Source organism: Acipenser ruthenus, chromosome 14 (assembly GCF_902713425.1).
Source record: "Acipenser ruthenus chromosome 14, fAciRut3.2 maternal haplotype, whole genome shotgun sequence".
Lineage (NCBI taxonomy): Eukaryota > Metazoa > Chordata > Actinopteri > Acipenseriformes > Acipenseridae > Acipenser > Acipenser ruthenus.
The window spans coordinates 18,789,299-18,909,537 of record NC_081202.1 but is presented as its reverse complement, the minus strand read 5'-3'; the positions used below and the strand labels follow the sequence as shown (position 1 = coordinate 18,909,537).

General features: G+C 35.8%; 5 protein-coding genes across 6 annotated transcripts; 2 read left to right on the top strand and 3 right to left on the bottom strand.

The window, feature by feature from the left end:
- Positions 1 to 1,240: 1,240 nt before the first annotated feature.
- LOC117419393 (protein Wnt-16-like) lies at positions 1,241 to 10,080 on the bottom strand. The gene is made up of 4 exons (XM_034032107.3): positions 9,701 to 10,080; positions 9,264 to 9,490; positions 5,951 to 6,237; positions 1,241 to 4,093 (listed from the first exon to the last, which is right to left on the bottom strand). The coding sequence occupies exons 1-4, from the start codon at positions 9,790 to 9,792 to the stop codon at positions 3,629 to 3,631; spliced, it is 1,071 nt and encodes a 356-aa protein (XP_033887998.2). The 5' UTR covers positions 9,793 to 10,080; the 3' UTR covers positions 1,241 to 3,628.
- Positions 10,081 to 12,953: 2,873 nt separating this feature from the next.
- LOC117419621 (cadherin-like and PC-esterase domain-containing protein 1) lies at positions 12,954 to 89,564 on the bottom strand. 2 transcript variants are annotated; one of them, XM_058986024.1, is made up of 21 exons: positions 88,557 to 89,563; positions 80,911 to 81,097; positions 76,122 to 76,219; positions 73,498 to 73,573; positions 71,486 to 71,570; positions 69,687 to 69,846; positions 68,312 to 68,454; positions 67,842 to 67,914; positions 65,981 to 66,148; positions 64,674 to 64,778; positions 63,054 to 63,220; positions 62,560 to 62,627; positions 60,645 to 60,831; positions 59,410 to 59,578; positions 29,258 to 29,375; positions 27,734 to 27,870; positions 22,257 to 22,477; positions 21,820 to 21,921; positions 21,425 to 21,512; positions 16,728 to 16,874; positions 12,954 to 15,043 (listed from the first exon to the last, which is right to left on the bottom strand). In XM_058986024.1, exons 1-21 carry the CDS (start codon positions 88,842 to 88,844, stop codon positions 14,822 to 14,824), a joined length of 3,009 nt encoding a protein of 1,002 aa, XP_058842007.1. In that variant the 5' UTR covers positions 88,845 to 89,563; the 3' UTR covers positions 12,954 to 14,821. The 2 variants fall into 2 exon arrangements, with proteins under 2 accessions (XP_058842007.1, XP_058842008.1); XM_058986025.1 differs by lacking the exon at positions 64,674 to 64,778 and having other exon boundaries at positions 88,557 to 89,564.
- A 1,944-nt stretch (positions 89,565 to 91,508) lies between these two features.
- Positions 91,509 to 94,465, top strand: LOC117420090 (D(2) dopamine receptor-like). The gene is made up of 2 exons (XM_034033608.3): positions 91,509 to 92,882; positions 94,316 to 94,465. The coding sequence occupies exons 1-2, from the start codon at positions 91,509 to 91,511 to the stop codon at positions 94,463 to 94,465; spliced, it is 1,524 nt and encodes a 507-aa protein (XP_033889499.3).
- Positions 94,466 to 95,441: 976 nt separating this feature from the next.
- LOC117419533 (inhibitor of growth protein 3) lies at positions 95,442 to 102,965 on the bottom strand. The gene is made up of 12 exons (XM_058986023.1): positions 102,790 to 102,965; positions 102,586 to 102,657; positions 101,548 to 101,648; positions 101,089 to 101,154; positions 100,687 to 100,783; positions 99,792 to 99,863; positions 99,583 to 99,699; positions 98,693 to 98,856; positions 97,762 to 97,952; positions 97,027 to 97,219; positions 96,672 to 96,710; positions 95,442 to 96,223 (listed from the first exon to the last, which is right to left on the bottom strand). The coding sequence occupies exons 1-12, from the start codon at positions 102,815 to 102,817 to the stop codon at positions 96,107 to 96,109; spliced, it is 1,257 nt and encodes a 418-aa protein (XP_058842006.1). The 5' UTR covers positions 102,818 to 102,965; the 3' UTR covers positions 95,442 to 96,106.
- Positions 102,966 to 106,497: 3,532 nt separating this feature from the next.
- Positions 106,498 to 119,627, top strand: tspan12 (tetraspanin 12). The gene is made up of 8 exons (XM_034033653.3): positions 106,498 to 107,118; positions 107,394 to 107,532; positions 108,285 to 108,367; positions 109,010 to 109,145; positions 112,509 to 112,580; positions 113,317 to 113,424; positions 113,675 to 113,818; positions 117,600 to 119,627. The coding sequence occupies exons 2-8, from the start codon at positions 107,467 to 107,469 to the stop codon at positions 117,897 to 117,899; spliced, it is 909 nt and encodes a 302-aa protein (XP_033889544.1). The 5' UTR covers positions 106,498 to 107,118; positions 107,394 to 107,466; the 3' UTR covers positions 117,900 to 119,627.
- The last annotated feature ends 612 nt before the right edge of the window (positions 119,628 to 120,239 follow it).

Here is a 120,239-nt window from a genome sequence, read left to right as displayed (position 1 = left end):
CCAAGAAATGCTTAGTCTGCCTATAGTATATGGTATAGTGCGATTTAAATAAGAATGTGAATTGTGTTTTCTCCCCCTTCACATTGTCAACAGTGTTGCCAGAGTTCCCAGGCTTTTTAAAGTTTACGGTTTGGAACTGTTGCTAATATTTATTGCCAGCACACAATGTGATTCCAATAAAATGCCATTTCATTTCCTTTATAACTCCTAAGGGTAATATTTTCCTGAACATAGACCAGTATTGATACCTCACATTCTAAATATATTAAGTCAAAATGTATTTATGTTTGTTAAATGCATTTTTGAGTAAGTGCTGCTTGACTGGATACAATTTAGAAAGCTACAAGACAAGTACCATATTGCTTTCCAGAGCAAGGAAATTATACATTGGTCACTAACTGCAATAGAATGCATTGTTCTGCCCTGGTGTGTTTTGCTGCCTTTCCAGATAATGTAACAAACCACCAGCCTTGTGGAAGTGAGTAACTCTAAACCACATCCACTGCTGCTCATAATTTGATTTAAGACAATAAGACCACCGGTTGACTAGAGACCCCAAAGCACTTTTATTAAAAAGAAAAGCAACTTTAACCCTTACAGACTGAGCCCAACTCACCTCTGAATTTAGAAGCAGTTGAATGATGGAAAAATTACATTTTTAAGCACCAGTTTATCGGCAGTAATCCTTTTTGTAAATAGTATGATGCCGATATTACATGTTTATGTATTTATTTTAGCTGACCCATGCTTGTTTGTAGCTATGGAAACAGTTTCTGAGGCAACATGCTCCAAACAGTCCCTTGTAAATGTTTACCAAGGTAAATTTGCACAGTAATGCTTTTCCCATACTTCCAGTAGTGAAGCGTACCTATAAAATTTGTATTAGAAAATGTTTTGGATTTTCATAATTTGATTTAATAAGTAACTTGCAAAAGGATAACCCATACTATTCAGTGTCTAATATGGAAAAAATATATCTGGGGAATTTAATATTCACAGACCTAAGCATGTTCCAAGCACTGTAGGCATTGCAACAGGTAGGAAGTTATGAATTAGATGAATTGGGATTTCATCTCTGTTTTACAGATGGATTCTGATTGCCTTGCCATTGATAGAATGGATTCCCTTTAAAACAAAAGTTATAAATACTGGGATTCCAACGTCCTTACTTATTAAGTTACATCCTTTTATATTACAAAATTACTGAAAGCAAAAGTACTTTGCAGTAAGGATGTTACAATTTGATCTTTTTTTTTTTTTTTTTTAAATTGACCTTTAAATAATAGTAATTGGTCCCATATAAAAGAACCAGGTGCATTGACATATTCTGCAAAAAGAAAAAAAAAACCTTGTTGCTGTGTAAGTTCTTGGTGTGCACATTCCCCAGCCTTTTTGCTTTTTATAAATTATACTTTTTCAATCAGTACATGAGGTTGTAATATTTTTAGATGTTTCATTAGTAAAATCTAATTGATTCCAATGTGATTTATTATGTATAACACATTTTAATTACTTACAAACTATATAACTATAAAATTAAAGCATTACTGCTTTTCGCTTGATTGAATGGGGGAAAAAAACAATAATGCTTTGCATAGTAATATATAATTGCCACTATATTTGGAATTTACTATTAAAAGTAACTGAGAAAACAAACAAGTCTACTAAATATGTTGCACTCCATTAGCAGCTATTATCTAATAAAGATTTGTAGCAAAGAAAATAAAGTTCTTTCTATGTCCCTTTTTTTCAATTGACTGCAGACTAAGAAAAACAGCCTGCAGTTTAATTTGTGTTATAGTATTGCGTGACTTAGAACTCTTGGGCATTATAAAAAAAATGTTTTCTAACCTTTTTCCAGGTCTTTCTTATAAAGAAGTCTTTGTTCAAATTTTTGTAACCAAACTTTTATCATTCTGTTTAATGATTTTTTTTTTTTTTTGTTTGTCGGTCTGCTCTTAAACCTAATAAATCATTTCCTGCCTTTAAGCCCCAGTGTCTTTGAAACTTCGGGTCAAAGTTAACCTTAAACCCTCTTAAAGACTGGACTTGTGGTATTTTTCACAGGTTTGTCACATTTCACACATCACTGCTCCACACTCGCAGAGAGGTTTCTGCAATGTGACTGAGGAAGTGCTTCTGTTTTCATTCTTTTTTTTTTTTAAACAAACATACTTTTAAAGGTTAGTTATACTAATAGACTTTTTTTTTTGTCCCCAAAAGAAAGATCTTGGGGAACGTTATATGGCATAGACTGCTTGAAGGTTTTTTTTCACTTCCAAAAAAAAGGTGGTTTATACAATCACGAAAAAAATATCACATAATTTTAAACAAATCAAATAAAAGAAACAATCATCACATACATAAAATAAGTAAAGTAAGACAGTTCCACTGTCATTCCGTATTTAAAAAAGAATGGAGAGCTATATAATAAAGATATAGAAATACAGAAACTGGATACTCCCCAGGATTTAAATTGTACACAATGCACATAACATCTGCAAGCCTTTTTACAAATGTTGCATAATTTAAATATTTACAAAATATAAACAATGTGTTTACTTATAAAATACTGCTTCCATTTTTACATACAGAACCATTCTTTGTTAGTTATGTTTTTTGAAGCAATAGTCAAACCCTGATGAACCTTCTTTCTGAATAGCTCCAGTCAGAAGTTAAAATGTTTATTATTATTTAAACAAAACCTGTCTCATTATGTGTAATTATGTAACCATTTATGGATAAAAATTACATTTTCCCTGTTCCATATACATGTTTTATCAGGGCATGACACTCATTTTTTTTTAATTTTTTTTTTTAATCCCTATCTTAAATCGTCTCTGTTTTGGCTATTTAATTCTATTATCATGTAGTTTGAAATGTAATTTTCTGGAAGTCTTGTATAAACTGGCATTCATTTTCTTTTAATACTGAAAGTCTAAGGACATTTCTTATGGCAATACATTCTTTTTATAGATTTTTTAAAATATATACTCTTGAGTTACAATTAAAACAACACTTTTTAAATATAATAATAAGGCATTTTGTATAATATAGTGAAGTACTCTAGTATGGATTTTTAGACTTTTAAAGAAACTACACTTGTCGTCTTTCTGTTTGAATATTCTTGCTTTTGCCCAATGGCTGGTTTTGTTTCACAAAACCTTTTTTTTTTTTTAATCGCTTTGCTCTGCTGTGGGTCCACATTCCCTTTGCATCCCCCTGTGTGTAATGCATGTTGAAATGACTTTTTTATATTGGTTAATTCTTTTGTGCTTGTTCTCTTTTGAAGGCTGGGGTGGTGTTTGCAGGAGGCATATGTAGTCAGCCATTTTGTTTTCAACAAAGTGCCAGTCTTGATTCCTTGCGAGTTGTTTTATGTAAACGTTCTTTGCGTTGGATACCTCTTGTGGTTGTGGTGGTGTGTTAACTCTCCAGACCATAGTGCTGTTTTATTCAGGAGTGTTTCCTTGCTTTATGCCTCTGTGCATCTTTTGCAAACGGTTGCTAATTTTCCTGAGTTTACGTCAGAAAGCCTCATGACCTTCTTTTTACCCTTTTTATTCTGTTCGGTCCTTATGTTTGGTTCTTTTCTAATAGATAATAACTGTGCCTGGGTGTCAGGCTGCTATTTGCAGGTGTGCACGTCAGTTATACTTTCGCACCGTCTGCAGCGCACATAGCAACACCACACAAATTTGCACTCGCACCTCTCCACGTGTCTGACCACGTGAGTATTATAGCCCTGGCCACAGCACAGCAGATTACACCCACCTGGCCCAGTGGAGGTGCGGTTACACTCTCTGCCACGAGTCCCAGCAATCCCTAGTTTCTTGTCTTCAAGACAGTAGTTCGGGGATTTGTTCACATAGATCAGCTCTTCCTTGCTGACGGGTATTCTGCGGTGGTCCTTCTCTTTCCTCCGCACCTTCTTTTTTGACCTGTCAAGGACCTGAATGCTGTTTTCATATCTGTCCTTCAGGAAACGACCAACCCTCTCAAAAGAGGACATGGTTTTCCAACAGGTCTTCACTGCACAAGACCCAGACACTCCATGGCAGCGACAGTCAGTAGACATCATCTTCCCAATGGCCTGAGGAAGGAGAGAAGTCTTTTACTCGGGGGAATTCTACATAACAAAATAAATGCTTGTGCTTATCAAAATCACAGCAAAATCCAATCCCCAATGAGTAACTTCATAAAAGTATTATTATTATTATTATTATTATTATTATTATTATTATTATTATTATTAATCAGTGACTGCAAATGCAGAAATGTTTTTAGGATTTTGTCAGAATCAATATGTTTTAATGTTTGTTTTGTATTTCGTTTTCTATTACAAGATACAGCTTTAAAGGAGGTTAATGTTTATTCCAGTGACTGCAAAAAACAGTGTGTAACCCACTAAGCATGAAAGCTCCCATACAATGCATGCTATGTAAGTCCAGTGTGGAAAACTAGTATGTCTGTGCAATAGTGCATGAACACTGATAGACACTAAAGCTGACTTCTTTTTTCTTGCCCCGCTGCTGTTATCTTGTTAGGTTTTAACTGTATTGTAAACTAAACCCAGAGTTCACCGTCCTCTGACTTGGACGTGAAATTTGCTTTAGGAAGATCTATTGGAGTTTCTGTCACATTAGTGTCACTTTGTGTCAAGATGCCGTGTGTATTTTCCACAGACGTTATTAGACAGACTGTGGGGGCTCTTTTCACAAAACTTCCCTTTAAAATTAGAGGGTTATTTTAAGACTGCATGACAATAGTGCAGCAGGGTACATCTGCTGGCTAAACCATAATACTACAACTTTTAAGAAATATTTGACCTAAATCATGACTAAAGAACTTATTTAAAATCAGATTATTTGACAGATTCCTGGCATTCAATGTGCCTGCAAGGTTTTTGCCTAATACTTACCTTGCCTACAATCCAAAACCTATCAAGTATGTCAAAAGCATACATTAAAATACTTTCTTCTTGTACTTTTCTATATTGTTTTTATCCACCTAAAGCAAATATTTTGCATTGTCTTGGATTGTACTGGCATATAATTCAATATATTAAGCCACTTAGACAGATTCTTTTTAGTGACATTTTTGTCTATTTTGGTATCTTAAAAAATAACAGGGATACAACCAAAAAACCTTTGAACGAGGCCCTAAGAATACATATTTAGCAACTGCCTTCTACTTCAACTCAAATAAGTGATTTAATTAGAAAACTGACTGTTCGCTGAGCGCTACTTAATAAAATAGCTGTGCCTATAATATCCCAGGTCATGAGCATCTTTTACAAAAACATCTGTTTTAACACAATATTTAAAAACAAAGAGAAAGGTCAAATTTACCTGTAGCATACTAGTAAGTTACATGGTGTGTTTTAAGAAGATGATAGCCTTAGTGAAACTGATGCTATCATCTTCTTAAAACACACCATGTATCACCAGTGTGATATGGGAACTGTTTCTATACATTGAGAAACTGTGAAATATAAGAAAAGAAAAGTTAAACATTTAAAATAAGTTAAGGTGCTCCTGACTAATGTCTTCTTTTTCAATATCCATCGATATTCCAATAACTTGGATTTCTACCTTAGGGAAACGTAAAACACAGTATACAATTCAAAGAATATTTTGTAGTCTATTGTTTTTTCAGTGACACACACAAACCAGTTACAGAGTTCCTGGATTAAGATCTATGTAAAAAGGTATTACATTTACATTTAAACAAATTAGCGTGGATTTCAATTAAATCCTAGGAATTGCTTATCTCTTTTTTTCTTGTTGCAGTTTATAACATATACTGGTTGCTGTGGTTCACTCTACTTTCTAAATTAGTAAGCATTTGATGCACACAAAGAGGACTGGTATTGCTGTGTTCTGAACATCTACTTACAATATTTCTCATTACTGTTACAGGATGTATTAAATAACATAACTCTTCTTACCTGCCTGCCAGCCTCGCTGTTGTGTTGATTCATGGTTAAAAGGGCATCTCCCCCTTTGACAGAGATGTTCTTCACCGCATTGTCAATAAACTTCCTACTAAACCCCATTCCATACTGGATGTGATCGGAGCAGCCCCCCCAGTGCCAGCCCTCACTGGGTGAGCCCCCTCCTTGCAGGCTGGTATCACATGAGCACTCGGTCATATTTCCTGCACTGCATGAGCGGGTCACCGCATGCACCAGGCCTGCTGCAGTCACTGCGTAAATAAATGCAGACTCCTTTGTTCCTGGAAATTATTCAAAGAGAAGTTTTTTTTTTTTTTTTTTTTTTAAATAATCGCATGCACTGACGGTAAGTCAGTGACAGTGACACACAACTTGTTTGCTTTCAGACAGTTCAGCTTCTTTTTATTTCACCAGTGTACGCAAACCACCTTTCACAACCTGTATTTTATTGAGACTGGTTGAAACAAATTAGTATTGGGAAACACTATAAAAATTGCATTACTTTTATTTTGTTTAACAACATTTCTAAATTATAACATAGAGCTTTCTGTCATGTAAGTCATTATATATATATATATATATATATATATATATATATATATATATATATATATATATATATAAACCCTTTAGTTAAGCTCATAAAAGTTCTATCAACATTTGCCCTTAAAACAAAGTCAACTTATATATATATATATATATATATATATATATATATATATATATTGTTTAAGTTAAATATCTCAAGTTAAGGGACAATATGAAAATAAAAGTAATTTAAGAGTAAAACAGAAATATGAAACAATAATTAATGTCTTATAACTACAGCACAGTGAAAAATAGAGCCCCACGGTTTCATGCCAAAACTGTGAAATATATACTATACAGTATATATCATCTCAAATGGCATTTCTTCCTTTAATCATTATAGATCGTGTTTCGTTTTAGCGACTGATTGTGCACCAGCGTAATTGTAAAATGAACCATTATGTTTTTGAACTATTAACTTAAAATATTCCGGTCAACAATTCATCATGGATTACACATTTCCATACAGATAGCAATAAAAGTATAATTGTCATTTGGTTTCTGTGACTATTTCTGAATGCAGTTTTGTTTTTAAGTGTTGAATTGAGTAGTTCCAAACTGTTCAACCCTACTTAATCTGTAAACCCTGTAATATCTAAAGCACAGGCACTGGTAGTGTTAGGAGGATGAATACACCTGCTTCATTGCCATGCTGGTGTAATGATCCAAGGCAAGTCCAGAAACACCTACTGCAGGTGGTCCACATCCTGTAAAAAGGTTGGGATCCACTGCTGTAGCATAACAGAACATTTAAACCATATTTTAAATGACATTATTCTCTGTGAACTTTGGCTTGATTCTTATCTTTCGGATCTATCCCAAAATTGTCTTCCCTCTCAGCCTTTTATTGTTTTATTATTTTTTGTCATACTTTCATTGATATCTATTATTACTCTAGCATTGTATGCTTTAAATTGTATAATGTAGCTAGTATTCAATTAAACAAAAATAGTACATCAAATTAGCAAATGGGAGTGTACAAAAAAAGAAAACTTTACATTTAATTAAAAAAAAACTTATACAGGACATGAAAGGTACTATTGTTTATACATCTGCAGTAGGTATATTTGATGTACCACGCTATTTAATACAACGTGAAATGATCCCCAAATTATTTGTTATTTCAATATTTTATTTCTCTTATACAACAAAATACTTCTACTATTTATCTGTTTGTTTGTTTCTAATTTCTGCTCTTATTGTATTACTTGTATTGTAACACTTGAAATGTATTTGCTTACGATTGTAAGTCGCCCTGGATAAGGGCGTCTGCTAAGAAATAAATAATAATAATAATAATAATTTCCAAAAGATAACTCATATGGTTATTATAGTATATGAAACGCAATTTCAGTGAACACCATGTTTATTTACAGTAAACCGCTCCTTATTTGTAATAAATAAATATATAATTAGGTCCTAATTCATTCTGCGTTTAACGTGAGAAGTCAAACGCATTGATTTGGCTAAAATACAAACAATTAAAGAAATAAAAAGCTTGAAGAGATTGGGACCATTGATAAAACAATGACCACAGCCACGTCAATTTACGCTACCTATCAAATGTTCCTACCTTGCTACTACGCGTGCCCAATCTATTTCCACCCTGCACTGTGCATGCCCAGAGCAAATTTTGTACATAGAAGCGTAGCGTTTACTTGACACCATAAGTAACCCTTAAGTACACCTTTGTAAAATTGTTTTTATTATTATTATTATTATTATTATTATTATTATTATTATTATTATTATTATTATTATTATTAGAGATATTAACTGGTGTGAATCCCGATCATGTTATTGATAATAGTTTAAAAATACGTTATGTTAATTATATTACATTATTTTAATTCTGCTATATCGTTGGATTGTTTTAACTTGACCCCCCCCAAAAAAAAAAACCTTTATAGCTACAGATGACAGGTAGATTTTGACAAGGTTGCAAAATTTGACGTTTTATAGGTGTCACATTTTGCTACCAGTAGCACATTTTGACAAAGTAGCTAAAATTGACGTTACACCGGTAAATGGTGTAACAAGCACGGACTGCAGACACCCGCGTCTACCAGGTTATTTATGCTTTGGATCACAATGTAAAAATGTTGAATTTAGCAATAAAAACGACATGGCATGCTAACACTATATGGGTTGTAAATGCATATCAAAACGACTATAATCCTAAATTTAAAATATGATAGCGGACGAGTCCCTTCTTCAAAGCAGATACTTGACCATAGCAAGCTGGTTTGCAGTGATAGTAAAATCAAAGCAGATGTGAACATTCTCAATAGCCTACACAATGAGGATTCCACAGCTGTTCTCAAAATAAAAATCATAACTCCTAAAGAAAAAATGTAGTTCAATTACTGAAGTCGGAGAATTCTTAAACTAAATCGGGTAAGTAAGTAGTAAACTCACCTAATAATTTACTAGGCTACTACTAAAATTTGAAGTGTTTTCAAATCATTATTTGCTGCATATTACATAGGCTACTACTGCAACGAAATGTACTGTCTCTCTTGATTGTTACTTTCAATGGTGCTCCTGGACTAAAATTAATGTAACGCAAATCACACACATTTACGTCCTGAGGATTTAGTAAACACGTTTCTCAGATTTGCCAATCCATCAGTTACTTTGAGGCAGTTAAAGTATTGAAAGTCACACTCCTGTTTCCCACACTCTCTTAATTTACACGTTGAAATGTATAATTACTTACCGCTGGTAAGCTCGTATCCAAATACCGATCGTTCTGATGTCGTGGAGCAGTTCCACCGCTCGTTTTTGAACTGACTCTGGCACTCGTGTATCCCCAGCCGAGCTCCCTCTTTGATGCTGGGCAAAAGGTACGGTTTTCTTTTGCAAATATCTTTCTGTTTATTTGTCAGAGGTAGATTTGCACATCCCATCTTTTCAGGGATTCCCAAGGCTGTAATGCCCAGCCACCTGTAGTATATGTACACGTACAATTAATGTTTAAACACATGTTTGATATATAATGGAAAATGCTTTTTTTGGTATTATTTATTTCACAAAAAAAAAATACATAAATAGAATGGCACTTTAGGAAAGCCCTATATTTTCTATTATGTACTATGTTAAAAGTCTCAGTATTATGTTCAAACTTCTGGTAAGAATGAAGCATACTGTACTTACGTCCAGCTGCCTTTGGAATAGGGAAAAGCAGACAGAAATAAAATCAAGACAACGCAAAGTCGATGTAATCCAAAGGCAGTTTTTTCCTCCATGGCCAAAACATTTATGATTCAGCATCAGTTTAGTTTGTACTGAGTCTAAAACCTGTTACAGATTACGAATAGGATCTTGAGACTGCTTCAGTCCAAAAATGTGACAGGCATCTTGTGAATACCCCTTGGAACGTAAATAAACTCAGTGAGCGCTGACAGATTTCAAAACTGCATGAGAGGAGGTGAGCAATACGATTCGTTTTTTTTATTATTATTTTTATTGATATCCTCTAGATTAGAAACATTCAGTTTGATCTTCACCTTCCAGTGTCTGAGAGTGCTTTCCTACAATAGGCTATACCACACCCAGCTTCTGATTGGTCAGGCGCACGGGTAATATGCGATAGATATTGTACAATTGAAAAGGAATTGGCTAGGAGCTCAAGGCTTTGTAAAGGTGTAGTGTACGTGGGGGAATAGCACTGTCAATATTACTAAAACAATAGCCCATTGTGTAACTGGTACAAGAAATTTAGCAGATTAAATCGCGCATTGTTACTTATTATTGACCGACATTTTACAGAAAACATGTAATCTCAGTACAATATGGAAATACCACTTTCTACCTGCTCGAGTGCCCTTTCCGAGCACATTTACTCCTTAGGCTTTAGTGCCAATTATGGGAATTACACGAGGGAACACGAGCCACAAACCAATGCTTAATATACAGGGCATGCACCACCTTATTAATATATATATATATATATATATATATATATATATATATATATATATATATATATATATATATATATATATATATATATATATATAATTTTGTGGACACTACATATTACATCATACTTTTTTTTACACTAATGAAAGAATAGATTATTCCTTTTTGCTAATCTGTATAGACTACTACTGTATGCTTATATGCAATATCGTAGAAAATTCAGAGATAATGTCAACAACTGTTTGAACACACTGGGTATTTTCTGGTGTTTTCTTTTTTGTGGTTTTAATTTTTTTTTTTTAAATAATTCTGATTGTTTTGTATTAGTCAAGTCGTTTGTTGATTTTTGCAACTAGATGATTTACTTTTTCTCCACATTGTGACTGTTCACGTTTATCATTTTGTGTTGTGTGATACTTGTTTGGTGTGATAATTGAGCGCACCTGAAGGAAATCAATTGTATGAGACCCGCATCTATCTATCTATCTATCATATATATATATATATATATATATATATATATATATATATATATATATATATATATATATATATATATATATATTCGCAATTTCTCATGGCTGTGCAATGTATTCTCACTTTTGTGCAGAAGTTTGCTATTGTTTGTGAGGATGCGAAACCCTTTATACATGATACAGCGTTAAATCCAATACAACTGTCCAAACGTATTATTTCAACCCCTAAGTGATATGAACACTTAGGGGTTGACATGTATGTTACTATATATTCACAATGTTGTATATACTTGATATCCATTTTCAAAGTGTTCCAAGTCCTGTGAGTACTGTTCTTTGTTCAGCTTCTTTTTTGATGACAAGCTCAGGTCTGGTTCTGTTTTGAGAAAATCCTTCCAAGAGGAGCATTATAAAATGGTATCTGCATCAAACTGGAAGCTGGCTCTTCTGAGCAAAAGGGTAGAAAGCTCTGATATGCTTTCCTGAACTACTGCGACACAGAACACCACCCAATATGTAGTCCTGCCACAAAACAAGCCCAGTGTATATCAGCCAATTCTTTATCATTATGCTGTAAGAAAAAAAAGTTTGTTTCTTTCTAGTTTAGTAGATCCTTTTAATGTATAAAACAAATGTGGACAAGCCAGTCATTTTATTTTTTTTATTTTAGAATTCATAGTAACACATTCTTCTTACCAGGGAGCAGACACAATAACTAATTCAATTTCGTTGTGTGTTTCAATTTGATAAACTACTAATGAGCTAGTCCAAGCAGATTATTTATAATTTTAATAGACATGCGACTCTTATTCAGGTCAGCAAAGGATCACATCATGTGTGCCTTTGTTAAAGCCAAATACATTTATTTATTTTTCAGACACGAGTTAGGTATTTGATGTATTATGTCATTATAATAATAACATGCAGCAGGATTAGTTCAAAGTTAGTAATCTGCCAAAGTAAAATAACATAAAGAGGCTTATTAATCGACCATAGCTTGTTCCAAAATATTAAACTTTTTGCTGGGATTACATGGAGTTTGATTTGACAATCTTATTCTGATTCACATGATAGATTAAATATCTTATACACATTTACTTTAAATTAAAGGTGTAAGACAGTGTAGTTAATGTGCCTGTATTTTGAAGTGTAACCCTAATGTCTATAACGTGATATTATTATCCCCTAAATGAATTGACTGTGTATTGTGTTTTATTGCTACTGTTGACAATATTTTTGAAAAGATAAGTGTTTGTAATGTACTGTGAGGTATGTCTTTTATGCTGAGAGAATTAAGTAATTTAAATGTATAAACATTTTAGTTAAATATGTTGCATGTTTGTAAACTATCTATACACAATTTGTGTATTAAAATGTGTGTTTGTATAACGGTCTGCATTCTAAAGCTTTTAACAATTTAGTACATTTCTATTGCCAAGCGTTTCAACTAGTCCTTCTCAATGGCTTTAATGGTGAAATAAATTAGCATTACTAGATACTTAAGCATATATACAGGGTGTAAGAATAGTATTTAATTGTCCTAACGAAGATCAGTAAAGATCAAAACATTGTGTCTTCGTTCATGTAACTGAGCTACTAAAATGTTGTATTTAAGAAGTGTGCAAGTTCAAATTGTAGGTGATGTTGAAGCATGTAAACTGCAAAATTATTGTGGCTATGACTGCCTATAAGTGATCAGCAAGTGAAAAAAGGATATTCCAGTATTGTCCCCTTTCCTTTGTGTAACAATAGACAAGTTTTCTTATCTTGTATGTCTCTTGATGTGGCCTCTATCCATGAGAGAGGAGATCACAGCTACTATGAATATTCTTCTTTAGGAGGTTAAGCTTGTTTGACTGTAATCCATATGAATCTGATCATCACGTCACAAAGTAAAAGAACATACTTAAGACTGCCAGTGCATGGAGTGTACCCTTACTTTAATAGATACTGGGATAAAAGTGTTTGGCGTGGTGCAAGCTTTAAAATAGGAGACAACAACAAATGGCGCAGTTCTTAAACACATTTATTTAATTCAAATGCATTCAGAAATTTAATATAATATTGCACCAGCATGACTTAAAAAGATGGTTTAAAGCTAGGCTATATAATGCTTCAGAAAGAAAAGGAACAGTATTACTGAACCGGTTATACAATGCATTTGCTAGAGCTAGACTTTGTCAAGTGCAAAGTGAAATAAAAACTAGAAAGCCTGGGTGTTTTCAATTTGTATCATGCAAGTTTTGGAAAGTTAACAGTATTTTATAACACTTTTTTCCCCCCAAAAAAACTAGAGCAAACTTTTAAAAGGTGAAAAAGCTTAAACGTGTCCCTGAGTGTGTGATCAAAGAAAATACATGTGTTGAATCTGTGAGGCAGAACAGCACAGTTTGTTACACTTTTTTAAATCACAAACTGTATTATCCTTAAACAGATTCAGAGGAGTATATTCAATTGAACTAAGCAACAGGAAATTAAACATCTAACAGTGCTTATAAGTGTATTTAGTCTATTTCTGTCTCTAAAAATATGTAACTTTAATGACAATGGCAATTAGATCCACCACTGTACTATAGATCAATTGAATAGACCACACTGTTTTGACTTTGAGTGTATTTAGAAGATAAATGTTTAACTACTTATAAAGTATTTCATTTCAAAACAATTACTTCTGAGTGCAGATCCTAGAGAATAGACAAAATGTATTTCATACAGCACATTCATTTTCTCAATGTGTAGCAATATAAAAATACAATATTGAACAAGTGCTACTGGGTGACAAACTTCAAATTTAGAAGTGAAGGCTTTTCAAGTCTGTTTCAATGCAAGAATGTGATGCATATTATTACTTCAGATATGAATCTTAATTCTAGTTACAATGTATCAGAAATACTTAATTAAAAAAATAGAATGATGATTTTAAATTCTAAATTCAACAACAATTCCTCTATATAATGTCACAAATCTAAAAACAGGGCACATACTTGAAGTTTACCAAATGGTCTTTAGCTTATCAGCAACCTTTCAGTTGGTCTAGTTTCTTATCTAACTTGCAAGAAGCATAGAACTCTTACAAAACCTTGGCATTAAATGCATTTATCATATTACCAAAAATTAAATTACACAACATACAAAATACATACTTCAATGGCCCGAAAAATATGCGCTTTGAAATATCTGATCTCAAGAAAATCTGTATAAAAATATAACACTTCTGTTGCACACTTACCAAATAAGATGGTGGATTAAAAAATACGTTATGCTTTTGGCATAAGAATTTGGCTTGAAATTAGAAGGAAAATGTATAAACTCAGTGAGGTACAGTATAGAAACATTAGCAGAAACGTTATCTCTTTTGCTGCACCTTTTAAACAATCAATAGATTAGTTTAGCAGAATGTCATCACCCAGATTACTGAAAGCTGTAACGGTCCTTAAAAGTCATAAAAACCCATAACTACTTTACAGGGTATATCAAATAATTCATGGGGCTCAATAAAAAATACAACTCCCCCATTTTTTTATAACCACCTAAAAAAAGTATCTCCATAGCAGCTTGATATGGGTCATCAAATCTATCACTGTCTGCATCACTTTGTGTGAAATATTTTGCTTTGTCTGCAGCTGTTTTATTCAGTTTTGGCAAGACATCAAGTCACATTGGTTTTCTGTCTCTCTCTCTCCATTTGCCATTCTGAAACCACAGATCTAGAGGGGCACATCTTGATCTCATAAAGCCCAAAAATGTGTCACATGTCTTTGGTTGTGCTGCTTGCAGCCAATCACAGTCGAATGGAACAGAGTCAATGTGGTTCTTGGACTGATCTCGAGGGAAGCAGGGAGTCTTAGTCTTTGCAGTAGACTTTATCTTACTGGGGTTATGTGCTTGTATGTCTCCTTTTATTCATGCAGATCCTGCTGAGAAGGATTTCAGAATAAACTTGATTTATTGGACCTTTGACATGATAAGGCGAGTTAGAAATGGACAAAAAGTCTTGCAGTCCTGGTAGCTTGCTGTTCCTGCTGAAACCTTTCCCAGAGTGTCTGGAGAGCTTCATTTTTCTGTGAATAGTCGGTTTAGAAAATGTAAGCTTCCCTACCTGCAATAAATGAATGATATGAAATGAGCTTTGGTCAGTGAACATTAATAGATTTGGACTTAAAAAAAACAAACACTGCATCATTGATTGTAGAGTGAGGTTTTACAGATTATCTGTAAAACTCAAAATAAGCATAAAAAAGCAGTTACCAGGTTTTTACAATTCTTTACTATGGTTAGCGATCTCTTTATGTTTTTACCATACATACTGTATATGTTATTTATCCATAACTCTTAAGCAATCAATTGTGCTGGATTTAGAAATACTAAAAGCAACGTAATACATGACAAATGTTTTGACAAAGTATTTTTCATTATTATTATTATTGTTATAGTTATTAGTAGCAGGCAGCAGCTTGCAGTTTAACCTGCTGTACAACGAATTGAAATGTGATGGATACAGTTCCTATATTTAAATTATGCCGAAGTCAATATATATGTATTTAAAAAAACAACTGAGGACTTGTTGTTGTTGTTATTATTAATAACAATTTTGAATTCTGCAGTGCAAGACAACACATATACAGTTGGTTCACTTTTAATTTGCTTACTGTCTTAGTAATTTGTGATTATTTTTCAAAGTTCTGACAAGATTTACCTCTGATTTCACTATAATCTGAGTTGACTTTTGTCCGATTTGACTTAGGTTCTAAGTCATTTAAGTCTGACTTGTTTTGTGACGAGTACCTTTCCCTGCACATTGGTATGCTTTTACCATGGAATATTGTAGTAATCATTTATAAGGTGGTGCAGTCAGGCTAATGCCGTTCACCTCGGAGGCCTGAAGGTCACAGGTTAAGAAAAACAATTCATTCACACTGGGTCCTGGACACCTTGCTTTGATGAAACACTACACCTTTCTTAAGCATCAAAAGAATATAAATAAATAATAAAACAGTTAACGGCTTCAATTTCAAATCTCCTCATTAAAGAAACAAGCAGAAACACTTTAACAGCTGTCAAATATTTTAAGTTTTCCAGTGTTCTGAATCAGATGGGAGCAAAGAAACAAGCGGGCTACTTATTTCCAGATCAATTAGCCACAGTTAAGCCATGATGAATGTTTTTGCATGCCAGTGGTATCTAACCAATTATTATAGTTTAATGTTTCTGAGATCAAATCACTGTACGCATAGAAATGATACCACTTCAGAGAAAACATCTGCTACCAACATGCAGTTTTCTCAAAACCAGAATCGGCATACATAGCCTTGCTAATTACGGATTAAGTAAGACTGGCAGAATTACAAGGCCTACTGATTTACTTGTATTTTTATGCATCTCTAAGAGGCTGAGCCCAGTACTGGGTTGTATTTTTTTACATTTAAAAACTACTAGTAATGCTTTTAAAGAAATGCATAAAGTTAAATGACAAATATTTAGATTATGTTGAACATTCAAAATATGTCATTTGAATTTTGTTTCTTTTGGTATTAATACATAAACCCCCGTTGAGTGTTTAATAATTACGGAAGAACATTTAAAGTCCAGAGTTGGTAGAAATATACGAATTGGACAAAGGATCCTCCTGGTTTTGTCAGTGCAGCTGAATATCAGCAAGACATTCCAGATGCAGTCAGAGTGAGATTAATGTTATCTTGTATAGTATCTCACTTTAAAAGCAATCAAGAACACAGGTTTTAATCTATTGATTAAACCTGTCTCATGAAGAAAGTGTTGCTTACCTCGTGAAAGTGGCAGGCACATCTCCCCTGAAGGAACTCCTTGTAGCGACCCATTGTAATACTGAAGGTATCAATGACTTCATAGCCACACTTCTTTGCAGCAATGAGGATTTGGGAATTTTCACTAAAAAGATCCTTAACACCATTCTGAAATCAAAACCGATCAGATTGTCATTGCTATTTGTTTATATAAAGTAGTGCTTGACGAAAAGATATTTCATAAAAATATTCAAAACATAAGCAAAACAATACAATTGTTATTCATATCATTGTATTCATGTTTTATTAGAATATTATAATCAATTTAAATTATTATAAAGAGAGCTGTAAGTAGGTTTACTTTTTTAATGTATGCACACTGCATAGGGCTTTTCATAATAGAAACGGCTATAAAAAAAAAATAATAAAAAGCATTATATTTAGTCCAGGGAAACACACAGCATAAAGTACAATATTATTATTATTTATTTCTTAGCAGACGCCCTTATCCAGGGCGACTTACAATTGTTACAAGATATCACATTATTTTTTACATACAATTACCCATTTATACAGTTGGGTTTTTACTGGAGCAATCTAGGTAAAGTACCTTGCTCAAGGGTACAGCAGCAGTGTCCCCCACAAGGGATTGAACCCACGACCCTCCGGTCAGAAGTCCAGAGCCCTAACCACTACTCCACACTGCTGACAATATGGCAAGACAGGTATTGACCCCAGACACTACTGCAACATGCAAAAAACATTCAGTTAACAAACACCACTAATTAAATCAATCCAATGCATACATAGATGTGTATATAATATTAAAGCCTTTGTGTCATATGTTATTAAACCTAAAACACTTCTGCAAGCTTTATATTGTTAAATATATAATATCATCAACTTATTTTATGACAAAGGAACAAACTCACATGTGCACATAGCAAAATCATTCACTCCAACAGAGATACAGTTCAGAATATTACCTATTATATATATATATATATATATATATATATATATATATATATATTTTTTTTTTTCATGATCTGGAAGGCAGATTTTTATTTATGTGCATTAAAGGAAATATTTTTTCATCATTGTCCTCTTAAAGCATTTAACACCTTAATGTGGACAAACCTGTTTAATCATTATCCGTTTTGTTATTTTACCAGTTTATTTTGGTTTCTTCTTTCATTGTTTTTCTTTTGATATTCAGCAATAACACCTTCAGACACTGGGCTGGAGTGAAAGGTCGTTACTCGGAGAGGTAGTTTGAGGAGTGACCTCAGAGGATAGGAAAGGAAAGAGGTTCCCGACCAGCGGGAGCCTGCTTGGCCAGAGGAGAGAGAACGGCCTTGAAGGCAGGCTGTTATGCAGCCTCGGGAACCAGAAAACACATAAGATTGGCTCGGTGGAGCCCACGACAGGCTCTGTGGAGCGGCAGTCTTGTAGGAGGAATAGGCTCTTGCGCTGAAGAACCTGGAAAAGGAATGACTGAAGAGGGAGCTGGAAATAGAGCCCAGTCTCAATTTGAGGAAGATAAAGAGCAGGAGCTGCTAAAGAATAGTGTGTGTGGCCGGGGGTCCCCTCTGACCCACGCAGTTAGAACCCCCCCCCTCAGCAGAGGCATGGATAGTGGCGGCCATAGAGGTCGGGGGAGTGAGCCTCACTTATCCCCAAAGGTTGGGCCCCCGGCTCCCCGCATATCCCCACACCCGTGGGACAAACAGTAGTTCATGTGCCAATGCATAAAAGGAGGAAAAAACATACTAGACAAACAAGGGATATTGTTTTTTGGACAAAAGAATGGGTAGAGTGGAATTATGTGTTTACCTGCCGCACAGTGGAGAGGAAAAAAAAAAACTATTAGGGGGGAAAACCTCTGGTAGACCCGGTGGATCAGGTAGCCCCCACTCCAGACATGCTAACAATTTTTTGGTGAGCTGCAGCTATATCGGAAACAGATGTATGTATGATTCTTGGTTCTTAATTAGATGCTGATTGATGTTGGCTTTTGCTGCTGAGGTGGCTGCTCTAATTCTAAAGGAGTGAGGAGTGTAGAACTGAGGAGAAAGGCCTGCTTTGGAGATGAGAGAGGCACGGTGAGTTGAGAACCAATGTCTTAACTACTGCATGGGAGGAGCTGGTGAACAGTGGATCTGTCATGAGGAAAGGCTTCTTGCTGTAGATGTATCTAGACAGGGAGGTGTAGGGACATAATGGAGAATAAATCTTCGACAGCTGTATAAATAAATTGAACCTGACCAAGTTGATCTATCTTAGAGATGTGAAGCATAATTAGGAAATGAGAATCTAGAACTAAGGAGATGTTGTTTGGAATGGGTGCCAAGAGAAGGGAAGCTGGAAAGGGATAGGACTGTATAGTTGGAGTATCTGAGGAATCCAAAGAAAGCAGTTAAGCACATGAGGAGGTCGTCGAAGGGGTTGAAACTGCCTTTTCGCAAGACTGATATGAGCAACTGTAGAATATCTGAAGATATAGGAAGTCGAGATGGGGAAGTAGGAGGGGAACTCTTAGATATGCCACTGAGAGTCAGGCGTATTGCTGGAATGGCCAGAAGAATCGGAGAGGACACTGACATGAGACGGTAATGAAACTGAATTCCGGAGATGTAAGATTTGATTGTGGAAGAGGAGAGGTGTAGAATGTCTTGTGCGTGGACGATAAAGGCTAGGATCCAGTCTTGATTAAATGGAATGGGCTGATCTTTTGTTTTTTTGCACAGAAGGAGGAGAAAGATCAGCCTGTATAGTAGGATGATCTTGTTGATGGGGCTAGGTCAGCGGACATGTAATTTCTAGCAGATTGGAGAAGGTTGAAGACAGGAGAGCTCGCAGGAATACTAGGTGCTGGTATTGCGGAATTTGGAGAAATGTTGGAGATGCTGTGGGAACCAACTGCTGAAATCTGGCGATCTGTAGGCGAGAAAGAGCATCAGCTGCATTATGTGGACTGGGAATGTAACATGCTTGAATGAAGAAATTAAGACACCTGAAATCCAAACAAGGTGACGTAGTAACTGCATTAGAAGGGGAGAGGAAGATCTTCCTTTATTGATGATATGGATTGGATGGCCATTCGCTAGAGAACCATTCAGTCCCAAGGTAACCCCCAAATGCTAAGAATGCAGCATCAGTAAAGAGATTCAAATCATGAGGAGCTGAAATCAGGTCTTCATAAAATAAGGACAGGCTGTTCCAGTGACTAATTAAAGTAGCCCACATCTTTTAATATCCTTTCTTGCTTTGGTTGGTATATTGATGTGGGAGTCGAGATGTTTTGTTGTGATTGATAGATGCAGGAGATGAGATATGAAGGTTCTTCCCCGTGGAATGATGCAGATAGCATAGTTGAAATGGCTGAGAAGGAATAGGAGGTTAATTAGAAGGCAGATGCGGTCTAGTTTGGATGGAGGAAGACAAGCTTCAAATTTCAAAGTGTCTAGAGTAATGCAGAGGAATTCAATGGAGTTGACTGGACCGATGGTTTTATCCTCGGAAAGCAGGACACCGATTGAAAAATAAGGGTTTTTGGTTAGATAATGCTTGAGCTGGAGGGTCTGAAGGAGGAGATATTAGCAGGAAGTCAGAGGAGATGCAGAAGGAATGGAACCTGGCGAGAGTTGAGAAGTAACCAGCAGAGAGCTTTGGAGTCAAAAATCTTTGATTAACATTTTTACCTTCTATGATATTGCGGCAAATCTGCGTGGAAAGAGAAGGACGGTGGATGGAAGTAGGAGCTGTAGGGGATGCAGCTGGGAGTCCAGGGGAAGGAGCTGGGGCTAAGGCTGCGGCTGCTGTTGATAAAGCGGTTATCAATATCATCGAGCCTGGTATTAATGGAGGAGATGGCATCTGCTACTGGCTGCATCAGAGTTCCCATGTCGTCAAAAAATTCCAGGCGAATTATCAGCGGCTGGTTGTGAGAAGGGAACTGACTGGTGTGCGGCTACTCTTTGAGTTGAAGCAGAGACGGGAGCGGTGGAGGGAGGATTGCATAGAGTGGGACTGCAGGCAGCCTGAACAGTGGCAGACAGGCTGGAAGGAATGTTAGGCTCAGCTGAAACGGCCTGGCAATAAAAAACAAAAATAGTAAGCCAATACAAGCCAGACGGTATGATGACTCCTTTTTTATAAAGGACTTTGAGCGGTTTGGTGATGGGTCAGTCTTTATAATGAAGTTGTATTGGATTGTTGGAGCAGGTCCGCTTGGAGCAGCGCAGCTGCTGTGTTTGCGGGGTTACTGTAGAAGCTACAGGGTCTGGATTGCAAGAAGCTGAATGGCCTGCGAGAGCAAAGCAAAGACAAACTCGGAATCGTCAGTCGCAGGAAAAAACTGTTGCACGAAGTTTTGACACTGCAAAGCAACGGAGTCGAAGTTTTGCAGAAAACAAACTGAAAACGCTAGACAGCGAGATGTGTGAGATTCAGACCTAAATAGGAGAAGATTGACTGGGAAAGCAGGGTGGAGCCCCGGATCTCATCCTCCGAAATAGGCCTATTCATTTTCTAACAAATGCCTCAGTTGAATATTATAACATAGGATTGCTATATAGTTCATTATTATTTTCAACTCTAATGTTTATAACATACTTTATCACACTCAATCACTAGATGCACTATTGATTGATCTGTAAGCTAAACTGTTTCCAATACATGTGGAAACAAGCCCTGAGTAAACAAAGTCTACCCACCAGAGAAAGAGATCGGACCCCATCTGCTGGGAAATGAAATCCCATTCCTAATGACTTCATCACAACAAGGATGCTTGAAAGATTCTCTCTGAGGAAGAAACATCAATTCAATTAGAAATCATCTTAAAAAAAGATTTATTTTATAAAGGCATAGGAAGATTTAGACAAAATAGACAAAACATCCACCGCAGCAAATAACTAAAATAATAACACGCTTGAAATACAAAGGATAAGATCTTTAATCTAATGCTATAGTAGTAAACAAAAAAAGCCTTCTACATACAACACTTTCTAAATCTGGTGACATATACTGTATATGTGTGTGTGTTTTTTATATTTCCCACATGCAATAACTCAGTGTTAAGACAGGTAATTATTCTCCTTTTCTCAGTTACCTTTTCAGGACCTTCTGTATAATTTGCAGGTGATTGGTATTAAGCCACTGAACACCTCCTACAACAAGCACGGTCTGGTCTGTGTTTTCTAGAGGTCGGGATCTAAGAGACAGTGGGAGGAACACATGTAATTCTGGGGGAGAACAGATGGCAAACATTTATATTAGCTATACATTTAATCCCAGTCCATCACTTCTGGCATGATGTTCAGAGAAACTGTTTTCCATTTTCTACTCTTGTCTTGCCACATGTATCCGTCATTGTGGCTTTAGATTCTGTTTATTGTAATTAGAAACATGAACTTGTTAAATAAATCTTTTTAAAATATTGCATAAAACCATTTTAACCACAAGAGCAAAAATTAATAAGTGTCTTAAGAGCAAATGGACATCCATTTAAGTGTGCCTATTACAGAAAAAAGTTACTAGAAAAGTTACCTTTGTATAAGCTGCTCTAAAGCCTTTTCAAATGTTGGTCTTTGGTCTTTGCTGAGCCAGAACTGAGGGTAATAGGAATAGCTGAGGAAAGTGTTTTCACCATTGACATTGTGATAGAGTTTAGTGTCATGAGCCTTGTCCCATTCCTCAAGAGTCTCATTCACACGTTCCATGAGGTAGTACATCATCCCTCTGTTTGTTGAATCACCGATAAAAATAACCTTATCATTGAAAAGAAAAAAATACATTGTACATAAGCAACACATAGCATCACTTCTTTCTATTTTTCTAACACAGCTGCTAAAAACTGCAGTAATCATTACAGTACCTTGTAGATGGCTCCCAGTTAATTATGACAAAACGTTATCTTTAAAAATCTTACTTTTTAAAAATACTTTGATTGATTTAAAGAGATACAGTAAAAAAACACACACACACACACACAGAGGTACCTTTTGTAGCACTTTGGCATGTAAATTAATTTTTATGTAACTGCTGTACAATACTTTGAATAAACCTTCTGTTTCTAACTATCAAAAAGCTGCTCAGCAGACAGACAGCAGCTCACCCTCTGCCTCTTGCTCTCTTTCTACAGGTGTCCCCCAAGGCTCAGTCCTGGGACCCCTCCTGTTTTCTCTATACACCCCCTCCCTGGGTCCCCTCATTTCCCATGGCTTTTCGTATCATTTCTATGCTGATGATGCCCAGATATTCCTCTCCTTTCCCCCCTCTGACTCCCACATTTCCTCCCATATCTCTACCTGTCTCTTGGCCATCTCCCCCTGGATGCACTCGTATCCTCTTTTAAACTCAGCCTCTCCAAATCAGTCCTAATTTTCTTCCTCTCCCTTTTTCCTCCCCCACCAATGATCTCTCTATCTCTGTTCCTCTTGAATCCACCACCATTTACTCTAAAAGGTAACAGTATTCATGTTTTTTGTAATTGCTCTTATTTTAAATCGTTCTTATCCATTTATTGTACTTCCTACTTGCTCTTAATAGAATTTACTCTTATAAGCAAATACCTTTACTACAAGTTTAACTGCTCTTAGTTGAATTCACATTTAAATGTAATTATTTACTATACTCTTTGATTTGCTCATTTGAATTTGCTCTCATTTTATTGTATTATCGGTTATGTGATTTTGTAATGTGATACTTTGCATTGTGATATTTTGTAACAACTAAGTCACTCTGGATAAGGGCATCTGCTAAGAAATAAATAATAATAATTTAACTTGCTTGTTCAGCATTTTATTTTTATTTATTTTTTTAAATTGAAAGCAGTTTTTTCAGTGTTTTCTCAATAATTGCACTGTGTCTATTTTTTGTTCATGGCTTCTCTGTCTGCCTGGGAAAGTAATTTTCCCCCAAGGGAAAACTAAGGAAGGATAGAGGACGAACAAAAGTCTCCCTGGTTTACTGAGACATCTAAATTGAGAGAAGTCAGATGCTCCGAGGTTGCATAGAGAGCCTCGTAATCTTTGCAGGTAGAACAAAAGTTCTGCAAAAGAGAATAAAGAAATAAACACAAAGAGGGCCAGGGGTCTCCCCCCCCCCCCCCCAGCTGTAAGAGCCACCTCTTAGTCAATGACTAGCTTGAAAGTTGGGAGCAAGCTTTGCTCGCCAAAGGGGGAGACTGACACGGGTGCAAATGAATAGATTTTAAGTGAGAGAATGGAAAACAAAATGTAGTTAGAAAAGTTATTTGGCTGGGGGTCCCCTCTGTCCAGCGGGAACCTTCCTCTCGGAGGATGAGACAACACTTTCGGCCTTTAAGGTTGGGAAGTGAGGTTGACTTGCAGCTAAGTGGAGGAGGAAAGGAGGATGTAGGAAACTGAAAACCAAGACAAGAATTAGGTAGTTGGCTAGAGTTTAAACAGGGTGACTGACAGGTAATACAGGTCATTTTAGTGGGTTGGCAGAAAGGGAGGAGCCCCAGCTCCAGCCCCCCGAACTACACAAGGTTTGATCCAGTAACTTGTAGAACATTATGTTAAAATGCTTTGCCTAGTCAAAGGCCACTACACTGAATCTGCCACGCTTAAGACAGTAGAATAAATAAAACCCTAAACATGCAAACCAAGTTTTATACACTGCAATTACAGTTTTACAATTGCTTTCAATTAGTTTGTTGTTTTTTTTTTAAAGAAAGCATATTTTTATATTTCTTTATAACTTTCATCTCTATTATATTCTATTGCATTTTAGGCCAACCAAAACCACAATTCTCAGTGACAGACAGTCACACTTTATTGAGTTTGGGTTTAAATCCTAAGTGCCACAAACTGGGTGCTTGGCTACTTTTACTGTCTTGTAAGGCAATTAAATGTTTCTGGCTTGCTGGCTCCCAGTCCTAATACACTGTATGAAACCCTTAGGGTATCAGAAACAAAATCTACCAAAACAGTATTTACAAATTTGAGTTCAGCTGATGTATCTTTGTATTAGATTACCCTTTTCTGTAGTTAAATGATAAACTTCATCCTCTAACCAGGAAGATTCATTTGCAGGCCCTTTCTCACATGGTAGCGGAATGCTGGAACATTCAGTCGCAATCTTTTGCTTTAGTTAAAATAACTGAATGCCTGAGTGTGTTTTTTAAATAGTTACCATCCGTAACCACTGACATCAATACTGTTTTTGCACCCAACTGCAGATACAGTTGGAAAAGCAGGGATCAAGACTTTGTTTGGGAAGAGCTCAGTGCTCATTTTTATATGATTCCATATGAACTGCAGTAAAACTAAAAGAAACATATCCATTTCTATGACAAATGTTTTGACCAAAAGTATTTTTCAATGTCTTTTTTAAAAAGTCATAGTTTACATAATTGCACTAAAACTCAGATTATTGGACATTACTTTGGAAGCAAACCCTGTTTTGGTAACTGAACTGAACACTGTCTAATACCAGACGATAATACATTCTAATCAGAGTTCTATTGCTTCATTACATTTCCATATAAAATACATTATATTGAATGTAATCCAATGGCTTTGAAATGCCAATACTCATAACTGAAGTGGGATGCAGATTTATCTTTCTTATGCTGAGCATTTGAAACACTGGAAAATGTAATTATTTTCATATAAATTATAAAATTCCTACAGTAGATTGCTTTGACTTGAGGCCAATTTGCTTTTTCATTGTTGTTTTGCTGATAATACTGAAACAGAAAAAGGAGCAGTGTACACGGACGGCAATGTCCAACTGTGTAAATGATTTGAGACCAAAGTGAACATTTCGGTTGTTTCACAGCCTATACACACATTAAGCTTACATTAGGAACAAGGAACAACACCAACTTACTCCACCTTCTTAAGATAACAGATGTTATTTATTTTTGGTTAATATGGGAGCGAAGAATAAACTATACTTTAGCCATTCAAATAAAAATGTCTTCCTCCTTAACTCTTACGTTGAGGTATAGAGAACTCCACTTTTGCATAACCTACGAATAAATATTCAATTCACAACCGTCTACCTTGCCATTCATGAACTCATTAGTCGATTTCAGGTCAAGCCAAATCTCATTCAAATGTTACCTGGCCTAGATTTGTATTGCCTTATTCTACAAAGGCACAGAGATCTTGATAATGCCTAAGACGAAATGGTCTCCACTTCACACTTTATTGCTATTAAAGGCGGAATACGTTTCTGTGGTTGCCAAGGGACAGGTTAATGGTTACACTCTGATTTAACTGGTTAGAGAGGATTCTAAGAGCTATACTGAGGCCACAGGGGTGCTTAAACTTAAACTACTGAAACAGAGAGTGATATAAAGTAAATCCAAAAAACAAGAACAATACATTCATTAAGATAACGAAGATATCCCCTACCCACGCCAAAATGCTCTTTAAATCCAAGCAGCTTGTTTATGATGAATATTTACATATACGAAAGAGTTTTAATAAATAAATAAAATTGCTTCAGTGATTTTTTTTTTTAATTAGTATTCATTGTACCACAGTAAACAGAACAGTCATTAATGGCTTTTGCGTTTAGTTAGCAGTTACTGGAAATGTACTTTATACTTTAAACCAGGAGCGTTGACGGTTGAACCCTCATTGATAATGTACATACATGTACTGTAGCTTTGTGGTTGTTAGCTGCCTAGATATTCCAAAATGTAAAGTTAAATGCCTTGTAGCACAAAAGTAATTTGTATTGCATCTTTCCCACACTTTTGTCTTCATACTTCCTGTACAGTACCTCATACTTACTTAACTGACTGTATCTCATATAATACTTATAACTTGACAGCCTATTGGCTTTTTAGTGTTTCTGTTAATTTAAAAGATCTGGCCATTCAAATTAACAACAATACTAAAGCATTAATTGGAAACAAATCTTGTTTAGGATGATATGCCTGGTTTCCCTTAATGGGGTCTATTCATATGGTAAGAGTGGCAGATCTAAATACTGCTACAGTTTAAATATAAAAAATAGGTCTTAACCTGGCATTTTACTTATTTTTAAAAACAAAAATGACATAAAGAAACTCAAAGACACATATGTTAGAGAGTCCGCTTCTTTTAATGATTTAACTATTTAGATCTACCGCCATTTAGATCAATTGAATAGACCCCAGTGTGTGTTTCTCCTTGCCTTCTGTCCAACTGGTCTCTTGTCAGCAAGGAACAATAAACCTCTAGATGTTTTATAAAACAAATGTTTAAAAAAGACCACCATGACCCTGACCACAGTGTTCAAAGAATATGTGACTCTGTATATCTAATCCTGCTGTTATGTACTGAACACCCTTTTTCAGTTGCAAAGCTGTCTGTTTGCTGTTGTGTAGCCAGTGCCTGTATGCATGTTTAGTGTTTCCAAGACATCCATGAAAATGGACAGTCACATCAGACTAGGATTGCTTTTATTACAATAAATTAAAAAGCACATGGAATTCACCAAATATAAAATGAATATAAATATACATTTAGTGAAAAAGTAAAACAAAAAAAAAACAGGGTACATTGTGGGAAGAAAAGAAATACCAATCTTCACCCAAAGTGAAGAAAAATGAATGACTTCAATAACATCAAAAACACAAATCAGTGAAACTGGAAGACTTCATTCTTACAGAAAGAAACAGGATATCTTCCCAAATAATTGCCTCTGAACTGATGACATATTTCAGTATATTTAAACAGCAAACAGACAGTGCCATGCACAAGCACAAATGTCTATAAAAGATCAAAGCATTGTCCATTCTGGAAGGAAGAGAAACTTGGTTAAACAATATATGCATATGCATTTTGCCTTTAGGATTTGCACTCATTACTGGTGTATCTTATTGTTTGATTGGTTTGACACAGAATAAAAGACAGGCACAGTAGCACGAGTGGTCTCAGTTCCTGGTATATATACCTTAGCTGGCTTTAATAATATCACATTTAAAATCACATTTTTCAGTGAGGCACGTGCAACAGAAATGACTTACTTCATGGTGGCATGTTACACACAATGGTTACCTTTTTTCCTTCCATGCATGTTTGGAGCTGAGACCTGTTTAACACAGGATGGTAACAGTTTTCTGGTTGCCAAGATACCTCTCTCCAATCACAGGTTCTGTTATCAGCGCAGCTCAGACATGGAACAATCCAACGGCCTTTGGAAAAAACAGAAAATGAAAAACAAGGGTAAAGGTATAGCATACGTATTGGGAAAGGATGGTAAATTACTGTGCATTTACTGTGAGTGAAAAGACAACATTATTTTTATGCAAAGAAAATATAATGTAGGCATTGTGAGGTCTTTGGTGACAGCTTTACTGATAGTATTGTATTCAATGCTATACCTCACCTGAATGAATGGCACATTCTTTCAGTAAGTGAAACCGGAAAGAACTATAACTTGATATATATCAACAGATAAAACAATAAATACACCCAGGTCTGCACCTCATAAGAACTACAGTACAAGGCTCCATACATACTTTGCTTTACTGACTCCCTGGCTTGATAAATAAATCTTAAATACAGAACAGTATCCTGTACAGTTTAACAAAAAAAAAAGCAAGATTCCTCTCTCTACTACAGCTGTTTGTCAGCATGTTACCAGCCCACCGTAAGATGAAAAAAAGGTTAGCTTGGATTTAAGATATTGAAATTAAGACTCCATCTGCTCTCAATTATTGTACTGTCTGTTATTTTGACTGTAAATTGGAAACATAAGAGCTTAGACCTGTGGGACCTTTTCTCAACTTTAGAAATAGGGTGCTAAATTTTTTTCATTGTAAGCACGTTTCTTCACTAAATATTGGTTATGGTTGGTGAGACAGTATTATCAATAGTCTGACCCCCTTGCATTAACAATTGTGTATATTATCACTGAAATGAATCAATTATATTCCAAACTTCTTGTGTGCAAGACATTCCAGTTTATTAGACACTGAAAATATTATGGTGCTGCTTTACCATAGGAAAGCTCATTAATAGTTCTGGATTAGACTAGGGCAAAAATTGCCTGCTGCTATGGAAGGACTTAAAAAGAAGTATAGTTATCAGGGAACATAAGAGTATAGATTACTGATTTTAAGCAATCATCTCTGTGAACTGACCTTTTTCCAATTTCAATTAAAACAGGATGTTTTACACTAGAAGAATGACGCTCAGATCGCACTGTACCAGCAATCCACTAATGCTTTCCATTTGTGTTGCAACATTTATACTGTCTGTAGACACTGTAATTGCTCCTTCCTTCCTCAGGATATGAATGATGTTGTGTAAATTTCTCTGTATTATTTATACCCCTGCTAGGAAAACATTATGCAGACCCAGTAGCAATATTAAAACACTGTAAAACTGTGACAAAACTGGACTTATCTGTCTGTCTTATACAGAAAATGATCTTCGTTAACCTGACAGTTATTGTGTTACCATCATACAGCATGGCCTTTCCTATGGAATACCAACTGTTTCAGAGACAGCACACAGAGGAACATTAGGAAACACTTGACTGCACCGTAGCTGTAAGTGTGTGTGTAAAGGACTAACCTTTGGCATCTCCAGAGTTGCAGGCCTGTACCTGACCCTGGGAACCCAGAGAGAGGTAGCTGCTGGGGAGAGACTCCAAGCCACAAGGCTCCTCAGGCTGAATTACCAAACCGCAGTCCTGCATGAACACACACACAAAAAAATGAATAATGAAATGAAAGTTCAACGCAGGATGATAGATGATATGTCAAAACACTGTACAAAACCAAGCCCAAGATTTTTCTTAATCCCATAACCGAATCCAATATAGAGGTTGTTATTATTATTTTAAATAGATACAGAGCACAATGCTTGTGTGCCAACACTATAGGATTCTGAAAAGAACTGTAAGTTGTAGTATTATTAATTCCATCTGAAGTAGGGCAACTCTGAAGCTCTCTTTAGCTGTCAGCACTGTAATGTGGGTGTTTCATGGTATGATAAAGTCACCTCTTCAGGTTATAAAGTCAGAGGTTTAAATTATGCTTACATCTACCAACAGGACTGGTACAGGGTAAAAATAAAATCATAGTCAGCTTTAATGTGATGTTCTAACCCAGACTGACATCTGAAAAGTTAGACTGTTTCATACTTCAAGTTCATTTCATTGAATCGTACTTTTATACACTTGGGATTTTGCTGTACGTGTGTAGGAATATTCAAATGAACATGTGGAATTCTAAATGAAAGCATGATGGATCTGCAGGCAAATAAAAATGATAGAATGCTTTAACCTTAAAAGTTTGTACAAAATTAAAAACAGCCATTTAGTGTGGAACAGAGACTGGGGCTGTTTAAAAAGAAAACAGCAAAAAAAAAAAAAAAAAAAACACTACCCATTTAACAGTGTCCTGTTATGTATTCAAAACTTTTACTGTAGTGTGTTTACATGGTAAACCAGAACAACAGCTTTTGAAAACCTATTCCCCAAGAACGGCCTGTCAATGTGGTTCCGAAGCACACAGCTGGTGTTTCCCAGAGCTTCCAAACTCTCTGGCAGTACTTTTTAACAAGAGTTGAGGGTATTGAGGAATGCTTTACCTTAGTCATTATAAAATTGCCAACAATGTACACAAAGATAATTATCACATTCCTTTTCCAGGGTTCTTCAGACTGTGTGGTACTGAATCAGAAAACCTTTGAACTGCAAACTCTCTTGGCTGTTTCTCCAAAGACTTCCACTGATTCAAATGTGTTTAACAGGTATCAAAGTGTCTCCCTGGCACCAGGCCCTCTCGGCATAGCGTTAGTTGTACAGGTCAGACAAATATAACAAGATGAATGACACTGAGAATCTCTAGTGTCAAACTGCAATGTCCACTTGGAGCCTTAGGGTCTGGACATACTGTGGAACTATTTGGCGGCATTACTGAAACTAACACCAAGATCAGAAAGCCCCTGCCTTGCAGCACAACAATTTGCACAGGGCTTCACGCAGCAGCACCAAATTCCTGAATGATACGCGACTGCTGTCAACAAAGTGCAACAAGACAACTTAACAGGGATTTTCTTGTTCATACTTGTGCACAGTGTATGTGGATAAACACAGCATCACTTTTGATTTTGAGAATATAAATAAATTAGCTCTAACCATACAGAAGTTTCGGCTGACTGTTTATTGTACATCTATATAAACCTGGCTTCAAAATTAGATTTTAAAAACACATCAGCATAAGTATAATCACTTTATAATAAACTTTTTTATTATTATTATTTTTAAATAATCATTTTTGTTGAAATGGTAATGGTATGAAATTAAAATATATTTTAATGCATGGACAAAAAGATTTATTAACTACTGTTACAGAGATCAAACTATTTAATCATAAAATAATTCATCTGGAAGGTAACCAAGACCTAATGTGAAGCCAGGTTCTCTGGATTAAAACTACATTTGAATGGTTTCAAGAATATACTTTACAGCAATGTATTTGTTTTATTCCAATAAAATAAAAAGAAAAACTGTAGGAAACTTATGTGTTTTTATACAAACATTGGTGTCCACATGTGCTGCTTCCAGATGTATCCATCTTATATTAACACAGTTATAATATGTTTTGATCAAGAGAACACTAACTTATCCTGATAAAAGCCTAACTGAAAAAGCTATCGAGAAAGGTCAGGGAGCCTCATTTACAGTTCCACAGACTTACACTGTGGGTTTTGTTAGTTGCTTGTAGATTTATCAAGTCCTGTAAAGGAGCTAAGTTGCCTGGCCTTAGCTTTCCTAAATATTGTATGTTTACAAACTATCAGTGACTTTGGACATTAGAGGCCAAGTCAAGTAAACTGATGTAATCATTATCCTCCTCAGTGACTGATCAAACATAATTATTTATACAAATGTTATACATTTATACTGTATATAATAAAAAAACTGTAGTCTGCTAAGCCAGCACACAAGTTCATAAAAAAGTACTGATGACACAACTGCAGATGGAATACTTGCCAACTCTATAGCTTTAGGTCACAGACTATGGCATTATCATGGTAGTTGTATACAATATACACATTCATTTAATTGAATAATATATGTATTTTTGTAGCCAAGTGTTGCAGAAATCAAATTGAAATCTGGCAGGAAAATGAAAATGATTGTGAAAGTATGAATTGTAATACAGCAGTGTTTTAAATCAGTTTGACCAAGGGTGAGGGTGCAGCAATCTAAAAGTTGATGAATTATAAGCAAACACTCAAGCTGAGTTGTCTAAATCAGTCCTACTGTAAGTGCTTTACTTAGTATTGATTTAAATGTAAAATATGATTAGATTAGTGTAGGCATTCTATATGTAGCCTATAACCACAAATCACATGTTTATAACACCTTTTAGCAAACCAGAACAGTGCGCTTTCTTTCCATTGGGCTTCTTTCCCAAGTAAGTGTCTCTGATTTAGGGAATCTTTCTCTGATTTACGGAATCTATTGGTTTCATTTTAGTTCTATATGTTTTTTTTTTTGTTGTTTTTTTTTTTTGTTTAAACTGTATTCTGGACTACTGTACAGAACATTACATTGTATTTCTATTACAACAGGTATATGTTTTTGGAGAGCCATTTTGTTTCACTGTATAAATTATTGAAGATGTTCAGCTTGGTAAGTTATTATTAGTTTCAAATATTGCTGGAGGAATGTTGCTTGATTGTCATCAAAATTTATGGCACTTTATTTCCAAAATGTTGGCAGGTATGAGATGTTGATCACATGGGTATATTATTTTGAGATATGTTCCCCCTTAGCGACATGAAGGCTGATGTTTTTTTAATATTTTAAAAATATATATATTTTTCAGAAATGTTACATGGCTTCATTCTCGAACAAGCAAGAGTGAAATATTTTAACCATACGTCAACAGGAGGAAACTAGACTGGGTGAACCTGGCTGCTAACACAATACATACTCAAAACTCAAAGCAGGAGTATACCGTGTAAATACAGAGGATGCCTTTTGGAATGATGAAATGCTTAGTGCAATGAAACCTACGCATGCCAGACTGACTGACCAGAACAATCTCTTACCTCAGCCCTTAACTTCAAATCAATTTGAATGCATCATAAAGCATTTGTTCACAAGGCCAGAAAGTAGTAATGGAACAACTTTATCCATAAAGTAACTAAAACTGAAAGACAAACCTTTCGACAAATGTCTTGTGTCTTCCCTTCTCCCTTTATTTTTCTAATATCGCCCCAGTCCTTTTATTTCAAAACACCAATTTACTGTACACCTGATTTAACCATTTTTAAGTTTCTCACATGCACCAAACAGAGTATTTAGCCTATTTTATTGTGCTGTGAATTTATGATACTGTACTGTCAAGAATGCTCCATGACGTTCCCTTTCCTCAACTTGCTACAGTATCGTGAATAGTTCAATTAAGGACTTGGTACTTTATAGATTTATTTTGGCAACACTCCATGTGGCAATGGAAAGCACGAAGGACTGAAACTCATAATCCTTTTACTCATTATCCTGTTAAATTATTGGGTCTAAAGTTCACAGACCAAAAGGAATGCTATCAGCACCAAAAATGTATGCATGAATATAAACATACTTTCCAACAGACCACACAAAGCACAGTACTGCACATCAGAATATTTTGCAATGCCTCTTGGGAATGGTAGTTGTGTACAATATACACATTAATTTAATTTAATAAAAAAACTGTAGGAAACTTATGTGTTTTTATACAAACATTGGTGTCCACATGTGCTGCTTCCAGATGTATCCATCTTATATTAACACAGTTATAATATGTTTTGATCAAGAGAACACTAACTTATCCTGATAAAAGCCTAACTGAAAAAGCTATCGAGAAAGGTCAGGGAGCCTCATTTACAGTTCCACAGACTTACACTGTGGGTTTTGTTAGTTGCTTGTAGATTTATCAAATCCTGTAAAGGAGCTAAGTTGCCCTGCCTTAGCTTTCCTAAATACTGTATGTTTACAAACTATCAGTGACTTTGGACATTAGAGGCCAAGTCAAGTAAACTGATGTAATCATTATCCTCCTCAGTGACTGATCAAACATAATTATTTATACAAATGTTATACATTTATACTGTATATAATAAAAAAAAAACTGTAGTCTGCTAAGCCAGCACACAAGTTCATAAAAAAGTACTGATGACACAACTGCAGATGGAATACTTGCCAACTCTATAGCTTTAGGTCACAGACTATGGCATTATCATGGTAGTTGTATACAATATACACATTCATTTAATTGAATAATATATGTATTTTTGTAGCCAAGTGTTGCAGAAATCAAATTGAAATCTGGCAGGAAAATGAAAATGATTGTGAAAGTATGAATTGTAATACAGCAGTGTTTTAAATCTGTTTGACCAAGGGTGAGGGTGCAGCAATCTACAAGTTGATGAATTATAAGCAAACACTCAAGCTGAGTTGTCTAAATCAGTCCTACTGTAAGTGCTTTACTTAGTATTGATTTAAATGTAAAATTAGATTAGTGTAGGCATTCTATATGTAGCCTATAACCACAAATCACATGTTTACAACACCTTTTAGCAAACCAGAACAGTGCGCTTTCTTTCCATTGTGCACTATGTTGACACCCCAAGAAGGGGGCTTCCAGGCTGTTTTGGCTTCATAAACAGTACACTGTACCATTCACTTTGTCATATGGTAGGGACAAGTCGAAAATGTAATTAATATTTAGTTTATTTAAAGAGTCACTGCTCCTTGGCATAACAAGTAACAGGCTTTCATTAAACTCAGCTTGCAGACAATTTAAGGTAATTATGTTCTGATGTCTTTATTCTTCTCCATGATGTGAAAATGCTTAAAAATATATCAGTAAGATGTTGCCAGACAGTTCATGTTTTATGAAAAGGATGTCAACCAGCATCTTGAAATGTAAGCACCCAGACATAAAGCCCTAATTTAGTACAACATAACATAATGTACCCGCAAATTAAGGCTAAAACTGTTTTAGTTGGAACGATGCCTGGTAAAGATACACGCACACTGTTTTTTGTAGATCTGCCACTAGGGATGAACAAGGCCTAAAACGTAGGATTCAGAGAGTGATAGCGACCACATTACCCCCACTCCACTGCTGGAGATTATATACAATAGCATGAGGGCCTGGGAGCCATATTTGAGCCTGCTTTGTTTTATTAATGGTTGTGAACAAGACTTAATGCAATGGGAGTTGTGTCAGCGTAAGACAAATATAGAAAGATGATGTTGAAAAGGAAACAAAAGAAGAAAACTCTCATGAGTAATACTAAATATGTTTCATTATATAAAATGTGTATAATTAACACTAAACTGCTTTAATTTGATCCCAAATTAGTTACATTAATATTTTTTATTCTTTCATTAACTTTCATTAAACTCAGCCCTTCAATAATCTAAATTGTACTATTATCTTTGTTTTATGAATTTACTATATTTATTACAACAGTTTAAAAGCTTGACGAGCATGGTAAATCAGAATTACAGTACTGCACAGATGATTGCTACTGTAGGAGTATTGGTATTTTGAGGACCTTACTTGGTCAAAGATACCCATGGAATGGTATGATTTACAAAATGTTATGTTCAATTTATTTTGACTACATCAAACAGTACATCAATCATTACTGCGGTTATTCCTTTAGATACATAAGAACAGTTGTTCCTGCTCAGTGCATGGTAGTCTTGCATGAAACTTTTTATCGTCAAACTAATTTACTAAATTTGATTATAGCAGAACCTTGAGGTTTTGAACGTGGAACTTGAAACTGGGCTTAATTTTAGTTTCTCGTGTCTAATTTCTTCTAAATCGGCAGCTTAAAAATAGCACAGGGAAGATATCCGTGACAACAGTACATAGCAAACAAGACAAAACTAGTGGAAACTCTGAGACAACTGGAAACCATTCCTTTATAAATAAATAAATAAATAAATATACTATATCCTGATAGTTTTGTTTTCCACACATGTGTATATAAATGTAAACACATTTGTCGCACATTTGAAAGGCTATTGGGGGAAAGAAGACATCATCTGAAAATGATTAATCGTGATTCCTTTCAAAAGGTACTGATTAAAGGTTTGCTTAAGAGCCCAGGGCAGACTAAGAACGGCCGTTTTCCAGCTTAATGGCATACAGTGGAGCAGACTGCAGGCTGCCTCAACACTTGGACAGAAACAGCAGCTTGCAAGTAGACAGTGCCAAGAGAACAGACTGAAGCTAGAACAAGCACCCCCCCCCCCCCCCCACCACCACCACCACCAACGCCGTGTCAGACAGCACACAGACCATGCTCCCTTAGCATTTTCAGTTCTCACACAAAGTACTTGAGCAGCAAATAGCTGCACCATTCCAACATCACAAAGCAGACAAATTGTTCTTGAAATCTGACTAATGTGATTGTTGAAAGAAACTATTATACCAGAGACAGTAACATTCGATCCTATTTCAGTGTGCTTGTAGAAACTGCTTATGACCTGATACCCTGAATACCACCACTGTATTGTTTGAAATAAAGATGTGTGTGAATCATTGAGCTTACAGAGTCTTTCTCTTACAAGCAATAAGAAAACACCACTGAACTAAATGACTTATATCCAGATTTTAAAAGAACACAAAAACAGAAAATAAACAACATCTCGCCAACACATTCAAGGAACATTTTCTGTTAGAGGATTTCCAGATTATTGCAGCAAAATTAATGTCTCATTAAAATATATGTCACTGTTCCGTGTTTGGCTGCCTATGTTCACAGCAACAGAAACAAGGTAAGGGCAACTGCATATTAAGTGATGTATCTGATCTGTCATGCAAGAATCTAGAAGTATAGCATGCAGAACCCTATTCCTTTAAAACACAAGCCTATTGCACAAAACCATTCATTCATTTGTTTCCATAATAGCCGTTTATATCAGGGTATATCTTAAGCTCAACCAACCTGTTTACATTAGAGAGTGACATTAGGACGGGACTCCCGCGGGAATTGCGGGGCCCACGAGATTCCCACGGTATGGGAATACATTTCTCTTTATATTTGCGGGAATGGCTGGAAACGGAAACGAAACTGGCAGGAACAGGTGGGACGGAGAATAAAGAGTTTTAAATCTCACGGGAATGGATGGGAACTGAACTGAAGGCTGCGGGAAGAGCAGTACCAAACTTGTGAGATGAGCTACAAAATATTAAACCAATCAATATGAGATGTTATAAAATTGAACCAATCAAATGCATACTCAGACTTCTGGGTATCCATATATTTACCAAGACAGACACTATAAACCATGTATCAACGACACTCATTTAGTGATGTCACTAGCCCACCCATTCAATTCAACCTTGCTTGCTTCAAGACCATTAAAAAAGATGTAAAACACCTAAACTAATTTTAAATATGTCAACTTCAGCAAATAAAAGGGATTAAATAAACTTATTGGGAGTTAAAGTTGGAGTGAAACTCAAAAAAGACTGTGGCCCTCGGGTTTTTTTTTTCCTGTTATCAACACATTATGCATAATAAAACGGTTGCAGTAGGTTTGTGTGGTTCTTGTTATTCTTGTGTTGGGTAATATGGCAGTAGTGAATGAAATTTAAAAAATTAAACTAGGAACAGGATGAGAATGAAAAACACAAGAAAAAAAGGGTAACCTGAAAAATATCCTGCCTGAAAGGTATGCCATACAGCGAGAGCTTAAAATAAATTAGTCTCTCATATTTTTCATTCCTGAAGTTTCATTCCTGTGTCACTCTCTAGTTTACACAAAGCTTCTCGGTACAGCAGCACATAAATGGAAATGTGACCCGTCATTAACGCATCATAATGAGAGGATATTGCATTTTTTTATTATTATTTTGTTCTTCCAGGATTTACTTAATTTAAATCAGTTGTCTTGGTAGCAAGAAAACTTGGATGGCAAGTCAACCCAACTGATACAGTAAAATACTATTTTTAGTTTTTGGTGCAGGAGGTATCAGGGAACATCTCTGTTTGCCAACAGAGGAAAATAAGATGATTCTTCTCAACCCCCCCCTCCACTCCATTTCAAAAATCTTATCTTAACTGCATTATGTACAGTCACACCGGGAGCAGTAAGTGTCCAGTGCCGCTGCTGGTATGTGCTGCAGCACTAATGTGCATTGATGTTCTCTCAAAAAATAAAAGGGCCCGTTTCTTATCTCTTATAATTCTGCACTTCTGTCAAACTGTCTTTATCATTTATTTCAACTTCAGTTTTATTATTAATTTTCTTTCATGTTTTTTTTATAAAGTGCAAGGTTTTTTTTCTATTGAATTTTTTTATTGGTTATTATAGTTCGGGTTACCTAAACCTCTGTTTCTTTCTAGTTTGCAACACAGATTAAGCCATTCCTCCCCGCTTTTTTTTTAAAACAAAAGAGCTTCTTAGCAGACCAGCTATTTAAAATGTATGAGGCTTTCAGTAAGGTGGAAAGGGACAAAAAAAAACTTGTTTTCTTTTCTAAAACTTTACTCTCTTTATTTAACAATCCACCATAGCTGTCTGCACTTCAATCACAACACACTAAAGAGGTAAAAGCTTTATTAGCAATTGAACAAAGCTCACTAACTTTACAAAATGACACTCTCTTTTGTATTATCCTCTATAGTAAGGTAACCAAAAAAAAACAACTCGGGAGCATTTGCATAATGTATATTGAAAGACTATTGGGTATGCTGACTAACCAAAAAACAAAGCACATATTACAGTCATTTACGTTATTCAAAAATGTTTTATTGAATTAGTAGGAGCGGTAGAATGGTGAACTTTAGCAGAGCACATTAAGGAGTCCCTTTTGTGCTGAGGGAATCATAATAGAAACATTTAAGAAATAATTACATTTCACCATCCTTGGAGATATTTAAAAAAAAAAAAACCCAGAGATGACCAGTAGAACGCTCCAGTTGCATCTGCTGTAAACCTGGATAGCCATGACTAGGCATGTAAAATTTGAACATTTCTGTAATATCATTCTGAATCTTACAAAGTCGTTGTGAACACCCTTTTTAATGCAATGTGCGTTTAATTATCGGTTTTTATGAAGCGTATTATATGAAATATTAATCTAACCCCTCCTTGATTACTATAAAATGTTCATACTTTGCTTTCCTTTTGTGAAAGGAAAGACAAACAGCATGATAAAATAACAGGTGAGGGCCTTAGAAGTTTGTTGTAAACCTGTGTCAGAATTTTTTTTATCTTTTATTCAGGAATAATAGCACGACAATCACAGCACGTTACCTCTATTTTCGAGTACAAGTATCAGCACACCTATCATTTGAACCACGTTCTTTAAAAAAAACCGATTTGGTTACTTGAGAAAAGAGCCACTTATGATTCATTCAAATGTCCTACCTCACTTTCACAGGGATAAAATAGTTACATTCATAACTACAAATTGGTGTTCACCCCCCTGATCAAAAGCTGAGCTCGTTTTTTTTTTTTGTTGATTATCTGCAGTACCTGGAAATCCACCAGAGCCTTGTAACCTACCTATCTGTTATTATAAAAACATTGAATTGTGGGAACTTTACAATCGTATAGATTTACAAAAAGAAACAAAAGGTATATAAATTGGCCAAAAAGGTAAATGCCTGTACATAGCAACAATTACCTGAAACTCCTAAGTTACTTATTACCAGTAGAGATGACAATTTAGATTCTGTGAAGTTCATTTACCTCCGGTTTGAGTGGTTGTGGTGGGTTTGATCTGTGGCCAAGGTTTCTGAATTCAGCCAAGACATGAAGTCTGACATCTGAGCACACAATGCCAAGCTGCTCACCTATTAGTGCATCATAATACTGACATGGGCAGGATGCTCCACAACACACTGCAAAGTGAAATGGTACTGAAAACGTAACACAGGTACATTTCTTGTCTCCATCCTATCAATTTTTTCTAGCCAGTTTTTAATCAACTAGTTGTAAGGGATAGTTTTACACATGAGCTTTCCCTGTGTTAAGAGGTAAAGCAACAACATCAAAATAGAATTGAGCAATATTTTGATTGAATTGCTTAAAAATGTAAAACTCAGCTAGTTAGTTGAGCTTTTCACCAAAGCCTGTCAAATAATAATAATAATAATAAAAAAAAAGTCCTAGATGTCGGGAAGATGACTCAGAAACTAAAACACTGCATTTCAGTGGGTCTATCAAAATCACATATTTAATAAAGAAATGTGACTTATGACGTGCATGTCTAATTAAACCCACAAAAAGGGACTGATGCTGACTGATGTGGATATGGGCCTTAAGTTTCAATGTTGTGGCATATGTTGTTTATTGTTAAAAGATAAGCCTGTTTTTAATAAAACAATAGTTATCACATTGGCATCATTCTTGATTTCCGATGTATCAGTTTCAAGTCTCTATAGAAATCAAATGTCTGCTTTTTGTGGCAGGAAATGTAGGATCATTAAAACTGGAGGAGCCTAGGCTCTTTTATTTATGTGTTTGGCTTAGCTAGAACACTTCTCTGGAGTGAATGTTCAATGGCAAAGTGGCTTTTTCTTTTATTTTTCTGATTTCTGTTTAAGGAAACAGAAATGGTTTACAAACTGTGAATATATATTTCATGCATTTTATGTTGCTGTTACCTTTGAAGGCGAAGTAGTAAACATGTGTGACACAGCTGATGGTTAACAAAGAAAATACTTAATGTAATTTCCCATTTTTGTTTTAAACAGGTGTTTTGCCTTTTCTCTCTCCTGATACCAGCCACTTCCTACAACATTATGTAGCAGGAAATGGGCTCACAGCTGTGGTTGAACTAATTGCAAAAACAGAAAGGTATGGTACCACACAAATTACGGTAAACTTCTGCAGGGATTAACTGACTAGGGAGGAAAATCTAATTTCAGATTGTTTAATGCCAAGTCCTTAAAACACAAGTTTGAAGACATCAGTCACTATCCAGTAGTTCACCCTGTACATTGGAACCCTTTGATTTGAGTCATCAGTGTATACAACTGAAATAAACCAGACACCTGGTGGTGATGTACTGTAAATTAATTTGAACTGCTCTGCAATAAAACTCAGACCATGTCTACTAAGTGCTGGAGAGTTTATCAGCGGGACGAGACATACTGTAATTTGCATTTTATTTCCTTGTTTGATAGATACTGTGACACCCGGGATTTCTGAAAACGCAGACTGTACTGTGATGATACTGTCTCAGTCCCTGCTGGATCCGATCAGATAAGATGCTTGTAAAATCTTGACTCTATAGTCTTTGCCAGTAGAGTATACCACTATCTTCTTGCACTGCCAACACACACTCTCACACACTGACAAAACAAAACTAAAAAAAAAATCCCATTCACTATGCTGTAAAGGTCAAGATATAGTCTTTCCCTGTATCCGTAAGAAAATATTTTCTAAATGGATTTGGTCACATTAAGTCTTATAATTAGGCGGTAACAAAGGACACACTGAATAAGTAGTTTATTTTGTGAAATGACAAAGCTTAATTCATTTGCTTCATTTGAACCCCTTTATAGCTTACTGTGCTCTGTGAAAATCAACTTCCTTAAAACAGGAGTCAGACAATAATTGAATTACTAGAGGGTTTATTTGCAAAGCTTTTAATCCAGTCTTCAATTCACTCACATTTTTAAAGGAGAACATTATTACTTAGTTTGTTTTCTGTTATAGCTTGGAAAAATTCTCCCGGAGTAAACACATTGTAAACCAGCCCTACAGTAAGCAGGGAAAAACTGTCAAATGCGATATTGCTAATTTGATTTCAATTGTAAATGAATGTCAATTCAATTGTCATTACTTATGCCACACTAGTAAATATAATCCCTACAGATTCTTCTCTTGACTCATTCTAAACATCATTATAATGATTTAGGCGCCTGTGGAAGGGTGGTGGGCAATTCACTGACACACAGGAGACAGAACTGTAGTTGAAACGCCACTCTGGTGCACTGATTTATTTTCGCATGCAGAGGGTGCTATTGTCCGTGGCCTTTATACCGGCAACGGTAATCAGGACCACAGAGTTACCAACACAGGTATACAGTCAGGTTGATGCTGGCGCACTCGCAGGTGCTCAAAATAATAATGAAAACAAAAAGCGAAATGAAAAGGGAAAATAAAACACAGTAATAAAACTACAAAATAAAGGAGCTGCTTACGCAGTGCCTCCACTGCCGCTAAGCCGGTCAGCTTGGGTCTCCGTCTACGCTCGGTTCTGCACTATACTCAGGGGTGGCCAAGGTTCCCCTTCTAGTTACACATGTTCCCTCGGGTACGTAACAAGTTATTTTATTTATTATTTTCTTTCTCTGAACTGGCTGCTTGCCTCTTTTGTTCTCTCGCTCCAACCACTGGCGTTCCTGCCTAGTGTTTGTTTACACTGGCCTTCTCAGCCAGCGTCTCTGGGTATTCCCAATCATGGTCACCCGAATGCATAAGCAAGCACAGTACTTATGGGCTGAGCAATCCCCCAAGGCCTGCCTCTCAGCCACAGAGAGAGGGAAAACCAACACACCCTCTTCCCACCTCTCTGTGTCACTGCCATGACTGACAGGCGGATCTTACGAGGCTGCTGCCCACTTCCTGCAGAACCATGCATGCACCAGATAGTCAGCACAGATTTCCCCTGTTACAGTGCCATTTTGAAACATACCAGACCTCACTTCCTAATACCACCTGTGTTACGTTCTATTATGGTATGTCAGTAAATCATTGCTCACTTTATTTTAAGTGTTTAAAGTATTGACTATGCACATATCGAAGGGTAATGCCTTGTACATGGCCTTATCTCAACATTATGCTATGTAGAATTTTCTGTTTCATCTCTTTACTTTTCTAAACCACATGCTGCGTATCAAACCTATATCCCATAAAGACACAACACCTGTTTTGTTTCAAACAGATACTGGAATACTTTTACAGCAAGAGGACAAAGCATCCAGCAACTGAATTAATAATACAAAAAAACCATTGAAAAGATAATCTGCTGCAATAATTAGGTTTGCAAGGAGATGGCAGTAAGTAATGGTTTTCTTCACACTGCCTTAAGGCTTGCAGGGTGGCAAGCGTGTGTTTTCCTTTTAAACAGTCGTTTTGTAGTGGGGAGACAAATCAGGATTCATAAACATTGACATGCAATAGCTGTTTCAACTACAATTCAATATAATGTTCACTCGTGAGCTCAACAGCAAAAATTAGGCTGGAATTTATTTGTACAGCTATGGCTAAAAAGTTGAATTAACACATTTTGCTTCATAAAGTCGAATGAAACCTGGTGAATAATGTTACGTTAACATATTGAATTACATACCGCTTTGTAGTTTTCCATACACTTAAAGAAAAACTGACAAAAATTGAAACATTTCGAAACCTAATACTGTACTACTATTATGGCTTCCGGTAGACTTTTGCGATATAATTTTGTAGTTTATTTGATGACATGATGTTAAATAAAATATCAAAATTATATTCATATAGTTTTTTTGTTTGTTTGTTTTTTTTTTTAAATTATGTCTCGATCCTAACATTCTAGGCCATAGCTGTAGTATTAAAAAAAAAAACATTTTTTGTTATTGTCACTAACTATTGTTTTTTTTATTGATTCAAATCTTTTTTGTAATGAAATGTTGGAAGAAAGTGCCTCAATGCTAGAGAAAGCATCACCTTCTTTCTATTTAAGGCATGAATGAGTGAGGGATTCGATTTGTCCAGTGTCCAGCATTAAAGTCTCTTCTCACCAAACAAATATAAGTAACCTACTGGAGATTTTCAAAAGTAAATAAATGTTAAGTTGTTTGTAACTACAAGGTGGAATTTTATTTAATTTTCTACTATAATTATTTTGATTGAATTAAAGAAAAGGCATTAGGCAAGATCATGGTCTGTAAGATAATTATGCAATTATTATGGAATTCAGCTGTGCAACACCTTTGTCAGGGTGCACCATGCAGACACAGCTTGACCATCTTCGCGGGCTGTTTTTCCCCAGAACATAAGCTTGACTTAGATTTAACATATGTGCAACTGAATGATAAAATTAAGTTTCATTACAACTGGATGAGTGGTTCTTAAGATATATCTAAGAGTGACGAATACACAGGTACCTCGACTATAACCCTGTTGGGAGGTGACAAAGGATTACAATATATACATAAGTAGCATTTTAAACAGGGCCAAGACAACCATCATATCAAGAAGAAGAAGGTAAAAAGCACAAGACCAACATCTTACCCAAGTAGTCAGGGATAGTCTGATAAAATCCACCTAACAGTACAATAATCATTAACAATAATCCCAGAAACATATAAAAGACCTTGATATACCGTCTTTCAGTCCATATGTAATGCAGAATCTATTGAGTTTGAAGTAAACTTCTGTGCTGCGCAGCCTGTCAATGTGTTTCTACTTGATCACAGAGAAGGGGGCCAAGCTGCAGACACAAGACATTGGACATGGCGCCGAACACAACTTACAAATCTATGCTGGTGCCAACTTTAAATACACTTTTGTTCCAGGCACCTGGAGCCAATGTTGGCACCATAGTGTCTGTTTGCCCACGACTGCAGGGATGATCGAGGGAGCATGAGTGCCTGTGCCTGTCTGAGTCAGGGTGATCAGAGCACCATTTTTTAAGCCTTTCCTGTTAATAATCAGAGAAAATCTTATCTTCAAACACCCTATAACAGCCACAAAGTCCTCTCTCCCTTATTCTGCTTATACCAGTGCAAATATAACCTACTTAAGCACATGGGCCCTGTACTGTACGAGCTCCTGAAATGAGATATCTAGTGAGCTTTAGCTTGGATCCTGTACACAGTGTGTAAACCAAGGCTTAAAAAGTCAAATCCAGGACTCTAAAACACACAAACAGGTTATAGTTTTTGTCCCTTTCAAATCAGACCTGAAGATTTTTCTATTTATTTTTTTATTTTGCATTTTTACTTTAAAATATTCCCATAAATACAGGATGAAAACATCCAGCAAAAATATGAAGAGTACTTGGACAGATGAAGCTGAATTCTCATTCCTATTTCATTCCTGTTGGAGGCGGAAACCATGCCTCCATAATGAAAAATACTCTAACCTTCGCCTCAAAGGGACATGAACAGGAATTTGAAGAGCGAAGCCAAGATGTCACACATTCAAGCCAACACAAAACCTGGATCTCAATCCAGTGGAGGCACTATGATATTAACATGACAGATGTCTCTCTGGGAAAGAAACTATGATATTTTGGCGGGACAGCATAGTACCAAAGGGCAGAAAATAATTTCTCTACAATAAATATTATCAAAGACATGGTACCTGTTACCACACATTCTTTTAATAAAAAATGGAAAGTTATGATTTTTTGCTAATGTTCTATGCTTCAAGAATGGTACACATGCTGACAGTCAGGGCTTCAGGCAAAGCTTCTGAAAGAAAGAAACCGAGGAAGCCCTGCAGATTTACCTAATACCGGTATATCATCGATCACAAACACATTTGTTGAAAAGGTGAAGTCTGAACTGTAAACTCAGATGCTCAGCACAACTTCTGAATATTATTTCCAACCAAGTGAAAGTCAAACTGGTCATGCAGGGATCAGATTCTGACAAGAAAAGACCTACGACTGATTGACTGAAGGTAAGTTATGCAAAGGTATGTCAATGGCTCTATAAGTTAGACTGCAAGGTCAGACTAGCCTTCTTCTGAAACCCAGGCCCAACCCCCTGCCAGTGCTTAAACATCTATTCATGCATTCCAATCACCGTTTATTCATAATGGATCCCATCCTTTCACTGCAGATCGAGTTTGAACTGGTGACTAGTTCCATTACAACATTATGCATCACAAGGTTAATACAAACCATGGGAATCATACATTCACACTGTGTCTTAAAAAGTTAAAATGTGTAGTCAACACCGGATAGGCCTGGTTTTCCTGTGTGAATGGGGGGCGGGGTCAGTAAGGGTTCTATTGCAATGGTTTAAACAGCAGCAATGGAGTGGATCCCCATGCCACTTTATTTGTATTATATACTGAGCATCAAAAGAAACGTATCACTTATATTTGGATACAATTCACTAGATGTGACCGAAAAATGACGAACTCTGTTTTAGAGCAGGTGCAGTGATTTTTTATTGTGCTGATTGACATCACGAAGATGCTGCAAAATGATCTGTTGATCTTGGGCAGGTGTTGTGGCTCTTGGTCTCCCAGTTCGTGGCCTGTCATTGACAGAGTGTGTCTGGTTATACCGTCTCGCCAGGTTTGAAATTGCTGGTTGTGAGCACCCAAGACGGTGAGCCACAGTACGCTGCCCTAGTCCAGCCTCCAACATGCCGATTGCACGAAGGCCCTGCCCTCTTGACAGGCGTCGTTTTTTTTTCTGTGATTTTCTTTATTGCTTTTATTCAAGCTTGCAATTCAACAGCTGAAATCACTCCATATCCAGTGTCCAATCAACTGTCTCACTAATTAGGTGATTAAGTGCATATACTTCAGTCATAGTCACTCAAGCGTGTCGTGGTCAAGGATGAATGATCGAGTGATTAAAAAGAAACCAAAAACATTTAGTCAATGTCCATCATTTATATACCTTATTTCTTTCAAAAGTAAATGTGTTTTAATAGTGATAAGTTTATTTTGTTGCTCTGTATATTAAGGAATACTTTATTTCCTGTGCTCTTAATCATCATGTTTTACTGTTTCAGTCTATTCGGCATGTTTAATAAAGTTACCAGCACATTTAACCTTTGGGGCTGTCTCTGAGGAAACCTGAGCAAGGTGTCATTTCTGTAATAAGGCCGGTATAGAAATCACTACTAACTTCTTCCTGCCTGTAACAGAGAGTTTGTGAAATGTTTTCAATTGCAAATATTTCACCTTAACGGGGCTTGCTTATAGACTGCCCAAAGAAAAATATATGAATACAAATCAATTATATATTAGTGAGGAAACAGTGATAAAGGATGATGATTAATATTGTGGGATAATAAAGAAGTATTATAGTAAAGTTTTCCTTTAATAAGGATAACTTAGCCCTGTATTTTTTGATGAACCACTCCTAACTTAGTCTAGAGGCTTAATCCACCCATCTTTCTTACCAAAGGACCTTTAAAATAGTAATGTATTAAGCACACATGCAGACTGAAAGTTCACATTCCAAGTACTGCATCATGCATGTTCATGACCAACAACATTATAATAAAGTTTTAAAGTATGCCAACTGAAGCCCTGAAGGACTAAACCTGCAAATTGCATCAGCCAACTATAAAGAGCCACACTACACCAAAAGGAACCAACATTCACTTCTTTTTTATTTAAATGCTTCACTTTTTATCACCTTTAAAACAGATCAACATTGAAATTAGGTTTGCATATATAACTTGGCAGTATTATGTGCTGTACAGGAAATGTAGTTTTCTTTCTTTATAACACATTTTTACAGTATAATCTCAGAAGCAGCAGAACAATTTGAATGTAGTTATAGCAAGATACCATCATTACATTACATTATCGGTGCGTATTATTGTATAGTATGATGCACCCTATGATGTTTTTTTTGTTACAAGAATGAGCATATTGAAATTGGTGCCCCGTTGCTTTGAGTAACTCACAAATAAACTGCTAATCATAAATGGATATTCTCATGCTGTCGCGCTATTTTTAATTAAAAAAAACAAGACAAAGTAAAACAGAAACAAACGCCTAACTTCGTTTTTGGAGCGCTGACTACACAGGTAAGCCCCTGACTAACTCGCAGGACGGCTAAGCCGTTTACCTGTCACACAACACAAAACAAAAACCACACAGGTTTAATACAGTACTTGACGGCTAAGACAGAGCACACTATCTGCCTTCTACTCAGCAGCCGCCCCGTGCAGACTAGCTGCACGTCTTAAATACCCTGCACCCGGTTCTAATTTTCAATCACCACCGGATGCAGGGGATAATAAATATATAATAAATAAAACAATTAGCCACTGGGGCATATGCACATGTTTTATGCAGGGAGGATTTCAACCCCCTCCCTGCTGTCTTACTATATATATATATATATATATATATATATATATATATATATATATATATATATATATGCCATGTGATTGTGTTATTATCTGGCTATTGGATGCCCAACTGGATGAGCAGCAACATTTGTGTCTCTACTTTTATTTCTGCTTCTCTTTACCTTCCTATTACCCCCCCCCCCCCCCCCGCCCCGCCCCATAACTGTATCCATCAACATAGTTTCCCTATCATGACTCTGAGTTGATCAAAACGCAGAGAGAGAGAAAACGGTCCCAGTGCTGTTTTCCCATCTTCTCTCGCTCTTCTCTGATTTCATGACCTCAAAGTTAACCTTCTATTCTTCCTATTAGCAAGTCTAAGCAGGCAGACTTCAAACAGTTTTTGCTGGGTCACAAGGTTTAACAGTCAGGGAGATAATCATCTAAATTACATTTTTGGGGCTGATGTCCCAGACAGGCCAACAAGAGTTATTTTACCAGCTTTCGCTGCTAATCAGAGGGGCCTGTGTGCCGTGGTATCGGTCGGCCGTTGCCTTTTTTTGTTTCTCTCTCCCTCCCCAGAGACCAGCCCTATACTGACGGATCAGGGAGAGCAGCTGCACTGCTTTCTAGCTCCCACAACGTGTGCTGTAGAGGTCCAGGAGACATGAAAGGCAATTGTGGATCAATCTCCCAGCAGCAATATTTTTTCATCTCACGGCTGTGTGACATAATCTTTTCAGCACCCATTGATGGTGGAAGTCAACATAAATGTTGCTGCCAATTTCTGCAAGCTGTGAATGGATAGTTTGAGGGAGGGGGCTACTGTAAGTAAAGGATCTTTTTATGCAAGTCCATCCTCTTGGGAAAACATTAATTGAACACTCTGCTTCTACACACTATTAGACCAATAAATGACAATCATAACTTTACCAATACCAACGAATGGAAAGAAAATACATTTTTTATGACTAGATGAGAGAACTGGAACTAACAAATAACAATATTTACCGAAATAAGCCTAGGTGAGGTAATTATTATTTTGGCAATTATTGGCAATTGCATTAAGGCTATTTTTACAACCCCGTTGAGGTTAATACCTTTGATTTTTTGTTCACTGCCTTGACTCGCTAAAAGCTGTTTGTTCAGTAAACTAAGGCTATACAAGAAAACACAGCTAAGAGTAAAAACAGATATATACAGTATATCTATATAGATATATACAGTAAATATATATATATATATATATATATATATATATATATATATATATATATATATAGATAGATAGATAGATAGATAGATAGATAGATAGATAGATAGATAGATAGATACAGTAGCTCCTAAGAAAAAGCCAACATGCTGCCAAACGCTTGTTTAGTAGCAGTGGCAGCTCCTCCCATGATGAGGCACTGCCTCACAAAGAATTTTCAACAGGTCAAAACACTGCTAAAATCAGGAATTTGCCAAACTTGCAAAAAATCTATATTAACAGTATATTTTTCTGCCCATTAGCAACACATAGCAATGAAGCATTTTTATACACTGTAAATACAAATGTTCATTCTAGAACTTACAGTAGTTGTCTGACTGCACTCTTCAGTCACAGTTGTTCTTCACTTGTCAAAAATGTCTGATGCTTATCTAAATACTGCTGTCCTTTGACTACATTAATCCTGCTACTATTTCTCCCCAGGAAGATATACATTAACTTATTGACATCACTAAATACAATGGGGTCTTTCATATTTTTTTTTTTTTTTTTTTTCACCAAAGCGTTAAAATACAAGTAGATCTCATTGTCAAGTTGTTACAGCCAGGATGAACACAAAAACAGTTATTTAAAGTGTAATTTTTGTAACTTTTTATTCTGAAAGAAGAAACAGACCCATTAAAGTTACTAAACACAACACAATACCTGGTAAATTTAAGGGCATTTAGGTGTTTCTAAGTTGTTTCTTACTAACAGGTGTTTTCAAAACAAAATGGTGAAAATGAATGAACCAGTAAACCAAAGCTTTATGTCACATATGCTCTGATAAGAATACTGTGAATTTTCCAAATGTCCCATGCTGGCTAAGAAAGCATGTGTTGAACCAGAAACCCAGACACGACACTGACAGGCACCAGGTGTTGGGAAACCCTTGTCTACTACTGTTCAGGCTTACCTTGCATATGCCATCACTATAGCCTCTATAAGGACGCTGCACTAAGGATCAACTGCAATTTACCAGTGTTTCGTTTGCCGAAAGACCAAAACATTCCGTTATACTACTAGTCAGTGGTCAGGTCTGGCAATAATTTGTTTTGGGTTTTTAAATACCTTACTTAATTAATATGTTTTGATACATTAATATATGTTATGCAGACAGCTCAAATAGAAATAGAAGGGTTATAGTGTATCTGACATTTATTAAAGAGATGGACAAAGAACAAAATGTTCAAGTAAGATTCTTACTATATTTGCATGGGTGTGGAAATTTAAAATGTTCAGTTTGAACAAAAGCAGCATTTTGTTTACATGCCAAACCTGCTGTGAGCTGACTGCTGTCATGCAAATTGGCCTGGGAAAGGTTTATCTGGCTCTTTTAAAAGATTATTTTCCCATAAACCTTTATCTACACACATTTTCAGTAGCATTTGTAATTGAAGGTGGTCAAATGAGATATAGTATTATTGTTTGTTTTTTTGTATTTTTTGTATGTTTTGTAGGAGTACAGTGTATACAAAAAGAAAAATAAGGTGTTTAATTTAATTTTGTTTACAGGCCTGCGACATTAAGTCTGTTTAACGTGAGGTGTCCTTTGCTTTACAAATATTATGGCTCTTTGGTCTTAAAACCCTTTGAGTTGATGTAAGTCTATAACATTGTAACAGTCTAGATCATTGTTAGATCAAACCTAAGTTTTGCTTCAGGGAAATGTATATAGATTCATTCATCCATAGCTCAAAATTATTTGGTTTCTAAAACATTACGTACTTAGTTAACTGTGGCTATTCCAGAACACAACGAAAAAGGCTGCATCTATAGCCCAATGTGAAAAGTTACCAGTGGTTGAAGAAGTCAATGCTATGTAACTACACTTCATTCCTTGAAGCATATTTAATAATGCTTAATAAAGTCCACCATGGCTCTCACTGGCCCTGGAAGCTCTTAGTCACTTAACCGCCATCCCATCCCTTCTCATCAACATTAACTAAAAACTAGTGTTTCTTTATTGCATTACTTGGAGTAATGTCGGTAAAAAAAAACCCCAAAAAACATGCAAAGTCAGAAAAGATAAAAATAACTTGATCCACCCTGTACGTACTTATGCTACACTTTACATTTTTTTCCATATATCTGGAGAACCACTTATCCAGTTGCCATGGTTATTATGTACATACTGTTGATATATGTCAGGTATATCATATTTATTGTCGTGCACAGGAGCCCCTAGACAGCTCCCCAGGCCAGGGTTAATACTCTCGAACGCTTTCTGTAAGTTATTCGTTAGTCTGAAGTCAGATCTGAGAATAGTCAGCCAGCTTCAGAAATATCCATTTGCTCTGCTACAGTTAACACAATCAGACAATTTCTCTGCAGTCTTATGCTTTCCACTGCATATGTCTAAGTATGCTGCCTTTTACAAGGTACATTATCAGTTATATATCCATGAAACTTTTATCAAGTAATATGACAATATTTTTAAAGCCTGTTTTAGTGAATTAGGTTTGGTAGTCATAAAACTTTAGACTGTTTAAGAGGGGTTAGAACTTGTGAGTATGCATCAAAACACTATCAAAACCAAATGTAAAAATCACTTGCATTTATTGTGTTAGTTTGTCAGAGATCAGATTATCTTCCCGTTGCATCGTCATCATCATAATCTTTACCTGATAAAGAAGGTGTAGAATATTAATAACTGGCTTGAATTTTCTTAAAGTGCCAATTTGAAAATGATTCAAAACAAATATTTCCATAAAACAAAATTATAAAATACAAAAAAATAGTTGGTTTTGCTCTATTATGTGTACTGGATTGTGTGGTTTTACTAAAATTGCTGTGTTTATATCCATAAAACCACAAATGGTCCACTGTGACCTGTGTTGGAAGGTCAAAGGAATTAATATGCTGGGTGTATTGTGAAACTCGTATAACTGATAGATTTATGGAGAAAATAATACTGAATGGAATCCTGTTCGTTTTTTTGTTTTTCTAAAATGTAGTTGTACATATGTGACTTTGTATGAGTACATGCGTTTTTGGTTTAAATGAATCAAGTTTGTGTTAAAGAATAAAAATACATATGCAAACAACTGCAAATAAATTAATAGTTTTTTCATGTTCAAATTATCTTTAAAAATGTAAATATTCAAATATACTTTCATTTTTAACTTTGAAAAAATGTATAGGCGAATTAATGCTATATTACACTAAATAAATTTCTCAGGAGTAAATAAACCAAGTACCTTTTGATACATACATTCCATTACAGGAACGAATAGGAACATTTTTGCCTATGTATACATTTCAGTAGAGTTTTAATTGTGGGGAAGTAGAATTAGTTTTGAAAGTATAAATAAAAATACAAAAAGTTATGCTGTGTTAAAAAATGGACCTACAGCAATCATCTGTAAATTACTGTAAGCCAAAATACATGCAAAAGAAGTACCAGTAGTTTCTAAGTCATAAAAGTACCTGCATCCAATCCTATTTACAATGGCTACCCTAATATCTACTCACATAGATGCAAACATATAATGTAGGGTCTGAACAGTCATGATTTTTTTTGCAAAAATACACAGTAATTGTATATTACAGAGCTGGTAACAAAATCTTAAATGACACTTTTGAGTCCACAAATTAACATTCTCATTTGCGTGTTCTAATAAAAATAAAATATTTTCCAAAAAAAAAAACATATGGAAATAATTTTTTGTGTGTAAAGGACCGTAGTCTCTATAGTACATGTTACAGTAATCGAGTAATATAGGGTCAAATCAAAGTATTTTTTTAGAACAGGCAATGTGAGCTGGAGGAGTAGACTGAGAACACTACCTGAACCCTACAATTTACTGCAAAATGTTAAAATGTTCCACCATATCGAACAATGATGTGTTTTCTTCTGAACATCTTTTGTTTTGAATAAATAACGTATCATTGTCAATAGAGTTCAGGTTAATTGATTCCGGCCCCCGATAGTTATCTGAAATAAAAACATAGCAACCACTTCCTAAAAGGAAGGTGCATGGTCCTGAATTTGTGCTTAATGTCCACTTCTTTCATGTGCTTCATTTCTTTTGTGGGACAGATTAGTAGTAATTTAATTATTTTCGTTGTTTGCCAAAGTGCTTTATCACTTAGAAATGAAATGTAACAGACCACAGACCAAGATTAGACACCACAGAGTGTTCTGAACTTTATATGGCTACAGAACATATATATTTACTGGTTCCATGATTCCCTTCCTTCCCCCACTTAGAAGAAGAAAAATGTACATTATAATAGCCACCGCATAATATCTTAGTCCGGCAGTATGTGAATGGCAGGTTTCAATATTATGTTCCCCCCAGGGGTGATTACAGTGCTGAAAGACTTTGGAAAGAGATCTGCTTTAGAGCATTAATAGCATGTCAGTATTGAGATACAATACTGTTTCGATTTAAAAATGATTATTTTAGGTTTTACCGGATGCAGTGTCCTGATCAAGGCGCTATCTGAGGCTTCAAGTGAAACATTTGTCTTACTTGACTTAATACATTTATAATTGTTTTTTTAAGGCGAATAAATTCCTTAATGCATTCCATCCTAAAAACACAGTAATAATATCCAAGGTGAATACTTATTTAATGTTAACTTTTGAGGGTTTGTAACTAAGTTTCCTGTCTCTTGCTGTGTTTTAGTTTATTCTTTGTGCCTGAGCTGTTCTCCGAAGCAAAACTCCAGAGGAGTACTTTTGGGCAGTTCCAACAAAAATGTGGATGATATGAAAAAAATCCATATGCTAAATAATAATAATAATAATAATAATAATAATAATAATAATAATAATAATAATAATAATAATAATAAAGAAATGCAAAAAATAATCAGAGAAAAAAGAAACAAGACAATAAAAAATGAAACTCTAAATACAGTGCCTTGCGAAAGTATTCGGCCCCCTTGAACTTTGCGACCTTTTGCCACATTTCAGGCTTCAAACATAAAGATATGAAACTGTAATTTTTTGTGAAGAATCAACAACAAGTGGGACACAATCATGAAGTGGAACGAAATTTATTGGATATTTCAAACTTTTTTAACAAATAAAAAACTGAAAAATTGGGCGTGCAAAATTATTCAGCCCCCTTAAGTTAATACTTTGTAGCGCCACCTTTTGCTGCGATTACAGCTGTAAGTCGCTTGGGGTATGTCTCTATCAGTGTTGCACATCGAGAGACTGACATTTTTGCCCATTCCTCCTTGCAAAACAGCTCGAGCTCAGTGAGGTTGGATGGAGAGCATTTGTGAACAGCAGTTTTCAGTTCTTTCCACAGATTCTCGATTGGATTCAGGTCTGGACTTTGACTTGGCCATTCTAACACCTGGATATGTTTATTTGTGAACCATTCCATTGTAGATTTTGCTTTATGTTTTGGATCATTGTCTTGTTGGAAGACAAATCTCCGTCCCAGTCTCAGGTCTTTTGCAGACTCCATCAGGTTTTCTTCCAGAATGGTCCTGTATTTGGCTCCATCCATCTTCCCATCAATTTTAACCATCTTCCCTGTCCCTGCTGAAGAAAAGCAGGCCCAAACCATGATGCTGCCACCACCATGTTTGACAGTGGGGATGGTGTGTTCAGGGTGATGAGCTGTGTTGCTTTTACGCCAAACATAACGTTTTGCATTGTTGCCAAAAAGTTCGATTTTGGTTTCATCTGACCAGAGCACCTTCTTCCACATGTTTGGTGTGTCTCCCAGGTGGCTTGTGGCAAACTGTAAACGACACTTTTTATGGATATCTTTAAGAAATGGCTTTCTTCTTGCCACTCTTCCATAAAGGCCAGATTTGTGCAGTATACGACTGATTGTTGTCCTATGGACAGAGTCTCCCACCTCAGCTGTAGATCTCTGCAGTTCATCCAGAGTGATCATGGGCCTCTTGGCTGCATCTCTGATCAGTCTTCTCCTTGTATGAGCTGAAAGTTTAGAGGGACGGCCAGGTCTTGGTAGATTTGCAGTGGTCTGATACTCCTTCCATTTCAATATTATCGCTTGCACAGTGCTCCTTGGGATGTTTAAAGCTTGGGAAATCTTTTTGTATCCAAATCCGGCTTTAAACTTCTCCACAACAGTATCTCGGACCTGCCTGGTGTGTTCCTTGTTCTTCATGATGCTCTCTGCGCTTTAAACGGACCTCTGAGACTATCACAGTGCAGGTGCATTTATACGGAGACTTGATTACACACAGGTGGATTCTATTTATCATCATTAGTCATTTAGGTCAACATTGGATCATTCAGAGATCCTCACTGAACTTCTGGAGAGAGTTTGCTGCACTGAAAGTAAAGGGGCTGAATAATTTTGCACGCCCAATTTTTCAGTTTTTTATTTGTTAAAAAAGTTTGAAATATCCAATAAATTTCGTTCCACTTCATGATTGTGTCCCACTTGTTGTTGATTCTTCACAAAAAATTACAGTTTCATATCTTTATGTTTGAAGCCTGAAATGTGGCAAAAGGTCGCAAAGTTCAAGGGGGCCGAATACTTTCGCAAGGCACTGTATAATTTTTTTTTCAGACATTAGGGCAAGATGTGCTGTGATTTTTGGAAAGGACTTTAATGCTTATACAGTGCCTGTGCTTGTGGTGCATACATATTAACAGATCTGAAATGTGCAGTTGGAAAAGATTACACTGCACAAATGTCCAATCGTGGACCACCCTGTATTTCTTGCATACTTCTTAGGCCTTCATTACACTTTATTAAGTCCAGTGTTTATTCAGAGTTTTTTTTGTTTTTGTTTTTGCCTGCTGAATGCTAAAGACATTTAAGCTGCTCTAGGTTTGGTCAAAATCAACATATTGTCAATATGCAATAGGGTTGCATTATGTTAATATAAAACAATCAAAACTGATTCATCGTTTGTTTTTCAGGATATTAAAAAGAATATGCTAATTTGGTAACCCTTTAACTTTTGCCACAGTTGTCAGTCCAAAAACCAAGCCTCAACATGTTCAATGCAAACAATCAGCAAATATGTATACATTTAAGATAAGGGATAATAATATTCAAGACACTGGATCAAGGTACAATAATTACACAGTTCCAGCTTCAAAGAAGAAAATAGACGTCTTACACACTGCAAATGAATGCCACTTATTTTTGTTACATTCTTGAACTTCATTTACCTTTTGAGAACTGTTAATGAGGGACTACAACTTTAAATGAATGGCTCACTCAATACCTTCTCCCAAGTACATCTATAAGTTTGCCCCATACACTCCAAGGGCACATACTCTTCTGATTAAAAGATGTGCATGACCCATTCTTTAATGAATACTGAAAAGACTTCCTGGGGTTATACAAACTTTTTCTTACTAATCAAATGAGATGTGTAGGCATCTTTCAAAACATATTCCTTTGAAGACCCAGACTGACGGTTTCCTTATTCAACAATATGACAAGCATTCATAACAAAGACTTAGATGAATGAAGTAAGGATTGTTTTTGTTCCCAAATACAGTAGTTGTTCTAAATTTAGAGGCCAATCAAATTGCACAGTTATAAACAAGCAATGTAAAAGAATTCAGCATATAATGGTTAAACATGTTTAACTTGTACAGTTAATATCAAAATGTACAATATGAAGTATACACTTAAGCTATCTTTGGTTTTAGAGTCTAGTGGTGGAGAAGGCTGTAAAGACTTGCTGTATGTTGTTGTGGAGGTGCAAAAGTAGATCTGGAATGACACAAGCAAGCACTTTGCCAACTGTACTAAAGAGCTAGGCTCCTTTTGGGGGATTATCAGCCCAACGTTCATAAACACCATTATTTAATAAGAACATGTTCAATATTTATTTCATTGAGTTATTTCACATTTCCGCCCTTGGTACAGAACTAGCATTGCATTTTCTTCTGGCTTCCACTCTGACACATTATATAACTCCCTAATAAACACTGGAGAACAAGAAAAGGTTTATCTATTTGTATGGTAATGCACATACTTCATTATTGTCACATTGTTCACATACAGTCCAATCCAACACTTGCGGGAGGCATATTAAAGTCTTAAAGGCTCCTTTTGCAACAGATATCTTCCAGACTACAACAGAAATTTGGGGAATATAACATGTACTGTGTGTATAACACCCACCCTGAGTATAACATGCATGACTGTGCTGCCTTGGGTAACATTCCTCATACAATATCTCCTCTTGGATACTACATTATCAAAAATAACATACTGTACTATATAGAATACTGCTACTCATGTATACCATACACCTCTTTGATAAGCAAATGTTTCTTAAAAAATGTCCTTCACTGACTACATACCTCTGGGCGTGGATCTCATTTGTGTGAAACAAACATCTCATTTGTGTGAAACAAACATCTCATTTGTGTGAAACAAACATCTCATTTGTGCGAAACAAACATCTCATTTGTGTGAAACAAACATCTCATTTGTGTGAAACAAACATCTCATAGTACTACTAATAAAACTAATTCAGACATGTGCAACTGTAAAACACGTGTCTGATAAACACTTCTAAAGACTTCAATAAAACATACAGCTTTCTAGTACCCTTTGTGGAACTACCAAAAACACATTATATTTTTCATAACAACCAGATTTTCTGTTTCATATTTGGGATTCTGTTTCAAACTATGATTGTGTTCTTTCTGTAGTAATTCCAGGATTTTGGAAAATTAACCCCTTATGTATGGTTTGCTGGGAAGAAATTATAAAATGTATAAAATAATGCACAGTTATGTTTGAAAAAAATACATTAAAGTATTAAAATAACAGCTATATAACAGTGGGTATGCAGAGTTAGTAGCTTGGTTATATTATTGCATGCAATGTATATTGTGGCAAATTGTTAACAAAGTATGTAATCGAGATACATGATATAAAGACAGTCGTACACTATAAGAATTAGTATTGATAAAATAGATCACCATTGACTAGATCCACTTAATGCGGAATCACCTATATGGTCATCCAGTTTGATCAAAAACATTTTTAAGTGATAGCTTGGCACTACACAGTACATATATTTTACTGCCTTAAAAAGGCAGGATCTTGATAGTATTACTCACACTAAGAAAGCAGAGATAAAAAGCATACTACATACTAAGTAGAATTCTTCAGATGTAGGGGGTATTCAAAGTTTTATCCAACCATATTTTTTTTTAGCATGAGTATTGGACAATAAAATAAAATAAAAATTAAAAACTCAAGTACATTCATTTATGTAACTACACTATGTAAAACATAGTGGTGCAGTAAAAGATGCAAATGGAACAGATGCAATTAATTATATATATATATATATATATATATATATATATATATATATATATATATATATATATTAGCTCAAAGAGATCTATTTATAATAAAAGCACAGCTACAGACATATCAAACTAATATGCAACATATGGCATTAACTCGTTTCCTGAACCAATACTAAGTGCACGTCGTCATAAAGTATTAGTAATAGTGTTCAATATAGTACCATGTACTTTGGGACCACAATAAAAGGCCCAAACTGCCTCATGTCCAAAACCCATACCGGCTCTTCCAGAAACCAATGGCAACCAACCATCTTGCAACCAAACTTTTAATGTCATACAAGAGATGTAAACAAAGTTCAAAGGCCTTGGACATCACTGACTACCCGCACACTTCAGAGCTCTTTCCAGCAGTACACAGCCTGGTTTTCCCTGTGTGATTTAACACCAAGAGCCTAATTCCTGACCCATGAAATCGGTATTACATGCAATCCCCTTTTTTTTCCATTAATCAAACCTGCAACTAAGATTTTCCTATGCAGTGAAATGCATTATATTTGAGTTCAGGCAGGAAAGATTTGGCTGCATGGGTACTCTGTCCACTGCAAAATCCTCACGTTGATGCTAGAGTTTAAATATAGATATTACAGAAATGTAAAAAAGAAATATACCAACCCTTTTCAAACATTTGCGTTTCTATATACTGTAGGGATCAAGAGATTAGACTCTGGCTTGTCAAAAACACTGCATAAAAAATTCCCTAAATTACTACTGGCAGAATAAAAAAGCTGCTAAATGAAAATCAAAGAGACCAAGAAAGCTTTTTTGTTTAACTACTAACATTTGTAAGATTGTAAAACACAGCCTTACACCAGTCTTGTAAACTTACAGTAAATAACTGAAACAGGGTGAGGCCAGGTCCAGCAACTGATTTTTTTAAGGCGACGTAGCATTGGATACAAAACACAGGACATTTTACTGACAAAAATCCCTATAAAAAAATACACCAAAATACTGCAAACATTTTTTTGTACTCTCACTGACTTTTTCAGAAACTTGAGATTTTTTAAGCCATGAAAAAACAGTACAATATACAGTAAAAAAAGTAGTAAAAAAAACAGACAAATAAAAATGTTTATGTACTGAGGAAACAAAGAAAAACTGTTATATAAAAACTTACACATTTGTCATAAATTGGAAACATAAAATTGAAAATACCTGTAGAAATCCACACATCATATATTCGTCAAATATGGGCAGACTGGGCCTGTTTTCTCTGTAAATGTTGAGGGTATAGATTGTCATGACAACAGGCTCTGGCTGAGATTCGTCCACCACCAGGATATTGATTCTGCTGCTGCCAAGGCCAACTGGGTAATTAGCCATTCTGTTGAAAGCATAACCCCAATTATTTTTTTATTTAAATCTATATGATTATTGAAAACAAGTTCCATAGATAACTATCTACAAGTTTTTTTTTTTTTTTATAAACAAACATTAAAAATGATACACTCCTCACTTATTCATAATAAACTGTATCACGACTAGAGACGGCAATATGATTACAGATTCAAGGTTTCAAATATGATGAATATATTATTCATTTATGTTTTATTTCATATAAATCAAATACATTTGTATGAAATAATATGTTGGTTCATATAGTGAAAACTTTAACAGAACTAAAAAAGCACTACTCATAATACATCTAAGACATGTATCACATTACGTAGTAAATTGTAATTATTTCTTAGTCTTTTAATGCTACTGTAGTTGATTCCCAGATGAAAATTTCTTAGCTAAACCTTGCATGAAGTGTTGCAGTCCTGAAACTTGGATGACTGGATTCTGAAGGCGAATTATTACAATAGCTCTTAGACAGCACGCTTCAATAACTAAATAGGTAGTACTTTTAAATGTGTCGTACATCATTTCATGTAAATAGTAAATATCTTTCTCCAGCTGGGCAACTGAAAAGGGTTTTGGCAGGATGAATAGAACTTTAGAATTGTTTTGAATGTCTGGTGTGTCCGTTTTCAGTGAATTCATAAACCTCTGACACACCTGTGTAAGACATGGCACTTGAATTGGACAGTGATTTAATTGAATGAATTACATGGGTAGTGAATGTATCATGGAGGAGGCTGTATGCTTTATTTTGTCTTGAGGAATATTCTTAGCATTAATACTAGTAGTAATAATATTCTAGTAAGCATTGACGCATAGGACAGCTAGATTAAGTAGTAAATTATTAAGTCTATATGTGGGATGTTTATGGAAACAGGGTATAGATAGCAGCTGTACTGTTGAGCACCTTAGCTATACCTTCACACTTTGCATTTATAGAGCTTTAGAAAATAATTTTAAGCCATCTGGCTGGTGAATTCTATAGGGAGCTGACATGGGAAAGGTAGCTTGAGTAGTACGGCTCATGCGAAGAAGGTCTGGTCTACCTGGGTCCCTTTCTATCATCCAGGTGCACCTGGCAGCGACAGTCAACAGGCTCTGCTCTTATCTTCACTGTCACCACATCGAAAGGCACTTCGGAGTAGTAATCTTTAATCTTGGGACTAAACTGTGGTGTTAGCTCCAGTGGGGGGTCGGTGTACATCTGTCTGATGTGGGGGAGCGTACACTTCTCTGTGGACCACAGCAGAACAAAAAAAGTGAATAACCATCCAAAGAAACAAATGCAATGCATATAGGCGTATTGCCCCACCTGCTAATTGCTCATTGTAAAAAGAGAAATCCTCATGAGGGTTCAGAAATAAGGACCTATACATCTGTGTCTCCTCCCAGCCAAGTAGAATTGCACATATTCATTCATGTGGTGATTTTGTGCTGGGAGGCTTGTTCTTTTTGTTTTCTGAGTGTGAAAAACCACTGATCATTATAATTCAGCTTTTAAAAGGAAGCCTCCACAGCGAGATGGGAAATCAACGCAGAGGCTAGCTGGATCTGGAATATCAGACATTCATGACAACAGTTTCTATATAATGTTGTTAAAAAACAATTCATCTCACATCTGGTTGCTCATCACATTTGCTGTTAATAATGCACTTTATTTATCACAGTACATAATAAACATCAAAACACTCAAACCTGTTGTTTTCATTATTATTATCCTTTTGTGTGGGTTTAATGAAAGCAAACAAAGGTTTCTGATGAAATGAAGCTTGATGAGAAGTAATAAATGGGTTACAGAGGGGTTTCCTGGAAGAACTGGATATCCCACAATGTTTCAGATTCAGCTAATTTTGCTTAATACAGTATTACCGTTTGCTTAATACAGTATTCCTGCAAAATGAAAAAAAAAGATGTGGTGAAAAAACTCCTTAACCAACATTAATTTCAGTTTTCATTATATTATGAAAATATAAAATGTGGGTTATCAAGTTTTTCCAAGACACCCCTTTTGTTATTTAAGGAAAGTTTAGGAATTAATCTTACCATACAGTCAAAACAAAGAGTAAATGCTGTTTGTGTTTAAAATAAAATATACTGTTATTTTGGACTGCATTGTAGAAGGATGAGCAACCAAGGGTATGACAACAGGCGGCTTAACACTTGAAATCAATGCACTGTCGTTCTGGTGTAGAGCAATACAAGTATTAAATGTGCATTGCGGTCACAGAAGTGTAATATCTAGCCAGTGGGATTGCAGGTCAGCTAATCCGGGACTGGTGGGAGCCCTTTGGGTGTGTTATAAAGATAGCCACTGCACCAACAAATTAATACCAGACCCATACACTTCCAGGTCAGGTGTTAACAGGGAGTAGTGGGCACAAGTGCACACGTGTTTTGGGACAGCCCAGCTTTGACAGTTTTTTGGGCTGCTTGTCTTTAGTTTGTCAGCTATTTCTAACTATGCTATTACTGGCTGGCCTAACAGCAACCAAAAGTGCATATTACAGTCTTGGTTATCGGCTGACCCACCCGTGGTACGCCTCTGGTGGAGTTTTGATTATTGAAATTGAAGTGGCCCCAGCAAGGGTCAGCGAAGCACGACCCAATACACTGCAAGGCAGGACTGGGGCAGCTGGTCGGCTGGCTGAACTCACTTTAATCCCTTAAGACCCAGGAGAGCTCATTTTGTTGCTATTGTTTTTATCAATGTATTCGTACTTTTTAAAAGATACCCCGACATTCACTGTAAATAAATGTTTGGTTTTGTTCATTTGTATCTTCTTCTGGTATTTTTTTTAAAGAGTCACTGCAATTGTATTCACCAAAGAAAAGACAGCCGCTGTCCAATCAACCAAACCATTACCGTAACCATAACCATTACTGCATTACCAGTATAAACTGGGAGACAAAAAGCACTGTATTTTCCCCACTGAAAATAGAAAGCAATTGCCTGTTTCTTACCAAGTTGTTGTTTGGTCTTTTCAAAAACACCAAATGGCACTTTCCTGAGATTATCAGGGTCTGTGGTCCTGAAAAAATGAAAGACTAAGATCAGCAATAATCCCATTAAGCAGCTATTGCAATTGTTCATTATTTAAAAATGAAGCCATATGACACAATAAATCGAACAATTTAGAGATAGCATAATAAATCATAGTTCTTTCAAAATGTCTGTGATACTCAAAAACTAAACTATTTGAGCAAGAGTTTAACTCAGGGTATTGACTGCCTCTATCGATCAAGAAGATAGAGTGTGTAGGAAAGAAAATACACACAGACAGACAGACGAGGGATTAGGAGGCTCCAAAACTAAAGCTCCAATCAAGAAACCAACATCAGCAATTTCCACAGCACTGAATACCTTGAATGCATTACATATGTAATCATAAGCTGTTTGGGCTAAAGTTAACTGAATCCACATTCCTGTTACCTTAAAGCAATTAAGGATGTCTTACCACAAATAGTTTATAATACTGCTTTGCAAGATGACTGGGTAGAGTGTTTGTAGTAACTCTGTGAAGAAGACATTCATTTGAATGACAGAAGTTTCTCCTTTTTGGTGAAATCTCTTGGAAATATCCTTCAGCAGTCTTCGGAGTTTGGGAGAAGCAGACGGATAAAGCTGTAAACCGGACACCGATAATTAGTTCTACAGGTTTTCTTCTTTATCCCTTTCAGTTTCTCTTAATCCATCTGCAGATACTTTATACCCTTTTCATGTCTCACTTACTGCAACCTAGTACCTTGTTTTGTCAGTAAAAACTTTAAGGGGATTAGATATCCCGTAGCACTGAGACCAATGCAATATTCTCAAAATAGTCTGAAAACTGGCTACCACTGAATGCATGCCACTCCAATTAAGATACCGGTATGGATATTTCAGTGTTATGCATTCTGCACCAATGCATTAGTTAGTTAATGTTTTAAAGTAAGCTATTTATGCCACCAGCAGCTTTAAATACATATTGAGAACAAAACATTTACCCCTGTTTTTTTTTTCTTCCCAATTTAAAATACCCAATTTGAATATTGCATCATCGATGCAACCCCCTTAAATGAGCAGTACTGCTTAGCCCCTCTGTAAAACCAATCTCTTATCACCTGCCAAACCTAACCACTGGATGTTACCAAGATACCGAGCCTGGGAAGTGGTGTCTGACCAGTAACAAGTTAAGGCAAGCCAGCCCAGTAGTGTTAACAGGGTCCTAGCCTCATCGGATGTTCCTACCTAACCCTGCAGGAGTGTAAAGGCTAAAGCAGAGCTCCCTGTTGGTTGTCAGCCAAGATTGTCAAGTTGCCACAAGCAGGGAACCGCGTTTACATGGCTTGCCCTGCACTGCTTTTACTAGGTGATTATGAAGTCAGTTGGGCACTTTACAGCACTGCTGTGGAAACATTTTTACCGATTGGAAAGATACCATGCATGAAAAGGAGTTGTGTGTTCCAGTGAAAATGCTGCATTAAGAACCCCTCTTTAAGACATATTAGGCAATCAATCCAATAGGCAGTAGTACTGACAATACACTTATGATAATACTGTGGTAACCTACCAAGTTTCATTTTTCACAGAAGCGTTACAAAGTGGATACTATATAATCAACTTCTATTATCTCCACTTTCTACATTCGATATGCACAAATTCAAAACTGTTACATAAAATCAAAAGTAAAATATAGTGTAACAATTTTAATAAAAACTTGTAGTAAATTACAGTACATATATATATATACAACTCCTATGTACAATAAACAACATTTTTATCCTACATCTTGGAATTGCCAGCTGTAATTGACACACATCTAACACAAAGAAGAACATGGAGAGACCCCTGAAAACCTTAAAGGATGGTCCCTTTTGAAAATAACTTACTTATTGGTAATATATTAATAAAAAAACAGTGCTAAAATGCAACCAGTTAATGTAGGTGCAACTATAATTGCTGTGATATATATATATATATATATATATATATATATATATATATATATATATATATATATATATATATGCTACGTAGCATATAAAATACATTATTATGTATGTGCAATAATTATAAAGAAAAATAAAACATATACCAATTCAAAAGCTCCTGGGCTTTTCAGTTTCCTTAGAAACTGAATAATTAACTCAAAGTCCTCAGAAGTAAGACACAGGCCTTGAATTTGGATGCATCCTTCATCCTTTAAAATAAAAATTAAAAAATTAAAGGCATTTTAAAGTGAATTTAGTTTTATAAGAAACATTTGCTTTTTGATACCATGTACAAGCTCTCCAAGATATCATTTTATTTCATCAAGCTGTTTCCTCATAAGAAAGCAATGGCTAGTGCTGAATGACTGTGGAAAAGCTTGCATGTTGTACATTTCAACAAGGTGATTGAAGAACCCAGACTTCTACTAGAGTTACAGCATTGTCAGTGATGCTTCACAGCACACTATAGAATACTTCAAAGTGCTTGGATGTGTTTGCCCACATTCTTCATATGCCAGCATTAGACTGGATATCAAATGTCTCTAAACTGGATTCAGAAATTACATTAAAAAATAGTCTACTCTACATGATCCTGTTAAGGAGCAACTAAACTGCAAGTATTTGATTCATGTATATCATGTTCTGTTTTAATCATCACATCTTGGAGACTTTATAAAACTTAAAGAACCCTAATACAGGTCTTCTGTCTAAATACAACATGTAAACCAGAGTGTAACCATTAACCTGTCCCCCTGCAACACTGCCCCAAATGGATGAAAGCATTACCATTAAATTGTACATAGAATTAACATACTATGTTCAACCCCTTGGAAAAAAGATTACCATGGTAAATTTGCAGTTTTCCCCTGGTTATAAGATGTAGAGATTTGCCATGTTTTTATTTATTTATATGCTTTACCATACATCGCTGGGCTCTACCATGTCTTCCCTATGCTTTATTACAGTTGTCTTTGCTTTTAAAAGGGAACGCATTTGGTGTTTCTTGCATCCAGTGGGAGCAGAGAGTTGAGAGAGAAAAAACATTTGAGAGCTCTTAAGAGATCTGAGATTTAAAATTCAACAGGTTGTGGACAACTGAAACAGAAAATGATACACAAAGTGATTCTAATCAACACAAAAAACACATTGGTTAGGGGTATTTCTCATCCGTGCCAAGTTGCTCCATAGGCGTTTTCAGTAAAAAAAAACAAAAAAAAAAAAAACAATCTAACAAAAACACCATTTAAAAAAGGGAAATGCCATTTTCTTCATTGGTTCATTGGAGTGGTGGAAAGATATACTTCTATAAAAGTGAACATGAATGGACACTGCAGCACCCTGTACATATTAAACCAGGGAGGGTGTGAAAGGCAGACAGAGGTAGTAACATGTGTAATCAAAAAGCCTTTACCTTCCCCCCTAATTCTGTGCTCCTCTTTTGGAAGGCTTCATGTAGTCTGTCAATGTCACTGTAGCTGGGTAATACAAAGTTTAATGTATCTTCAAGGATACATTCTTTTGTAATTTGACCATCAAATCCTGGGTCTTCTAGGTCTTCAAAGTCCAATTCATCCTGTACCTGAAAAGATAAAGCTTGTAAAAATACCAGTTGACATTGAACACGCTGTATTTAATACCCATTCTAATTCTATCATTCCACACTACATCTTCCCACCGATCTATGCTGGAGGGTAAGTGATGATATGGTGCCCTCTAGTGGTAATGAAACTAATGACATTTTTGGAATTTTTTTTTTTTTTTTTTTTGTTCTACAATGTATTAATAAATACAGTTAAAACGGTAATGCAAATGACTGTTTTTTTTTTATAGACATTTGTTTTGTTACTATATATATATATATATATATATATATATATATATATATATATATATATATATATATATATATTAATGACTGGCACCAGAGGAAAAAATTCTGTAAAAATAAGTAAACTATCAAAACAATAATATAATTACTATAATAATAATATAATTACTAATTTAATGCATATTCCACTCTCTTTAGTGTCTGGTGATACAGATCAAAACTATTGGTTTTGTTAGCATCATATTTATATTGGCTTATGCCATTTCCTTTGACCACACAGTACAAAAAAAAAAAAATAATTACCAATGTGATCTATCTTTTCAAATCTTTTACATCTATCAGCTGATACTGCTAAGAAAATTCTGAAAGTTCTAAGCCCAGACCAGTTTAATACTGAAGAAAGATGTGGCATAAAAACATAATAAATGTGCTCCATATCCATGATTAAAATAATCCTGTCAATAAAAGCACAGAAAGAGCAAACTTGTAAAAAAGAACAAAGCAAAGACCAGCACTGTAACCAATCAAAAATATATCAGGAATGTTAAGGGAGGGATCTGGTCAAATGTCTTACAAATGCTTACATTATAATCCATCTGCTAGATATTAGATTGGTAAGGGTTCTGCATTGTACAGTAATTTATTGTTCAGAAGTGTGGATGTTTAAAATGATACCTAATGTTCACCTTGATAACAAGCATGCCCCTCCTAAATGACCTCTCCCTGGATCCCAAGAAGAGAGAGGTAGGGGTTACCATGGATATTTTATTTAGACAAGCAATGTGTGATATACTGTATTAACAGAGACAGTAGGAAACATAAATGTCCCTCTGATCAACTTATGGAGAGAACATCTTTCCACCTCCCAGTGATCTTCTCTCACTCGATCTTGGAGTCCTTCTTTTGTAGTGTTCAATATTACAATTGTTTGTAGTAAATTGCAAATACTGTAACAGGGCAGAGGCTGGGCAAAAGAGCCAGGCATGTCTGCATTGGTGGTTTTAAAGCTTTTAACCTCATCTCATCTCACCGACAGGGGATAGGACAGAATCTGTAATGGCAGTGTATCACACAACACTGCCTGTTACAATATTATTAATAGTTTCCCTCACAATTAAAATATTTTCTTTAATTTTAATGGGATTTAACTTACCATACCCAAAATGCATTTTGTTGTAAAATAACAATTGCTTTGTCTTTTTTTTCCTCTCTACTCTCGACTAAAGAGTTTGCGTAGGGCTCTAAAATAGAATTCCTGCCACCTTGTGGTCATATGTTGTAACTTTAATTGAAAGAAAAAGAAGTCTCAATAAAAAGTCAAATCGGAATATTACATTGCTCTTATTGTTTACTATTACCCTTTATATAAGCAAACATTAAATGTTTAAGCAATTAAATAATCATAGAGGCAGGGTTAAACATGTACAAAGTTATAAAGACTTACCTTAAGAAATGTGGGGACTAAGGAAGAATTAAACCCAAGGGTGAAAGTCAGCAGCTGAAAACATAATCTACATCTAGAAAGAAAGTTACAAAGCAATACATTATTACAAACATAATTATCCCCAATTTCTAATTTAAATCCTCATATGTCATGCACTTGTGTTAACCCCAGTGTAAATGCTGAACAGATTACCAGGCAGTACAACCCAGGAATGGATTTCCTTGACAGTTCACAGCAATAGTTTACAACAGCAGTTCTAAGACTGCATACAACTTTGAAAGACAGCACCTCTGTCAGCTGTAGGCAATCAATGTCAGTAGATGAAATATGCTAACAAAGGCAGGGTATTAACCTTTGACCTGCTGACCCATAGGCAGTCGTGCTGCCTACTGAGTTGCCAATAACCAGACTGTTAAGAATGACATTGCCTATGTAAATAAGATTGATGCTAACAAAGTCCCAGCACTAACCTCTTCAATGTCTTTGGTCCCGTGGTTGACATTTCACTCGATATATCTGCTGCCATTAACAGCTTGCCTAAGGTCTCCTTCACATTTTCCAAAGCCTGCAGTGAGGCTTCTGTTCCAAGGTATTTCTCAAAAAACATATGCAGCTGTTAAAGATTTCACACCTAATTAGTTCCAGAAATAACATTCTGTAATTAAAAATTAAAAAGAGTAGCCTGATAACATTTCACTTGAAACCTATCAGTTAGTCTCAGAGATTAGAAATAAAGACCGTACTTAATAGGAAGGAAATTATGTTAGCTCTCAACACATTATTGGTCAATAACGCTACATAAAAAAGATGCTGTACTGCACTATTCATGAAGGCCACAAGGGGGCGGTGCGACCTCAGCCACTTGGACTAGAAAGCAATGTATGGGATTTTTATCTGACTGCTATTATGGAAGTAAATGAGTACACTACACTGGTCATTTTGTTATGTAATGCATTATTATTATTATTATTAGTTTATTTAGCAGACGCCTTTATCCAAGGCGACTTACAGAGACTAGGGTGTGTAAACTATGCATCAGCTGCAGAGTCACTTACAATTACGTCTCACCTGAAAGACGGAGCACAAGGAGGTTAAGTGACTTGCTCAGGGTCACACAATGTGGCTGAGGTGGGATTTGAACCGGGGACCTCCTGGTTACAAGCCCTTTTCTTTAACCACTGGACCACACAGCCTCCTTTTTGTTAATCATTGCATTTTGTTTTGATTTTAACCTCCATAATGAATGAATAAATAATAAAATACAAATTCTGACACAATCTCTGAGTTTTTGTTCATGAGTGCAGGCATCCAAAATGCTACCAGTTTATTGATTCCTGTGAGGTCGACGCACCTGATCTGTAGAGCTTGAGATCAGGTTTACACTTTAAATTAAGTGCAAGGGTATACTGTATATGGAAATAATCAATGCATTGGCAATGATAACAAACTTGCTACACATTAGCAGGGCATAATACAAACTCCAGCAATATATATTTCAACATAACCCTGATTGTATTTTTTTTTTTCAATCATAAAAATGTGTTTATAAAATGTGTAAACACTGCAGTGTTCATGAACCCTTCAGGCCTCTGAAAAGTGTTCTGTTGGAGCAGTAACCTTGAGTAAAACTATTTCAGATAAAACACAGTAACAGTGGAATGATACAATAATGAACATGTCTATCTATCTATCTATCTATCTATCTATCTATCTATCTATCTATCTATCTATCTATCTATAACTAGGATTCTGTGGGTACAGTAAACACACTGTAATTATTAAAATATGTTAAATATTACTTGCCATCTGCTTTTTGTTAGCACTTGGCTAATGAGGCTAATTTACCTTTGTTGCATAGCTGTTTTTAACAAGGCCTCTCTTAACCAGTCCAGTTGAATGAAAGAACGCTGTCAGAGGTGTTACAGATGTAACGAGCACATACACTTTGACAATGGCAAAAACACTGTGTCCCATTATAGGTCTCAGAGGAGCATTTGTCTGGAACCTGGGATGGTGAGATACAAAACAAATGATGAATGGCTGCAGTGACAAATACAAAACATATGAAATGTGACAAGTATGTGAAGAGTGCCAGGAGGGAGCAGAACTGAGTTCTTAATTAAATACAGAATCAGAAACAGGATAACAGGATAACAGATGTAACCTTCTGTGCACACTTTGCAATAGTGGTACCCCAATTAATGACAAAACCACCTGGAAGAACAGAAACTGACATTCTACCCAGTAACAAAGAAATAAAAAAATTCTAGCTTACAAAATAGCTGGGTTTTGTCTGTGAAATACAGTGGAATGAGTTATATGAAAGAGCAAGTTAGTATATTTCAGTACAATGGTGTTAAGATGGGGAGCATACCATGGGCTGGGAGGTGAAGTTGGGACAGCTTAACTTTCCAAAATCTCATTATCCACTGCTAGTCTGAAATAACTTTATTGGTTGAACACAAAACATGTTATGTTTCATTGGGCCAGAAAATATGATTTCTGAATCAAGCTGCTTTCATGAATCCTGCGTAACACATCAGTACAAACCTTGCATCGCAGTTACAGCAATATATCAAAACAACAAAGATATGGTACTTGGTAGGGAGATTTAGTATACTCCTGGGCATGGGGTAATGTCTGGTGCGTGAAGGGAAGGTTTTATGAGCTCCTAGTGGTCTCACTCTGTTCCAACAGGTTATACGGTTATGACAAAATAGAAATTTGTTGGCAATATACAGATTATTACAATTTGTGTGACACACTTATACATCTAATATGCAGTTTGAACCACCCAGCTGCCTCACACGCCATTTCCACAGGGAGCGCTATCATGTCAAAGCTATCATGTCAAAATACTGTGTCTGCAAAGCAGCACACAGTATTTTCTCATTCTACAGCGATCTCAATGACATTATATATATATATATATATATATATATATATATATATATATATATATATATATATATATATATTGTTCTCGATTGATACTGCAAGCTGTGTTGAGAAAACCTTGCCAGGAATGGTACTGGTCAAAACGAGCTGGAGACTGATGCGGCTCTCCTACACATGTTGTTATTTACACAATTATACCCTTACAAAAATAAACGGCAGTACAATGCAGTGACAATGAGGAGCAATGCAGTTACTTATCTGTACTGCAGTATAACCGCAGTGTACATGCAGTTACAGTAGTACTGCGGTACTAATGCGTCCAAAATGTTGCATTTGTACTGCTGCAGTATTTGTTTACTACATTACTGCAGGGTTGTTTTTTTTTGTAAGGGTGGTGCTGCAATTGTAAAAAAAGTGTTATTTTCTTATTTTGTCTGTTCAAATAATATATTTCCATTAATCACAAAAACAATAAAAAGTGTGTTTTTTCAAAACTAAAGCAAAATTTACTTTGAAAACTGTCCCAGTGGATTTCTTACAGGAATGAACATATTCAGTTTGTACAGGTCATCTAAGGCTAAGACAGGCTTTTGATGGTGTTTGTTTACATTACATAAACAAGTGAATCCACTAAAGTGGTAGTAAACAGATATAATAGGATTTCTTTTTCTCTTAGCCGAGCACGCCTGAGGCGATTTCATTGTTGATGCTTAAAATAAAGGCTGCTGCCATTAGTAAACACTGACCTCCCAGCCCTGGCTGTCCGGCTGGTATCTGTTGGCTGAACTCTGTGAACCCCACAAACAGAGGAAGCAACTGGAATCTGCAGCTCTGAAAAAAGAATATACGGTAAGCTAAATAAATAAATATCTCACATTTATCATCCAAAAAATGGAGGTCCCCCCTTTTCCTGGATGCTTCCCACATCACATGTTTATGTCTGAATGAATGAATGAATAAATAAATAAATAAATAAAAACCATGTGAGGTGACTTGTGTTCCTCATTGTCAGCACACCAACTAAGACAAAGCATCATACGCTAGGTGTAATGCGAAGCAATACAAAGTAGAATGCTTTTGCCCACTGACTGGCATTGGAGTTTATTATGCATTCAGAATGCCATAGTAATAATAAATGACATACACAGCGCTTTCAATTTGCATTACAGATTCTTGTATACTGAAATGATCTTTTAACATTGAGCAGGCTTTGGCATCTCCTTTTAGGCTTGGCATTTTGTAAACCTTCAAAGCATATAAAATGTTACAAACCATGCCAGTCTTTTGTTTTTATTCTTGAACTTACAAGAACAGTATAATTAAAATTGTCTCTTGACCTTGGTTAGATAGAAAACTATTATCTATCAAGCATATCCATGCTATTCTAAAAATGTGCTCCAACAATTCTAAACACAGAATGTACTGTCAAGCTTTCTAGTGCTCTCCCAGAGTTTTATTTTTTCTGTAAAACATAAGGGTAAACCAGATTATAAAAGACACTTGTTTAATTAATAAAGCGAACAAGTATGCATCATACACACACAAAAAACACCATATATGTAAAATATATTCTACAGTATATGAATTATCAAAAAAAGGCGAACTCTAAATCATGTATATTTAAATTAATTAAAGACATTTTGGGCCGTCAGCAAACTTTTTTATTTCTACAAAACAGCAATAGGGATGATGTTTGTTTGGCATTTCTGGTTGTTTACATTTTCGAATTCGTCAGTCAGTTAGCCACTGTAAAGCACTTCCCTGTGGTGGGAGCAATCTGAATATTGCCGCTGAGTGCACTGCCTGTATGGCATGTGCCCCTTGCAGTGTGCAGTGCTCTGAGCATGACGGGGAGGTGCCTGGGGATGTGATTACTGAGCTGTATAGAACAAGTGAGTTCCTGCAGCTCGCCTAGGGAGAGCGTAGGCAGCGGAAGAGGTGAATTAGAGGAGATGGGCATTTCTGTTAAAATTGGAATCATAATGCATAGGTAAATATAATGTAGAAAAAAATCATTAAGTTACAGGGGCTTTAAATTAATATCTGTGTTAAAATAATAAGTAAAACAAAGATATCTAATTTTAAAACAGAACACTTTTTTGTTTTTTCCTTCTAAGAATAAAACTGGGTCTAACTTTGCACTTGAACTCAGAAACAATAGAGGTTCTGCATGGGTGTAGCAGGATGTAATACTGGATTTTCAGCCATGTGTTCAGGATTGAAAGTGAAAATAAACTTTTTTTTTGGGATAAGGTCCAAAATGAACAGTACAAGGGTGAAATCCCAGAGAATTAAGCGAGGATCAGGAAAACTCAACTTCCTTAGCCTAAACCGCTGGAAAAATATGTTCACTGTAATTTACAGTGCATTCATGGACAAGACTACATTACTTTCATTTTATTACCTACTGTAGGGTTAGTCCCCTTTTATCTCCAAAATCTAATCAGCACACTGCAAGCGAGTGTCTTAACCACAATGCAAAAAAGAGCTCATCTGTATTCATGGTTTTAGAGCTTTTAACCTCATCTCATCTCACCCACAGGGAACAGAATGCATAACGGAAGGGTGTCACACAACACTGCCCATTACACATAGAAACTGAGGTCAAATAAAACATGAAAATACACCAGACATTTAACACACATTTGTATAAAGTTGTTACGCAAGTGTGCCTTTCGTTACCAAAGTAAAAAAAAGAAAGTAACACCATTTCTGAACCACCTGTTTACAGTACAATATTTGAAGTGTTCATAATTACCTGCCAATCTGTCAAGAAGGCGACATACACCCTCATTACTAAAGAATGCTTGTTTAATCCAAGGAATGGTGTTTACCTAGAGAAAACATGCAGCACAAATGGGATTAACAAGTAAAAATATATATATATATATATCACACCACTGCTATGAAGAGGATATCCTTTTAGTCAACATCATACTGTGCGCTGCTTATTATTCCAGAGATTTTATTTAACACGGCAACATGGTACGAAATGTTCCTATTTTCATTTCTAACAAATGTAAAATACCAAAATGTACTGAATAAATAACTTTATACTGCACAGATCTAGTGATAGATTGTATATATCTTATGATTCGTGTCATTTTGTTCTCAGGTATTGTACTGTAGCTTTAATACATTAGAAACATTGCACAACACTGTTATAGTCAGGAATTTTATTTCAAAACAGAAAGATAAAACACCCTGCCTACAGCTGGTCCCTGTCATGAGCTGCTCTTTGTTTTCACATATTTCGCCCAGCAGTTTATCCCAGTCTGTAGTACTGATGCATCAACCATGCTTCCATCTAGCATGTGTGTCTTTGATGTTTTTATAGCGACTGAACACCAGGGGGCCAAGGCTGTTTCACTGTTTAATTTACTCTGAGGCCATCTGTTGGCCAGATTTAAAAAATGCCCCTATTTAGCATGCCATGGCTCTCAGGTCATACTTATTTAAGAAAACAGACTGCACATTTGCATGTTCCTTGAGTGTATCTAGTGCCTATAAAGTACTTCTGAAGTATTTTGGGTTTTAAATGCTGCTAGTAAAAAACAAAAAAAAGGAAAATCAGGTATAAAACAAAATGTCCATGGCCATGTTTAGAAGTCAGTTAGCAATCACCTCATGAACCGGCAGAATTGGGTTACCTGAAAGCACGGAACAACTTTGAGAACAAATCTGTGTATTCAACACAAATAATAAAAAACAGATTTTTTTTAAATCACTCAATACTGCATATTCTTATTGAAACCATGTTGTACAAAGGACTGTTATTTTATGACAACATATATTGCTGGTTAAAAAAGTAATGATTTGTGACTGGAGGTCAGAAAAAGTGTCAGAGGATGTCACTGTCAGAGACATAGAACTTATTGCTGTGCTAATCCAATGCTACAGGCACAATTCTATTTAAGGTTTCTCGTGTCAATTAGCATTGTGTTCTGTCCTTTACAGACATGCATGTTTTGTTTGTGTCAAGCTTTATTCTTTTATGTATGGCTGTGAATCTAAGTTTAACAGATTACAAGTTTAAAATGTCTCAGTAAATGTAGTTTTCAATTTGCAATGCACCAAGACATAAAACTGGACATTTCTGTTTTAGCATTTAGTAACACAATCATTTTCATTTATCACTGAAACACTTTACAGTCTTGCTTTTATGAAAAGAAATGCAGCATTTTGATTTCCAAATGTGTGAAACGGCAACAGCGGGAACTATGCTACAGTTTTAATAAATAACTGATGAACAATATGTTCTAGTGAATAAATAACAGAATGCACATTTGGCACGTTCAGTCAAATTTAAACCATGTGGATTATATATTAGTATATAAAGACTTTAAAGTAATATAAAGGAAAGGTGTCATTAATTAAATGCACAAAGCTATCATAATGATCACTAACAATTCATGTGTCTCAGTATTCAAGTCAATGAGAGTAATGTGACATGGGGCTTAAATCCAACCACTGCTCAGCAGCTCAGATATCTCATCATCTCTGTCACTGGAGGGTTTGTTATGTATAATAAAAAAAAGCTGTTTGAATTCAGAGGGACTGGGAGGTCTCAAAGCCTCCACTAGTGTTTTCTACTATTGTAACAACCTTGACTTGCATAAAGAAGGAAAAACATTGAGTGAAATAGCTTGCATCACTTAATTTTCAAGGTGTGGTATCCGAAGCAAGTACAGAGAAACATCATCTGTAATTGACAAACCCAGGACTGGAAGACCCAAAAAGCTGTCTAAGAAGGATGAGCAATACTTGAAGATAATATCCTTAAGAAATAGGAAGAAGACAAGGGTTGAATTGACAACACAACTGGCAGAAGGCACAGCTGTCATTGTCCATCCATCAACAGTCCAAAACACCTTTGACCATTGTTTCATAGTCCAGTTTCTGTGTTCTTGTGCATATTGTAGACTTTTAGTCTTGTTCCCCTTTCTTAACAGAGGTATTCTTACTGCAACACATCCTTTAAGTCCTGATTTCAAGAGTGACCTTCGTACTGTTGATTTGATGGACAACGACACTTGTGCCTTCTGCCAGTTCTGTCGTCAATTCAACGCTTGTCTTCTTTCTATTCCTTAAGTAACCTTGTGTTAACTATGGGATATCTTGTAACAATTTTAAGTCGCCCTGGATAAGGGCGTCAGCTAAGAAATAAATAATAATAATAATAATAATAATAATAATAATAATAATAATAATAATAATAACTGAGTCAGCAGGTTCATCTTTGTTGGCCAAAGGTACAAAACTCTGAGGCCTATTATAGTCTTTATATTGCCATTTTATACATCAAAAAATCGTATTTGAAGTTCTGAATTTATATTTGTGGGAGATTAGTGTATGCCAATGCTCTAGAATGTATTTTCTTACCTTCTGATGAGGCTTTAGTTTGTCAAAGTCTTCGCTTTTAGGACAGTTTCTTTCAGAACTGTGTAAGCAAATCAGGATATCCCAGGTAACCACGTTATCTATAGGAGGAAAGAAATGAAAATGAATCAACATACATTTAAAACATTCAGCATGACACACATTGACAAAGACTTTTTATTCAAACAAACATTTCTTATGAGTCTTGATAAAGTTATATAAAACATCTAATAAACTATTTATAACATTAAGTCACATTGCCAGTTCCTCTCTGAGGTAAGATCATATTAGGGAGATGTTACAGTTTTTCAGAATGTAAATAAAAGACAGCAAACATAACAATAAAAACGTGAGCTTGTGTGTATCTTCGTTGCAATGTAAACTATGCATTACGGAAACTGAATACGAAAGACAGCTGGATTACAGAGTGGTCGAGGGCTACCTCTCTCATCCAGGTTCAAATGGTTGAAATGCCTTTTGTTTTTTTCTCAAGTTTTTATAGTCCAACGACAGCCTAAAAGCCCCTCAGGAGTTCCATTAAATGTACACACCTTCAGAATGTTCCTGTTTACTGTGTGTTTATACAATGCATTTAACATGAATGACACTGTTTTGTTTTGCTTTAACTGTGTTACCATTCTTGTCTATACTTATACTATTATTTAATGAGATGCTTGTAAGAACTCCCATGTTTAATATACAGTAAACAGGCTACCGTTTTTATCTGCATCATGAAACTAGTCTGTAAAACTCAATCTCCACCTATTTGTTTGCATGCCATCTGGTGAATTTCTGCCGCTCGGCCTACTATCCCCACACAAGAGTAAATATGATTAATACTGAAACGTGGTACATAACAATAATAATAATTAAAACAAAAAAAACATTTAAAATTAATTAACAGCCCTCCATTGAAAGTATAACACCTGCCTCTACCTTTATAAAAATGTCCCATAGTAAAAGCATAGCAAAATGTAATAAAGCATAGTGAAATCATGGTAAAGCATTGGTAAACATGACAAAGTATATAAATAAAACATGGCAAACCATGGTAAACTATTGTAAATACATATTATGACCATGGGAAAAGCAGGGGAAAACTGTAAAATGACCATGCAAATTTACTATGGTAAACGTTTATAAGGGTACTGCCTTCGCAATGGCTGTTCTTTACGTAACTTCATCTATCGGTTGGAGAGAACTGGAGAGATTTTTTACCAGCCCGCATTCCTACCTTTCAGCAAGCAGCAAGAATAGATAAAAATGAAACAAACTAAATTAAACATAATTGGCGCTTTTTCTCCATAGCTTAAGAACACAGTGTAACAATTTTTTTTTTTTTTTTGGTTCCTGGGTAGTAAGTGTTATTTCCTAATTGCTTATGCCTCAAAAGTATAGAAAATGGCTATTATTCCCCACAAACTTTGCTTTTGTGACCAGGACAGTGATATTTTGAAATTGACCTATTTCCAATGAGAAAACGGGCGAATTTGTGTCTTTTCGTTCACATAAAGTCAGAAAAAAACAACATATGAATCCAAATTAACATGTATTTATACTAAAGTAATACAAAAATGACTACAAAAGATTTAGAAGTGAGTAGTTTTTCGAGATTTACAATTATACTGTAAATCACTTTCACGAATCAGCCCCCAAATGTAGTCATCATGTTCTCGTTATACTGTCCTTGGTAGCGGCGTTCAAAGTCCAGTATATCCTGGTGGAAGCGCTCGCCTTGCTCCTCCGAGTACGCTCCCATGTTCTCCTTGAATTTATCAAGATGAGCATCAAGGATATGGACTTTGAGGGACATCCTACAGCCCATTGTGCCGTAGTTCTTCACCAGAGTCTCAACCAGCTCCACATAGTTTTCGGCCTTGTGATTGCCCAGGAAGCCCCGAACCACTGCGACAAAGCTGTTCCAAGCCGCTTTCTCCTTACTAGTGAGCTTCTTGGGGAATTCATTGCACTCCAGGATCTTCTTTATCTGTGGTCCGACGAAGACACCTGCTTTGACCTTTGCCTCAGACAGCTTAGGGAAGAAGTCTTGAAGGTACTTGAAGGCTGCCGACTCCTTATCTAGAGCTCTGACAAATTGTTTCATAAGGCCAAATTTGATGTGCAGTGGTGGCATCAGCACCTTCCAGGGGTCCCAGCCGTACTCATCATACTTCAAGGCGTCCAGCAAGGTCTTGATGCTGTTGTAATCCTCTTTGAGGTGCACCGAGTGAGCCAGGGGAAGAGACAGGTACTTGTTACCATTATGGAGCAGCACGGCTTTGAGGCTCCTGGATGAGCTGTCAATGAAGGACAGTATAACGAGAACATGATGGGAGACTACATTTGGGGGCTGATTCGTGAAAGTGATTTACAGTATAATCGTAAATCTCGAAAAACTACTCACTTCTAAATCTTTTGTAGTCATTTTTGTATTACTTTAGTATAAATACATGTTAATTTGGATTCATATGTTGTTTTTTTCCGACTTTATGTGAACGAAAAGACACAAATTTTCCCGTTTTCTCATTGGAAATAGGTACATTTCAAAATATCACTGTCCTGGTCACAAAAGCAAAGTTTGTGGGGAATAATAGCCATTTTCTATACTTTTGAGGCATAAGCAATTAGGAAATAACACTTACTACCCAGGAACAAAAATTGTGTTACATAGTGGAATCATGGAAATATATATTTATCTCAGAAACTGTAAGATAATTCTGAATATTTTGGAGAAAGAGATACAATAGCAGGGATTTATTATAATAATACATATATTAAATGCTAACCCCTGAAAATGTATTTTTTTCATTTTAAAAACTGGTCCTGGAAAAAGATTGATACATTCATCCCGTAAGTCTTATAAACACTCAAAGGCAGTGAGCCAATTGTATGACACATCTGGTTGCTATTCTGCTAGAGCCACCAAAGGAAACACTTTAGTTTCTTTGGAAAAGAAACCAGACATTGGGCTTCTTGTGCAGTTGTGTAATGAATGTAAGGTTCACCAGGGAGTGTTATTTGCTTATTAGGTATATTAGAAAAGCAGGGTAAAGTGAACTGAAGTGGGGGGCTTTGTTTATACTGGGAATGGAATACCTTTGAAACATGGACACGTGTTGCACACTTTGAAATATTTCTTTTCCCTCAGGGAGGGTATATGATAATATACCTTTCAAAGGCAAATTGAAAGAGGGAGTTTGAAAGGGGCTTACAAAGACATGCTGCTGGCAATATAAAACAAAATGCATTGCCAGACATTTTTAATTCACATGTCAGTGATAAACTCCAGTTAGGGACCTCAGATATATGGTTACAAAACTAACTGGACAGTCTTTGACAGGTATACTTATCCATTCCATTTAACAGATGCAACTTTTACATGACTAGTAAGTCTGGCGACATCTTGTTTACCAGGCCATCCTTTTAACATGTAGCTTTTCAGGAAAATAACTACTATACACAATACCAACCTACAAAACTGGTGAACTATTAATTTCCAGAATTGATACTATTATGAGTAGCTTTTCATAATCATTCTATTTAGGCAAGAAAATTAACATGTAGAATTAACTTTTTATTAAGATTGTTACAATTCAAGGACAATGTTACATATGTTTTCTAGATCTGCAACTTCACTAATTGGTTAATTTAAGTGAACTCTAAAAGAAATGGCCAATTCTCTCTATAAAGCTATAAACATGATTTAAAAGAACTATGCTGCTAATTAAGTCAAACAAGGAGCTGAAATAATAAACCATAGTCAGAAGGTAATACATCTGGAGAATAAATATCTGGCCTAAGTGAGTAAAGCTGTGAACAAATCATTTCAGAAGACGCTGGAATTTTTTCTAAATAAGGCCTGGTAAACAGCAATAGTAATATTATATATTGTAACTGATTAAAGCACAGCTGAAGAACCATTTTAACCTAATATATTCAAATTACTATTCATGGAGGAGTCAGATATACAGTATTCATAGATTGGTATAAAATAAATAAATTAATCTGTGTGTTGTTAGAAAAATCCTCCTCTGGCAAAGCTGATCACAATAGGCACTGCTAGATATTATAAGAAGGTTAATTTATGAAACACTGAAGGGCAGGGCCTATGACATTCACAGCTGTGCCACCACCTGTACGACGAGAACACAAGCTATCTGTTAAATTCTAAACTCATGTTTGAAAATAAACTGATTCCCCTTTTAAAAAAAAAAAAACAACATGTGTGTGAACATAACACAGTGCTAATTATGTATGTGTAGACACATGCTATACAGCAGCACATGTCATTTTGGAATCTGAAAAGTTACATTGCAAATGCTTTTATTACATTTTTAGATTGTCACTTGTGGCACTTGTTACACTTCTCCAATACAAGAAATACTTGTCCCGTGAACTCTGATGTTTCAAGTCACAGGCCATACATATATTTATACCAACATAGCTTTAGGCAAGCAGAGGTAAGGTCCAGTTAACACCAGTATTTAGGACTCATATTAAGCTACTGTTCTGAGCATCAAATACCCAACATCAACAGTAATGTTCTATTAGTACTGTGGTGGTAGTGGTGGTGGTGGAGGTGGTATTAGTACTAGTACTTGTAGTAAGCTATTTCTAAGATTCTTTAAAAACTATGATTTTCTTACTAACGCAAAGAGCCTTATAAACAGTCACCTTTTCATTATTATGAAAATATGTTGACTGCTTGCTTGTTTTTTTCATATTAATTTGCGATACAAAGATATACCATTCTAGTTATAATCCACACCCTGTAAAACCTTTATTTTCTTACTTTGCTCATTGGTTTCTTGTTTGAAGATGTGGCTCTTCTCAGCAAATCTTGACACACTGACCAAATACCCGTGCTGTGCAAAGACACGCCGATAGAGCTGGATCTCTGTTTCACTCGCCGGGTGCTGCCCAGGTAACAGAACTGCTTTCTTCAGGACTCCAGCCTGCGTACTGTGAAAATATTCAACCTGGTAAGAGGAGAGAGAAACCAAGGTTGTTAGGAGAGTGTTCTAAGTGGATGCAATCTAGGAAATCGGATGTTTTTATAATCCACGTCTTAGCTGTCTGTCATTGTCTAAGGTCCTGGATTTTATTAAAAGATACAGTCAGAGTGGAAACAGTTCTGCTTCCACTCTGAGTTTGACTTCAACCAAATCGGCTTGGCAACAGGCTGCTGTTACTATGCTGTCAATAGACTGACCCACTGTGAAGTTTGTTCATCAAAACTGTACGTTATCGCAGCATAACAGAAGTTGAAATCTCAATGAAAGTCAATGGCCAGAGATATATGAATGACTAAATAGGTCATACTATTTGGTCTGCTTGAAACGCCATCACATTGGCTGTTTTAAGGGGTAGGCGATTTGCTCTTGCCTTTACTGCATTCACGTCACAATTTTAGGCTGCACATTGATCCAGGTTTGTCATGTTTTTACATTCATTCTTGTCGAGCTGTCAAGTAACTTCAATGGGTGTTTTTCTCCACAAAACGGTGTTTGCTATTGACATTTTCCAACACTCTCTGACCCCTTCCAAAATACAAAAAAAAAAAAAAACCTGACAAAGTATCTAAGTTCTCAAAGGAAAAACAACCGTAAAGGAATTACTTTATATAGATCAATAAAGAGACTGCATGCTGATCTTGAAGGTTCAGATGAACCACTTGCGACTCAATATCTTGTTCCCCCATAGAATCATTTCCTTTCATTTTCCCTGTACAAGTTTTACAGGGTCATGATGTCTGTTGCTAGCCACACTGGCAGGAGCACAGAAAAAGCAAACTGCAATTTGAAACATTTATTGCTGCTGTCTCTCTGGCTCCATTTCCCAAGGCAAATCAGACACTACAGAAATAACCCCTTCTGGTGGGAGGTTGTGCGGAAGAGGGAGGGTTGATAACAGAGTACATCTATTGCAAACTTTGTGTGAGTGAACCATTCAAGTACTGCAGTATAGTGTTTCAACGGCCGACATAGTTGCAATTCAGGAACTAATGTAACATTCTTCTCTATGTACGGATGGCACACTTCATTTTATTGGATTCTGTCACTCAGTGCACATTCATTGTATATTACAACCAGAGTCTAAATATAAATATAATACTCCAAATGTATTCAATAAGTAAATTCTGAAATGAATTTCCTGTTTCTTGACACTTTCTAGATGTAATTTATATAAAGAAAGGCAAACGACCAGATAACATTCAAACCATAGTACGTCAGAACAGTAATGGAATCACATCCCTCTACGTAATCTCACTCTTTTGAATAACAGAGTCTATTATCATCCTGAACTATGCGTGCCCTGTGTGATCATTCCAGTGTACTTGTGGCATGTGAAGGCAGCTAATTTGTTTACATTTTATGTTATTTATATAATTCAATGTCTCAAATGTATAGAACAGCAATTTAGACAAGGCATTAGCTAAGATATTTCTATATCCTTGACTACTACTATGACATTCCTAAATCTGGATGCTTACAAAACATGTCATGACCCCTCCTTACAAAACATGTCATGACCCCTGCAGCCTGGCAGTTCAGTGAGCATACTGACACAGTTCAGAGAATCTTCTGCTGACAGAATATTGCTGCAACAGTACCATGATTATCACATTCTAGTCCAATGGCAGGATTGACAATAGCTTTGGTGAGCAAAATATACTTAGCTTGTAGAAAACACCTTACAGGACTAATGCTGTTCAATCTGGTTGTGTGTATTTTACAAGTGGTAACAAATACAATATGGAATAATTTCATACAGACAACATTTCAATTATTATTCCAATGATGATGAAAAGTCAGTTCCTAAATACAAATCTGAAAATTCAACATTCAACTTAATTTCATTAGGCCTAATTTCTATTTCGTCTCCCACAAACTTTGCACACGCCTTTCTGTTAATTCCTTAGAAGAAATATGATACAAAGTCAATACAAAAGCTAAAACATAAGCATGATCCATAAAAACATACAGACTACTGCACTTTATAATCTACATTCTTGCTAATGTATCAGTATATTAAAGCCAAGCCAGTTTTCCTGAAAGGAAGTACTTTAGTAAGAAATTCATCATTTAAGAAATGCAGTAAACAAGTAGTGCAGCCGACAAGATGTTTTCTGCATTAAAACTGCATTTACTTTTTGCTTGTTTTAATAAAATTCCCTGCTACTGTTGCACTTTCTTTATTAAAACTAAAACACATGTTTGTACATGACTGCAGTACTTTGTATGACATTTTTCTAAGTATAAATAAATGTTGCCATGTGTGTAACACACCACATCAAACAAAACAGCATGAAATCCCAAAACAACAATTCCTTCTGGCTTCAGCTCTCAGACATGTCATTTATCATACCTACTCATTTGATTTGACTGTTAAGGAATAATGCACTGTATCAAAAATAAACAATTTACAAAAATTCTAGGATATCTCTATAAAAAATAAAAAATGGAATGCAATCTAGTCCCACTTGTAGTTCTATATAAAAAAATAGTATTCATGGAAATGGAGTATGTAATTAACAAGCATATCTTCTGTACACCAGGAAAAATCAAAATGGAACTGTTACAAACTAGCAGTCAACATAAAGACAGGTTTTCAATTCAGCTATCAGCACCAGCCTTTTAACTCTTTATTTCTTAGTGTTTTATACCAGGTATTATTTATTGATTGCTTTATAAACATAGCCTGAAACAATAAAAACCCAATGAAAAGAGGTGTGAGATCGAGCTGGTTTTAGGGTGACAGGATGAAGATCTTCTGCTTTTTTAAATCAATAAAAAGGCTGCTGTATGTTTTTGGGCCCCATTTCCATAAATTGTTTTTAGAAAGGAATTCAAAGTTATAAAAGTTAAACAACTAATACGAAAACAACTTAGGTGCAATTAAACTGCAAAAGGAATGGGGAAATGTTCACTAGACCAAACAGAAGGCAAATTTGGCCCATTTTCAATATAAATAATCGGATAACTGAGACTAAAGAAGGTGTATTGATTGAAGCTGTACAAAACAGTGTTTCATTTTCTTTCTGCCCATGTAGGGACATATTAATAAAGCAAACTATTTAAGCTTTTTTTTTTTCAAATCAGTGAAACATGTTCTCTAGTGTAAAAAAACCCCAAAAGAACAAGAACACATTTATTGTTACACAGGGATTTGGCTGCTGATTCTGTCGTCATAATGGTAAAATGAATTGAGTTTACACCAACCCATTCCAACCATCAAACTTGACTGAGAGAATCATATGATACAGTCATGTACCAAATGATAAGCCATCTTCAAAAAATCTAAACAAACACATGGCCAATATGACAGCCATTTTAGGTTGAAGGTCATGGCCAAGATCGTCGGGAAATGTCACCCAAGGTTTTTGTTTATATGGAAATTTAACCCTGCAAATATGAAGTATGCATCTGTGATCTGATGTGCCATACAGTAAGTGTGATGGATTTATGTGTACAGTCGTTACTTTACAGTAGTTTAGTGTGTGTTGATATTTGTTTATTGCACTCCCTTTGGGCCTGCGCACTGTATTCATTGTATTCATTGTATTTGACTGCATACATATTTTAAGAAATAGAAAGTTTATTAAATATTTGTCCCTTTGTGCTATTAGTCTATTGAAATTACGCATAATTAGTCTCTTAACATGATCTGGGCAATTAGATGTTATTAAATCCTGAGACTTCTCAGCCATTTAGTATGCTATAAATAAACCTCCAATCTCAAAGATATCTCTTCTCTCTGTCTCTCCTTGCACTATACATACTGCCACAGGCCGTGTATTTAAACAAGCTCCTAGCCGGTGCAGAATTTTAAACAAAGGAAAACAGATTTTATGAGGCATAACATTTTTTTTTACTGCTCATCTTCCTGTTCTTCTTTACCTTGTCAATAAAGCTAACCTTTTTTTTTTTTTTCAAGTGTAGCACGCACTTTGTCTCAGTCATATATCCCTTAATATGCACTGTTTATTTCTGGACTATATCCATGGCATGGGTGTGGAGTAATCTGTTTCGCATTTCATTCCTGCATTTGCCAGCTAATTCTAACAAAATACATCCTAGCAGATTCAGATCTGATTATTGAGAGTACAAGTCCCTTTATGGTTGTGTATTTATTGTTTTCTAAAAATAACACTGCACATTTTTCTTAATGTTGTTGTAGAAAGACAGAGACAAATCAAACTCAGCAGTATGCACAGCAGTTTCCTCCTCTGTCACAGGATGTGGCTTTCTGTTACAGCTGTATCCAAGAATAAAATGACTTGCATGTACAAGATATAAATATATTGTTATAGACTTCTGTGATACTTCTAGTATACAATGTTGTTATATGATTAAGATCACAATGTATCTAGTGTTAAAATTAACTTTGCAAGCCTAGGCTGTCAAAAAAACTTAAAAAGTCGGTTTCCTATATGCTTCTTGTGGTCTTATCTGAGTCAGATCCTGGAATACGTTCAAATGGATCACAGCACAGAAATAAACCTCAATCCAGTCTCAACAAGAGGGATTACGTTACATAACCTTACAGTACACTCTTCCTGTCCTCCTAGTATTTCTAACGCTCGCATAGCTGTTCACAGTTTTGTTTTATGTACCCTTAATTCAATGGACTGGGAGTCAAACTTTGACAAAAACTGTGCTGGATATCCTATTATAGTCTACAACGAATATGTGTTCAGAATTTCCCTGTGAGAGAAAATCTTATTTTCACATAGAGTTCTCTTGCATGTCACTACCATTTAATGGTATAGCAGGAACAAGTATAATTACTTTTCCCATGGCAATACTATGCATTTACCATACATAGTTTGTAATGGGGTTACCATGTTTTTTTTTTTTTATATACTTTACCATACCTCTCTGTCAGGGGTGCAACTCGTTTTGAAAATTGGGTGGTAAACTGTTTTGAAAGTTTAGCACCAGAGAGCCTACTGATGCTAAATGATGAAACCCTGCCCTAATTAAGCCCACCTCACAACTTCCCACACGACACAAACCTTCTCTCCTGTGTATGTGTATGTGTGGGTGGGTCATGTGAGTAGTCCAGACCCAATGATAAACTATCATTATCTATGGTTGCTAAGGAATAAAAAAAAAAAATAATAATTTAAAATAATAAAACATGTCTACTACTGGCAATCAAATCTACACCCCTGCTCTGGACTTTCAATTTGCTTTATTATATTTTGCTATGTTTTTACTATGGGGACCTTTTATAAGTGTGTTCACTTGTTTTGGCATTTTTCCTTTCAGACAGCTATTCACAAACAAATACAAGTATTTTTCAATGCTTACTACAGTTTGTATTCACCATAAAGATGTCACAATTTACCCCATGTCCCCTTTTTAAACATTGGAACTGTAGCCAAGGTTGTAGTAGGATCAAGACTTAATCATTGTTAAATATCCTAATTATGTTAAATTCTAGGGTTAAATTTAAAATGCTTTCATCTTTAATCATTTCTAAAAACAAGTTTGTTCACGTCATAGATTGCTCCCGATTCTTCTGCAATGGGGGAAAAAAAAACATCTTAATACTGTAAAACTGGCAAACTGGCAAAAAACATACTGATGCTTTATATATTTTCAGAAATAACCAAAAGGCAATAAAGAAGGCTGATTTTGCACACATATCTCTCATGTCTAGCTTTTGTTGAGCATGCAATATATGACTTTTTTCTAAATTGTAACCCACAGAAAAAAAGCAGTAAACGCTGCTGTGTAAATGCTTATTTAATGAAAGCAATGTAAAATTTGTGACTGAGCAACACAATTTCCTCTTCTATCATTTGACTGTTTATGGGATAACATCCATGAAAGCCAAAGGACAGATAAGCTGACAAAGAATGGATTGTACTGTAGAAATGTAACAAAATATGACCTTCTTATACGATACTGACGAAGAAAGGTATACCACACTAAATCGATGAAGCTAGTTTGTATTTATACTAAAGTAATACAAAAATGACTACAAAAGATTTAGAAGTGAGTAGTTTTTCGAGATTTACGATTATACTGTAAATCGCTTTCACGAATCAGCCCCCAAATGTAGTCATCATGTACTCGTTATACTGTCCTTCATTGACAGCTCATCCAGGAGCCTCAAAGCCGTGCTGCTCCATAATGGTAACAAGTACCTGTCTCTTCCCCTGGCTCACTTGGTGCACCTCAAAGAGGATTACAACAGCATCAAGACCTTGCTGGACGCCTTGAAGTATGATGAGTACGGCTGGGACCACCGGAAGGTGCTGATGCCACCACTGGAACAGCTTTGTCGCAGTGGTTCGGGGCTTGCTGGGCAATCACAAGGCCGAAAACTATGTGGAGCTGGTTGAGACTCTGGTGAAGAACTACGGCACAATGGGCTGTAGGATGTCCCTCAAAGTCCATATCCTTGATGCTCATCTTGATAAATTCAAGGAGAACATGGGAGCGTACTCGGAGGAGCAAGGTGAGTGCTTCCACCAGGATATACTGGACTTTGAACGCCGCTACCAAGGACAGTATAGCGAGAACATGATGGGAGACTACATTTGGGGGCTGATTCGTGAAAGTGATTTACAGTATAATCGTAAATCTAAAAAAACTACTCACTTCTAAATCTTTTGCAGTCATTTTTGTATTACTTTAGTATAAATACATGTTAATTTGGATTCATATGTTGTTTTTTTCGGACTTTATGTGAACGAAAAGACACAAATTCGCCCGTTTTCTCAATGGAAATAGGTACATTTCAAAATATCACTGTCCTGGTCACAAAAGCAAAGTTTGTGGGGAATAATAGCCATTTTCTATACTTTTGAGGCATAAGCAATTAGGAAATAACACTTACTACCCAGGAACCAAAAAAAAATAAAAATTGTTACACGGTGTACTCATTTCCTGAACACATTTTTTTTTTTTTTTTTTTACCCTGTCTGAACATTTCTGTTACTGGTTGTTTCAAAACATAGCTGATAACCCCAAAGCAATAGGTGTTTTATAAATCTATTTTAAGGTGTATTAGTGCAGGAATAGCCCTGGAGCTGTATTCTGAAAGCATGCACCATTTAATATACATCAAGTAATGACTTGTGTGATTTGGCTCAAGTTCATATTAATCAGCAAAATCAGGATCTTGCTAATTAATGTTTTGCAGTATTTGTGGAATAACAACTGTGTTCTAATTAATTTTTCTTCTGCCCTCACCTCACCACATTCCAAAACAACTATGTGACCAAATAGTGTGTGCTTTTAACTGTAGTGGTTTGAAATTAAATAAAATATAAACGGTTATGCTTTTGTATTCCTTAAAATGCTCAATTTATGATGTGGTCGAGTAGCCTGTAGTCACTCGAATACGTTTCTCTGTAGTCACAAGAATAAGTTCCAGTATATAGCCTACTACATGCATAAATTGGCAGGCTTGCATACTCACGTCTGTTACGTTCTTTAAACCATCCAGCAAAGCAAATAGACTCGGTTGGTTCCTTGGGAATATTTCGTTCAGTCGGCCCTCTGGTGTCTCCGCTGACCCGTTACTGTTAGCCATAGTCGATTTAAAACGTCCCCTTGCTATCATTAGGGTTTGATAGAAAAGACAGATTGCTACCCCTAAAAGTAGCACGGGACGTGAACAACAGCAACTACGACGACACAACAGGAGCCGACGAAAAAACATTTCCACTGCTTTTAAAACTCCAGAAGCAGGGAATAAGACACACATGTATCCACTTCTGTATCCAACTCAAAATATACAGTACAGACCCAATATTCAAAAGTGAGTCATTATTATTTTCTGTGAAATGGCACTTTGAAGAGAAGAAATACCCTTAAGTTGCCAAAACACCAGTTATATTTTTGTAGATGTCTTAAACAGACAGACATACTGTAATACTTTTATTTGAATAAACAACTTGTAGTACAAGCATATATAATCGTGGTTTATTTTTTTGTTTTAAGAAATCCAATATATATATATAGTCTTCAATTGCACTGTAAGGATCCTCCTTTTTCTTAACTCTGTCGCACTCTGTTCAGCTTGCCAAAATAAATCCACTGACGAAATCAGTTGTATCCTTCTGCGACAGTTTATTACAGTAGTAGTAGCTACATTTATGCATACCAGTCTGTAGCGTGGCTGAGCAGGAAAAAGTTTTTTCCACTTCAGAGAAAAGAGCCTCCGATGGTTTGACGATTAAAACCACCCTGAGCAGCCCTGCCTCATGACTCCGGCTAATCACACGCCTTCCCTTCGTGGATTTGACAGGAACAGTTTACGTGGATCCATTACTTTTAAGTCCCCAAAAAAGTAGAAAAAAAACTTATATTTTATCACAATAATATGTTTATTTAGTGTTTTATTCGTAGATAGCGATGAATGTGTCCCCCTGTCTTGTGAAATCCAAATGTGTAGACTCGAAATGTGCAAAACCCGCCGATCCACCTGGTTTGAATTAATCCCTATAATGTAAACAGTTACTTCCTCTCAGTGCTGTGACAGTCACATTATTGTCTGATGAGGAGGAAAACGCTGCTGTTGTGCTGCAAGAAAGTGATTCTACGGTATATGTTGCTAAACTGGCAGTACATGCACTTAAGAAGTTTGCTGAGTTGTAGAGAAACGTATTTGTTTAAGAAAAGCGTTTCTTCTTGTCTGTGCGAGAACAGGGCTTGATAATGCCATGCATAACCTATTGCATAAGGAACATACTCATTTAGATATCAGGGTCACATTTAGGGGCAAGGAGGAGGAAACTATTTTTGGAGAATTAACAAGAGTGTACAGGAGAAGGTGTGTACACATACAGCAAGGGATTATATTTGAATGTAAACTACAATCTAATTGTGAGACACCGCAGCAATTATTACTGGTCTTAATTATATGCATGTTTGTGTATGTCATGTATGTCTTTTTTATAAATACTGTCAATACTTACATATACTAGCCTACATGACCATGTAGAAAAAAGTTATTATTATTATTATTATTATTATTATTATTATTATTATTATTATTATTATTATTATTATTATTATTATTATAAAAACATAACACACACTATTATACTGGCTTGTGCAATGTTATATTGTTTGATATATTGGCTGTAAGAAAAACAAAATCTGCCAAATTGATTTTTGGGTTTAATTTTCCAAGTTTAACATTACAATTTCCCAAACAGAGTTTGACAGAGGTGCTGGAACAATTTTTATAGTGGGGGTGCTGAAAGCCATTGAACAAAACTGTAACCCCTGTATATGACACTGAAATGAATCTAATATAAATATGAAATCTGACAGCAGAATAATAACATGACAAATAAGATATATTGATAGGGTTAGTGTGAGGGTGAGAGTGAAAAACATCAGAATGTGGTATGTGCATCCATACAGAAATATAACAGGCCAGAATACCATATTCTTAAAGTAATAAGCATAGGTTGAGGGACTCCAGACACTACGTCAAATGTACCACAAATATTAGGACCAGAGTGGGGACAGAATTAGGACAAATGGACATTTTTCATACAGTGGGTTTGGGAGGTCTGTACCAAACAAACCAGAAATTAGGACATTGGACATAGGTTATTCTGGTAGGCTCTGAATTTGGTTGGATATGCTTTTTTTTTTTTAATACTCATATGCCCCCTACAGGTAAGTAATTTTTTTAATTATATATATATATATATATATATATATATATATATATATATATATATATATATATATATATATAATTAAAAAAAAACCTGCATAAACTAATTCAGTTTCAACTATAATTTATTAAATATGTGTATGTCGCGTCGTAAACAATGCATTTAAATATAGTAGCATACAAGAAATGTGGATCATTTCATAGTTCTTCATTGTTTATGCAGGGACATTATAAACTTGTACAATATTTGGGTTGTCTGTGCTACTATTAAGATATAATCAACAAAATAGTATTACAGGTGACCACACCAACAATGCTTTTCGATTGCTTGTTTCACATTTTAGTACTGGAATAACAAGAAATCCCCAGAGCTTTGTTTCTCAAGGGATGCTTATAAAATAATTAAATTACGATGTAATCTACGTCAGATGCTTGATTTGCCAATCATAGCAGAATCAGGTGTAAACTGATTTTAATACAAATGTACTTACTTTATTGGTTAGGGAACCTGTATCTTGCTTTGGTAAATACAGTGCGCTTTTATCCAGATGCACAGAATTGTATTTACTTCTTATTGGAAAACACGGCCCATAAACATTATACAGATGTATTTCTTTGTTTTATACTTCAACCGGGAATTGCGTTTATAAAGACTAGATTACTGTAAAAATACTCAACATCGCACAGAAAGAATATGTTTGGTTTTTTTTGCTTGCTTTCAGCACCCGTTGAAGCATGGACGTCTTATATGAAATAGATCATGTATGGGTAAAAAGAAACTTTACCCCTGTGTATGAGGATTTCAGCTTCCTATCCATAGCGGCTACTTGTTGTGTTCTGTCGTTCACCTTTTTGGCTGGCATTGTTGGGAACGGTTTGGTAATCTGGGCAGTGTATCGACAGAAATCTCTCCAAACACCAACCAACGCGCTTCTTGTAAATCTTGCAGTCAGTGACCTCCTGAGATGTTTTATTGATTGTCCGTTACTCATAATTATAGATGTGTTGGGTTATAATGGATTTGATCTGGGGATTGTGTTATGCCATGCACAGGTCTTCACTTTTTCCCTCAGCAGCTGTGTCCAACTTTTTACTATGGCAAGCATCAGCGCAGAGAGGTACCAAGCTATAGCGCACCCCTTTAAAACAAGCAAAAGAAAAAAAAGAGTGAAAATTTCAATACCACTTACATGGGCTCTAGCTACACTGATTTCAATTATAAGTGTAACGCTTGTTAAGAGCACACCTGTTTATGTAAAATGTAGAGGGTTTTCAATAGATCTAACTTACTATGACGCATTTGGACTTTACATCTTGGTGCCAGTTTGGTTTGTAACGTTGAGTCTGATTACAAGATTCTATCTCCGTATTTTTTTCCTCGTGAGAACCCATGCCAAAAAGATTTTTGACAACGGAACCCCCCCGTCTCTAGCCGATAAGACCAAGGAACCAGTTTTAAAAACGTTTCAGGTAATGGACAACATAAACTGTAAGGATGTTAACATACCTACAGAACTTAACCAGACACACGAGGAAAAGCAATCGGGGAACTCAGCATCGTTACATACTGAAGGTCCAGCAGCAGAATTTAAGGCAACGTCGACAAATTTGGAAGATCCAACGCCAACTTGTCAAGCGTTGCCTGTTTCTGTAGATTGTTCAGTAATAGATATGGAAGATACGGAAACACCTTGTTGTGACAGTGACACCGTATTATCAGAAGCGGGAGATCCTACGGCCAACTGCCCTCCAGAATTTCCTGTTGTCAAAATTTCAGAACCAGGGGGATCCACTGTGGAAAAAACAACAGACTGTCCTTCAGTATTACCTGCAGAAGGTCGAACAGCAGAATGCCTCGCATCTTTACCGCTGGGGGAAGTTTCAGCCACAGGTTGCCTTCCAACATTACCTGTTGTAGAAAATCCAGTTGGAGAAATTGCTGGAGCTGTGTGTATGATGCCGTCTTCCAACAGAGAAAGAACAAAAAAGAAAACCGAAGGCAAATTGGCAAAGCGCTCCGGATACATAATCCTCACCTTTCTTGCATTCTGGATACCACTGATCTTGTCTGTTCTTATTAATTTCTTCATTTACAAAAACAAATCCACGGTAAGTTTATTCTTTTTTGTTAATACCAGTATATTCTGCCTGTATGTCACTGTTTCAAAGCAGCCAAGATGGGCATGGTATCCAAAATTGCATCCAGATTTACACGATATAAAAAATACAGAGCACACTAAATTGAAATGCCAATAATATACAAAATTGGACTATCTGTAGAGTCATTATTATAGGTCTACATCCATACAGCCATAGATATAGATATAGATAGATAGATAGATAGATAGATAGATAGATAGATAGAGATAGATAGATAGATAGATAGATAGATAGATAGATAGATAGATAGATAGATAGATAGATAGATAGATAGATAGAGTTATAGATATATATATGTAGTGTAGTGGTTAGGGCTCCGGACTCTTGACCGGAGGGTCATGGGTTCAATCCCCAGTGGGGAACACTGCTGTTGTACCCTTGAGCAAGGTACTTTACCTAGATTGCTCCAGTAAAAACCCGACTGTATAAATGGGTAATTGTGTGTAAAAATAAAGTGATATCTGTATAATGTGATATCTTGTAACAATTGTAAGTCGCCCTGGCTAAGGGCGTCTGCTAAGAAATAAATAATATATATATATATAACCGTTTATTTGCCACTTTGTACAGCAATTGCAAACTTTTATTGTACATAACTCTTTTAGGAACATGTTAATCAGACCACAGGGAACAGAAATCAATGGTAAAATGATGGATGACCCCCATCCATGTCAATAATGAGTTGCATAAGTGTGAGGACTTAACAGCTGAATGAAACATTTTAGGGTTTAGGCTCTCAGTATGACGTTGTTTGGAGATTCCCATTATGCACTATTAAGCCTCCAGGTTAATTTATTTTACTACTGAAACCTGTTCTCCATGTTGAATGTATTCTCATCAGTTTTCCTGTACAATTGAAACTGCTAAAGTTATTGTTGTCCAAAGTGGCCAACATACTGTGTTAAAACTATTTACAAAACAGTAGTGTGCACGAGGGTACTGCACAAGGGTATGGTGAGCATGGTGCTGTATTGTGGAATGATGAATTAATTCACTTATAAGAAGCAGTGTGGAGTAGAGGTTAGGGCTCTGGACTCTTGACCGGAGGGTTGTGGGTTCAATCCCCAGTGGGGGACACTGCTGTTGTACCCTTGAGCAAGGTACTAGATTGCTCCAGTAAAAACCCAACTGTATAAATGGGTAATTGTATGTAAAAATAATGTGATATCTGTAGAATGTGAAATAATGTATAATGTGATATCTTGTAACAATTGTAAGTCGCCCTGGATAAGGGCGTCTGCTAAGAAATAAATAATAATAATAATAAACTAAAGTTAACGACAAACTAATTTTGGGACAATGGTTGTAGAACATTTGCACAGGGACCATGGCGCTTTCTTTAGTACATCAGCTAACATAACCTGTTTATACATTTCTTTCAGATTGGAGAAGTGGAAATCTTTGCTATGGCAGTGACCTGTATGACTGCAGCCACAGACCCTATAACCTACGCGGTTGTAAACCCACAATTCCGATCAGAATTTAAACAGCTGCATGCAAAATTCATCTTAAGTTTGTGTTCAAGGTCTTAAGCCTTAATATACTTTTCATATTTTATTTATATGCACCAAAATATAAATAAAGGTGCACCAGCAACAGTCAAGAGTAGACAAATCACAGTAGATGAGGTACAGCTAATAAAATAGAAGAAAACAAGATACTAAACAAACAAAAAAAAAACACTACAAAATACTACAACATGGGCTGTTAATGTACTTAAAGACTGGCTTAAAAAAAAAAAAAAGACATTCATTTTAGGGAAATAAGTAAAGAAAATCTCAACATTAAGGGAATTTTATGCCAGTGCAAGAAGTTCAATTGGGGACCAGTACTCAGTCTCCAGTTTTATAATGCAGAGCTGGACTAAATAGGTATTTTAACAGTAGAAGTCTTAACATCTGGTTTGATCTTCAACTTAATCTGGCACGACTTGGACGCAAGGGTGTCCGACAACTAACAAAAACATCTTTTCAGATCAAAAAGGATGAAAACGGACTTGAATATGTGTGTCGCGCATATAACGAGAACACAAACTCACCTCAAGATCCAGCTTCAGCCTCCATCGCAGCTGCTCCCTGCCTTCCTGATTTTTCAAACTCTACCCATCAGACATGTGCAATTTATTTTTTAAACGTTATTAAATTTAAATACATTACATTAGGGACTATATATTACACTACGGATGTATACACAATACACATTTCTGGTTTTGTCTTAATTGAAAATGTGTTTTAATTATTTTTTCTTCCCCCAAATGTAGCTATGCTATAAGCGGTAGAAACCACTTCGGGCCATGCGGTTCCGATGATATATACCACTTATGGGTTGGTTAAATACCCTTGGCTTACGCCTCAGGCCTTATCACCACCCCATGCGTGGTGTAGATCATGGGAAATGCACGGTCAGTCATGCTTTATACCTTACATAACCAATACATTTTGTAATGTTACCATAGAATTATGTTGATCATTTGAAAATGTTAGAATTCAATATATTTAATAAACTTGATAGTATCAAAAGATTGATAACTTTATTGTTTTTTTTTTTTACATTTCTCAAACATCATGCACCATATTTGGTACAAAATGACAAAGACTAGTGGCACAACCAGATGTACATACTACAGAACAGTCAACTTTATTAATATACTGTACAGTGGTAGCCTTTGGAGAAAGCTTTTTTGCTTCAGCCTGCTGATGTGTTCACTTGCTCACTGCAAGAAAGGCATCCTCTGAATATTTTGGATATGTTTTTCAGCATTCCCCAGAAGTATTCTTCCAAAAGTACAAAAAACACAACCAGCATATTACTGCAGTTGGATTTTACTTCCTGCAAGACATTTCTGAATCACTTTAGAATTAACGTTTAGCTTTGCATAATAACTATAACAAGCATCCCATGCTGCCAAGTGTTTGTCTTATTGATATAACTATGCTGAACAACTTAAAATGGAATGTGTTGTATGTCATTTGAGGACTATAAACATCTGCAGCAGTGAAAATATTTACTTTAGAACATTACTGATTACATCTACGGATCCATATTTAACACAAGGAAATTTAAAGAATAGTCATTTTAAAGAAATGTTGCATGTACAAAAAGTGAGAAATGACATTTGTTAAGAAGTAATGTTTTCAAAGATGATTCTTCCTCAGTCACCTAACCAACATGATCTATTTATGACGGCTTCCTCTCCTTTTCATAGCAGCTGTGCACTGGGGGCAGTACCACTTTCCTTTTGGAGCTTCTGTTAATCCAACACATCCATAATGGAACCACTCTATGGGACACTGAAAAAAAAATACATTTCTCCATTAAAACATATATGTAGTGTTGTTATTAATTAATCTGTAGGTTAAATAAGAATAACAAAACAAGTAGATGCCTTCAGAGTTATGATACAATACATTACACTGTTCTTAGGAATTACTGGGAGAGGCATCCTTACATTTATTTATTTATCATCTAGTAAAACAAAGTTTTGATATCCTGTCTACAATAACAAAATGTGTTTAACTTCATGGTAATCCACCCCAAGGTACTGTACACAGAGCAGGGAAACAATACCTTTAAAAAGACAATGGATTAAAGTTCCAAATTGTAGGCCTGTAGCTATAGAAGTCTTTGTGATGCACCAGATATTAAGAGTTTCAGAAAAGGTAGATATAATGTTTACCGCAAATACAATCTTGATAACGTGCATCATTGGGTTGAGCAAGTACAATATAATATACTTACATCTTGATTATCACAGCCGACCATTTCTCCATAAGACACCTGGATACATAAAAATACAATTTAAATCAAACTGTATTTAAAAAATAATAATAATAATAATAACAACCACATCCATCGCTGTACAGTCTGTTAAATATTGATAGCTTTATAGCAAAATAACAACTTTTCTTATGACTTACTTTTTAATCCAACCCTTCAACCCTAACTATCTAACAATGCATTTAATTTATTCAATGTATCCAATGGGATCCATGCAAGGCTTGCGAAACAGATTGATTAATCAGATGGTGATATTTTAATTCATATCTACACAAGAGAATAAAATGAAGAATTCCACACAAACCACAAAACCTACCTGATTGCAAATACAATAGCGTGGCTCGTTCGGATCATATGCCCAGTCAACCTGATTGTTTGAGTCCGATTCTGGAAGTACAGAGGCTTGCTGAGAAAGTTCCTGTGCCAGAGCCGATGACGATGAACAGGAAGACAGGGAGGACGATGAAGAGGAGGATGAAGACTGATGGTTTGAAGACTTGGTATTGCTTCTGGAAAACAATGTAAAACCACTTGTTTACATGGGTGTGTGAACTATCAAAATTACAATCAAGGATGCATAACTACTGTCAAGATTAAAAAGGTACGGTTTCAGAAAAACTGAAAAATCAAAATTAAAAAACTGAAGTCTCCTTTGTGTTATACCCTTTATTCATTCACAGTACTATTACTATCTTTCATACTACAACAATCTTGTTATTACATGTTTGGGCAATACAAAATCTTAATTGGAAATTATAACCCCACCCCTCCTTTATCTCTGCATGGAAAACAAACAGATGAGCTTGACAGCACCAACAACAACAAGTACACAGACACAGCAGGGACTCTAACAATCATTTTTAATTAGTCAAAGCACAAGGTGTTTTGTTTTGCTTTAATTTATCCCCAAACAAAAAAGTCACAATATTACTTTTTACCAAAACGTTATATATATATATATATATATATATATATATATATATATATATATATATATATATATATAAATAAAATAAATAAATAAATAAATAAACTAAGAAAAGTAAGTTACTTGGTTTTACGACCACTCCGTGAGTCAGAAGAGGATGAAGTCAATGTTTGAGTAAGGGTAGATGCCAAAGCCGATGATGAATACCCGGTGGACTCTCTTGATAAAGAAAACTCCCTTGTAAGTTGGAAGTCGTTATTTTTAATAGCTTCATAACTAGCCTTTAAACTAGATGTTCTTCTGCCTTCCTTCATCTGAAAAATACATGGATGTTATATTTTATCAAATTCAAATTAATTTTTATTCCAATATTTCAAGCATTTTTAACTCCTACATGCGTCAATGGTTTAGATTAAAACGTTCTTTTTTGAAAATTATTATCCAGTAGATAAGAGTCCCTATAGACAAAGATACAAGAATCTTATATAAAAATGCTGAAGCAAGGCATGTGTTTCCATCTCGGGGTTCTGAGGACACCGAGTTATGCTCTCACCTCTAATGGTCTATCCTTTGATGGAAACATTCTCTTACTGTTCATGGTTAGCCATCCGCTATTCTATATATTGCTGAAGTATGCATAGTTAAGTGTGATTTTTGAATATTTGCATATTAACACAGCCATTTACGGCTGGTTTCACAGACCCCTATTATTATAAATCTTTGACTACTAAGGTGCTTAAGTAAGAGTCAAAGACTAGTGATAATCATGGTGCACTACACAACCTAATTACCTTTGCGAACTTATCTTTGAACATGACTAATAAAAAAAATGCAACACAATTTACATTGACTGAATCAACTGACAGTGTTGTAGAAAGGTATAGCATATATATATATATATATATATATATATAAAGTTTGCATGAGGAGATTTATATTTCACTCAGCAACACCACACACACCCTCCTAGAATACCATCTTGTCTTTCAACAGCAGTAATAAAAACAGTTATGTAAGCCTCACCACAGGAGCACAGTAAACATTGTATTGTTACCTGTGCTGTTGCTTGTACTGCCTGGGCAGCTGCCATGGTGATGGCACCAGCACCAACTCCAGCTCCTGAAGGTAATGAGCTTAGATTGTAAGACGTAAGGGGCTGAGATGAGTTAACATTATAAACGTTGTTTGAAGAGGTTGATAAACTACTGATGCGACAACCTATAAAGACAATAAGAAAAACTGTTAAAAACAAGAAAGTTTACTCTCTGGCCCATTTATAACACCACAAGTGATTAATGTAAAATAGAAATAAGGTCAGGACTGGACAAAATTGAAGGGTCCTAGCATAAAGAATGCAACTTACTAACTACTTTGCCTGTAGTATTTTACCACTGATTTTCTCCCCAATTTGGAATGTCTAATTATTTTTTCTCCTCACCACAGTAATTCACCCACACAGCTCAGGAGATCCGAAGGTTCACTGGGCAGCCTCCGGTCCCAAGACCAAGCCAGCTTCCTCTTTTACACGCAGGGACTCGAGAGCGGGAGTCAGCAAGCTACCGGCCTCTGGAGGACAAAGGCCAGCCCTGCAGGTGCCTGCTGAGTTCACTGGGTGCCTGTCCAGCAGGGTTCACTATAGCGCAATGAGGAGAAGCAGTCCCTAGCGGTTTTGTTTATCAAACTCACGGGACCACCAGAGCCAACGTGATGTTCCTCATGAATCCCCAGAGAAGACCAGCGACTCCACACAGCCAGGTTGCAAACCTGAGCTGTATGACTCACCCTGCACATCACGCTGCTGTACTTTACCAGGTGAGCAACTCAGGATTTATTACATTTAAGATAACCAAGGTTGCATAAAATATACTTATATTGTGTAAGAAAACAAAACCATGAATATATAAATGTTCTGTGGTGTTATCATGAGGAAAATAAAACTATTACCTGGCGTATTTTCTTTTGAAGCATCTGAAGTGAGTGTAGACAGAAGAGCTTCGGATTTAAATTTCTTTTCAGGAATATGCTCTGTGGTATGATGGGTAGGGGTAGTATATTTTCTTTCTGCCCCCAAAAAAAGTTGCATTTAGAATACCACTGAAACAAACATGCTACAAGTTTTCAAAAAACAGTAGTGCGCTGAAATAATTGCTTACTTTCTACAGTAGTGTGCGAGTGGGCATGGTGGTTGTTCACTGGCTGTGATGGACTATCCAGTTCTAGAGAGCCTGTGAGAAAACAAAGATACACATAAGATATTTTTTAAATGTATTTTTGTTTACGACTGTAAGTCGCCCTGGATAAGGGCGTCTGCTAAGAAATAAATAAGCTAGAATGTTGCTATTATATTTCTTGTGAAAAAACATGTATTAGGAAAAAAAACATGCTGTAATTATGTAGTAGTCTATGATCTGAACAGTGGCAGATCGAAATACCACCGGGTATTCCCCAAGGTGTAACTGCCTGGCCCACTTATTCACATTAGTGAAGTCATAAATACAGCGGAATGGAATCCACAAAAGATCCACGTTTATACATTTTAAAGATGAAGTACAGTATTAAGATCCACCAAGGTTTAGATCATTCAGGTTTAGACCCCATGGCATGATAGAATGCCATTAAGAAGACATGCAAGAACAGCTGAAGAAGCATACTGTGATGACGATTACCAAGTTCTCCACATAGATTTCAGCTCCCTTTGCTACAGGGGTTGACGTAAATCATTACCATAATGAATGGTCCGAAAACGCCAATCATTCGTTTCTTTAATCAAGTCAATAACTTGTGTAACAGACCTTGTATCAGTTAAAAAATGTTTGTTTGAAAGAAAAGAAAATGAGTGTTGGAAAATTCACTTTTACAATAAAATTTAAATACTGCTATTACTGCTGTAAAATAACTTGTTTTAAGTTTAAAAATGTGAGTGGTTGGCACCCGAGAACAACTTCACTTGTAATATAACTGGCATTAAATACAGTAAAATTCAAATTGTAAGTCCCCACAATATTAGTTTACTATGAATACTGTTTATATGAAGAATGATAAACTCACGTCTTTCTAGTATTTCTGTAATACCAGCATTATCTGCTTCCAGTTCCATTTTGAACTTTGCAAGTTCTTGGTCCAGCTTTCTTAGATGTCGGTCAACCTGTTTTGATAACATTATAACAGAATCAGCTGATAAAACACCAAAAAGATTATCCCGACGTGCATGAAACCTATTTATACACAGTGAGTTTAATAGTATTCTCCAGATCTGAAATGCGCACATTAGTTTTTTTTTCCTTTTAAACTTTATTCTAACAACTTGGGATCATTCTGGTAGATGAAAACAAAGCTTTAGACTGACATCTAGTGGTACTATCTATACACTGCAGTTTTTAAATCTACAATATGTTTTGGTTAAATAAATGTCAAATCTAGGATTTAAAGATTATTTAAGTAAATACTTACCAAATCATATATCTGATTTGCTAACTGAACTTTTTCATCTGCATCTTCCAAAGCTTTATAATAATCCTTCAAAAGAAACAATGAAAATAATTTGGTCATATTTAAAAAACAAAGACTGAATACGATACTTGTCATGTATATATCAGCTTTATCAGTTACACATATGTCCTTCTTTGTTTAATTTTGAATAATTACAATAGAAGTCAAGGGGATGCCATGTCTATGTAGCCAGGTCTTCAAATTTAAAAGTGGATGCTGCAGGTGGACAGCTCATCGGGGAAAACCTAGTTTATCTTTAAAACTGAACAGTGCAGACGCATAGGCGGGCGTATTTTCTTGTTCAGTACGAGGCACCAAGATTACTGATGTTTATCTTTCTGTACAGATAATAATGTTGAAAATGTTAAAACAGGTAGGCCTAATCATACCAAATAACTGTTTTGGGAACAAAGATTTTACCTTTTTAATAGTTTCCATTTGCTCCTCTTTCCATTCAGGCTTGTTCTTCTTTGCATTAATAAAAAATTCATTCACTCTTTGTTCTAGTTGATCCATGGCATCTGCAGCACAAACATATACAATACCTTACTACTTCATACACGAGTTTTTTTACCATGAAAAACCTTTTTAATAAGCACTCCGAATAGGACATTCCTGTATGTATATATTTCAGAGGGTGACATAATGACAAGTAACTTTAAGACAGATGTAATCTTAAATCTATACTGTAAGTACTTTCTTTGGGAAAAACCTGAAAGTCAACAGCTACTGTTTCTAATAAAATGTAAAGTCGTCTAAACTATGAAATAACACCACATTCATCGTATTGTATTTGTACATTTGTATTGGACATTGTGGGCTCAAGACAAAATGAACACCCTAGTTTTACCCTTCTTTGATGACTCTTTTTATTATTGAAAACAGTATAATTCTGTTACAGCACTTTGTGTTACAACAAAGAACAGTGGGTTTGGGGTTATGTCTTTTCTTAAATATTTAAATGCCTTAACATTCTACAATACATTTTAAAGTTAGTATCCGATCCCCTACCCCCTATCGACCTGTACTGTGCCCTGTACCACAGGAACACATTAACATTTTCAGGTAGTTCTGCAATGTGAGACAACACAATAACATGCTTTTTTTAATGTCATCCCTTTCTTTGCTATTTTCTCTAATGGTAATACACACGCAAAAACAATGATTCTAATAAATCAGCGATATCATTTGGGTAATGAATTTTGTGGTTTAGCCAACTCGATCTGTAACATAAACATTTTGTAACACTAATAAACTTCCTCCCAGAAGTTTGCATCTTTTGTTTAAGGATTGTTTTCAAACACTAGCTTTTTCAAGTTTGTAATTTTAAAGCATGGATAGTTTAAAAAAAATGAAAAGCAACATATTATTATTATTATTATTATTATTATTATTATTATTATTAATAATAACCACGGATATGTTTTTAAATAAGTGTCACGTTGCAGCAATGCGTACTCTGAACTTGCAGGTCCATTTCTCTCATTTCCGTAAACCTGTCGCGCAGATCCATGGGAAGCTGTTCGATCACTGCCAAAACAGAGAAAAAAACAAAGAGAATACATAGTCAGTCCGTCAACAAGCAGCACAGATAAACGGCGAATATACCCCGCCTAACCAACATTATTTGCCACTACTAAATGTCTAAAACGTAATACTCACTCTCCAAGTAGTCTTCTAGGTACAACATGTTGGCTAAATTGATGTTTTTACAATTTTATTAAAAGAATGTATATCTTTCAATATGGCGTCGTCTTCTGCTACAGCTCCAAGAAAAAAAAAATGTGTTGGTCTCCAATTGAGGTCAACCTGACTGACGCGCATGATCACGCGCACTAGGATTGGTAGGATTCAGCAGTGACGCCATCACACCGGTTCCTGCGCAAGGGTTTATAGTACTTGAAGTTTTAAACCTTGCACTTATGCACCACTGATGTAAAAATGGACTACAAGGTCCACAATTCTTTGTAAATACGTATTATGGCTGTCGGACAATAGGAAAAAGATAGAGGGCGACGATCTGAAACATACAGCTAATAAACCAAGATCTATCATAACAGTTTATACATTGATAAAATGCATGGTTTGTAGTTGTATCTTTCTAAATTATTAAACGAGTTATCTCGTCTTGCAGAAGTCTAGATTACAAAATAATTTAGTCTTAAACAGTCATCCATGAATCGTAAGTTGAAAACAATTGAATAATTGAGGGGCACAGCATTTTATGTCTTCTGAATTTAATTGGTCTGCCACCGTTTGTCAGATAACAATGAAACCAAGATCACGTTTTTAGAAATGTAGCCCATTTCACTGCTAAGATCGAGAGTGATCAAAAGAAAAAGGTGTTCTGAAAATGGGCCACATGTTTCTCCGTACATGCATTGCATTTTCAAAGCATAAATAACCCTGGAATTGTGTTTGTGCATGCATGAAATCCGTTCTTTTCCATTAACATTTGCTGTACCTGCTGTAAACTTTATGGTCTTTCATATCTTGCCTGATCAAAGCATGATCCTTTCTTTTTTATTTATTTTTTTTGTATGGGCTTGGATAGAGGAGAAGAACTTTGAGAATCAATTAATAATTAAAGTTCCTAACGGGAAAGGAGCTGCAACATGAGGCTACATAAAGCAACCACAAGTGGGAGCTCTACTCATCCAAGTGCTATTGGAGAATCATAACATTGTGTGAACTGCTGTGGACTGACGGTACTGCTGAGTGACAGAAATAGTGCAGAACAGCTTTACTGTACTTAGTGACAAGTCAGCCCTGATGTTCCTTTATTATTGTAGTAAATGCGATATATGACACAACCTGGACAAGTATGACAATCGTAACAGCATGCAGTGATTTTATATCAGGTGCTGTGGTACCATGCATATGATATTCTTCAGTTTGCTAGTCCTGTAAGAGCTACAATGAGAAATAGTGCTGTACAGGTAGAAATTAATGCAACATTTGTCTGGTTAATAAAATAGTTTTTTTTAGTTTAATTAAACGGAAATGTTAACGTTTGAACTTGAAGACAGTTTTTTGGTACATTTGTCTGCTGATCGTCATGAGATGTTTTGAAATGCTCTATTTTATATTAAGAAGAACCGCAGAAAGAGATTAAAGGAAATGTGTATTATTATCATCATCTTACTATTCTTAGTTTTGGTGACGCATCACATTCTATATAAATTACAAAACCAGGAAAGTTAATGTAGTGTTTCCAACTTTAATGCATGTTTTTATTAAAAAAGAAACACATTAAAAAGCACATCTTTATTTTTTGTCATTGGTATATTTCTTGCAGAAAACCTTCAAACAGTGCTTTCCTTCAAACTTTAAGGATATACATAAAACTGGCCCTGCTAGCATGCTGCAAACCTGTTTTGTAGGAAGCTCACCTCAAAGTGACAAATGTCTCCTATTTTTCCATATAATTAATTAATTAACTGACATCCACTTTCTTTTGAAAATGATGCTGCAATCCATAATTCCTCTGTGGTACATACTATCCACTAAAACACTGAGCTCTAAGTAACTAATTAACTGCTGTGTTACAGGCACAGTCTTCCAACAGTTAGGCAATTGGACTACTATACCTCAATTAAATATAGTGCTAATCGGGGGTCTGTGAAACCAGGCAATTTTTTTTTTTGGTTGTTTGTTTTTAACATACAAAGCATATTGTATTGTAACATTTCAGTTCTCTCTCTGGGGAAAGATTGCAATACCTTTCCCAGGACAGTATTGAGTGATACTGGTTTAGCCAGGAGGGGAGAGTGGATCACGTTGTGAGAGTATCTATGACATACTGTATAAGGCACCATTGAAAGGTGGCAGCCCATTGGTTTGTAATGACATTGGGAAATGGATGCCTCTTTACCAAGGCATGAAGGCTGCCTTCCACTCCTCTGCATGTCGACATTATGGGCAACATTGATTGTTAGATGATCTGCAAAAAAAAGAAGATAAAATTGGGTTTAAAGTTTTGAAGGGAAGTGGCAGTTTTAGATTTAGAAAACTCAACATGGCACCTTAGGAGACACCAGAGTAGGCTATTACATCTTGTACGATGGAGTGAAATCGGTTTTCTACTTTGCACGTAATTGCTTTTTGGCCCTCGTGGGTCTAATAAAGATGTTTTCTCTTACATTGTAAATGTGTCTTTGCAATGCTATTACTGTATTTAGTTCTTAATAACCCTAATGCCTGAACCGCTGAACAAAAAGTTAAAGGATATTAGTCATACTTTTGATAGATAAATGTCAAGATTAATTAAAATCTTATACAGGGAAAAAATGAAAATGTGTAATGGTTATATTCTGTTGTTTTGGCACCACCTTACAAGTAATGAGTCTTGCAGAAATTACTTGGCAGGATAATTATTTATTGATTATGCTACAGTTCACCAATGGTTGCCAAGAATGCACATCTTTAAATATATATATTCTTCTCTTATCCATAACAATTAAACACTCAATACTGCTGAGTTTAGAATTACTAAAATACATTTGAACATTTACACTAGCAGGCATTCTAGTAAAAAAAAAAAAACCCATGTCATTGAATTGTAGTTTCTTTTTGCATTTCTAAATGTTCCTCCCTTGACAGTAAACTTCTTATCTAGCAAGCTTTGTAGACTGACAGCCTTCTGGAGGTTGTATTCACTGTAATCTCATACAATCTCATGACAGCTGGTATTTGTCTTATTAGAAATGTGTTCAACATTTGGTAACAGGATGGATAAGCATGTGAAGCCACACTCATATGTACAAGATACTGGTGTTTTCAAAGGCAAGGGATAACGAACACAACATTTACCCTTGGGAGAATAATTCATGTGTATGCTCATGAAAGAGAAGAACGTATATTTGATTAACTAAAATTGGCAGGATAGTTTGTGGTCTACTAGTATCAGTACAGTACATTATACATCCAGGCAAAACCATTAGCACCACAAAACCTTTTCAATCTCACCAGAACACACATTGTAATTTGTGTAAACATCTTTGTGATTGTGATAATGGTGAACTAGTGTCAACTACCACAGTAAAATAACAGAAACCTACATGCTGCACTTTCTACTTACATGTTTGGTAGCAATTTTAAAGTTAGCCCCTGACAATTGCTGATTAGATAAAACGTTGCGGGTGAAGAATAAAGATTACTTTACAAACCTCAGCCCTTTGGAATTCCTAACATGCATTGTTTTACATTTTTATTTTGTGTACTCTCTGGACATGAGGGTTCCTGATTTCTAGTGGCCTCTCAAACATAACCTCGTATCGTGTATAATGTGTGCACAGCCCCACTGTATTGGTGATGATAGTCCTCTAGGTCTAGGACCCAGAGGAACGCTGGATACAGTCTTGGAGTAGGAGCGTGCGCATTTGGGCTGACGAAGTGAAGTGAGTGAAGTCTTAAGTATTGACAGCAGAAGACAGTTTGAAGAGCTGGGAGTTTTCAACTAATTAAATGGCAGGGACAAAGCATCAAGGAGGAGAACAGATTGCTTTGAAAATAATTCACATGACTTGTATTTCAGATTAACTCTATTTAAGAATTGCTATTTTTTTACTTTAATAGTTTACAAATGTTCCTGTTTTCTTATTTTGAACTTAGCATATAGATTAATATCACCGGGCATTGCTTATGATAACCCTACGGCTATACATATAAATTACACTGTTGTAATACAGTTTATTGATATTTCTGTCCGTCCATTATAAAAATAAAAAAAAAATGTATTTGATGATTTTTTTAAAAGAGCCATTGGTTTTATGTAAATGTGCAGTGCAGTACACAATATAATCCATCATTCTAGTTAAAAATTCAAAGAAAGAAAAAGAACACAAATGTTCAAATGACTGCAAATATTCCCACCAAGGAATAACTTTAAATTAGTGTCAAAACTCACTGGATTTTACTAAACTTTACCGAAAAATAATATGGGCTTTTCAAGAAGCTTGTTAAACCACATTTGCTGATGAAGTTAAAACGGTATGTGTATTATTATTATTATTATTATTATTATTATTATTATTATTATTATTATTATTATTATTATTATTATTATTATGCTTTAATTTGTCTAAAAAAACACATTAAATGTATCGTATGCACTGTTGGCAATGGATTATGCAAATACATTACAACTCACTTTTATTATTATTTTGCTTTAATTAGTTTTGAAAAACTCATTGAATATGCCGTAATTACTGTTGGTAATGGATTATAGAAATAAAGTTCTGTTCACTATGTGCTTGTTCTTTCAGCTGTTTGTGTAGATAAGGTGTGGAGGAGTATTAAAATGATGAGATCTGGCCAGCAGTACCAACAACGTTCAGAATGGCCAGGGAAGACTCGGTGAAGTGCCTGCGCTGCCTGCTCTACGCTCTCAATTTACTCTTCTGGGTAAGAGAAGTCAAGCACCAAGCAGGTGGCAATGTCTCTGCTCACATTACAAACTAGCAAGACACTCTAGTTTGAGCGGGTACGCGTACCTACTCTGCTTTTAACATGAAAGGGTGTACAGGTTAAAATTTCTGTGGCTTAAATATTCTGAATTACATTTTATTTACGTAAATGTTTTTTTTTTTTTCCCAGTGTATGTGCAAGGTACATTTATAGAGAACTTGTTCAGCATAAAAACCTGTACATATTTAGTTTAGGCTGCAACATTGAAAGTTCACATTGTTCAGATGTATAGTATATTTATGCAACAGGTAAAACACCCGTTTTAATACCGTTTTTCTTTCAATCCTGTAATGTGTATTGTGTGTAGCAATAATACTCATGCAACCATAATATGAGTAATCTCTGAATAGCTATGCTAGTCCACATAGGAAATGTAGCTTTCAAGATCTCAAAAATCGCTTAAGAAGAGAAGTGGAAATTGAAGTGGATAGACTGAAAATTGATTTTTTTTTTATTTTCTCAGTGTGAGAGGAATTTTATTTCCCTTCAATGTCCACTTCTCACCTAAAAAAAGATCTTGAAAGCTAGTGTACAATACATATAAATTCCTGTACATATTCTTGCTGATCCTATTCATAAATCACAAAAGAAAACCTTCTTTACATAAATCCAACCACATCAATAGGTAATTCAAGATAATGTATTTCCTTTTGATTATTAATGTAGTATTTTTCTGCACTCCCTGCCAGTTGATGTCGGTCTGTGTTTTGGGTGTGTCTGCCTGGATGAGGGTTTACCTGAACAATGTGTTTATTTTAACCGCGGACACCAGGTAAGGTAATCTAATGTTTTAAAACTCAACCTTTACGGATATCCATCTTTTTAAAATGTCTATATAGCAGTGGCATGACATTTATACTGTACAGTGTATTTTAAAATGTGTACAACTGAATACAAACTGTAAATATGCTTATGCTACTTTGAGACAAAACCTCCTAAAATGTGATACAGTGAGTTTTATTTTGTAATCAATTTGAAACCTCTGTTCTGTTGGCAGACATTTTGTTTGATATGTGATGTTCCCGGCAAGCCTTTTTAGTGCTTTATTTAAAATAAAAAGAGGCATAATATTGTATACTATAGTGGAACATTTACAGATATTTTAATTGACACTCCTTTCCACAGACTCAGTATTATTCAGGGCTGGTAAACTACAATTGTTATTCCAAAATGTTGAGTTGCACTGGAAATGTTAGTATTACAGTTCACGTTCATAACTTGGCCTTTGTGAGCATTTAGAATTTGTGGGTAAAATCTTGGAAGGACACAGTTATATTTTAGCAGTCCAACTTTTTATTATCAGTATTTACTTTTTCTAAAACTGTTAATAACTACTGCTGTGAGGAAGGAGCAATCTTCTCGGTAGAAAAAATAAACCCAAAAGTTTCTAAACGGAGTTGTTGTTTCTTCACAGGCTGGAGGAAGCAGTGATTCAGACCTATTCCCCAGTGGTCCATCCAGTGATGATTGCTGTGTGCTGTTTTCTAATCATAGTGGGGATGCTTGGTTATTGTGGAACAGTGAAAGGGAATCCACTGCTACTTTCTTGGGTATGTGTGTGTATTTCATAAATAGCAACTGAGTTGCTGTGGGATTTCATGATCTGATGTACAGAGCAGTAATAGCCTTGTGCCTATTTTTATTTTTCTCCAGGTGGTAGGGAATGTTTAATCACACCAGTACAGCACCTGTTTTGATATTTGTGAGATTTGCAGTTAATAACGGAGAACTTGATTGAATTAGGAGAATACCAGAGCCCCAGAAAAATATATAGCAGTAGGGCCAGTAAAAAAACAAAAATCCCTTTCGTAAATAATATGGCTTTTATGGGAATATACTGTAATTGTGTTAAAATACACGCCATATTAACACCTCAAGACAAAACAGTCTGGACTATCCCTCACATGATTGATTCATTTGTTATTAAATACACATTCCTTACTTGTATTCTCAATTAATGAAAAGCCTCATGTCCCTGTCACTATGGGCAAGACAGTAGCTCTGGCACTCTTTGAGAGATCTGATAGTATCTCAGCTGGCAGGAGCTTCAGTATCCCAGATTGCACAAAGTACCAATGTTTCACAAGGAGCCGTCTCAAACATGATGACTGTGTGAGCCACTTTGGAGAACTGACTTTATTGCAGATTTCCATCCCCAACTTCTCTGAAGCAATTAGAGAGGCTAATCATGATAATGATAATATATCCTCCCAGAGATTTTAAAACATCCTGCAAACTTGTCACATCCAATCAGTTCTGTCCTGGTAGCCCATGGTCGCTGTACATACCATGGCAGGTGTTTAACATTTTTGTCCAACCCTAGTATTTATTGAGTGTTAGTCTTAAATGTTAAATAATGCTTGCAATAAAAAAAAAATTCCCTCCAGTGCGTGATTCATTGTAAATATGTTATTAATATTAAAGTCAAACAATGCAATTGCATTACATCACACAAATAAGTGAATGCCTGTGTATTTCACTGTCTGCAGCTGTAAAAAAGTAATCAAGTACTGTGCTGATAAGTTAAGCTGTAAAAGAAATCATTCCAAGCCTGCCATACTATGTGAATAATTGCAGTGTAAATGATTTATGGCGGCACTACTTCGAATTACAAACCTGAGTCAACACATTTGTCAAACTTCTGAGGGTGACGGCACAAGAGAAAAAAACAAGCATAAATCAGTGATAAGGTGTGGAAGGTGCCTGTTCAATCATTTACAGTACTCGGTGAAAGATAAAACTAGTTAACAAATACAGACACATTAGACTTTACAGTGACTGGAGTAATCTTCATTTACATGTAATATGTCTTAAAGATAAAGAATACCAACTCCTTTGGGTTTTTTTTGCTGGAAAACAATGGATTTTTTGTTTTTTATAGGGAGTTGTATATAGGTTTGGAAAGTATTATTCCCTCCAAAACCCTGGTGGTTCCCAAGCTTTTCCCAGGTGGGGGCCAAACTTGGGGTTTAGGGATTTTACCAGGAAAAACACAAACTGCACTAAAATATGTAGTGTTGTATCTGCAGCTTTGCCTCAGGGCATTGGGTTGTGAGAGAATTCATCCATTGTACAGGACACCTGACATTATTGTTGTTGAGACTAGTACACTCATAAATATATCATTTTAAAACTACAAAAAACTTTTTTCTTGAGCAAAAAAGTACACTGTGATTGCAAATGGCAGCATGTGGTTGCATATTAGAAGGAAATGTGTAGCGCAACAGTGGTTTTGATGTGGAGATACAGTTGCAGACAAAATTATTGGCACCCTGCGCTCACTATACCATAACTCAAGGTAACAGATTAAAGACAAGCATTTAATAAACTTTAACCCATTTTGTAATAAAACAAAAAGCAAAATACACAATCTAGTAATTTAACAAATAATCTCTATCAAAAAACCAAAAAAAAACATATTTTATTTAAAGCATTTGTTTATGACAAAAATATTGGCACTACTGCTGTAGTATTTCGTGGGTCCTCCTCTTGCTTTTATTATGGCTTTCAGACGTTTGGAATAATTCTTAACCAGTATGTTACATCTTGTTTGTGAAATCTGGGCCCACTCTATATTGCATATTTCCTTCAGCTCAGACAAATTGGATACAAAATGCTTGACTACAGCTTTTTTCAGATCAGTCCAAAGCATTTCTATTGGATTGAGATCTGGTGATTACAAAGGCCGTTGCAGAAATTTTATTTTCGTTTTCTTCAAGAATTCCAGAGTTGATTTAGCCGTATGCTTTGGGTCGTCGTCATGCTGGAATCACATGAATGTCTCCAGTCCCTGAACTGCTAAAACACCCCCATATCGAACCACCTCCAGTACAAGGTTTTCTTCTGAATGCTTTCCCTTTTTTTTGTCTTAACAAGCTGTGGTCCATTTTGGGGGAAAGGTTCTATTTTAGTCTCACTGGACCAGAGACTTGTTGAAGAATGCTTCAGATTCCTGTTATATTTCTTGGCAAATTTTAGACGGTTTGTTTTATGAATTTTCTTTAAAGGTTTTTTTCAGGGAGGTCTACATGCACACAACTCTTCTGTGTCCAGATGCCTCTGTGCAGTTCTTCCGTGCACTATTATGCCTGATGCGTCTAACTCTTTCTTTAAGTCCTTGGCATTAATCTTGAATTTGTTTTACCTGTTTGGACGATTATCTTACCTCCTGTGCCCATAAATGTACTCCCACTCCTTTCAAGCATTTCCGTTTAATTTGTTGCTGTCTGTTTACGTGCTAACTAGGCAACAAGGAGGTCAAGAGGCTAAAAGACAGTAGCTTCTCCACCCTAGCACAATAGTTGTAAAGGTTAGTTCTGCTATTATTTGGGTCAGCATCTTTCCTTTGTTTAAATCTCAGTGCTCTAAATGGATTGTAGTATCAACAGAGTAACAGCTGCTTCGTTTGCCTTGCACAAATATTTTGAGTTTTCAGATAAACACCCTAGGTCTTTGCCATTTTGGTACAGTTAAAAGCTAACCTAATGGAAAACTTGACTAAACATTTATCTTAATAGATATACAGCTGTGGCTTCAGTTTAATTTATAATGTAAGAAGGGTGCTGTTTACAGCTGGTTTTCATTGGTAGCAGTAAAAACAATGCACATTTCTTGCATGTGTTATAAGACTTGGTTTATTTTCAAAACTAGTTCGTAAGCAAAATAACCAAATAGATGACCAATCAGGTAGTTTTGAATATTTTGCATTGCTGAGATGGAAAATACTGAAGTTATTTAAAGTTAAAATAACAAAACCCCTAACTGTTTAAAACTCAGAGTTGCAGATTGCTTACCGATCTCAAAATATTCTAGACCTGAAAAATGTTGACATCTGCTACAAATACAGTGTTTTCAGGGTTACCAAGAGGGATTTAGCACAGAATTCTTCTAATCTAATGACCTTCCTTTGGCAGTACTTTGGAAGTTTATTGGTGATATTTTGTGTGGAGCTGGCCAGTGGTGTGTGGACCTACGAAGAAAAAATGGTAAGTTAAAATTCATTAGACTACCCCCCCCCCCCCCCCCCCCCCCACCCCCCCCCCCCCACCCCCCCAAGATCCCCCAAGATCAGTTCATGTATTTGACAAATAAGAAAAATACAGTTAAATCTGCATTAACGGTCATCTTTTTAGGCCAGTAAACTGATATTACCTTTGAATTAACAGAAAAAATTCCTGTGAAATGTGTGTAAATTAGCTGTTGGTTTCTGTTTTGACTGCTGACATTGTTAATTGTGTAACTCCAGTGACCATCTCTTCAGCAGTGACTTATCTTGCTGATAACAAAGTTTTAGCTTCTCCCAAAGCTTTGATCCATTCCATTGACAGGTGTATGAGAGGATGGCTACAGGGTTATGCACTCAGCAAAACTATGAGATTACTAGTAGATGAATGTAAATTCTGTTCTTAGAACACATACACACACACACACTATTGTACTGGTATAAAACAGAAGGTATCATGCTTTCAAAGCATTTACTCCATTCTTTATTTGCCTTCTGTTATGAGACTGAATATTTTGTTTTTCTTTTTTAACAGGTGTTGTATAATTATCATTTTTACAGAAAAAGTTAATACATGTAGTGAAAACCTATGGGTTTTTATATTCCAATTTAGTACATTGTGTACAATTTTTTTTCTTTCAAAATGACGTGCGGATCTCTGAATTTGCAATATTTGCAAAAAAGTTGGAAATGTAATATACTTACTTTTTTTATTCCAGGTCCCTGTTCAAAGGTCTGATATGATCAGTTTGAAATCTAGAATGCCCAATTATGGTTTGTCAAGATTCCAGTGGCTAACCCATGCCTGGAACTTCTTTCAGAAAGAGGTCAGTGTTTTGTATTTTTCTTAGGATTTGAAGGCTTGGTGGAACAAAGAACTATGCAAGACTTGGGTATAAACATCTACCGATGGTGGTAGACAGATATCACTACACAGATACTTGGTAAGCAGCTCAGCATTATAAGAGAAGATAGAATAGGTACTGTGGGAAGTACTCAAGTCTGGCTTTGGCATTGTTAAAATAAAGTCTGTGGATTTTAGAATATACAATAGAAGCTCATATCAGGTCTTTTTAGTTCAAGTGCTGTGGTGTGATGTACTTCACTGACTGGCTGGAAGTAACAGAGATGGAGTGGCCCCCTGACTCATGCTGTGTTCGAGAGTTCCCCGGATGTGCCAGGCAGGCGCACTATGAAGACCTGAGCGACCTCTACCAAGAGGTAGGACTTCTTGGTTATCCATTGGGAATCATACCCAAGCTGTTGTATTTGGAAACCAGTCTGTTATTGTTAAAAAGTCAGGATGTGTTTTTATCATAATGAAGAAGCTGTTACGTATTGAGTGAAACATCTAGAAATTAGCACCATTTTCTTCACTAGCACAGCATACAGTATTTTAAGCACAGAAATAAGTGTTTAATATACTCACAAGAATATAGAAAAATAGATATTGGCATTTGTACAGTACTGTATTTAGATTTAATTTAATACAGTGGGCTATAAGTTATTTACACCAACTCAGCCCTGATTACCATTAGAAAATAATTTAGACAAAGAGAAGGAGATGTGATACTTTTTTATTGGGCTAAGTAAACAATAATTGTTTAGTTAAGCCCCTTTCACACTGGCATGATCTACCCGGGTCAGAACCTACCCAGGCAGGACCTGGTGTCATGTGGGTCGGGTACACGATTTCACACTGCTTTTAATAAAGCAGGGTTGTCCTGGGTGACAGACGCAAGTACACAATGCGAGTATCAATGCCCCGGAAGCAGCTTGTTACGATCACTTCCATCCAAGCTTCTCTGGATTGAGCCGTCGGCCCAAATGTTGATTAAAGCAAACGTTTCTTCATCCCTGCTGCAATCTGGCTTGTGATGTGTCTCAAACAACAAAAATATGGCTAAACAGAATAAACAGAAACGTTCTTGCGAAAGTAAAACTTTTACGGCTCACGAACAGTCGTTAAGCATTTTGTCTCGCTCAACCGGGGTCAAAGCGTGTCAACCCACATCCTGAGGTTAACTCGTGTTCAACCCAGGTACGTGGTTTCACACTGCGCAGGATTGTGACGTGGTTAGCCAGGACCCGGGACCCAGTGTGAAAGGGGTTTTAGTCCAATAAAAGGTATCACATCTCTGTCTCTTTGTCTATCATTTCTGGACTGATACGGCTACCATTTCATCTATCGACAACTAGAAAAAACTTAGGAAACTGTTTTATTTGTCTTCAGTGGTTTTAGAGGGGAGTTCCCAACCTATGAAAACAGTTCTTACTTATGGGTTAATGTCTTACAGTTTGTGTTTCGCATATGCATTATGTAGTCTCTCATATCATGAGATTCAGGAAGCTGTAACTAGGGGCACTTTTGCTTTTCTATTTTTTCCTCTATGCTGACCTAAATTCTTAAAAAGTACATACCTGTGTTGTATCAAATCAATGTATTGAAAATGCTGCATATAATTTACACAATGAGCTGCTATACAGCTGTGCTAATGATTTCAGTGGAGTCTGTGTTTCTATTAAAGGTGTTTACAGATATTCCTGTTAATTATAATTTATTTCTAGATCATTTCTGTAACCCTTACTAAACAGGTAAGGATTTAATATGTTGTAAGGTGTTTGGAAAAAATGGCAAACTAGCATTATACATACTGCCAAGATTTTCAAATATTTTTCTTTCAGGGATGTTAAATTAGTTTGTAGTTTTAAATGAATTCAACTCTTCTTAAAGTTAATAACATTTAGCTGTTAATGAAATTCCATTGAAAACTACAACAACAAAAAAAACAGCATCATTCTTTTGTATCTGTGTGTCTGAAAAATGTATGCATTTTCAAATTCTTACAAAATGTATTCCCATAGTTCTTTTAATTAAAGCATGTACTACGACTATAATTACTACTACTACTACTCAGTGGCGTGCCGTGACAAAATGGACTGGGGTAGCACAGTCGGTGTATATCTCCCTTTTTTTAACAATCTCCAATTTTTCAGAGAAAGTTCTCCTTGAAAAAGGATTCATAACCAAATCGACCGTGATGTATCCGTTTTCTCACGTTTTTTTTATTTTAGTGTAAAATAAAATTCAAAATAATTAGATGTTGTAAAGGTATTTGTATTTATGAATGTATATTTATAAGCAATATCGTGTGAAATCCAGCTATCCTCCTAACTGCAGTGCTAACCGAGGAATATTCATGTTTTGGGGTTGCTCACTAATGATTGGTCAACTGTCAGAGCTTTGACTTTCCCATTGGTTGATAAAGAAGGGCCTTCAAGTGAGGCAGAGAATACCCTGGGAGATTTATGGCCCGCCTCTGCTCAGTCCTGATTAGTCGCCTGTCTAAAAAAAAGGACATTCTTCGACTCGCCTATTGGTTAAACTCACTCAAGACCTTCAACTGAAACGGAGAATACCCTCAACTGTTTTTTTTTTCTAGTGTCTGATCGTTGTTTTAGACTTATGCGGGGGAAATGCAGATCTCTTATTGGCTGATCACATCCCCTTCAGGAAACCCCTAGACTCTTAAAAAACATCTAGTAAACCCTGTAAGTCATCTTGGATAAAGGCGTCAGACAAATGAACAGATAATAATTAGAGTAGTATGTTTCATAGTATAACAAGCACACTGTACGCAAGTGAGTGAGGCAACGTAACGTCATTTGACTGACAGTTTACTTGGCACTGTGTGGTCAGCAGAGAATACCTTGAAGGTCCTGACGACATGCCACTGCTACTACGACTACTACTACTACTACTACCACTACTACGACTACTACTACTACGACTGCTATGACTGACCATCACTACTGTTACTAATAACAATACACTACCATACAGCAAAATGCTGTTGCCTGTCAGTAACCCTCTGATAGGATTCGTTTTTAATGGCAGATGCTCTTTGAATAAGCAGCCACACATGGTCAGACCTGTTTGGTGAAGTATACTTTGTAGGAACAGTATATATTCCAAATGTTTTCTTTTTGGGTTTTTTTGTGTAAATTCCATTCTGTGAAGCCATACAGACTGTATTATCTGTGAATTACTTCCTCTCAAGAAGTCCCTGACCTTAGCCTCAGAGGAAACCATTAGCATGGATGTGAGATTCACTGGAGCTAGAGTTGTCTTTTTGACAAGAGGAAGCATACATATACATGTGTGTTGAATGTAGTGCTTTGTGGATAACAACAGTCCAAGAAGTTGACATTTGAGCTTCCCCACACTGCTCCACCATAGTGCTTTATCCAAGCAATGCTTAGGAATATTTTGGCCTGTGTACTCAAAACGGGGATTATTTTTTTTTTTTTGTCAAATCTGTTTCTAAGCATGTGATTTGTTGTATTACAGTAGTTCAGATAAATCATACTGTTTCCTAAAGAATACCAGTGCTCTTATTACAAAATGAATGATATTACAAAGTGCTGTGAAACTGTAAAATTGAGAGGACTGGGTTCAAATTCTGCCATTCTAGCCAGTGCTGGCTAAAATCGGTGGCATTTTGTCCAAGGCTTATCTTGCTGATTGGGAATATAATTTATAATGCTTCTATAACCACAAATATAAGCAGAAATTACATTTTGTTATTCAGCAAGAAGAAGCAATTAAGAAGATGTCTGCAGAGTCAAATAATTTTTTTTTTTAAGAGGGGGCAGCTGTGGATGCCAAGAGGGGGATTCATAGGCATGTCACACTCGGCAGTGAAGAGCTGTCTGCCAGGAAATAATGAATTGCCCTTTTACATTTACATTTCTGTTCAAAACAGTTCCCTAGTTAGGTCACATCATACATATTCTTGCATTCACGTACCAAATGTTGCAAATTCCAACCACAGGATTTTAAGACACATTTTATATATGGCTTTAAGCCTCTGTTACTTTTAATGTCTTTCAGTGGGGTGGTAAATACAGGTATATTTTTTCAGACTGGGGGCAAATCTTGTTAATTGTATGCATGTTTAAATTTGTATAATAAAAATGATTTATTTGATTTATTTTGCAGGGTTGTGGTCCAAAAATGTATAGTTTCATAAGAGGCACAAAACAGCTCCAAGTCTTGAGGTTCCTGGGTGTTTCTATAGGAGTTTCTCAGATCCTCGCCATGATTCTCACAGTTACTTTGCTCTGGGCCCTCTACTATGACAGAAGAGCTCCAAGGCCTGATCAGTTGATGACCTTGAATAATGATACCTCCCAGCACCTGCCATGTCATTCAGGGGAACTGCTGAAATCCAGCTCAACCAGGACCTTTGAACATACAGCTAACAATGTCAACACAGAGTTTGAGATGGAACAGTTTTAACTGAAAATTATATTATTGCTGTGAAAGTCTTATTTTTTTGTATAGACAGAGGAATAAATAACTTTCATTGAGTCTTAACCCGATTCCGATGTGTGGCAAGAAGGCTTGCAGGTGATGTCAGACCAGAGAGGAGACAGACACAGTACTGGGGTATGGAAGCGCTGATGCACATGTTTTAATAATAAATAACATTTTTAAACAAAAACAAAACACTTAACAAGCAAAACGGCACGGTGGCCAAGACAAAACAGACTAAACAGACACGGAACAAACAAGTATCGTGCTGGTGTAAAGCCAGCACGGGTAGCAATTCTTATTTGGATTTGAGCTTTTCTTTTTATCTCACGACTCACGTCTCGTTCCGCCTCTGAACACACTAACCAAGTTCAGCCAAAGCTGCGGGTTTTTATATTGTGGGCGAGGGAATAATGGGCTATTAATTAAGTTGAATGATATTTAGTCTCGCTTCGTTACTGCTCTTTGAATGCCTAGTGTGGCCCTGGGAAGAAGTAAGCAGTGTTTAGTTGGTTAGACTGCAATTTTTACTAGATGCTTAATATGCTTTTTATAAATACTACTTAGTGGAAAATGTGATGGAAGCTGGGCAGCTTCCCAGTGTACCTGACAGATTGCATTGCATATTAAACACACTGTATCCAATTTCAAATGAAAACCTTCAATAACATCTGAAGGTCATATGCAACATGGAAGACTTGCAGAGAATTACACCATGTGACAAACGGCATACACAAATGTGAAATTGATTTTCATAGGAGACAACTGCGTCTCGATTTAATACAAAGCAAATTATTACATTACTTGGGAACAGCTTATAAAAATAACATTTTTTAAGAATTAAATTCAGGTTAACTATATAAAGTGTATCCCTTTAGATTATGTGTCATATCCAATAAGTCTGGAATGAGTATCTGTTTACTGTATATCCATACCAAGTTGATTCTGCCTGTAAAATGGAACTTACATGGTTATATTTTTGCATTAGTCCTTCATTCTGCATTCTGCTTTTTCAAACCTGACCTGGTACTTTTCAGATATCAGTAATGTTAGTAAGTCACTGTTAGGAGGCTGCTGGGGGAAGGGGAAAGACAAACCATTCATTTTAAATCTCTGTCTGATCCGAACATTAAGAGTGTAGTCCTTTAGGAATGTTACTGCCGGAACTCAAGCTGGAATTCTTTGATCTTGTCAGAACTTAATATTCTAGCAGGTTCTTTACTGTCAATTGTATTAGTTTTCTAGGGGAAAAGACATATACACATTTCAGAAAGGGGCAGTTTAATATAGAGCTATTTTGAAGGTATGCATTTTGGTTTTAATTAAAAGAACTAGAAACAAAGCCTTAATATGTATATGATGCTGGATTATGGACCAGAAAAGTAAAAACATCTATATATGTAAAGCCATAGATATTAATGTTAAGCTAAATAGTCTTACATCATTAACTATTTTAACTGATTGGTTGAACATGTTTTACTTAACGTATGCATTATGTATAAAACACATCCATTGGACATGGGATTAACTGCCATATGCAGAAGAGGGAAAAGTTTGAACTAAAATCTTGAAAATAATAAAACTGAGTTGATGTATTTTTGAAAGGTCTTGAAGTAGCACTAAATGCATTCTCAATTTTAATATGGATCCTGGCATGAATTAGAACTAACTGTACCATATTATATTAAAATTGATTAATATTCCAGTTGGAGAGTAGAGGGGGGGGGGGGGAGAGGGGTATTGGGTTGGCAGGGGGGGGTTAAATTCCTCCCTGTCAAAAAAACACGTGGGAATGTGGCTGGAGCTGTAAATTGAATAAATGATTAATGATCAGGTGCATAAAAAGGGTGATCACAGGAATTCATGTTGGTGATAGAGGTGGAGGTGGAGGTGCAGGTGCGTGTTGCTGTGCGTGAGTTTTTGTGTAGACCTTTTGTTAAGTGTGTTTTTGTCTGTAATGTGTAGTAGCGTGTTCATTATTAAAGATGCACGATAGCACTTAAACTGCAGCTTCTGTCTCTGGGTCTCCTTCCTGGTCTCCACCAGCCTGGGCTGTGATGCTATCCTTTCCACACCTTGTCAAAGGTAAATACAAGATAACCAGCATTTCATGCTGAGAGTAAACAGAAATTGTTGGGAGCCACTGTTGAGAGGAGATGCTTTGGAAATGCTTTTAGTTTCTGAAAAAGAGGAAGACTAAAATATGGTAGATAATACCTTTCAGTGGACATTACAAAAAAACTCCCTATCTTTGTGTAGATCAAGAAAGAACTGCAAACTGAGACATGGTTTTCTGAAAGCCTGAATGGTTCCCATTATGCTTAT

Bases quoted from the DNA above. Each gene is read 5' to 3' on its own strand.
- tspan12 (XM_034033653.3), top strand. From the start codon at position 107,467: ATGGCCAGGGAAGACTCGGTGAAGTGCCTGCGCTGCCTGCTCTACGCT. The intron at 107,533-108,284 runs GTAAGAGAAGTC...ACTCCCTGCCAG, and splicing joins CTCTCAATTTACTCTTCTGG to TTGATGTCGGTCTGTGTTTT. The intron at 112,581-113,316 runs GTAAGTTAAAAT...TTTTTATTCCAG, and splicing joins GGACCTACGAAGAAAAAATG to GTCCCTGTTCAAAGGTCTGA.
- LOC117419533 (XM_058986023.1), bottom strand. From the start codon at position 102,817: ATGTTGTACCTAGAAGACTACTTGGAGA. The intron at 98,857-99,582 runs GTAATAGTTTTA...TTGTCTTTATAG, and splicing joins TTCAAAAGAAAATACGCCAG to GTTGTCGCATCAGTAGTTTA. The intron at 97,220-97,761 runs GTAACTTACTTT...ATTGTTTTCCAG, and splicing joins CGGAGTGGTCGTAAAACCAA to AAGCAATACCAAGTCTTCAA.
- LOC117419621 (XM_058986024.1), bottom strand. From the start codon at position 88,844: ATGTGTGTCTTATTCCCTGCTTCTGGAGTTTTAAAAGCAGTGGAAATG. The intron at 21,922-22,256 runs GTAACTTTTCTA...ACTGTCTCTTAG, and splicing joins TTAGAGCAGCTTATACAAAG to ATCCCGACCTCTAGAAAACA. The intron at 16,875-21,424 runs GTGGGTAGACTT...TTTTGATTTCAG, and splicing joins GGGTCCGATCTCTTTCTCTG to AATGGTGTTAAGGATCTTTT.
- LOC117419393 (XM_034032107.3), bottom strand. From the start codon at position 9,792: ATGGAGGAAAAAACTGCCTTTGGATTACATCGACTTTGCGTTGTCTTG. The intron at 6,238-9,263 runs GTAAGTAATTAT...AATAATTTCCAG, and splicing joins TGGATACGAGCTTACCAGCG to GAACAAAGGAGTCTGCATTT. The intron at 4,094-5,950 runs GTAAGAAGAGTT...CTCCTTCCTCAG, and splicing joins ACAGCGAGGCTGGCAGGCAG to GCCATTGGGAAGATGATGTC.
- LOC117420090 (XM_034033608.3), top strand. From the start codon at position 91,509: ATGGACGTCTTATATGAAATAGATCATGTATGGGTAAAAAGAAACTTT. The intron at 92,883-94,315 runs GTAAGTTTATTC...CATTTCTTTCAG, and splicing joins TTTACAAAAACAAATCCACG to ATTGGAGAAGTGGAAATCTT.